Source organism: Notamacropus eugenii, chromosome 4 (assembly GCF_028372415.1).
Source record: "Notamacropus eugenii isolate mMacEug1 chromosome 4, mMacEug1.pri_v2, whole genome shotgun sequence".
In the NCBI taxonomy this organism is placed as follows: domain Eukaryota; kingdom Metazoa; phylum Chordata; class Mammalia; order Diprotodontia; family Macropodidae; genus Notamacropus; species Notamacropus eugenii.
Genome location: NC_092875.1, coordinates 80,660,187 through 80,794,321, shown reverse-complemented (window position 1 = coordinate 80,794,321; position 134,135 = coordinate 80,660,187). Strand labels below are relative to the sequence as shown.

The 134,135-nt window shown below is 40.9% G+C and overlaps 2 protein-coding genes and 2 pseudogenes across 4 annotated transcripts; 2 read left to right on the top strand and 2 right to left on the bottom strand.

The window, feature by feature from the left end:
* The first annotated feature begins 17,775 nt into the window (after window positions 1–17,775).
* On the top strand, window positions 17,776–50,858 carry LOC140502259 (uncharacterized). The gene is given in 5 exon segments (XM_072606545.1): window positions 17,776–17,796; window positions 39,075–39,258; window positions 39,844–39,946; window positions 48,235–49,232; window positions 49,235–50,858. Coding segments are annotated over 5 exon segments (1,821 nt in total). The 3' UTR covers window positions 49,750–50,858.
* A 12,894-nt stretch (window positions 50,859–63,752) lies between these two features.
* LOC140500164 (uncharacterized) lies at window positions 63,753–133,789 on the bottom strand. Of its 3 annotated transcripts, XM_072602491.1 has the most exons (6): window positions 84,016–84,129; window positions 82,744–82,903; window positions 75,734–75,825; window positions 75,215–75,341; window positions 74,518–74,631; window positions 63,753–72,440 (listed from the first exon to the last, which is right to left on the bottom strand). In XM_072602491.1, exons 2-6 carry the CDS (start codon window positions 82,883–82,885, stop codon window positions 70,180–70,182), a joined length of 2,736 nt encoding a protein of 911 aa, XP_072458592.1. In that variant the 5' UTR covers window positions 82,886–82,903; window positions 84,016–84,129; the 3' UTR covers window positions 63,753–70,179. The 3 variants fall into 3 exon arrangements, with proteins under 3 accessions (XP_072458592.1, XP_072458593.1, XP_072458594.1); XM_072602492.1 differs by lacking the exons at window positions 82,744–82,903; window positions 84,016–84,129 and adding an exon at window positions 78,152–78,805; XM_072602493.1 differs by lacking the exons at window positions 74,518–74,631; window positions 75,215–75,341; window positions 75,734–75,825; window positions 82,744–82,903; window positions 84,016–84,129 and adding an exon at window positions 132,841–133,789 and having other exon boundaries at window positions 63,753–71,934.
* On the top strand, window positions 84,496–121,161 carry LOC140500179 (uncharacterized; annotated as a pseudogene).
* Window positions 96,474–97,600, bottom strand: LOC140500174 (fructose-bisphosphate aldolase A pseudogene; annotated as a pseudogene).
* Window positions 133,790–134,135: the final 346 nt, after the last annotated feature.

Genomic DNA, 134,135 nt, shown 5'->3' with positions numbered 1-134,135 from the left:
AAAATCACCTATATCCTTAAGATCCTGGATACAAGGGAGGAAGAAGGTAGACCTAGGTTCAGGCAAGACAGAAGTCTTTCTCCCACCCACCCTTGATAACTTCCAGGAGTCACTAATGAGCCAGACTCTAGTTCATCCTGTCATTCAAGTAGAGAGCAAGGTTCATCCCTTATGATTTTCATCCCTTCCCCTTTTCTACCTAAGACATCTTGATCAGAACCATAACTAGGAATTTTTTCACCTAAGGCAGTATGGTAGCAATGACCTCAGGTGGAGTCACATTAAGAGCTTCATTTCCTTCCCCCTCACCCAGGAAATGAGAAGACACAGAAGACTGGTGGAGAAGCAGTGAAGCATGCGCAATCTTCTGTCCTCTTTGTGGCCACCCTAGGTTCAATCAGTCCTTGCCATCACAGCTCTCACCCTAAAAGTGCTTTAGGAGATACATTCCTTCTCAAGCCTAGTGGTTGATCCTTTAAAGGAAATAGAATTTGCATTATTTCACAACTGAGAGGGTGAATATTTGAATATCCTTGGGTGAGGGAGCATTTTGATATTCACAATTCTGTGTTGGGGGTGGAGAGAAAAAGGCATAAAATCAGTGACTATGGACATTAAGATAAGGTTTGACAGTAGCACACAGTCTTGGCTTCACCACCACTAACATATACCCACATCAGTTTGACAATGTATCTTTCCCACAGGCAAAAAGTGAAGCCCTCCCAGCACCCTCAAGGTCACACAGTAGGTAGGAAAGCACAAGGTCAAATCCAGGCCTTGTCTAGGTCTAAGACAGCTTTCGTTGCATCACACCAAGCAAAACCTTCATTTGCTATGTCTCCAAGACCCCTCATGGCTAAGGGCTGCTTCCTTCCACCTTGTTCCAACCATCACTTGGTGATCAATTCAGTCATTTGGGGTCAGGATTGGGGAATATAAGGTGTCAGATGAGGATACTCTAAACTGCATCCAATAATAAACATACAGATATCCACATGAGTGGACAACTTTATTGTCTTATTGAATAAATAAGCTATTCAGTAGTTTGCAAAGAAATGGCTTTGCTGTTTATGACGAGGGTCGTTGTTTTGATGTTTAGCCATCCATCACTGGGATCCACACTGATCTTATAAAGCTTGCTTATTTCTGTCACTTTGTGGCAAAAAAATAAATTCAGATTGCTGTGTGGATGTAAGGAATGGACATGTTTTTCATGTCACCGCAAATTCTTGAAGGGGACCTCAGAGGCTATCTGGTTCAAATACCATCTTATGCATGCGCCCATCTTTAGAACATAAAGGGCATAACATTGAAAATCCAGGTGGTGGGAAAAAAAGATAACAGTCTTGTCAGGCTAGTAACAAACAAACTGAGCTTTTCCTCTTCTCTTGGAATTAACTTGAGGTTGGATCCAGTAGAATTTCTGTGCACTTAGGAAAATAAGAGATTGCTTCAGAATACGGTAATATCAGTGAAATTTGACAGAAATGATTTTTGAATACTAAATAGTATTACACTAAATAGTGTAATAGAATTGTAATTCTAAAAGGAGAGATTGTTGCTTCTGGGCCCTTTCTGGCTCCAATCAAATGGGAAAAGTACAGAATGGATTTTTAAAAACAGGATTACTCTGTTTGAATTGGGTGGATGCTAGATCCCCCGTCAGACCCAGAGAGAAGGAGTGGATATGAGGGTGGGAGTGTTATAGGCTCTTAGAACTTGAGCATATCTAGAAAGCCAGTCAGCTCCTGGAGAGAATAAAAGTGTTTGAAGGGCTGACAAGTGGAAGGGGAAATCAATTTGTTCTTGGTTGTGGAAGGAGACCTAGCAATTAGGGGCTGTTGTAAAGAGGCAGATTTCAGCATTTATGAGAAAAAACCTCCAACTTAAAACTTTAGGAAAGTGAGTAAGCTGCTTCTGGGAGAATTGGACTTGCTTACCAGATAGCTTGAGGCAGAAGCTAGATGACCCTTTAGGGATGCTAGGGATGAGGAGGGCATGCAATTCTTATTCAAATACAAGTTGGACTAAAAGACCTCAGAGGTCACTTTCCATACTGTGGTTCTAAAACTTGTGAAATTTAGTTTCTTTTCATTCAACCTGTGGTAACAGTGGAAATTCGGGGGGGGGGGGGGGGCGCGCTACTGGTTGGCTGATCTTTGGAGTCTCTTCCTCTGTAGTCAAACCCATTGCTCTTCCAAGCCTTCACCTCTTAATGTCTGCCTTTCACGGTGAAGAGCCTCCTATGGCCTCCTCCCACAAGATATGGTGAGAAAACACTGTTGTGGCCATCAGCAACCACAAGCCCTGGCACCTGTTTCCTCCCCTTCTTGAAGGATTGGGGGACTAAAGTGTCCTCATCTCACACAAGCCTTCAGTAAAGGCTTTTGGGGTCTCCCCCCACATCTTCAGTTCCCTGAATTAGACCTCTTGGGATGAGAAACCAAAGAAGAAACAGGGATACAATCTAGAACTTGGCCCCTCTCTGGTCTTGGCCCTGGCTGACTCCATGCAGAAGCTGCCTGGATTCTAGGTACTCTTTGGTGGGTACCAAAGAAGGAACATGGGCCTGTCAGCTCTACATAAATCACCCTATCCTCTGATGTCATTGAGACCTGAATGGGATATTAAACCATTGACCAGAACATCCTCTGAAATTCAGATCCAGTGTGAAAAGCTAAAGTGTTTCCTTCCATTTAACTAATTACTATATACAGGATGCACAGGGCCCTGTGATTGGTAATGGGGATACAAAGATGAAAGCCAATGTCTCCTGCCCCCTAGGAGCTTACAATATAATAGGCATGGGGGAACAGGGGAAGGGTGGAATATGACCCATAACACAAATCTCATACAAGTTAAATGAATCTAGAACCGATTAAACAGAACTGATTAAAGAGACTCCATTAGTAGTCAGTGGCTCAGTATGAGCTTGAAGGGTGATCTTTCGGATAATGTCTATCCTTAGCCCTTCACTCTTAAACATTTTTATCCATGACTTGGATAAACACATAGATATATATTCTTATCAAGTTTGCAGATGGTAAAAAACTGAGAAGGGCAACTCGTGTCAGGATTTCCCAAAATTTCAGCTTATAATGATGGGACAAATCTAAAAAGATAAAATTTAATAGAAATAAACAGGTTGGAAAAATTCAATATCATACGCATGAAGCATCATTAGACAACGCTTTGTCTGAAAAAGGTCTGGGAATTTTTGTAAAATGAATTAACAGAAATAGCCCCTGAAACTAAAACTACCAATCTGATACTACATTCAGAGGGATAGCTTTCAGAAGCAGTGACATGACAGGCCCACTGGTCTGCCACATCTGGTCTATTGAGTTTGCTTCTGGGGCTACATTTTAGTGTATCATTCTATTAAAATAATTAGCTCATTTCAAGCCTAGAGGACAAAATAATGTCCATGAAATAAATGAATGAAAACTTACTAATTAAGTGTATACTACTAAGGCCTAGGAATACAAACAGAAAGGCAAGACAGCCCCTGTTCTCAAGGAGTTCACCTTTTGTGGTTGTTCATCCTTCATTGCCAAAGAAGGCTGTATCAAAAATGATGACATGACTTGCCCTTGACTTTGTTTTGAGTGAGGGAGGGCTGTGCACGGTCACCAATCTCACTTTCTCCTCCCTCTGGGTCCAGTGACCAGATATTCATCAGGATGACTGGAGATGGCCCAGGATGCAATGGGAGTCTTTGTCCCCTTTAGGCCAAGGCCTATTCAGGTACTCACTTAGGGTGAGGTAATGCCCACTCAGTGAATAGACCTGTTTAAGAAGTAGTCAGGGGATGTTCCCTTTAATGAGCCAAAGAAAAAGCAACTAAATCAAGCTGGGAGGGAAACAGTAACAGTTACTACTGATAATTACTCTTAAGCCAGGAGGGTCCAGAAAACAGCCCCTTATTGGAGCTTGGGCAAGGGCCTAAGATTGTCCAATCTATGGGCTTCACAGTGCAGGAGGCTTAATGTTTTGAGAAAGGAGAAGGAAGGGAAGGGAGGAAAGAAGTCTAGCTGAATTACCCAGCTAGCTGGGTCCCCATTCAGGCAGCTGGGTCTACTCACAGATTGTGTTCATTGTTTTTGTTGTTATGTTTGTCCATAATTGCTGAGAACAACACATATTTAAAGGTTTTAGCTGCAAGTAATACAGAAGGATCCCATGATCCTCAGGTTGCAGCAGCAAAGCAGATGTTAATGCATCACCTTTAACGTCATTTTCCGTGGATAAAATCATATCCGTGGACGTGATTGGATAAAAATCCATCCAGTGGGTAAAATCATATTATTGTGAACCATTTGCCAGTGCCAAGGACTTTGTTGGCAAGAATTTACTTTTCTGAGTCTTCTATAACTGTGGTTACAGCACCTGCAGGAGTGGTTTCCAGGCCACATCTCCAAGAGGGTTGCTTCCCAGGATGATGGCTGTGTGACCTGGTCTGGAAGCAGGACCAGTGATCTGGAGAGCGTTTCTGGTCCCAGGGCTCTGGGATTTACCCGCCCATCAGTGACATTTGGTCAGCAGTTGGTGGTGGCAATCATGAGGAAAATGGTCCCCTTTTTTACAATGATATTCTCTCCTCCCCACCAATGATGGCTATGGGGCCAGGGCTTGAAGCAGGACTAGTGGTGTGGAGGGTGCTACTATTCCCAAAGCTCTTCAGTTACGGGTTTGGGGCTGTCTCCATCAGGAAGATGGAAAGTAATGGTTATGATCTGACTTGCCTGGCACAAACTGCCCTCTACATCTGCTCTGCTGGTTCCTGGTTTCCAGTTCAGCTTTAGAGAATTGATTTTAGACAAAAGTTATAAGTTTAATCACAATCACTCTGAGTCTGCGATTAGGAATATTCCTAACATCTAGGCAGAGGTGGAGCTTTCTTTATTTCTAAGTTAGAAGTCCTAGAAGTGGGATTTTGTAGTTGAAGCAAAAATCAATTTACAAGAAACATCTGGGCAAAAGAATGGTGGATTATATTATGGTATTGAGGAGATAGATATCAAGCAGGAAGGTTAGGGAAAGAGCTGATCTTTTCTCAGGATTTTCTTCAGCCTGGGTCTTCTGCTCTGAGATACCTAGAGAACCAAAAACCCTCCTCTACATCTCCCTTCCCTGTCACAGTTCAGTTCTACATGTTCTTTGGGTTTATTTATTTTTAAATTATTTATTATAAATTCACAAACAGATGTTTTATAATTTTATAATTATAAAATGTTATAAATTCTTAAACAGAATTTCACATTTGAGACAAATTTTTAAGCATGGATTTGCTTGGGGCAGCTAGATGGCACAGTGGATAGAGCATTGGCCCTAAAGTCAGGAGGATCTGAGACCCTAGGCAAGTCACTTAACCCTGATTGCCTCGAAAGAAGGAAGAAAAGAAAGAGATATCTGGATGAGAAAACTCCCTATACTAATGCAGGTCAGCACCTTCTGTCCAATTTATAGAGAAATTTATATAGAGGAATGAGAGATTCAATGACTTGAGCAGTGACTCAAAATATATATGGCAGAGTGGGGCTTGAACCCAGGTCTTTTGGAACTGATTCTTATCCATTATTCCATGTTTCCTTTCAAGTACATTCCCTTTGTTGGGATGACTAATTCCTGCATGGACCTTATGAGTCTCCATGACTGGAGGCTTCTATTGATGGTAGTGTCACTGGTAATAGAATCTCCCCACTGCACATGTGGAAATAGATCTGTATTCTTTTTAGGTCACTTCTCTTTCTGACCTGCTCATCAGTCTTTCTTCTCCTTGAGACTTGAAGGAGTTGAGGGGATGAAGTTAACTTTCTCCTCCTTGCAAGGGCAATGGTAGCTACACGCCAGTAGCAGTGGAACACATGTTTGCCTTAGGTAAACCTAAAATGTGGGCTGTCTTCTATCTTTCTGTTTCCTTTCCTGAGTGTAGGTCAAAAAATATCAACTTTGAGAAATGGGCATTTCCAGGGGCCAGCTGCCCAGTACTGCTTCTTGGAGATAAGCAGCACTGCCAGGAGGATACTGAAATTCCAAATAAAGCTAAGCCCTGGCTAGCCAGAAGATTGGGACCTTCTGAGTTTCCCAGCAGATCTGCCAAAGTGAATGTAAAATAGCTATTCAGCAAACCCACAAAGAGCCTTAGCCTTAGACTAATGGGGGAGGTGGGTTCTGAGTGGTTAATGCCTATCTTTTGGTACCATTTAATTCTTTAGCATTTTTGGTGGAGAAGGAAATAAATCACTTTCCTATACCTATAAAGCATATGATTTCTTTCCTACCTTCTTTGTCAGAGGTAGAAAAATGCTAGGAATTGTCCCCAGGAATCAAATAGGGAAAGCAAGCATGGGGTATGGAAGTATCCTACAAAGGTGAGAAAAGTAGGTGTATCTAAAGTAGGGGTAGCCAGCCTGCAACAACTGAGCCTTATTGAGAGACTTAGAGAGGTCCAAAAAAACACAGAGGTCAATACGTGGCAGTGGGAACATGTGCTTGCCAGGTGAGCCTGTGTCCCTGGCTGTCTCCTGACTTTCTCCTTCCTTCACTAAGCATGGGTTCCTGAGAACAGTGATCTTGAGAAACAGTCATTAATTGTTCTGAGGCAGTCTGGAAAATTGGGAAATAATTAGATTTTGGAGGAATTTCAAAATTCCAGAGAAGCTTTAAAAATTGACCTAAAGAAAAACAAGGCCAGGAGATGGATTAGAGTAATCTTTTTTTTTTTTTAATGGAAAGGGGGATTTACTATTATGCTACTGGCAGGGTTGGTCAGCTTGCTTCTCATTCCCTGCCCTTCTGGTATTTCTAGTGCCTTCTTGAGGTTTATTGAGAGTTAAAGGCAATTTTCACAGTCCAAGCATTCATTTTTGGGGAATATGACAGGAATTGAAAGGAGCGAATGAAAGGGGGATCTAAGGATTATCCTCAGCCTCAGAAAGACTCAGGAGAGATTTTTGTGAATTGGGAAGGGAGGAGGCCTGGGTGAAAGTAATTCACTCACCTTTGCCCAACTACGAGTGAGGGCTGGAGACTCCCTTGAGGGGAGTGAATCAACCAGGTCTTGACCTACCCTTCTGTTGGTCAACAGAAAACAAAAGGATAAATTATTATCAAAGAAGCTAATGATGGGTTGGCCATCCAAAGGCAGGTGGCCCAGTACTTTCACTTCCCTAAGGGAGAAAAATATGAATTCAACAGAAGCAGAAGATGGAGCCTGGGCTTATAAAGTTCTAGCTTTATTATTAAAAGCTAATTTCATCTCTGTGGATAGGAAAGCACTATGGAAAGAGATGTCAGAGTGAGTGATGAGCTGTCCCCACAAGGGGAGTTAAATGGAAGGATAATGTGCGGTGTTACCTGAGAGAGATGTAAGCACTTTCCAAGTTCCCAGTACTCCTGGAAAATGTTGACTTGGTGGCAGTGTGGATGGTGAGTTTTGAGATTGGAGCTAGGAATAGAAGAGAGAATTTTTGACTGTAAATGGTAGGATACTAGGGAAAAGATCTAGGAACAGCTGGTTCCCTGGTTTGGCTGAAACTTGTGAGTAAAGTGTAGTGCGAATTGAGACTAGAAAGAGGGATTGGAGCCAGATTGTGAAAGGCCTTAAGTGCCAAATTAAGGAGCTTGAACTTTATCCTTCATCAAGAGGGTGCTCCTAGAATTTTCTGAGAAGGGAGTGACAAGATCAGACCTAATTATTGGGAATTCCATTTGGATCAGTTCAACATAAGTATTTACGGAGTATTTGCCATCTATGCATCAAGCACTGTGTCAGGGCTGGGGATACAAAGACAAACTATTCCCAGCCTTTGAGGAGTTGATATTCTATTGGGAATTCTATGAGTAGCAGAGTGGTTGTGTCCTGGGCTAGGAGTCAGGACTATCTGCCACTGCCATTTACTAGCTGTGTAAAACCAGGCAAATAGCCATCTCAATCAGCTTGTTTCCTCAACCCTGTTCTACCTTGTTCCACTCAGTTTCCTTATATGTAAAATGTATTGTTGTGAGGATGAAATGAAAGAAATGTGTAAACTAATGTTTTTTAGAAACCTTTAAGTGCTATATAAATGTTTGTCCTTTGTGACCCCATTTGGGGCTTTCTTGGAGGAGACACTGGAGTGGTTTGCCATTTCCTTCTCCAGATCAATTTACTGATGAGGGAACTGAGGCAAACAAGGTTAAGTGACTTGCCTAGGGTCACACAGCGAAGAGGTGTCTGAGGTCAGATTTGAACTTGTCTTCCTGACTCCAGACTAAGCACTCTATCCACTGCACCATCTACCTGCCCCCTCAAAATATGAACTCTCTATAAAGTACCAAGTCATTTGGAATCAAGTGAGGAAAGCAGTAACAACAGGGTGGATGAGGAAAGGCAGTGTCTGCAAATGATGACACTTGAGCTGAGCTGAGAAAGGAGCTAGGGACAGAGAAGAGAGGAAGAGCATTCCAGGCATGACACCTGTGCACAGGGCACAGGGGATGGGCAGGGGATGGAATGTCTTGTAGAGAGAATCAATGACTAGGCCGGTTCATCTGGAAGGTAGAGTACAGAGCGGGAGTGATGTGAAGTCAGCCTAGGAAGAGAGGTTGGAGCCAAGTGGGGAAAGCTTTCAAGTGCCAAACTGAGAAGGAACAAGATTAATTTGGTAGTTTTGTGAAAAATGGAATGGAGAGAGGAAAGACTGAAGTTAGGAAGGCCATGGGATCATAGATTGAGAACTAGAAGGGAGTTGAGGGGTTATCTGATCTAATCCCCTGATGTATAGATGAGGAAAACTGATGCCTAGAGAAGTGACTTGCTCAACAAGGTCACCAACAGCAGGCTATAATTCATTCAATGAACATTTATTAAACACTGCACTATCCACTGGGGTTACAAGAGGAGTAGTTTAGTTGATTTTGGGTTGTACCCAACTCTTTATGACCCTATTTGGGGTTTTCTTGGCAGAGATACTGGAATAATTTACCATGTCCTTCTCCAGCTCATTTAACAGATGAGGAAACTGAGGCAAACAGGGTTAAGTGCCTTGCCCAGGTTACCCAGCTAGTGTTAGAAGCCAGATTTGCATTCAGGAAACTAAGTTCTCCAGATTCCTTGCCTAGCACTCTATCCACCACACCATCTCACTGGGGTACAAAAAGAGGCAAATGATCATCCTGACCCACAGGAATTTGTGGAATAGACTTATTGGGGAGGAGAGGCAATTCACTTAAATTCAATAGGCATTTATTAAGTATTTGCTACGTGCAAAGCACCATGGTAGGCAATGGAGAAGTGAAAAAATGAGTCCTTGACCCCAAGGATCTTACACCTACTGTTCTCCTTGTGATAACGGAGTTCTGGTATCCAGAATAAGTGAAGTAATCACTCCCCTGCCTTGACACTGACAAGCTGCAGAACACCCCAAGATTTCAAGGAGGCTTGAAACCAGAGGGAGTGTAGAGTCAAGGAAGGAGACCTGGGTTGGAATCCCAAATCAAAGATTTACTTGCTGTGTGACCATAACTGAGTTACTTAACTTTTCTGATGTCCAATGTTCCCAATTGTAAAATGGAGATTAATAGCCTGAATCTCAAAAGACTGCTGTGAGGAGCAGACGAGGAGGTAAATGAATGAAAAGTCTTTCAAGTCGTATGTAATGGATGTAAACTTTAAAGTGCTGTATGAACATTTTTCTTACATGCTGATTGCCACGGGCGGTGCATGGTGTTCTTAGCCAAACTGCATAGGCACACCCCTCTCCTCTGCAGGAGCTGGGTTGTTTGCTGTATTTCTGTCTCTGCTACAGAAAGGAGCTCCCAAGACCACAAAGCTATAATAACAGCTGAGAGCTTGAAAAAATAGCCATTCTACAGAGGAATGCTTTGGTTACTGAAGGCTGAAAATTCCTGGCTAAGGCAGCACTTAGGCAGCATCCTGGTCCCCAGACTTTTGTGCTGGGCAGGTTGGGGACTTCCTTGGGTTTCTGGTCCAGTATAAATTGTCTATGTGATGGAGGACTGGCCAATGAAGGCCCAGTTTGCTGCTGTGAGCTGCTAGGGAAGAGAAGGACTCCCCCACCCAATTAGAAGACAGAACAGACAAACCAGATTATGACTATTTGAGCTTTGAAGAGTTGGAAGAGCCACTATAGGTCCAGCAACTGGAGTTGCCAAAACAGCTGATGCTGGTAAGAAACTAATTCTGAGGAGAGATTTGCTTGACCTAACCCAGCAGTGAATCATCCCAGCAGTCAAGATACTATATCCTGTAAGCAAGGGAGCAACTTATCTTTGGCCATACCACCCCCAAAGTGAAAATGGAGGTGGAGAATGGTAGTATGCTTTATACTTCTTTATGTCTACTCTCTCCAGGAACTGAGGAAGTAGAAGAGAAAAGGCTCCCAGTTTCATACTTCTGTTCTGGCTATATCTTCTCAATAAATATCTCCCTGTAAAAACTAACAGATGTTAATTGATTAATTGATACTGAGTAGAGATCAACTACTGAGCAGCTGGATGTTATAGTAGATAGAGCACTAGGTCTGGAGTCAGGAACCTGAGCTCAAATCTGGCCTCAGACCCTTATTAGCTGTGTGACCCTAGGCAAGTCTCTTAACCTTCTTTGCCTCAGTTTCCTCACCTGTAAAAATTAGCTGGACAAGGAAATGGCAAACCACTCCAGCATCTTTGCCAAGAAAACCGCAATGGGGTCATGAAGTCAGACACTGCTGATAGAACTGAACAACAATAACAAAGATCAACTGGTCAAAATGGGGAGATAGTTACTGGTTGTTTGCTATTTGAGGGAACACTCTAGCTGGGGGCTTATAAATAATAATACTAGAGAAACCTTCTAACCCTTCAGAATTATCACTAGAACTCTGTGGGGAGCAGCTGCACTCTGAATGTGGGTTGGGAGCATAAGCCTGGAGCATGAGCCTTTGAGCATATATGCTACATTTATGAACCCATAGATAGTTCCCACAGACTGCGCAAAGAAGGTCTTTGCACTGTATTGCCCTGCAAAGCAAGCTATTCACAGGACCACTTCCTGCCTTATGGATACCTACTGAACAATGTGGAGAAATTTTCCAGGGACCTCTGGGAAACTTTTGACATTCCCTTGAAGTAAGTTAGTTAAGCAGAGGAACTGCTGGCTCCAACTAGGGAAAGACTCCACAGCTAAAGATGCTATTTCTAGATCCTGGGTCAGGATTGGCCCTGGAATATCCCTACCCTGGTAAAGCAATCTTTGGAGGGCTTAGTTACATCCATTTGAAATGAATTATCTGAGGCTGACAAAGCCTGTTAGCATTTGTCTGGCAATGTGTGTACTTCAAGTCCCATCTCTGGTCATGGCCAGCGTTGTAATAGCCTGGCACTAGCCAAACCTGTGTGCTATGAGCTAGTTAAACAATAGGGTCAAATTCAATGTAACTTAGAAGGCACCCTCCCTAGCTTACCTTCTCTAACAAATCATGGATTTCCATCAAGGCAGGGAATCAGCCATGAATCACCTGCCTGCCACCACAAGCTAGAAGCTAGCCCTTCACTCACCTGCCACCCCCAAGTCAATGTTGACTCACTAGTCATCTCAATGCCCATCTCTTTCACACTCTAAGGACTGAACTGCCAGATATTGTGGGCCGCACTGATGGTGGATTTAGCAGCCTCTGAAAACTTTTTGACCTAGTGCTAGCCCATGAGACAGTGAGTGTTTCAGAAATCCTGTGCCATCTCAGTATTTGTCATTAGGGTTTTTGGACCTATGATTTCATTGGTGTTGAGCAGTGATGTCAAACTCAAATAGACATGGAGCCACTAATTCACACATAAGGATTCATGTGGACCGCATACTGACTCAGTGTTAAAATATAATGTTATCTATGTTGGACTATAGTCTTACTTAATTTGTTAAATATTTCCCAATTATATTTTAATCTGCTTCAATGCACTGGGAGTATTGCTACATGCAGCCCACAGGATACTGAGAGTATTGCTTCATGGGCCATGTTTGCCACCTCTTGTAGGGGGTTCTTGAGTTTTAGCAACTGTTCTACAGCTTAAAGTCTTAGAACTGGGGTACTAATAAGTTTGGTGACTTCCTCAGTGTCTCCCAAGCAATACACTTCATAGGCAGGACTTGAACACAGGTCCTTCTAATTTCAAGGCTGGCTCTCTATCCACTATATAATGGAATGGCATGCCTCTTACCCCATTGGCAGTTGCAGAAATTGACAGTTATAAACTCTGGACTGAACCAGTGACCCAAAGGTCTAAGACTCTTTGGGTTTTGTGAGGAGAACACTGAGATACTTAACCCATTTGTAATGAATTCCTCATTGTTCCCTGCAGTGCTGGGGATGGATGGACATATATACTAAACTCCAGCCATGGTATGGGATCTGGGAAAGTTATCATTTTCTCCTCCCAACATTTCCAAACTATATGTCATTTCCAGACACAATTTCTAGCCTGCTTCTGTTCCTCCTCAGGACCAAGACTGCCAGAGTACACTTGTCATAGTCAAGGTAGTAAGTCCCATAAGGCCTTTGATTCCACAATTATGTTAATCTTGGGCAGCTGGATGTACTCACTGACTAGACCAGAGAGGAGAATTCGTGGCAAAGTAGGACAATGGGATTTGGCCCTCCACTTTCCCATCAGAACTCTGGTGCCATTCATGAAAAAGAAAGTTGGAAAGTAATAAGTATTTAATTGAAAATTGGAAAGTAATGAGTATTGTACTTCTGTAATAAGTATTGCAAACAACATTAACATTTGAAACCAGTATCCATAATTCTTAATACCTAATGTCATTGACCAGATCTGGTAGAGATGGTGATAGTCTATGTGGCTCAGTGGATAGAGTGCTGGGTATGGAATTAGGAAGATCTGAGATCAGATTTGGCCTCAGGCACTTAATGAGCTGTTTGACCTTGGGCAAATCACTTAACTTCTGTTGGTTACAGTTTTCTCAGTTGTAAAATGGGGATAATTATAGCACTTACCTCCCAGGGTTGTTGCAAGGATCCAATGAGATAATATTTATAAAGTGATTAGCACAAAGTAAGAGCTATGTAAATACTAGTAATGATCATCACTGATATCTTCTTCACCATATTGGACCTCCAGGGTCAAGGGAAAGCAATCTGTTTGGCATTGAAAGGGGCGAGATATGGAAGATGGCCCCTCTGAGGTCAGTATGGTATATATGCATATTCTCTCATGCTATTTGGATTGTACAATGCCCTGGCCATTTTTCAGAGGTTCATAAATCTGGTTTTTCCATACCTGGCGATTTATCTCATATAACACCTTCCTCTGTGCTCACTCCCCTAACTTGCATTGGCACTGGCAGGTAGGTCTTCATAAAGGCAAAGCCTACCTAGGGTTCTAGGGGTAACCCTCTAAGTGACTACTCCTAACACTGTAGCTCATGAGCCCATCCTATGCGCTTCCTATCCCATCAGATAGTAGACTCAGTTCTTAGCAAAGACATTTACTCAACTAGTAACAGTATGAAAATAGTTATACACATTTCCTTCCCAAAACCTGGGGTGCATTCTCCTACAAATACATAGAGTCCATTGGGGAAAAAGTGGACAGGAACAGTACAATGATAGTAAGGTAGCCTTGGAACAGGAAGGTTTCCATGTCCTTTATTCTCACTAATTGAACTAATAGAGTTCTCATTAAGTTTTTTTTCAATGAGAGCATTTACACCTCAGAAATTGGCAAACACTGCAAAATCAGACTGGAGTGATTGTCCTGTGGCTTGGCTGCCCTTAAGAAAATAATGAAGAAAATGTTAATAATGCAGACTAAATTTAAAAGAGTAAACGGAGTACTTTTTTTGGAGCATGTCCATAGTTAAACATTTACCACCTCACCCTTGACTAGGTTACACCCTACCTCAATGAAACACCTAATTGGGCCCTTTATGTTCTCCACTCTGAAAGCCCCTCTTACTAAGTGGAAGTGAGAACACTGGCCCCCCGGGGAGATCTTCTGAGTCTTGATATGACTCATGAACTATGGTCATAATTTATATGTTAATAGACCATCTGTAAACTGTAATTCTTTGTACCATCTGTAGTTTTTTTTTTCCTGCCACTATTACTGTGGAAGGGGTAGCACAGGACTCAGAGCATTTTTTCTCCCTTGTTGCATGGATTGCCATGGCCAAAGAATTTATCACCAAGTAGCCAGCCTAGGGGTGATGAGCTCCATGTTTAGCTAGGTCAGGCTTTGGGAAGTAGACTGTCAACCAGACCAAATTTGAAGTCTTTTCAATGTAATAGACCTGACAGACCTTGCCCCTATAGTCTTTGATTTGTTGTTGGAGTTTTCTTGGCAAAGATGATCAAGTGGTTTGCCATTTCCTTCTCCAGTGGATTAAGGCAAACGGAGGTTAAGTAACTTGCCCAGGGTCAGACAGCTAGTGAGTTTCTAAGGGCATATTTGAACCCAGATCTTCCTGACTCTAGGCCCAGCTGCTCTATCTACTGAATCATCTAGCCTTTAGCTATCCAAGTCAAATGTTGCCACAATGAGGCATCAGAGGAAGGGCTTTGTAGAAGTTCCTAAACTTGAAGTTCAATTAAATTCAACCAGGTACTGTGCTGGTTGCTGGGGATACAAAATAAAAGCTAGTCCATATCCCCAAGAAAATTAGGTTCTTTTGGGAGCAACACTATGAACCCAGATCAATACAAAATTATTTCCGAGGTTGAGGGGATCACTAAGAGAAAGGTCTCTTGAAGGGGGTTCCACTCAAGCCGAGCCTTCCAGGGAGCAGGCAGGGTGAGAAGGGATCCACACTCCAGAGACCGGGGACACTGCGGAGGGAGACAGAAGGAAGTACGTGAGAGAAGTAAGGTGTGATTAGTATGGAAAGATAGGTTGGAGCCAGATTAAATGCCAGAGGAGTCTAATAATCTCCCTGAAGAGCCAGAGCTTCCAGAAGAGAAACTGCTAAACACCTGGAGGCCAAGTTAAAGAGGAAGCGCTAGCCCCACTGCCAGAAAGAATGAGAGCCGCTCCCTTCCCGCGGTCCCTTAAAAGTTACCGCCTATATGAAGCTCAGTAAACACTTAAAATCATTGAAACTCCAGGAGGGGAAGAGCCCCTAGGGAGAGGCGTGGGCAGAGATCGGATCACAGAAGGTCTGGAGTGCCAAGGAAGGGTTTTGTACCCCTTCCTACTTGAGTGCCCGGACTGGAGGCGGGGCTGGGGCGGGGGCGGGGGAAGGGCAGAAGGATTGGGTCTGGGACAGAGGGCTGGTGTTGCGGTTGAGCCTGGGACTGAAGGGTGGGGCTGGGGTTAGGACGAGGTGGGGAGATCAAACTGGGACTGCGAGCTGGGGATGGGATTGGGGGGTGGGGCTGGGACTGGTACTGGGACTGAGACTGAAGGCTGGGATTGGATGAAGGGAGGTCCAGAGCTCTTAGCACCTACCTAGATAACGATGCCAGCCTCGGCGTCCAGTGACATTTGGGGCTTGAATATCTGTGTGTCCCTCCCACTTCACGTTCCAGCTTTCTTTAGAGCAGCCCAGGGATCTAGGTAAAGTCCTGGAGAGCTAGGCTTGTAGGATTCCCAGCTGTCCTGATCTGTAGACCTTTCCTGTGACACCATCTCTGTCGCTCCCAAGGCTCCAACTTGGGGATCGGTTTTGGCCTTTACTCAAACTGCCAGTTTCCCAAACCAATGTGGCTCTTGGAGCCAGGCCTGTCCTCTGAAAAGTGATGCCGGCCCCCAGGGACCCAGGTGCACATGGGGTCTAGGTCTTTTGGAGGATTTGCTGTCTCAGTGGTGAGGCACCAATCCTCCTCCAGCGGTCGAAAAATAAATAAATATTTCTTAGGTGCCTACTATGTGCCAGGCACTGTGCTAAGTGCTGGATACAAATATGAAAAAGACAGTCCTTGCCCTTAAGAAGCTTACCATCTGATGGATTAAGACGACATAGGAAAGGAAGCTGAAAATAGCATATTTGGGGGTGGGGGTGGGTAGGGAAAGAACAGAAGGGTAAAATCACCAAGGTATATGATGTTCTGTGGAGCTGAAACCAAGCTGAGCTGCTGATAGAAATGGAAAATTACCCAGAAAGTTCTAAGCCCTCAATCAGTCCGTTAACATTTATTAAGCTCCTATTGGGGATAGAAGAAAAGGCAAAAGACAGTCACTGCCTTCAAGGAGATTATACTCTGAAGCAACAAATATCTATAAACCAGCCATATACAGGATAAATAGGAAATAATTAACAATGAGAACGCACTGGTATTAAGAGGAGTTGGGGAAGGCTTCCTGTGGGAACTTGAAGCCTGCGGGAGGAGGAGTATTCCAGACCTAGGGTTCAGCCGGAGAAAATGTCCAGAGCCAAGAGACAGAGTGTTGTTCACGGAATTACTAGGATGCCAATATCACAACTGTATGTGCTGGGGGAGTAAGAAGGAGTCTGGGTTATGAAGGACTTTGAGTGCCAAGCCCAGCATTGTCTATTTAAACCTGGAAGTGATAGGTAGCCTCCCTGGAGTTTATTGAGTAGAGAGTGACATAGTCAGATCTGAGCTTTAGGAAAATCACTGTGGTGGCTAAATGGAGGATGGATTGGAGTCGGGAGAGGCTTAAGGCAGGCAGACTGTTGCAATAGTGGAGGTGTGAAGTGGGGAGTTGCAGTGAGTGTCAAAGAAAAGAGCGGGAAGTATTAGAGATGCTGCAAAGGTGCAGACCTAGGAAACAGGTTGGATATGGCGGAAGAGGGAGGGGGGGCGAGGTATTGAGAGAGAGTGAAGAGAGGAGATTAAATGCTCGGAGGCGAGGCTGAAACACCGGCAGATTGGTGTTGCCCTCTCCAGTAACAGAGAAGGTAGCAGAGGCGCAGTGTTGAAGGCAGGCGTTTGGGAGGGGTTTACTGCTCCACCCTCCAGACCTCCAGTCAGAAGTGGGAGGCACCTGAAGGCACTGAGGTGTGGAGTATCAGACTTCGAGTCCACGCCAGAAGGTGAGATTTCCGGTGATTTACTTATCTGAGGGATAAACCTTAGAGTTGAAACCAAGCTGAGCTGCTGCTCCATCAACAAGAATTTATGAAGCGCACAATGCACAAGCCTTTATTAAGGGCATACTGTATACCAGTCACTGTGGGAATATAGAGGAAAACCAAACAAGTCTCCCTCCCCCCCACTTCCCACTAAGTTTCCATATATTTCTTTTGCCTATACTCATTAGAATATAAGCATCTTGAGGGTACGAACCATCCTGCTTCTTTATTTAATACAGCGCCGAGTAGGAGGAGCTTAATAAATACATTGACTGAGCCCATATAAAATAAATACGCAGAGATAGTTGGTCCTAGGGGGAAGGGGGACTGGTTGCAGGTAGGGGACTTGGGTAAAACCTATGGAAGGATATGTCCGAAGGACGCTCCGGCTTCCAAAAATCCCGAAGCCACTGAGTCCTCCTCGTAGACTAGAGCGGCCGGAGAGAAGCTTTGGACTTGGCTGAGGCGGCTTCCGGGGGGAACTGGACACGGGCCACACTTCCGTCCGAGGCTGGCTCCCTCCTTTTGTGAGGGCAGCCCTATTCTGCCAGTAGATCCCGCACTCTGGAGCTAAGGGTGAGTCCGGTATATAAATGCCAGCGGCTGTCACCGCCATCATTATTATTAAAAATAATAATATTATCGTAGAGGTAATAGGGAGCAACTGAAGGTTTTTGAGCAAGAGAGGAGTAATATGCTAAAACTTGTGCTTTAGAAATATCACTTTGCCAGCATCGTGAAGGATGCCGGAGGAGAGCGAGGAGGTCTGATAATCCAGGCAAGAGGTGATGGATGAGGACATGAACTTGGGTCATAGTCATTTTAAGTGGAGAAAAGGGAACAGACAGTATACGAGAGCCCTTATGGAGATAGTAACTAGTTGGGATTCTTGGACATACAATATTTATACAATTAAATAAACACAGTATAATTTGAGGAGTGGGGGCACTTAATAACCGTCTGTAGCAAGACAGGCTTCCAATAGGAGGAAGCATCAGAGATGAGCCTTGGAGAGGCTAAGGGTTCCAAGAGGCAGCTCAAGTCAATGAGCATCATCTTCTTTGGTGCGGTGCATTCCAGGACTATTTTGTTTTCCTGGCTCATAGCTGCTACAGCAACTGGATGTGGAGAGAGGTGAGTTTCCATCAACCAGCTAGAGACAGGGTTAAAACTACCAGGATCTCAGAGCTATGACGAGAGCCGGGCACCACCTGACCCGATGGAAACCACTTGTTTTTCAGTAATTGAGCTCTCTGGGTACTGCTTTGGCATAGAATAAATAATAATCGGGTAAGGGAAGCGACTGGAGGAGTTGATGAGTTCACTGCTCCTCTTTGTGACCCCTGAGTGGGATAGACTTAGTGAAGACTCCTCAGATTGTAATTTTTCTCCCAGGGGTGAGGTAAGGCCTAAAGGCTCAAGGTTACAATATTTTTAGAATAGAATAGTTCCATATAAGGATATAAAACTGTGTAGTGTATTAGGGTCTCAATGATTGGACAAAACTTACATAATTCCTCGATGTCTTCATTTCAAAAGGGATTGGTTAGATTTCGTGTCTAGAATGTAAGACCATATTCTCAGCTAATGAGGATAATGGTCAGTGGGGGGAGGAGGGACTTGCGTTAGGGTCTATATAAATCACTGCCCTTTTCCTTGTCTTCGGCTTTCCTACTCCTACAGGTAAGCCCCGCTTCTCAAGAATTGAATAAATTACTTTTCTGTCATCACTTTGAGAGGCCTCTGAGTAATTGATTTATGTAGGGACCTGAGCCATCCCACACAGTTTGGGGGCTCGTCCAGGATCTATGACCTTTCTGAGAGACGGCTGATAGCTCAGTTCAAAAACTGGGCGCCCGTGGGGAGATTTCCCCATTGTCCTTGAAAAGGGCTGCTGGGCCTCCCTCTCTGCAAGGTAACGACCTGAAGCAGAGGAACTCAGTGAAGACAGAAAAGAAGAGAGATAGGGACTCCAAAGACTCTGAAGCTGTGAAGTGTGTAAAAATGCCAACCGGTTGGTGTTGAAGTTTGCAGTCAGGCAACTTGTACACGTATACGACCCAGTGGTAAGCGGGGGGGGGGGGGGGGGGGGGGGGGGGGGGGTGCCTGGGGGTCAATTCGTTGAGTCTTAGATAGACTCGGGGAGAAGGTGACGACTCCCAACCAAATTAGTGGACTGCGGGACCCCAGGGTGAAGGGCCCCCCCAAAAACGTTTGCTGGGTGACTGCTGGTGACGGGCGACCCTCACCTGAGAGCTGGCAAGAGAGCTAGCAGGAGAGCTAGCACAATTCGTTGAGTCTCAGACTCGGAGGTGTTGGCGACAACCCTCAACCAAAATGGGACAAAAGCAGTCCAAGAATAGAGCTTCAGAGTGGAGTCAGGAAGAAATACCGGTAAATAGTCCCTTGGGAAACTGATTACAAAATTGGCATGAATTATCAAAATATAAGGGAAAGGACAAGAAGAAGATGATTAAGTATTGTTGTTTCATATGGGGTGAAAAGACATCGGAGGAGGAGGCACAATCTGGCCCAAATATGGTTCCTCCGAGGATTGGGTTTGCCAAAAATTTAAACCTATATGTACTATTTTATTCTGTTAAATGTTTTGTCTGTATATGTTGTGCTGGTATTTCTGTGTGAATGAAAGTCTGTGTGTCTCTGTTTTTATCTGATAAGGTTGTAAATTTAGCCAGCCAGCCAGCAGGAGCAGAAAGGCTGAGCTGAACTGTCCTTGAAATTCCTGTTACTCCCTTTCTTCAACCCCTCCAGACTAGTTTCAGAGGGGCAGAGGGACAAGGAGGGAGAGAAAGGAAAAAAAAAATCTTTTTCCCTCAGACCTAAGAGGCATGCTAGCAACCATTTAACCATTTCCTGCCTCACCCAAAAGAAGAAATTTTAGTATAATGGGAAATAACAGAAAGTGAAGTGAATTCACTCTGGTCGTATTTGGAATTGTGAATAGGTGAAATGTGTCATTCTTAATTTAATGTTTCAGATAGGTTAGAATTTATTAAAGTTTGGTGGAAGTAAGCAGAAGATTAGAAAGTAAAAAAATCTCAAGTAAGCAACTTAGAGCTGAGAGTTTTGGATTTAGGTTTAATTAGATCAATATATTTGATGCCAGACAATGTATTTAAAGTAAAAAGATAATAAGTTTAGTTTTTCTTTTTCTTTGCAGAGTGGGAGGGCCAGAAAGGGGTGGCCTTGGGAATCCTGGAACAAATAAGAGGAGGGCAGAGACAACCAGCAGTATTTCTGCCAAAAATGTTAGATCCATTAATAAAAGGATAGGTATTTGTTAGATGCAACATTAACCTAATGTAACTGTTACACGATTTTAAATTTTGTAATTTATTACATATAGATTGGGGTTTTAAAAAGATGTGATAGAAATTTGATAATTTGAAACTTACATTTGGTTATAAAAAAAGAGCTCAATAGGTTAATGGCTTCTTTTAAGTTTTAAGTAAACTTAAATAAGTTTAAATTTTTAGGTAATCCATCTAAATATTGTATTAGAAATTGCATTGTTAAGTTAATTAATGAATTGGTTAAAAAGAGCTGTTATGAATTGTTTTATGAGTTTCCTTGTAGCATTCTTATTAAGAAAATGAGAACGCTTTAAAAATGTACGGGTATATATATAGGTGTGATTTTCAAGCCTGTTTCATCTGAGCATGTATTATGTTAAAAGTTTATTTCTGTTGTTGAAAAGGAAATATTAGCTAAAATTGTTTTTGCCATGAATCAAGCATTTACTCTAAAGTTATTTTTGTAAAAGAAAGTTTATGGGCAAATGTGAAAAGGCTTTGGGTTTAGGTCTTTTCTTGTGATTTCTGTCAATTAGTTTCAAGGGGATTGTGATAAATTGTAAACTGTTCGTAAGAGAGGAAATATTTGCTGTATTAAGAAATACTTTGTAAAATCTTTCATATGGGTTTTTGGAAGGCCTACCTATCCAATTTGTATTTGTAAGTTACAAAAGTGGGAAGAATTTAGTTTCTCTAATAGGATATGAAAATGCAATTGATGTCATCTGAAATTTATTGTTCAGGTTCATAGCTAAAACAATTTGTTATCACTTATGAAAATTATGTTTGCCATTTGTAATTCTAATGCTAAAACCTAAAGCTGGTACACTGTGTGAATATGTGGGGGAAAGAAGCAGTCCTCAGGCTAGTAACAAGCACAGCCCCAGCAGCTGAGGAGATTGTATATAGAACTTGCTTTGGTGAGAATTTGAAAATGTATAAGAAATGATCTTCAGTGATTGGCTCTTTAGGGCAAATTTAGAATCTAAGAAGTAAATAAAATCCCTGGGGACATTCTTTCTAAATCTAATGGGAATAAATAGATATTGTATCATTGTTGTATAGAACAAGATCGGGATTTAAAGTTAACTATAATTGTATTTTATTTACAGGGGGATTCAGGAAAAGGAATCCCTTACCAAAAAAAAAAGTGTGGGGGGCCCAGGTGGTCTGGGAGCTCCAGGAATGGTCTTGATGGGAGTGGCCAGTAAACTGGAGATTTGGACTGATAGAATTAAGAGTGGGAAGTAGAATAGACTTGGGCATAGTGATAGAGTGGATCTTAGGAGAGCTGGTTCACGTGGGAAAAACCAAGGAGTTTTCAAGGTGAGGTTTTCCAAGGCCTTTAGACAAATGGGACTAAAACTCTTTTGGGGTAATGGACAAAGGTCCCAACTTGGAATGAGATCTTTACATGTTACAAAATGATGTAAAAGCAATTAGTATTAAAACAATTGACTGAATTAATTACTGAGACTAAATCAGAGACATCTTCAGTTTGGGAAAAAGAATTGCAGTCTAATTTTCTTAGAGGTAGGTAGCCTCTGGTAATATTTGGCATTGAAAGTTAAGTGATTGTTTTGATTTGAATTCATTACATGAACATAAAAAAATTCAAGTTAGTGTTTGAACTTATCACATGTGTAGCTTGTTCTTTTAGACTGAGCAGGGTTAGAAAGGAATAAAGTAGTTTGGGAAACAGATATAAATCTATTAGAGCAATGACTTATGATTGTTATTCAATCAGGAACTAGAACATGTATAGAAAGGCACGTAGGCTACTTAGACCTGCTTCAAAGATGTTCCTTGGCCAATGTGAAATTAGTCATGTCTGAAACTGATTATTGGAGCTTGCTATTTTAAGATTTTTCTGGGACTATTAACTGACTGTTCTTCTGAGTCTAACTCCAGGTGTGGATAGCAAGAGAGGCGGTCTGAGCCACTGATCCATGATGCCAATAAGCCTGTGAGATGCTGGTATGAACTGCAAAAAGGTGATCTCATGGGAAGGTCAGGAGAGCGGCTGTTCAGCCTGAGCTGAGGTAGGATTCCCCTGACTCAATTTCCCCACTGACACCTGGCAGACTTGAAGCCTGGCTGAATGCCAGTTGACAATCTACTCCTGCCTGGAACTGATGTGAAGTAAGGGAGATGTTGTTTCCCTGCAATGTCCCTACTCTTAGTGGCAAATTCCTAAAATCAGAAGTTTTGTGAGTAATAATACCAGATCTGTTCAATAATAGATTGTTGGTAGGGGAACATCTGAGGTTAAGTCTAAAATTGAGCTAACAGGTTTAGGACTTTAGAACAACAATAAGTTAGGGTCCTTTAATTCTTAGTAATAGTGTGAAGACAATCAGGTCAAGGGCTTGTGAGGCTAGCATGCATCGTTATTATTTTGTCCTAGTTGGTTAACGTTAAATGAAAAATGGTTTGTGGACTATATTGCAAATGCTTTAAAAGAAACATCACATGATCAGAAGTTGGAATTGTTTTATGATGTGATATGCACTGTGTTAAAAGTGATTATTTATTGTATTTATATAAGTACTGGAGCCTGGTATTGACTCCTTAATGAAATCTCATCTTCCTAATGAGGGAATGAATAATGACTTACTGTGAAATGTAGAAGCTGCATTTTAATGTGAATTTTCTTTTTTTGTTAAATGACAATTTGTCAAAGTTTCAATTTTGATTTTTGTAAGAATGATAGGAGTGGTAATCTAAGATGGTATTAAGTTCAGTTTTGTAGGAGAGTGGACATCTGGATTTCTACAAGAAGATAAAGAAAAGAAGATGCTGAGATGCTGTGCTGAAGACTGTTTGAAGGAGCATCCAGATCAGGAAACTGCAGAAGATGATACTTCTCCCCAGACTGCTGTATGAGATGGAACCTCTAAATGGACAGTTCATAATTTAAATCTCTGTATCTGTATTTATGACAAGGGGACTGCCCCCTGTAATTTGCTAATGTGTCAGTCAACTTTGCTTCCTTACCATATTCATAAAAAAAAAAGGAAGATAGATGAAGGGAAGGATTCATAAGGGAAAGAATGTGAAGAGGTATTTATTGATTGGATTTAGGTACAGAAAAAGGAAAAATAAGAGGAGGGGAGGAATATGGGTAAGTTGAACCTTGAACTATCTATTCCCCCATCCCAATTCAGAAAATGTTTAGCATGATTGGGAAGCCAGTAGACAAAGTTATGGAAGGTGATTGCATTTAAAAATTTTGAAGTTGTTTACTTTCATTTATAATTATTACTATTAGTTATTAAACTCTCAAGCTTCATGCTTGGAGACACACTTTGTCAGTATTTAAAAGCTCCATTTGAAGCGTGTGTGAGAACGCACAGAATTTGGAAAGGGATAGCCAATGAGGTATATATATATATTCATTATAAGTTTTGTTATTTGGGGAACTATACTAGGATTATTATTGTTTGTTCTTAACAGGATTCTCTGTTCAGCAATTGTCCTAAGCCATTAATCACAATATCTAAACAGGACTCTTCTATTAAGACTGCGTGGACTTGACAAACCATGGGAACAATGCAACCAAAATGTAATACCCTGGGAATGTCCCTTTTAGGCATGATCCTGTTCCCACTGCTGGGACACCAGGCCGCAGTTATCAACCCCCCCCCCTTGAAAATAGTTTCCTGGCCCTAATTCAGACCACTGGGGACACCTTTGAGGTATCCGACTGTTGGATTTGTGTGGGGACCTCAGCGGTTAAGCCAATGGCCATGGGTAGCAGTACCGCTGAGTCCAGTCTGGATTTTAAGTAATAGATCTGTAGTATATGACAGAACAAGATTCTGGACAAGCCAAGAGAAACACCAATGGTCTTTGTCTGAATCAGTTCCAGGTGAACATTGTTTAAACCAAACAGGACCTGAATTGCAGGAGACATGGCTGGGAGAAAGTAATTGTAAATGGACATTCACATAAAGGCCAGAAACCCTGGCTCGTATTGATTGTGCCCAGTATGCAAACAGATGGGATCAGAACAGTATTACCTGTTCAGATGGTAGGGTGATTCCCTGTACCCATTAATTTTTCCCATCCTCTTCATATGAAGAGAGAGCAAAAGGGGAATATCACGAAAGTTGTGGGTATAAGTTTTACAACCCCTCTGATCCCAGAAAACCATGTGAAGGGGGTCATGACCATGACTATTTGTGGAGTTGTATGTATACGAACAGTATTAAGAATAACACAGAATATAAAGAATGGGTATGGAAGTGGGAGAATGGAACACATAGGATGATGTTTGATACTTTCTGGAGTGTAGTCAATAGAATTGGGGAGAATTATCAACATTGTATATGGAAGAGGAAACAACAGCTATGGAAGGGTAAGTCAGAGATCATGAAAGGGGGATCATTAGGCCTGGATGATGTGAAATACTTTCCGGCTGTGGATTAGAGAGTAAGACTGTTTCTAGAGGAAAATCCTGCTTTGAGAGGGCATTATTGGATATGTGGACAGACAGCCTATACTCACCTTCTGCTAAACTGGAGAGGTGTTTGTTACATTGGATTGGTGAGACCTAAATTCTTTTTCTTGCCTGAATCAGGGAAACAGCATCTAGGGGTCCCTCTATATGATGATCTAGCAAAAAGAAAGAGGAACATCGACACCTCCCTCACTCAGACTAGAAATGCAAATCGGTGGGGTGATACTTGGGCTCCTGAGAGGATAATCAGAGAGTATGGGCCTGCAACTTGGGCTCAAGATGGGAGCTGGGGTTATAGAACCCCTATATATCTATTAAACAGACTAATCAGACTCCAAGCAGTAGTTGAAATTATAACCAATCAAACAGCAAAGGCTTTGGACTTATTGGCTGATCAAGCCACACAAACTAGGGAAGCAGTACTGCAACATAGACTAATCTTAGATTATTTGCTTGCAGAAGAAGGAGGAGTTTGTGGGAAACTCAATTTATCTACATGTTGCTTAAAAATTGATGATAATGGAAGGATAGTGAAAGAGATCACCAAGAATATCAGGAAAGTTGCTCACTTTCCTGTACAAACTTGGGGCTCCCCTTTCAATACATTCTGGTGGTCCTGGTTTGAGGGGAGCTGGTGGAAGAGGTTACTGTGGTTTGGCCTTATAGCAATTAGTGGTATTGTATTACTTCCTATTTGTTTACCTTGTTTGATTTCACTAATTACTAAAATAGTTAGAAGTTCTTTACTAAAACTTGCTAGAGTAGAAGAAAGGACTGAAGGAGTCATTCGACTGATGATATTAAAGAAGGAAGGTTGGGCACCTGTGGAGACAAGAGATATGAATGATCCTGATTGGGATGAGGAGGTTAATAGACAGTGTGAGATTATGTTACAGAACTTTGGTTGAAACATCTGTGAGAAGTCTTCAGGCTGATAAAATAAGAGGAGGGATTGAGTGGGATAGACTTAGTGAAGACTCCTCAGATTGTAATTTTTCTCCCAGGGGTGAGGTAAGGCCTAAAGGCTCAAGGTTACAATATTTTTAGAATAGAATAGTTCCATATAAGGATATAAAACTGTGTAGTGTATTAGGGTCTCAATGATTGGACAAAACTTACATAATTCCTCGATGTCTTCATTTCAAAAGGGATTGGTTAGATTTCGTGTCTAGAATGTAAGACCATATTCTCAGCTAATGAGGATAATGGTCAGTGGGGGGAGGAGGGACTTGCGTTAGGGTCTATATAAATCACTGTCCTTTTCCTTGTCTTCGGCTTTCCTACTCCTACAGGTAAGCCCCGCTTCTTGAGAACTGAATAAATTACTTTTCTGTCATCACTTTGAGAGGCCTCTGAGTAATTGATTTATGTAGGGACCTGAGCCATCCCACACACCCCTTTTGGGGTTTTCTTGGCAAAGATACTGGAGATACTCCAGCTCATTTTACACATGAGGAAACTGAGGTAAATAAGATTAAATGACTTGCCCAGAGCTACACGGCTAGTAAGTGTTTGAGGCCAGATTAGAACTCAGGAAGATGAGTCTTCCTGTCTCCAGGAGCTGGACTCTATCCACTTTGCCACTTAACTGCTGCAGTTGATGAGCAGTGATAAGTAATGAAAGGGAAGAGAGAAAAAGACCATTAATGAAATGCTAAAGATATAGCAAAGAGAGCTGAAGCAAGTTCAGAAGGTGATCCTACTTGGATCTACCTTCTAAGACAGGTAACAAGATATACAAAGTCTGGTTACTACAGTGTTCATTTCAATATACATTAAGAAAACAAGTACATGAAATTTCACAATTTTATATAGACACTTCTTTTTCTCTTCTTTGTATATTGAAATGTTCACTTTTGTTGATGCTGTTAAAAATAAAAATAAAATTTTATGAAAGAAAGGCTCTAAAACCTAAGCTACTATTTAACTCCGCTGTGTGCCTCTTGAGAGCTTAAGGACTCCAGAAAAATTACCTGGCTTTGTGTCATTTGGAAATTTGATAGATATTGATACCTGTTAGGTCTTTATCAAAGTCATTAATAAAATGTGTAGCAAGCAGCACAGTCCAGGTCCTGCGGATCACAGATCATAAAATTTCACAGTTGGAAAACACCTCAGTATCTATTTAGACCAACCCTTAACTTGGAGGGAAAAAGACAAATCATTAAGCATTTTATTAAGCAAGTGCTTAATAAGCACTTTAAGTGCTGAGAATATGTAGAAAGGCAAAGAGAGACCCTGTAGGTAAGGGAGCCCACAGTCTAATGGAGGAGACAATGCAAATAACTGCGTGCAAGTATGATACATACAGGATGAATTGGAAATGTCAAAGAGAAGGTGCTAAGATTAAGGAGGACTGGGCAAGGTATCTTGCAGGAGGCAGGCTTTTACTTGAGACTTAAAGGTGGCTAAAAGGTTGAGATGAGGAGTAGAGAGCTCTCATAACCTCACCTGGATTAATTACAATAATTCGCTTGCTAGTCTCCTTCCTCAAGTCTCTCTCCACTCCCATCCATCCTACGCTCAACTAGATTAACCTATAGATATGGTAGAATTTTCATGGGCTATGAGGAATATGAAGAATTCCAGGAAGACTTGTATGAGTTGATGCAGAGTAGAATGAGCTGAATCAGGAGAAAAATATACACAAAGAACACAAGTATGCAAATAAATATAGTACTTGAAGGCAGATGAATTGGGATGAATTGGGAAGGCAGAACACAGATGAATTGCAATGCCTAACATTGGCCCCCCAGAGAACAGATAATGAATGGACTCTTGGTTGAGAGGTCCTGAATGCCCAGTTTGCCTTCAGATGAGACTGGTTTTGCTTAACTTTTCCTTTGTTACAAGGGAGGGTTTGATAGTAAGTAACCAGTGTAAAAAGTAAAACACATCATTAAAACTTGCTTTAAAAAAAGAAAAGGACTAGACCTGTGGGAAAGCTCCTTGCAACAGTCTTTGGATCTGTCTGTGTTTCTGGTGTTTCTAACCTAGGTCCTTGGGTAAGGGTCACTAAGTTGCAGGGAGAAGTGGTCCAACTTTCCAGACATGAAGGCAAGGTTCAAACAGGCATGAAATTTTCTCCCAGTTCCCATAGTTGAATAAAGTTTTCTCAGAAGACAGAATCTGGACTAGACTCATAATTGAATAGAAACTAAACTAGCTCCAGAATTGAATCATAAGACGGAGTCAGTGTGGTTCACTTAATTCCCATAATTAACCACCTGCTGTCCTCATCTTCACAGTCTCTCAGACCTCTGAGGCCATTTGATCCAACCTCCTCATTTTATAGATAAGGAAAGGAAGATCCATGGAATCCTGGGGTGACTGCCCAGGGTCACACAGGTAATAAAAGAAAGTTTGGGGGAGGATTTGAACCTAGATTCTCTACCCTGAGGTTGTTGCCAAGTCCAATGTTCTTTCCACTTTACCACAAGGCCTCCCATACCACAATTCATCAGAAATTGTTCTTGGGGGAAAGATGGGAGAGAGATGAGGTTGATGACAGTATAAATTCCAAGCTGATTGAATGGCCAGAATTTTCATTAATAGCTCGATGCCAGCCTGTAAGGCTTCTAGGGTAAAGCAGTGGTAATTCTCTGGTACTCTATCCATCAGACCACTTCTAGAATATACTGTGTTCAATTCAGAGAATGTTTATCCTGGAAAAGAAAAGACTCCTTGGGCATATGCTAACCTTCTTCATATAGATCTCAAGGATTCTCATGTGGAAAGAACTATATTTGTTCTGTTTGGCCCTGGAAAGCAGGATTAGGAGTGATGAGCACAAATTGCATAGAGGCGGATTTAGGCTTGGTGTCAGGAAAAACTTCCAAAGAATTCAATTTTTCTTAAAGTGGGAATGGGGTGCTTCTAGAGATGGTAGATTTTCTTCACTGGGTATCTATAGATAAAGGCAGGATAAAGACTTGTTGGATATGATGTAGTGAGGATTCTACTTTTGTAATATCTCTTTTATATCCCCCCCTTCTCTCCTCTTACACTTACACCACCCTGGTCATGCTCACAAACAATTTTGCTCTTAGTTTGAAAGGCTGTTATAATCATCTTGTTTTGTTATACTATGTCATGGAAATGCTTGTTTTGTTCTATGAATTGAAAATAAAACAAATTTTAAAAAATGAATTCATGTCAGGGGTAACTGGAGAGTCCCAGGGTGTGGTTCTGGGGTGGCTGAAGACATGGGTGGTTTCACTCACAGCGATATTTTCTTCTTTCAGTTCTATATGTTCTTCAGGGTTTTGCCTGCCCTACTAAGGGAAGCCCAAGAGACAAGGGGATGGAAACCAAACTCCTACCATGTGAGGTCCAGGTGAGCTTTCTTTTCAGAGATTCTTTTAGGACCCTGGCCTTGGTGTGGCCTCGGATCCTTTTTCTTTCTTTCTTTTTTTTATTTCACTTTTAACATTCATTTTCACAGAATTTTTGGGCTCCAAATTTTCTCCCCCCTTGTCCCCTCCCCCCACCCCAAAACACTGAGCATTCTAATTGCCCCCATCTCCACTCCGCTCTCTTCTCCATCATTCCTCTCTGCCCTTGTCTCCATCCTCTCCTCTGTCCTGTTGGGCCAAATAACTTTCTATACCCCTTTACCTGTATTTCTTATTTCCTAGCAGCAATAACAGTACTTGACAGTTATTCCTAAAACTTTGAGTTGCAACTTCTTTTCCTCCCTCCCTCCCCTCCCCCTCCCTTTGGAAGGCAAGCAATTCAATATTGGCCAAATCTATGTAGTTTTGCGAATGACTTCCATAATAGTCGTGTTATATAAGACTAACTATATTTCCCTCCATCCTATCCTGCTTCCAATTACTTCTATTCTCTCTTTTGATCCTGTCCCTCCCTGTGAGTGTCGACCTCAAATTGTACCCTCCTCCCCATGCCCTCCCTTCCATCGTCCCCCCCACCCTGTTTATCCCCTTGTCCCCCACCTTCCTGTATTGTAAGATAGGTTTTCATACCAAAATGAGTGTGCATTTTATTCCTTCCTTTAGTGGAATGTGATGAGAGTAAGCTTCATGTTTTTCTCTCACCTCCCCTCTTTTTCCCCAAACTAAAAAAAAATCTTTTGCTTGCCTCTTTTATGAGAGATAATTTGCCTCATTCCATTTCTCCCTTTCTCCTCCCATATATTTCTCTCTCACTGCTTGATTTCATTTTTTTTTTTTAAGATACGATCCCATCCTATTCAATTCACTCTGTGCACTCTGTCTCTATGAGTGTGTGCGTGTGCATGTGTGTGTGTGTAATCCCACCAAGTACCCAGATACTGAATAGTTTCAAGAGTTACTAATATTGTCTTTCCATGTAGGGATGTAAACAGTTCAACTTTTGTAAGTCCCTTATGACTTCTCTTTACTGTTTACCTTTTCATGCTTCTCTTCATTCTTGTGTTTGAAAGTCGAATTTTCTTTTCAGCTCTGGTCTTTTCATCAAGAATGCTTGAAAGTCCTCTATTTCATTGAAAGACCATTTTTTCCTCTGAAGTATTATACTGAGTTTTGCTGGGTAGGTGATTCTTGGTTTTAGTCCTAATTCCTTTGACTTCTGGAATATCCTATTCCATGCCCTTCAATCCCTTAATGTAGAAGCTGCTAGATCTTGTGTTATCCTGATTGTATTTCCACAGTACTTGAATTGTTTCTTTCTAGCTGCTTGCAATATTTTCTCCTTGACCTGGGAATTCTGGAATTTGGCCACAATATTCCTAGGAGTTTCTCTTTTTGGATCTTTTTCAGGTGGTGATCGGTGGATTCTTTCAATATTTATTTTGCCTTCTGGTTCTAGAATCTCAGGGTAGTTTTCCTGGATAATTTCATGAAAGATGATGTCTAGGCTCTTTTTTTGATCATGGCTTTCAGGTAGTCCCATAATTTTTAAATTGTCTCTCCTGAATCTATTTTCCAGGTCAGTTGTTTTTCCAATGAGATATTTCACATGATCTTCCATTTTTTCATTCTTTTGGTTTTGTTTTGTGATTTCTTGGTTTCTCATAAAGTCATTAGCCTCCATCTGTTCCATTCTAATTTTGAAATAACTATTTTCTTCAGTGAGCTTTTGAATCTCCTTTTCCATTTGGCTAATTCTGCTTTTGAAAGCATCCTTCTCCTCATTGGCTTCTTGAACCTCCTTTGCCAATTGAGTTAGCCTATTTTTCAGGGTGTTATTTTCTTCCGTATTTTTTTGGGTCTCCTTTAGCAGGGTGCTGACTTGTTGTTCATACTTTGCTTGCAAGTCTTTTATTACTCTTCCCAGTTTTTCCTCCACCTCTCTATCATGATTTTGAAAATTGTTTGGGCTCTTTAAGACCTTTTCCCAGAACTGATCCCATTGAGTGGGCTGGGATGTAGAAGCACTGACTTCCGTGTCTTCCCCTGATGGTGAGCACCGCTCTTCCTCATCAGAAGGGAGGGGAGGAGAAACCTGCTCACCAAGAAAGTAACCCTCAATAGTCTTGGTTTTTTTCCCTTTTCTGGGCATTTTCCTAGCCAGTGACTTGAGCTCTGAATATTCTCCTCACACCCACCTCGCCCCCGGATCCTCCCAGCCCGCACTTGGGGTCTGAGAATCAAATGCTGCTTCCCAGCCTCAGTGCTTTGGGTGGGGGCAGGGCTGCTATTCAGTGTGAGATTAAGTTCAGGTGCTCAGGTGGGGGCAGGGCTGCCTCACGGGCTCAGTTCTCTCAGGGGGTTTATGCAGAGACCTTCAACAATGGATCCGGGCTCCTGCCTGCTTGGGGAGCCTTGGTCTGCTCCCGCCTCCGCTGTTGCCTTCCGAGGGGGCCTGAGTATGGGGGCGTCCCACTCCCCTCTCGACCCACCAAAAAGACCTTCTCACCAACCCCCATCACCTGTGGGTGGAGGGACCCATGCGGCCGCTGGAGATCCCATCTCTGAAGTCTGCTCGGATCTGTTCCTCTCGTTGCCGGGGCTGGTGCAGGGCTGGGCTGGGCTCCGCGTTCGCAGCACGACGGACCTTTTGCAAGAGGTTTGCAGGTCCCTCTGGAACAGAAATCTTATCTGCTCCATTATTATGTGGCTTCTCCTGCTCCCGAATTTATTGGCAGCTCTTTACTACGGATATTTCATGGGCTGTGGGTTCTGAGCTAGCGTATTTGTGTGTTTCTACTCCGCCATCTTGGCTCCGCCCTCCTCAGATCCTTTTTCTTCTCTGTGAGCTTCTCTTTTCCCCCTTTTTCCTCTTAAGGCAGAAATCTAAAAACCCAATTCCCAAGCATCAAGAGGCTGGCTCAGTGTGGAGAAGAGGGCTCCCATTTGGACAGTTCACTGATAGGCAAGGCACCCTATCTCCAAACACATGTGTGCAGTATTGTAGGCTTAGGTGCTATAGTTTTCTCCAAGTGATTGTGCCCAAGATGTGGGATTTCCAGCTGTTTTTGACATCTCCGCTCATTTCAGTTTTGGAAGTATGCTCTGGTCATTCATGTAGCATAGTAAGACTCTATTGCATTGATATACCATAATTCATTTAGCTCTTCCCCAAGCAGTGGCCTTATATGTTGTTGTTCAAGGTTCTTTCCCACTCTGTGGGAAATAATTCCATAGAATTCTGTGATTCTATGGAAATAAATGACAGCTGAGCTGTACAGCAGCTGTCTGTTAGCTCTCATAGCAGGAGAAGGGTTTGTTAGCTACTTCAGTTTCTAGTATGAGGGGGCTATTTCAACTCCTTTGTAAGTCAGTCTTGCAGTATCCAGCTGGAGTCTCTTAAATATGATTTTTGAACTGCTTTATTTCTGTCTCTACTACCTCTTTTTGAATTCAGTTTCTTCTTTGAATAGTTATGAAAATTCCTTTCATTTCCCATCATGCTCTGGGTCACTACCTGGGTCCATGTAAATGGAAGCTTAATCCCCTGGAGGGTGAAACTAGCATCTTTTCCCCTTGCCTGCAAAAGAACTGTTACTCTCCTTACATTACTGATTTTTGCCAATTTGACAGATGTATAATGGGGATCAAGAAAGGGATCCCTTTGTAATCCCTACCAGGTAGTTGTATGGAACAGGAAAGCCTCCATGTAGAAGGTAACATATGAACTGAATCTTGAAGGAAGAGAGAGCTTTTGGAAGGTCATGGAGAAGAGAGAACAATTATTCCAGGCATGGGGGATGGCTCTGCCCAGAGGCAAGAGATGGAGTATTGTAAGTGGAGCCAATTTGACTGGATTGTGGAGTGTGGGAGGGAGAATAATAATGTTCAATGAGGCTGGAGTGATGGTTTGGGGCCTGGTTGTGAAGGCTTTTGAAAAGGAGATAGAGGAGTTTATATTTTATCCCAGAAGGAATGGGAAGTCACTGGAGTTGGTTAAATGCAGGAGTAACTATCAGTTTGGTAGCAGTATGTAGGATGGACTGGAGAGGGGAGAGACTTTGAGACAAGAAGATCAATTAGGAGACTTAGCAATAACCTAAGCAAGAGGTGATAAGAACCTAAGATAAGGTGGCAGGTGTGTGAGTAGGGAGAAGGGGTAGGAAGTGAGAAGCAAGGGCAAGATTTGGCAACTGATGGATATAAGGGATGAGGGAGAGTGAAAGATCAAGGATAATGCCAAAGTTACAAATCTAGAAGCCCAGAAGGATGGATAGTGGTGCCTTTGACAAAAATGGAGACATTTGGAAGATGGGAGGCATTAGAGGGAAATAACTAGTTCTGTTGGGGACATTTGGAATTTGAGATATCCTTGAGACATCAAGTTTGAAACATCTAGTAGACAATTAGTGAAATAGTACTGACGCTCAAGGGAGCCACCACTGATGGATATCTAGATCTGTGAGTCATCTTTATAGACATATAGTTAAACCCATTGGAGCTGATGAGGTTGTCAAAACAGAAAAAGGAGAGACAAGAGAAAAGAGCCTGGGGGAATACCCACAGTTAGAAGAGCTGTTATGGATGATGAGCCTGAGAGAGAGCAGTCAGACAGGTAAGAGGAGAACCAGGGGAGAGGAATATCACAACTCAGAGAAGAGAGAGTACCCAGAAAACGAACAGTAGAATCAATATGGCCAACGTGTGTCCATCCTTCATTGCCGAAGAAGACCATGCCATCAGAGAAGTGATGACATGACTTGCACTTGACTTTATTTTGAGTGAGGGAGGGCTGTGCAGGGCATCAGCCTCACTTCTCCTCCAGAACTATCTGAATCCAGTGATCAGATATTCATCAGGATGACTGGAGATGACCCAGGATGAAGCAGTTGGGGTTAAGTGACCTGCCCAAGGTCACACAGCTAGTGAGTGTCAAGTGTTTGAGATGAGATTTTTTTTTCATTTTTTTTTATTTAACTTTTAACATTTATTTTCACAACATTTTGGGTTACAAATTTTCTCCCCTTTTATCCCCTCCCCCCCCAAACCCAAGCATTCTAATTGCCCCTGTGACCAATCTGCTCTCTCTTCTATCCTCCCTCTCTGCCCTTGTCTCCATCTTCTCTTTTGTCCTGTAGGGCCAGATAGCTTTCTTGACCCCTTAACCTGTATTTCTTATTTCCCAGTGGTAAGAACATTACATTTGATCCTAACACTTTGAGTTCCAACTTCTTTAGCTCCCTCCCTCCCCACCCCTTCCCTTTGGAAGGCAAGCAATTCAATATAGGCCAAATCTGTGTAGTTTTGCAAAAGATTTCCATACTAGTTGTGTTGTATAGGACTAATTATATTTCCCTCCATCCTATCCTGACCCCCATTACTTCTATTCTCTTATGATCCTTTCCCTCCCCATGAGTGTCAACCTCGGATTGCATTCTCCTCCCCATGCCCTCCCCTCCATCCTCCCCCCCACCCTGCTTGTGCCCCTGTCCCCCACTCTCCTGTATTATGAGATAGGTTTTCCTATCAAAATGAGTGTGCATTTTATTCTTTCCTTTAGTGGAATGTGATGAGAGTAGACCTCATGTTTTTCTCTTGCCTCCCCTCTTTATCCCTCCACTAATAAGTCTTTTGCTTGCCTCTTTTATGAGAGATAATTTGCCCCATTCAACTTCTCCCTTTCTCCTCCCAATATTTCTCTCTCACTGCTTGATTTCATTTTTTTTTTAAGATATGATCCCATCCTCTTCAATTCACTCTGTGCACTCTGTCTCTATGTATGTGTGCGTGTGTGCATGTGTGTGTGTGTGTGTACTCCCACCCAGTACCCAGATACTGAAATGTTTCAAGAGTTACAAATATTGTCTTTCCATGTAGGAATGTAAACAGTTCAACTTTTGTAAGTCCCTTATGACTTCTCTTTGTAAGTCCCTTATGACTTCTCTTTGCTGTTCACCTTTTCATGGTTCTCTTCTTTCTTGTGTTAGAAAGTCAAATTTTCTTTTCAGCTCTGGTCTTTTCATCAATAAAATTTGAAAATCCTCTATTTCATTGAAAGACCATTTTTTTCTCCTGAAGTATTATACTCAGGTTTGCTGGGTAGGTGATTCTTGGTTTTAGTCCTAGTTCCTTTGATTTCTGGAATATCCTATTCCACGCCCTTCAATCCCTTAATGTAGAGGCTGCTAGATCTTGTGTTATCCTGATTGTATTTCCACAATACTTGAATTGTTTCTTTCTAGCTGCTTGCACTATTTTCTCTTTCACCTGGGAATTCTGGAATTTGGCCACAATGTTCCTAGGAGTTTCTCTTTTTGGATCTCTTTCATGTGGTGTTCTGCGGATTCCTTGAATATTTATTTTGCCCTCTGGTTCTAGAATCTCAGGGCAGTTTTCCTTGATAATTTCATGGAAGATGATGTTTAGGCTCTTCTCTTGATCATGGTTTTCAGGTAGTCCCAGAATTTTTACATTGTCTCTCCTGATTCTATTTTCCAGGTCAGTTGCTTTTCCAATAAGATATTTCACATTATCTTCCATTTTTCAAATCTTCACGCTATGTTCTGTGATATCTGTCTTTCTCATAAAGTCCTTAGTGTCCATCTGTACCATTCCAGTTTTGAAAGATCTATTTTCTTCAGTGAACTTTTGAATCTCCTTTTCCATTTGGCTAATTCTGCTTTTGAAAGCATTCTTCTCCTCATTGGCCTTTTGAACCTCTTTTGCCAATTGAGTTAGGCTAGTTTTCAAGGTGTTAATTTCTTCAACATTTTTTTGGTTCTCCTTTAGCAGGGAGCTGATCTGCCTTTCATGCTTCTCTTTCATCCCTCTCATTTCTCTTCTCAGTTTTTCCTCCACCTCTCCAACTTGACTTTCAAAATTCTTTTTGAGTTCTTCCATGGCCTGAGCCCATTGGGTGGGCTGGGACACAGAATCCTTGATTTCTGTATCTTTGCCTGATGGTAAGCATTGTTCTTCCTCGTCAGAAAGGAAGGGAGGAGGTGTCTGTTCTCCGAGAAAGTAGCCTTCAATAGTTTTATTTCTTTTCCCTTTTCTGGGCATTCTCCCCAGCCAGTGACTTGACCTCTGAATATTCTCCTCACACCCACCTCGCCTCCTGGTCCTCCCAGCCAGCGTTTGGGGACTGAGATTCAAATGCTGCTTCCCGCCTTAGGGCTTTTGGCGGGGGCAGGGCTGCTATTCAGTGTGAGAATTAAGTTCAGGTGGTCAGGTCAGGGCAGGGCCGCCTCTCAGGCTCAGTTCCCTCAGGGGGTTTATGCACAGACCTTCCACAATGGATCCAGGCTCCCACCCGCTTGGGGAGCCCCTGTCTGCAGCCGCCTCTCAGCTTCTATCTCCCCAGGGGGCCCGAGCCATGGGGGCACCCCACTCCCCTCTCGACCCGCCAAAGAGACTCTCTCACCGACCCTCGTCACCTGTGGGTGGGGGGGCTTGTGCCGCTGCTGGAGATCCCGTCCCTAAAGCCTGCTCGGATCTGTACCTCTCGGAGCCGCGGCCGCCGCAGGTCCGGGCTGGGGTCCGCATCTGCAGTGCGACGGACCTTTTGCGAGAGGTTTGCAGGTCCCTCTGTGGGTGGAGGAACCCTCGTGGCTGCAGGATATCTCTTCCCCGTAGCCCATTCGGATCTTTTCCTCATGGTGTTGCGGCTGCTGCAGGGCTGCACTCAGCTCCCAGTCCCGGCGCCCAGTCCACAGCGCGAAGGACCCCCCCGCAAGAGGTTTGCAGGTCTCTCTGGAACAGAAATCTCCCTCGCTCCAATATTCCGTGGCGTCTGGGTGCAGAATTCACCGTGGGTTGGTCCCCTCTAGCCGTTCTGTGGGTTGTGGGTTCAGAGCTATGTGTATGTGCGTCTTTCTACTCTGCCATCTTGGCTCCGCCCCCTTGAGATGAGATTTGAACTCAGGTCCTCCTGACTCCTGCACTGGTGCTCTATCCAGGAGAAAAGAACATCATTCTGGGGAATTAAGAGATTCATTGGTAACTCTGGAAAGAGCAGTTTTATTTGGGGGATAAGGTTTGAGGACAGATTCCACAGAGTTGATGCAATGAGTGATAAGAGAGGAAGTATAGGAAGCAAGTGTAGACAGCTTTTTCTAGGAGTTTGACTTGTCAAGGGAGAAGGTATACAGAATGATAGCTTGAGGTGATGGTGGAGTCTAATGAAGGTTTTTTTAAGGATAGGAGAGACTTGGCTATATTTGAAAGCAGTAGGGAAGGCACCAGTAAGCAGGGAAAGCTTGACAATTTGAGAGAGGCAAGGAGAGGTTGCAATTTGCTGAAGAAAAATGGAGAGTATGGGGTCAAGTGTACATGTAGAGGGGTTGGTTTTGGCAAGAAGAAGGGCTACCTCATTGTCAGATATTAGAGGAAAAGAGTCAAAAGTGAAGCTAATGTCATGGGATTTTGAAATGAGAATGGGAGAAGAAGGAGCTCACATCTAATACCCTCAGTCTCCTCAGTAAAGTTAGAGGTAAAATTTTTATCTGAGAGAAGGGGAAGAGGAGAGAGGAAGGTGTAGGAGGTTTGAAAAGAGTTCAAATAACTTCTGTAGCAAGTGAGATAAGGAATCCGTTAGAGATACAAATCTTTCCTTGCCACAGTGAGGGCCCAGTAAATTTAAAATGTACCCAGTCACCCCAGTTATCTGACCTCCTCCAAGTCCTTTCAAGAGCCTATGAATGTGGGTAGAGGAGGTAGGTGGTGGGAATAATCCAGTTTGAGATTGGCAAAAAGATGAACCCTGATAGGACAAGGAGTGAGGGGTTTGAGAGCAAAGAACGATGTAGAATTGACTAACTCTAATTCAATATAATTGGCTAACTATGGACTCAGGATTGGAAAGAGGGAAAAGTAAAATCAGAGCCAGACTAGTGGCCCAAGAATCTGCTGGAGGGTGGAGATACTGGCAGTCTTATGATGGTAAAGAATAGGTTTAGTAGGGGTGAGGCATAGGGAGAGAAGAATAAAAGCAGGTAATGGTAAGATAGAGGTTCATTTTGTGAGAACTTGGGCCTCCCTGAGTTCCTCTAACTTTATTAGCATTAGACCTGGTCAGCTTTCTATTTAAATTAGCTTTAGATTTCAAATGTGTTAGTTTCTCACAACCCTTATCCACTATTTCCCATTTGAATATTTGTTTTTCTCTGGGGCCCCACTGCTCTCCCTATGGCCCATTGGGCTTGTTTCTCCTCCTCCATTTTGGAATTCTGTTTCCCCTTGAATCTTGGCTCTCTGAAAATCTACCAGTGAATTTGCAGGCAGTCTGAGCCTCCCTGTCCATGACCGACTGCCGAGTCTGTCAGATGAGAAGTGAATCAAGGAACTCAGTGACCTTTACGTTCTGAGCTCAGTCTCAGCTCTTTTCCTTAGCTGTCTGGCACATTTTTGTTTGCCAAGTCTACAGTTTCATGGAAGCTCACAGAGTTTTCTCCAGAAGTATTTGTGGATAAATCTGAACTTCTGTTTGCTTTCAGGAACTTGTAAAAGGCTCTTCCTTTTTTTTGGAAGGAACTCCAGAGAGCTAGCTAATTTCCTGGACAAAGAAATTGTTAGGAACTTTTGTGGGCTGTTCTTTGGAGCCTTTCCACCACCCTCTTGTCAGCCTGATGGATATTTGTATTCTCTAAGTCTGGAGGAGATATTTGGGGTAATTGCCAAGTTTTTGCAATCTAAATTCCGTTTTGTCTAGCTTCTTTCTCCTATTCTCCATCTCTTTGGAGGACTTTCCATCTTAGTCATAATTCCCTTTGTTTAAATGTGAGTTATTTTTTGAATACTAGCTGAGAGCAATCCTCCAGCAATTAGTGCTATCCCAAAGTAGAAAAGGGGGTTGGTTCCCCTTCATGGGAGAGCTCCAAGCAGATATCTGCAAGGCTGCCGCGTCCACATCCTAGCCCAGGGCCAAGGATGGTGATGCTTCCTGGAACTGCAGCAGTAACCTGTTGTTTCAGGAATCAGTAGTGTTTGAGGACCTGGCGGTGTACCTCACCCAGGAGGAGTGGGATTGGCTGGACCCTGCTCAGAGGTGTCTCTACAGAGATGTGATGCTGGAGAATTATGAGAACATGGCCTCACTAGGTAAGGCCTTTACCTGGGACTCGAGCTGAGCTTCTTAGCTATCTTATAGTAACTGTGAGGTCCAAAGGATTTGGGTGACTTAGGACTTAGTATTTAGGGATTAAGGATTCTTGATCTTATATTGGCATAGAAAGGGTGTCCTTTCTCCTTCCTCTTCCTTGACCCTAGACTGTTCTATCCAGAGCTAGAAATGGGTTACTTCCTTGACTTCTCCATGAACCTGCATATTTCCCATCCTCTGAATTCCCTCTAGGAGACCTAGCCTCACTGTCTTTGACCCAGAACTGTCACCAAGATTCAATCTGGACATACCCAGAGGTGAGAGTTTCCTGTACTTCTCATAAATTGAAGACATGAGCTAATAGCTTTCAGGCCGGATCTCCTTGACCTACCTCATACTATGGGTAGCACAGTCCTGGAATTTTTCCAGAGGGTGCATAGGCCCTTCTAGGCCTTGCTGTTGAAGTCTCTATGGATGGTTCTTTGCTCTTCCCACTTGATGCCTATAGGGCTGGGCCTGAGCTTGGGTTAGTCCTATTAAGCCAGGACAAACCACTAGCCCCTCTCTTCCTTTCTCACAAGCAGGATTTCCTATGTCCAAACCTGATGTGATCTTCTGGCTGGAGCAAGAAGAGCCCTGGGTCCTGGAGGTGCAAGGAGCTGCCAGGAGAGAGGCCTTGAGAGAGAGAGCTGCTCAGGTGAGTGAGTAAGTGGAGAATCTTTCCTTGCTTAAGTCTTGTTTACTGTGTTACCATTTTAAAGATGAGGAAACAGAGGCACAGAGGGTTAAGCAATTTACATAGGATCACACAGCTAGTGAGAGTCTGAGGCCAGATTTGAACTCAGGAAGGTGGATCTTCCTGATTCCAGTCCTGGCACTACTTTGCAAAACGCCTACGTTCCTTAGTGTGCTAGGTGATTTTCGAGAAGGAAAGGAAAGGAAATAAAAGGCAAAATCCTGGCCTTGGGAGCGTTCATTCTTAGGTTTGGGTAAATGGAAACAGAAAAAAATGAAACAATTAGGTAACTGTTATTGGCACTGCATGGAGCAGTGGTAGAACAGGACACTGCCAGTACACATAAGTGCCAAGATGGTGTAGGGCTAATCAGGGCAGGCTTATCAGAGGAGGCGACAATTGAGTTTTGTCTTGTAGGAGTCACTGGACGTAGATTGGCAACAGAGGAGGAAGAATTATTTTAGCTGGAAAGAAGAAGAATGAGGAATGTTTAGAAACAGGAAGGAGGAAGACTGGGATGAAGGAAAGAGATTGACTTAATTGGAGTAGAGTGTACAAAGTGGAAGTAACCAAACATAAATCAGTAACCAAGCATTGAGGAGTTTAGGCTGGATAGTAAAATGCACCAGAAAATCCTCTCTGTACTTTCCCCCTCTGTAGCAATGAGAGCAATTGACTAAAACTATGTTTTAATAATTAATTGCATGAAGTTTAGTTTAGTTTAAGAGTCAACAAGCATTTATTAACCATCAACAATGTGCCAGGTACTGTACTAAAAAGTGGGGATACAGGAGATAAAAGGCAGTCCCTGCCCTTGAGGATCTCACAGTCTAATGGGGGAGACAAGAAACAAATAGACATCAACAAGATTATTCTGGAAGCTTTGATTAGTCATCTGCCAGTGTCTGTGTGAAGGAAGGACTTAATTGTGTGCAATACTGTGACACAAAGGATTTGAAAACATCTGTGCCAGGGGCAGCCAGGTGGCACTGTGGATAGAGGACTGGTCCTGGAGTCAGGAGGACCTGAGTTCAAATCTGACCTGAGACACTTATGAGCTGAGTGACCCTGAGCAAATCACTCAACCTTGATTGACTCACACACACACACACAACTCAACAAACAAAAAACCACATGTAACTAGACTCATTGTTTATCCATCCCTGGATCCTGGCTCTTATAGTGGTCTCTAGGGTCAAGTTGTGGGAGGTCTCAGTTCTACTGATTGTCACCATCAGCATTTTTAAAAATGCACATGCTCCTATAACATTCTCAGTTTGCCTAATAACCTCTTTTGGATTTTTTCTCCCTTTATATCCTTATTACAATAATGTTGATCAATCAGCTTAGTAAACTTTGGGTGGTAGACCTTGCCTAGTCAGGTAGGGGCAAAAGCGTGTAGCTATTTGGGTAGAGTTCCCCATTTGGCCAAACTGAATATTTGACTCTTACAAACACCTGAGTTTCAAGTATATGTGGTAAGTGTTAAGTTCTGTATCACAGATCCAATTAGTTTATCAGCCCAATAATATACCTCCTAAAAGAATTCTCAGAGATTCATTAGTCCTGAATTCTTCTTCCCCCAAACATATGGCTCTTCTCCTGGTAGGCTTTATGTTCGTAAATTTCAATGATCTAACTCTTTACTATATAGATACTTCTACTTGCTTGATACAGAAATAAGATTCACTGGTTTATAATTCCCCAGATTCCCTTCGGGATGGACCAGAGTGCTAGCCATTCTTTGGTCTTGCATACAGCAGTAATTTGTAAGGGCAGATTACATATTTTGGCCACTGATTCTATAGTTCTTCCTTTAAAACTTCCTATTGCCTGACATTTGATTACATTCAATCATCTAGTTCTGTCCACATTAGATCTGGAACATCCTGCATATTTATACTTACCATCATTTGAGCTTAGAACCCTGAACTATCTATTCCAAAAGTGTGTGAGTAGGAATCTTTCTGGTGTCTCCCCCATGAAATATCAAAGCAAATACATTTTCGTTCCTCTGCCCTCTTTTCATCCCTGATCACATGTATTACACTATGACCACCAGGTGGCCAAAGATTATCTATCTATCTATCTATCTATCTATCTATCTATCTATCTATCTATCTATCTATCTAACTATCTATCTATCTATCTATCTATCTATCTATCTATCTATCTATCTATCTATTCTTTGTCTTCTTATGATGATGGGTTTAAAGGTCCTGTTATGAGTTTTTGAGTCCTTTGCAAAGTATTTCTTGAATTCTTTTACTTGGTTCTTGTCTTGTTTACCCATGGCCTGCTATATTCAGCAACTTTCTCCCATTCTCCTTGCTTGAGTAGCCTTCCCAATTTAAAAAAATTTTTTCTCCTTGGATGGAGTCTTTCCCATTACTAATTAACCATACCTGGCTTCTGCTAAACCCTAGTGATCTTCAGAATTTAATAATAACCACTAAATTTATGTAGGCTTTAAAGGCTGCAATTACTTGTTTAAGTAGTTCAGGGTGAATTTGTTTTAATTGTATGCTATGTCTCTTTCTCAGGCTTCTTAATTTTTACTCATCCTGATCTTAGCTCTGCTGATGTCTTCCTGACACAGACAGCCTTTTAGGGAGACGTTCACAACAGTAACACACCTTCTCGTGTCTGCTAAGATATGGTTTTATGGGTGCTTGCTATGCTCAGCATCTAATGATTTTTTTTCTCAAAGGAAGTGTTCATGCTATAAAGCATGAGGTTCCTGTGAAATCTACTGGCTTCCCTCGTTCCTTCTTCTCAAAGCATGATGTCCTATGGCAGAAGGTATAGTAGCTTAATTTGGAGAATCGTAATACCTTTTTTTGTAGAATTTCTCATATTCTTCATCCTCAGTAACTACATAAGTTGCAGTTATTTTCATTGTGGCCTTTTTGCAGATACTTGTCATTAGTACTGTTATATATGATGACCTATGAAATATTGTTTTTTATTGCTTCTAGCATCATAATAAAACCTGTTCTGCCAGCTCCTTTATTAGCTTCTCCAAGGAATGCCTGTGAGCCATCCTCCCATTTCTGCAACTTCATTTTTTCATTTGGTTCATTTATGACAAGAATGTCAAGTTTAATGTGATTCACCTCTCTAACAGTACGCCCACTCATTGGCCACTGGCCAATGCTGTCACATTTAGAGAAGCAACACTCAAACTGTGTGCTTCTTAGCATCCTTTCTCCTGGTCATGCCCACATCACTGCAAAAACAGCTGCACATTTCACATTTGCCTTTGTTTCATGAGTTGCTGTGGCCAGAAAAATTCATCAGCTGGTAGCCAGTTATTGGGGATAGGCTTCTCTATAACTGCTGAGACTGAACCTTGGAAAGCAGCCTTTATCTGTTGGCAGGGCTAGCCATTCTAGAATTTCTAGCATGGTAAAGGCTTCCAGAGTTTACATTCGACTTTCATAGCCTTCAGGAACCCAGAATCATGTCCATGACATCAGAATAAGACTGGAGGAGTTGAACAATTTAATTCTAAACTATTTAAATGTGTAACTGAAATCTCTATGGAAATGGGGAAAAGAAATTGCATCAATACTAACTGTAATATTCAGAAGATTAGTTAATATAAAGTAATTGGGAAGGAAAAAAGGAACAAGCATTTATTAAATGCCTACTAAGTGCAAGGAATTGTTGTAAGTACTTTACAAATATCATCTCATTCGACCAATTACCACAAAAAGGACCCTGCAAGAGCCCAAGAATCTCCTTAGTTATGAAACAACTGACTTACTTAGCAGAGAGAGATGACTGCCAAAGACAACACTGAGTTGGGGCTTGAACATATATTCTCTAAAAATCCTAACTCCACCTTACTATCCTTACTTCACAAGTAAATTCCCTGAAAAAGCTGTTTATACTTGATGCCTTTATGTCTCTTCTCACTCTTTTCTAAACCCTTCTGCAAATTGACTCCCAGTCTCATCATTCAACTGAAGCAGCTCTTGTCAGTTACCAGTGCTCCCTTAACTGCCAAGTAAAGTGGCCTTCTTTTCTCAGTCCTTAGTGTGCCTGATCTTTCTACATTATTTGACCCTGTTGACTATTTTCTCTTCCTGGATACTTTGTCTCTGGATTTCATGACTTTTCTTTCTCTTGGTTTTCTTCATATTGATCATTTTTCAGTCTCTTTTGTAGGATTTCATCCACGTCACACCCACCAACTGGGGATAATTCTCCTAATGTGCTATCCTGGGCCCTCTTTTGTATTTTTATATTTCATATTTATATATTTTATATTCTCTTATCCCATCAGCTCCCATGGGTTCAGTTATCTCTACGCAGATGACAACCAGATCTGTTTATTCAATCTTTGTCTCTCTCCTAAGCTATGGTCCTGTATCATCAATTGTTTATTAGACATCTCAGACTAAATGTCCCATAGACATCTCAGATGCATGTCCGAAACATTATCCTTTCCCCAAAATCTGCTTGTCTTTTCTACTTCCCTTTTACTATTAATGATATTCTAATCTAGGCACTCAGATTTACAACCTTGGCATCCTCCTTCCCCACCCCACATATCCAATCAATTGCCAAATTTTCTGTTTTCTTTCCCCAAAATATCTCTCTCATTTGTCTTCTTTTCTCTATTCACATAGCTACCATCCTAGTGCAGTTTCTCTATCTTGACTATTTCAGTATTCCATTGGCCTCCCTGCCTCATCTCTCCCCATTCTAACCTCCATACAGCTCTCAGAGTCTCTTTCCAGAAAGAGGTCTGATCATGTTATCCCCTCTTCTCACAAGTTTGAACTCCAATGGCTCTCTGTTTCCTCTAGGATGACATTTAAATTCTTCTCATGGGTATTTAAAGCTCCTAACAACACAGCCCCTTTCTGTGTTTCTATATACTGTTTCTGTCCATATTCTGTAGCAGGACTGGCACCTCACAGGCCAGACAAAAACAGGTGGTAGGGCATTGACCCTTGGGCCATAGTTTGCTCTACAGTCTAACCATACTGGACCCCTTGCTCATTTTTTTAAAAATTAATTTATTTAACTTTTAACATTCATTTTCACAAAATTTTGGGTTTCAAATTCTCTCCCCATTTGTCCCCTCCCCCACCCCAAAACACCGAGCATTCTAATTGCCTCTATCACCAATCTGCCCTCTCTTCTATCATCCCTCCCTTCCCTTGTCCCCATCTTCTCTTTTGTCCTGTAGGGCCAGATAACTTTCTACACCCCTTTACCTGTATTTCTTATTTCCTAGTAGCAAGAACAGTACTCGACAGTTGTTCCTAAAACTTTGAGTTCCAACTTCCCTTCATCCCTCCCTCCCCACCCATTCCTTTTGGAAGGCAAGCAATTCAATATAGGCCATATCTGTGTAGTTTTGCAAATGACTTCCATAATAGTCATGTTGTGTAAGACTAACTATATTTCCCTCCATCCTATCCTGCCACCTATTGCTTCTATTCTCTCTTTTGATCCTGTCCCTCCCCAAGAGTGTTGACTTCAGATTGCTCCCTCCTCCCATTGCCCTCCCTTCCATCCTCCCTCCCACCCTGCTTATCCCCTTCTCCCCCACTTTCCTGTATTGTAAGATAGGTTTTCATACCAAAATGAGTGTGCATTTTATTCCTTCCTTTAGTGGAATGTGATGAGAGTAAACTTCATGTTTTTCTCTCACCTCCCTTCTTTTTCCCTCCACTAAAAAGTCTTTTGCTTGCCTCTTTTATGAGAGATAATTTGTCCCATTCCATTTCTCCTCCCAATATATTTCTTTCTCACCACTTAATTTCATTTTTTTAAGATATGATCCCATCCTATTCAATTCACTCTGTGCTCTCTGTGTCTGTGTGTGTGTGCATGCGTGTGTGTGTGTGTGTGTGTGTGTAATCCCACCAACTACCCAGATACTGAAAAGTTTCAAGAGTTACAAATATTTTCTTTCCATGTAGGAATGTAACACTTCAACTTCAGTAAGTCCCTTATGACTTCTCTTTGCTGTTTACCTTTTCATGCTTCTCTTCATTCTTGTGTTTGAAAGTCAAATTTTCTTTTCAGCTCTGGTCTTTTCATCAAGAATGCTTGAAAGTCCCCAATTTCATTGAAAGACCATTTTTTCCCCTGAAGTATTATACTGAGTTTTGCTGGGTAGGTGATTCTTGGTTTTAGTCCTAGTTCCTTTGACTTCTGGAATATCACATTCCACACCCTTCGATCTCTTAATGTAGAGGCTGCTAGATCTTGTGTTATCCTGATTGTATTTCCACAATACTTGAATTGTTTCTTTGTAGTTGCTTGTAATATTTTCTCCTTGACCTGGGGACTCTGGAATTTGGCCACAATGTTCCTAGGAGTTTCTCTTTTTGGATCTCTTTCAGGAGGTGATTGGTGGATTCCTTGAATACTTATTTTGCCCTCTGGTTCTTCAATCTCAGGACAGTTTTCCTTGATAATTTCATGAAAGATGATGTCTAGGCTCTTTTTCTCATCATGGCTTTCAGGTAGTCCCATAATTTTTAAATTGTCTCTCCTGGATCTGTTTTCCAGGTCAGTTGTTTTTCTAATGAGATATTTCACATTATCTTCCATTTTTTCATTCTTTTGGTTTTGTTTTGTGATTTCTTGGTTTCTCATAAAGTCATTGGCCTCCATCTGTTCCATTCTAATTTTGAAAGAACTATTTTCTTCAATGAGCTTTTGAACCTCCTTTTCCATTTGGTTAATTCTGCTTTTTAAAGCATTCTTCGCCTCATTGGCTTTTTGAACCTCTTTTGCCAGTTGAGTTAGCCTATTTTTCAAGGTGTTACTTTCTTCAGCATTTTTTGGGGTCTCCTTTAGCAAGGTATTGACCTGCTTCTCATACTTTTCTTTCATCTCTCTCATTTCTCTTCCCAGTTTTTCTTCCACCTCTCTTACTTGATTTTCAAAATCCTTTTTGAGCTCTTCCATGGCCTGAGCCCATTGGGTGGGCTGGGATACAGAAGCCTTGACTTCTGTGTCTTTCCCTGATGGTAAGCATTGTTCTTCCTCATCAGAAAGGAAGGGAGGAATTATCTGTTCACCAAGAAAGTAACCTTCTATAGTCTTAATTTTTTTTCCTTTTCTGGGCATTTTCCCAGGCAGTGACTTGACTTCTGAGTTATATTTCCACACCCACCTTGCCTCCAGATCTGCCCAGCCAGAGCCTGGGGTCTGAGATTCAAGTGCTGCTTCCCAGCTTCAAGGGTTTGGGCAGGGGCGGGGCTGCTATTCAGTGTGAGATTAAGTTCAGAAGCTCAGGTGGGGGCAGGGCCGCCTCACAGGCTCAGTTCCCTCAGGGGGTTTATGCAGAGAGCTTCAACAATGGATCCAAGCTCCTGCCTGCTTTGGGAGCCCCTGTCCTGCTGCCACCTCCACTTCTGCCTCCTGAGGGGGCCTGAGTTATGGAGACACCCCACTCCCCTCTCCACCAGCCAAAGAGACCCTCTCACCGACCCTTGTGGGTGGAGGGACCTGCGCGGCAGCTGGAGATTCTGTCCCTGAAGCCTGCTCAGATCTGCTCCTCTCGGTGCCATGTAGCCAAGGCAGGGCTGGGCTCCACTCCGGGTCCAGTGCGCGGCGGACCTTTTGTGTCAGGTTTTCAGGTCTCTCTGGAACAGAAATCTCATCTGCTCTGTTGTTCTGTGGCTTCTGCTGCTCCAGAATTTGTTGGGAGTTCTTCTTTACAGATATTTTATGGGCTGTGGGTTCGGAGCTAGCAAATGTGTGTCTTTCTACTCCGCCATCTTGGCTCCTCCCCCCTCCTTGCTCATTTTTATACACAACACGCCATATCCTTTTTCTGTCTTCTTGTTGGCTATGCCCCATGCTTGGAATGATTTCTCATTTCCAACTCTTAGAATCTATGACTTCCTTCCAGATCCAAATGAAGTGTCATCTTTTGTAGGAGGCCTTTCCTAGTCCCCTTTAGCTATGAGTATCTTTACCTCTAAGGTTACCTGCTATCTATTCAGTATGTATCTTGTATGTTTCTATTTATATCATGTATCATGCAGGTTTCATGGATTGTCTAACCATGATTTTATAGTACCTTACCACTCCCACCTATGTGTATGAATACCTACTTACTCTCTGGGCTGGCATATTCATTGCAACCTGCCATCACCTTGGCAGTTCAAAGTTAATTTTCTTTGGGATGTACCCAATGTATTCTAGCAACTTTCTTTCTGCCAGAATAAAGATCGGGTGAAACTTTATATTTTGAACTTATTTTTTCAGATTATGATAATAGAAATGAGAACAAGAAGTTGAATCTAAAGGAAGAAATTCCTGAAGAGGTGGAATCACAGTGGATGGTGTCAGAAAGACTTGTCCAGGATGTTTCCCAAGGCTCTGAATTTAGTAAATTGGATGAGTGTGTAGGAAGTTTAGTGAGACAACTGGAAAAGACCACAGTGAAACCTCAAATTAATTCTCTTTCTCTGGAGAATGGTTTCAAACCAGTGGCAATGAGAGCCCCCACTGGGGAAAAAAGTCACAAATATACTGAATTTGGGAGAAACTTCAGCTCAAGTTCAAATCAGAGAGTTCCTGCAAAAGAGAAATCTTATTAAAATGATACACGTAGCCAGTGCTTTAAATGGAATTCACAGTTTAGCAACTATCAAAGTACCAACATATCCAAAATTACTTGTGAACATAATGAATCTGAGAAAGGCTTCAGTCACAGTTCAGTCCTTAATGAGGATCAAATAATTTCCATTGGAGAGAAATCCTATGAATGTAGTGATTGTGGGAAAACCTATCACAACTGCAAACTCATTCAACATCATATGATTCATGCTGAAGAAAAACCTTATAAGCAGAGTGAATGCAGGAAAGATTTCAGTCAGATCTCAGACTTTATAGGGGACCAGAGAAGCAATCAAAGAGAAACATCCAATAAATGTGAGGAATGTGGGAAAGCCTTTAACCAGAGTGCACATCCTATCCTATATCAGAGAATTCATAATGGAGAGAAGCCATATAAATGTAGTAAATGTGAGAAAGCTTTCAATCAGAGTTCCAGTCTTATTCATTATCAAAGAACACACAATGTAAAGAAGCCCTTTACCTGTAATGAATGTGGGAAAACTTTTAGTGCAAGTTCCCCCCTTATTCAACATCAGAGAGTTCATAATGGAGAGAAACCTTATGGATGTAATAAATGTGGAAAAACCTTCAGTCAGGTCTCACGCCTTATCTGCCATCAGAGAATTCACACTGGAAAAACCCCCATGAATACAGCATATGTGGGAAAGTCTTTAGTGACCTCCCAGTTCTTATTCAGCATTGAAGAGTTCACACTGGAGAAAAACCCTATGAGTGCAAGGAATGTGGGAAAACATTCAGTCAGATGTCAACCCTTATTAAACATCAGAGAATACATAGTGGAGAAAAACCCTATGAATGCAATGAACGTGGCAAAGCCTTCAGTCAGAGTACATGCCTTATTTATCATCAACGAATTCATACTGGAGAAAAGCCTTATCATTGCAATGAATGTGGGAAAGCATTCAGTGCACGCTCATCCCTTACTCAACATCATAGAATTCACACTGGAGAGAGACCCTATGAATGCAATGAATGTGAAAAAACCTTCAGTAATCGTTCATGCCTTATTAAACATCATAGAATTCACACAGGAGAAAAGCCTTATGAGTGTAACAAATGTGGGAAAGGCTTTACCCAGAGTTCTAACCTTATTCAACATCAAAGAATTCACACAAGAGAAAAAATCCCATGAATGTAATATATGTGGTAAAGCTTTTAGTGACCACTCAGTCCTTATTCACCACCAAAGAATTCACATTGGGAAAAAAAACCTTATAAGTGTATGGAATGTAGGAAAACTTTCATCCAGATGTCAGAAAACACATTGTGGAGAGAGATCCTGTTAATGCAATGTATGTGGAAAAACCTTCAGTGATAATTCAGACATTATTAAACATCATAGAATTCACTTGAGAAAAATCCTGGTGAATGTGATAAATGTGGGAAAAACTTTAGCTTATTCAACCTTATTCAACATCAAAAATTCACACTGGAGAAAAACCTTAGGAATGTAATTAGTGTTAGAATTAGCCTTCAGCCAGAAAGGTGAAGTCATACTGGAGTGAAACCCAGTGTGTGTAATGAATGTAACAAAGCTTTTAACTAGAAAGCACACCTTATACAACCTCAAAGAATTCATGCTGGAGAAAAACCATATACATGTAGTGAATATCTGGAGACCCTTAGAGTTCTAATCTTATTTTCCATCAGAGTACATAGCGGTAAGAAACCCTGTGAGTGCAGCAAAATGTGAGAAAGCCTTTAGTGTACACTCACACTTCATTCAACGTCAGAAGATTCATCCTGCAGAGAGACCTTATGAATGTAATGAATGTATGAAAGCCTTCAGCAGAATACAACTATCGATCCCAAGAGAAGTCCTATAAATTCATTGAATGTAAGAAAACCTTTAATCTTAACTTCCCCTTCTTTCAGCATCATAGATTTTACATCAGATAATAGCCTTGTCAATGAATCAATCAACAAACATGGGAAAAACTGACAAAGTACCAACAAAGCCATTTGACTTCACCTCATAGATAACTGCAAAATCCTTCAAGGTGTGGCCACTTTCCCATTAACTTGTATTGTGTGACTCTCTTTAGTTCAGTGCTATGTAAAAATTAATTTTTTGATAAATGTTTTTGGTATGTTTGAAAAGAATGATATGTGTGGGAAAGGCATCTCATAAAATTCCCCTGATCCCACTGGGGATCAGGAAATAAATACCAAAGAAAAGATTCTAAAAATAAAATAAATGAGATAGTAACAGCTGAATTAAGATTATTTATCATCAGAGAATGGGTGGATTGAGTAGAGAAACTTGACTTCTGGTAAATCTTCTCACATGGTACATTTCAGCCACAATGAGCAGTGTCTCTCCTGTATCAAAAACAAGTATATCCCTCACATTCTTGAAAAAAAAATCCATTTACATTAAGTTGTCTTAAACATAGGCTTCATATCTGCAGATAGATTTCAGGATGTCTCTACACTTGAATAGGAAAAAAAATCATTATTTGTATTAGCTGAAATTTAGCCTTTCTTTCATTTATGAATTTTTAAAAAATATTACTAGAAGGCATCCATAGGATTTACCATAGGATGCCAGAGGGCATCCATGACACAAAATAGTTAAGAACCTCTGATTTAGGATAATCACAAAGGAAAGACTTCTGGATCTCGTTTCCTCATTTCTAAAATAAAGGGACTGAACTAGATAGTTTTCAAAGTGATCCTATGATCTTGGTATAGATTTCTTGTTGACATTTGGCAGTGGGATAGGTATAGTAACTTATCTTTGTTTTGCTAGTTACTCCTTACTACCCTTTCCATGATTCATGATTGTAGCAAGATTTAGAGCTTTAGTTATAGGCTTCTTTCTGAGAAGATATCAAAAATCTGTACTTCTACTAGAATTTCTTTCTTTCGTTTTTTTTTTTAGAGCCACAAATCTTCAAAATTTTTATTTCTAGGTCATTTAGAAGGGAAGGGAGCCATTACCACACAATCTGTATATATTTTGGATTTGGCCATATGGGACTGTCTTCCTGAAATTCTTTAGACTCACATTACAACTCATTCCTGATCTTTTGCCACGTTAGCACCTCAGCTAAATTTTCTGATTCCTAAGTTCACTGGCTTTCTTCGTACCCCCTGCTTTGCCATTAGCTTTAGGAACTCAAATACTTATATTGGTGGGGCTTTTTTTTACTTTGATCTCACTGTTCATTTCTGCTCAGATTGCAACCTTCCATCTCAATCTTTAAGTTCCTTGGCCATAAGCAAGTAATTTTCCCTTTTTGGGCTTCAGTTTCCATTTTCACCTCCTTAATATAAGAATTCCCCAAGAATTTTTCCTTGGCTTCCTTTTTCTCTTGACTCTCACTTGGCAATGTCATTTATTCCCACAGATGCCATCTCTGCACAGATTTATTCCACATCTCTATGTCCATTTCCCGACCAGTTTCAAATTCTAGATGCGTATCTTCAATGTTCCACTGAAAATTCAATTCACAAACATTTAGAACTGAAAGATCGCCTTTTTTCAAATTCCTTTTACAGATGAGAGAATGGAGGCCCAGAAAAGTTTAGTAACTTAACCAAGATTATTTAGTTAGGAAGTGGCAGAGCTGGATATGAATTTAGTTTGTCTTGAAACCAAATCCAGAACTCTTTCCAGTATCAGTCAGCTAGGTGGCACAGAGCATGGAGTTAGAAAGCCCTGAATTCCCATCCTACATCAGATGCTAGTTATATAACCCTGAGGTCACTTAATCTCAGCCTCAGTTTCCTCATCTGTAAAATAATGCGCCTACCTTCTGGGGTTGTTGTAAAGATCACATATGATAACATGTAAAGTGCTTTGTCATCCTTTAAGCACTAATAAATGCTAGCTGTTAATATTATTTATTAAGCACCTAATATATACAAGGTACCATACTAGTAGAAGAGAATAGAATGGCAAAAAACATGCTGCCTCTCCATATAGCACCTGTTACTTTCAGAGCACTAAGGATTGTCCCAGGGGCTAGGGCTGCAAAAACAACACAAGATGCTCCTTGGCCTGTGGAACTTCTGTATCCTATAGGGATCCAACAGGTACATAGAAAAGTAAATCCAAAGTAATTTGAGAGGAGAGGGAGCACTACTTACTGAGGATCTCAGGAAATATCTATATAAGGAGGCATCTGAGATAAACCTGGAAGGGAAGAATTCCAAGGGGGAGGTGATGCCATACATCTCTCCCTGAATTTGTTACCAACATGTCAAACTCAAAGTGCCTAGTCCTTAGCCCGGTGCTTGGCATGTAGTAGGTATCTATTAAATGCTTGTTGACTTGAACTTATTTGCTTCCCTACTCTTGATGTTCTTTCAGTGGCACCACAGAGTCTTCCCATATTTGAAACTCTGAAGTCATCTTTGCTTCTCCATTTTTTTATCCAAGGCCCATCCCAATTACTTCAGATGAAACTTAGCTTTCCTCTGATAAGATTTATCCCTTCCTTCTTTCATGTTATTCCATTCCTTGGTAACTTCACCATTGGCACTGATGATCTTTCTAACATCTTGGCTTCACAGTTCCTTATTCTTTTGGGGATGGAATGGGTCATTTTTGTGTACCTTCAGAGTAATGGTGTATTATATTTTTGAGGCAATAGGAGCACTCTTTTTACCTGTTCATACTTTCTTATTTTTCCCACAACTAAGTAGAGAAGACAATTAAATGGCTTGTTAGTGATCAGTAAGAACCTTTTTTGAAAGACTTAATCTTACTAATCTGGATGGGTCCAGACTATGGATTAGTTTTGAATTGAAGTAAAGAGAGAGAGGATCCTGTATATAGTTTGTTTCTACTTAGTCATTTGTTGTCTCTCTTATTAGACAGAGATTCTTGAGAGCAGGGACTGCTTTTTGCCTTTCTTTGCATCCCCAGTGCCTGGCACACAGTAGACACTTAGTAAATGTTTATTAACTGACCAATGTTATTGATCTACTATCTGATTCTGAGGCAGAGAGGATAGTCAATAGATATGACAGTCATTTCCAGGGGAGGTGAGAGGAGGGAGAACCACTTACATTATAAAACTTGACATATATAAATAAAACATTTTTTAAAATAGATAAAACATGGGCATTTTCAGTGTGGAAGCCGGAAAGAAGCTGGATGACAGAGTTTTAGCTGTGGGGACTCGGAGAAAAATGATGACTCTGGATTTGGCCAGGATAATAAGAATTGAATCAGATCACTGAGGAAAATTTGAGTATTACCTAGTCTTTATTGAATACACATTTTAATTTTAATTAATCTTGAATTTTTTTATATTTTAAATTTTTTTAAAATTATCTTGAAACTCAGGTATTCTTTCTGAATTATATCCTCTTTTTCATTGTTCTGTAAATAAATACTTCAGCTTAAACCTAAGATGGTTTGGATGTGGTCAGAGAAAGAAATAGAATGCTAAAGACTGGTGGGAGCAGATGGATACAGAAATCCCCCATCCCTAGAGAATGAGCTCAGGCTTCCACAGAAAGGAGGGATCATCCCACTCAGTAAATTGGTTTAGGAATTTAGCAAACAAGCTGAGGTTCTTGCTCTTGACTGGGATCAGGAGACTTTATACTATTTCATTTCCTTGTGCCTCTATTTGCACTCCATTTGAGCCACTTAGCAGTTCAGTTATAAGTATCAGTTCATTCATTCTTCAGTACAACTTCCTCCTTGAATTTCATTATCACTTGGGGTTTGGTGCAACAAATATTTATTGCTTACAGCTATGTCTGAGGTCTTGTAATGGGTTCTAAAAATTCAGAGATTAAATAAGACACTGTCTCCGCCCTTAAGGAGCTCAGATTATAACCAGAATCGGTAGGGAAAGGAAGTAAGACCTGTAAACTATAGACACTGGTTCCCAAAAGGTTTGGTTACGAACCCCTTGGGTCTTCAGAGCTGTAAGAGGTCCAAAAATCCACAAGCATATTAAGTAGAGTCATTTTGATCTTTAGCTCTAAGGAACTATGTAGCACAACAGTACAATAAATAAAACAATTTTCTGTAGATGAAATCAATGTCTCATATATACATATTACTATTTTTAGTAATTGTGTGAAGTAATGATTAATAATAATCCTTATAGAAATGAATAGAACCCAAAGTCTTAGCATAGCAGTTTATTTGTTGTCATTTTCTAAAACCAATGATTGTAATTTTAACAAAATAAATAGAAATTCAACACAACATAGATAATGTTAATATGTGGTTTTCTAAGTCAATATGCCTGGAAGGAATCCATTTCTAGTTGAGTGTAATACCAGTGCCCTAGATGAAATGTGAAAATAGCATGAATTAGAATGATGATAGGGGGAATGGAGAGGAGGGGAAAGATGTGAGAAATATTTTAGAGATAAAATTACTAAGTGATAAAAATCACTTATAACCCTGACCAATCAACTGTGGTATAGAATTTGCCATGTATTCCTTGATAAGTACTGCTGTCAACTGAAATTATTAACATAGAGAGATCTAGGAGGTAAAATCCAGGTTTATTATATACTTCAAGACAGGCCCAGAGTTTTTAATTAACTCTGATCCATGAACAGAGATTTCCTAAAGCTTATATAGTCTCCAATTACATCAGAGCAAGAAAAAGAAAAGGAGAATTTTGGATTTATAGTTGCTGGAAGGAGAAAGTAATTTGCAACTGCCAAAAAGAGAAAATAAAGATTTATTGTTCACAGATACACTTGTAAGATTTATATTTCAAAAATATATTTGTAAGATTTATATTTCAGATATGCTTGTGGGATTTACATTTCAAAGATAACCAAAGAAGAAAAATTCCATTAAATGTAGTTTATCAAAAAACACTTAAGGAGGAGTCAGAGAAAATTCTTTTACCCCGTCCAGTTTCTAATCTCAGTTAAAATAACTGGGAGTCTCAGCTAAATTAGCTCACCCTAAGAACAGACTCAGTCACTTCCATGACTTTTCTCATGATTAAAGCAGCCATGCTGAACTCAAATAATAAAAGAAAGAAAAAAAGAATAAAAACTCTTACAACAACTGGTTGGATTTTAAGGAGAGGGTGAAAGAAAGGATAAGGAGGAAATTAAACATAATTCCAAGAGTTTGAGTCTGGGTGACTGGTGGTATCCACAGAAACAGGAAAGTTGGGAGAAAGGCAGATGAATGAATTCAGTTCTAATTTCTGGTTTATTAGGTTGTAAACTCCATAAACCCAGAAAATGTGGTGTCTTATTTAGTCTTATCTTCTCAAGCTCGTAGTGCACAGTAGATGCTTAATAAATGTTTGTTAGAATTTGAGATGCCAGCCAGATATGCAGGGGGTGAAGCCTTGTAGGCCAATGGTATCAAAATTAATAAGAATCCTGCCAGTTGTATGTTGACTTAGGAAACAACATATTATCATTATCTCTGTCCTTCATTTTGTTAAGTATTTCTCAATTCTATTTAAATGGGCACTCTGGCCCTGTGTTTGACATCTCTGCTATCGGCAATAGGGAATGTGAGACTGGAGCTGGGTAGAGGAGGAGTTTGGAGGTGAGATGCATTTGGTAGTCATCTGTATTGATGTCATCCAAGTCGATGAAGGTGGAGAGAGGAGGATCCAAGAAAGTGTCCAGGGAACTACATTTAGGGAGCAGAAGGAGTAAGAAACCAGTGAATGAAGCAGAAAAGGAGAGTTAAAAAGGTAGGAAGAGAGTCATGAAAGTCAAGGGAGGAGAAGGTCCAAAAGGAAGGCGTGGTCAACATTGTCAATGTTTAGAGTGAAGAAGAAAAGAATGCGGGAGGGTGGTAGAGGAGGGTGGGGAGGAGGACTATCCTATGGAAGAGGAATTAGTCTTCAAGTATGGAATATGCGGAAAATTTTATGACCTACAGAGAGCATATTATATTTGGGTTGTTTTTTTTTTTTTTTTTTTACTACTGACAGATAACAAACATATATACATGAAGTGCCAGTTGCTTTTGATGAAAGAGCTGGAGGAATGCCTCTGCACTTTCTGTCAGGGAGGATGAAGTGTTCTTTGCAAATATAATGGGTGGAGTAGGGAAAGAGGAGGTGATACAGTCACCCACCATGGAAGAGGCTGGGAAACCTGCTTCCTGAAAGGCATGAAGTGTGATGGAAGTTCCTTAGAGAGATTTGGAGCATGCACAAATGTTTCATAATTGGTTCCAATCTGCTAGCCATCTGATGAAAAGGAGCTTTTTTGGTGATGGAGCTGGAACTGAGATGCATTCAAACATGCACTAGTATCTTGGTGTGGGTTTTCTAGACTTGTTGGCACTGGAGAAGGAGGATGAACTGTTATGGCATTCCTACGGGTGGAGGGACCTTGGGCCTTCTAGAGTTGGCATGAAGTCGAAAGACCGTTGCTTCTGTCTTTGCTGTGTCTATTAGTTTCTGTTTCTAGTTGAAGGAGAATGGAGATGGCAACCACCTTGTGAGTTTCAAAATGTCAGGAAAGCAGGGCACCAGAAGGCTGGGAGTGGAGTTCATACTGAATTTTCAAGCCAGTCAGTCTAGAATTGAGACCTCAAGGAGCAAGAGTGGTAGTAGCAAGGTGGTAGTAGTAGCTGAGATGGGATTTGATAAAAATGGATTTTTAAGAGGTAAAAATGAGCTGTTAAGAGTTGACACAATTAACTCCATTGTGTTGCATATTCAAAATTTTACCATGTAAAGCCTCTGCATATACTGAAGGATCAGCTTACTGGCTGGCTTCTTTCCATATCCCCTTTCCACCTCTAATTACTACAAAAGTTTTTATTGTTTTGAAGGAATACTGTAAAATCTCATTTTCTTGAATTATCTCCCAAGGGATTAACAAGAACACACTCCTTCTTTTGTAACAAGAGATAAACTTCCTTTTTTGTAGGAAAAAATACACATTTCTTCTCTACTCTGACCTAGCTGCTTTGTAACAAGCACTCTTTTGCTTCATAAACCCTAACAAGTGGTATAAATATTACTACTTCAATTGCTAGACACACATGGCCATTCACTTGCCTGTGGAACGTGTCTCATGCTGAGAGGCAGTGATCCTGTCTTTCTGTGGTAGCCCCTTGGCAGTGGATGAATCCAAGGAAAACTCATACAACAGATTCATCCAGGGGCTACACTGAATTTGAATGTGAATGCTAGGTAGAAACTGCATTAATTCTATATTCTCCCCTGGGATTGAGGTGGTATAGTGGAGAGTATACTCCCCAGATGTTGGGAGGAAATGTTTATACTTTTGTCCTTGCTATATATTTGAAGTAAATAGTTATTGGTAAAAAGTAATTGACAAACTAAGAAAACAATTTATACAATAACAGTAATATTGTGGAGATTATCAATTTTGATTAGAGCTTCATGACTCTAATCAACACAATGACCAATCACAAATCCAGAAGATTCATGATAAAACATGCTATTCACCTCATGATGGAGAGCAGAGTAACTCAGAGTACACATTAAGGCATATTTCTTTATCTTTCATTCTTTTTTTCTTGATATGGCTGATGCAGGAATTTATTTTGCATTACTATACATAATTGCAATGGTTTTCTTATTCTTGCCTTTCCAGTGGGTGGTGGGGGAGAGAAGGAAGGAGGAAGAGAATTTGGAAATGAAAATAAAATTGAATTTTAAAAGCCCCTATTATGTATCAGGTACTACACTGAGTACTAGGATACAAGGAGAGACAAAATGTGGAGGTATGAAGGTTCTTGAGCAAGGAAGTGATGCGGTCAGATCAGTGATTTAGTAATGGTAGTCAGGCAACTTGATGGAGGATAGGTTGGAGAGGAGCAAGGCTTGAGGTAGGCATGTACTAACTGAGGATGTTACAACAGTACAGGTGAGAGATGATATGGGATTGAATAGAGAGACTGGTGGTCCTGTTAATGGAGAAGAGACCGCTTAGAGCGAGAGAAACTTAGGATCTGGTAGCAGGGCAGATGCTAAGCCCTGATAGTCCTCCATAGTCATAGAAGAGTGGTGGTAGTGACTCCTAGCTCATTTATTTAGTCCTGCTGCTCTTCTCACCTGGTTGCCCCATGGGTAAGGTAAGGAAAGAGGGATAGGTGTCCCTGCTGGTGGTTTTTCCCATCTTGTTGACCCACTGAGTTGGGGAGCACAGAAGAAGCAACTTTGAAAGACTTAAGAACTCTGATCACCACAGTCACCACCCATAATTCCAAAGGACCAATAAATCATGTCAATAATAATAGTAACTAGCATTTATAGAGCACTTTAAGAATTACAAAGCACCTTACAGATATTTCATTTTTTCCTGGCAACAACCTGGGAGATAGTTGCTGTTATTATTATTCCCATTTTATAGATGAGGAAATTGAGTCAGACAGAGATTGAGGATCACACAAGTAGAACAAGTATCTGAGGTCAAATCTGAACTCAGGTCTTCCTGACTCCAGGTCCAGTACTCTATCCATTGCACCACTTAGAAGTCTCATAATGAAGCATATTACCTGTCTCCTGACAGAGAGGTAATTGACTCAGGGTGCAGAATATATTTTTTGGACATGGTCACTATGGGCATATAGGGCTATGCATATTTAGTTTATTACAAGGATTGTCTGTTTTTTTCCCTATGTAGTAGGGGCAAGTGGGAATAGAGAGAACAGAGATTTGGGGTAAGTAAAACCAATAAATAGAATTGGAAAAAGTAAACAGGTCTATATTAAAAAAAAGAAAGAGAAGAATACTAGAGCCCTAATAGGAATAGGGAAATTTGGAGGAAAGAGTGGGTTAGGGATGGGGGAAGAAAGAAAGTTCCATTCTGTATAGATCTGGGAGCCATTTGTATGGAAATGATAATGGAACCCATTGGAGCTGATGATATCATCAAGAAAGAGGGTAGAAGGAGAAGAAACGAGCTTTGGAAGAGACCTAAGTTTATCAGATTGGGTAGAGGCAATGACCCAGCAGGGTCAAATTAAGGATATTTATGAATGGAGGAGACTTGAGTTTATTTATAGGCAGTGGGGAAGGAGCCAAGAGATGGAGAACATAGACAAGAGATGGGGAATGATCAAAGACACAAACCTCCAAGGACTGAGAAGGCTATGGAATCAAAAACAAAAGTAGAAAGATTAACTTTGGTGAGGAGGAGGAGGATGTCTTCTCCAGAGACCAGTGCAAAGTAGGAAGTATGTGAAGGAGATATGTGTAAGAGTTTTGAGGTATGATGTAAATATGAATGATGGATGGTTTCCATTTTCTTAGTTGAGTAGAAGGTTAAGTAATCTGTTGAGACACGGAGGTGGGAGAAATCACTGTATGCTAGGGAAAAGGAGAATGTTTGGAATAGCTGCATCATAGAAAAAACATCATAGAAATAATAGCAGGTAAGAATGAAAGGATTTTTTTTTGTAGTAGTGAGGACCCAAATGAGATTAGGTAACATGAATTTGTAGAATCCAGGAAGCATATTTATGTGACTTGCAATGATATTTATTTGGCTAGATATAGGATAATAATAGCTAAAATTTATGTAGCTTAATTATGTAACTTCATTGCAAAATACTTTGCATATGTTCATCTTATTTGATAGTCACATCAACTCTGTTAGGTAAGTGCTATTATTATCCCCATTTTACAGATGGGAAAACTGAGGGTGGGAGAGGTGAAATGTCTTGCTCATGGTTATACGGCTAGTAAGTGTGTAAGGCAGAATTTGAATTGGCACAATAGTGAGTTCAAATCTGGCCTCAGACACTAGCTGTGTGACCTTGACCAGGTCACTTAATCCAGTTTGCCTTGGTTTCCTCATTTGTAAAATGAGCTGGAGAAGGAAATGGCAAACCATTCTAGTGTCTTTGCCAAGACAAACCTAAATGAAGTCACAAAGACTTGGATGTGACTGCAAAACAACTGAGCAGCAACCTCCTGACTCCTAATCCAATGTTCTTTCTCTTGTGCTATAGCTAAACAACTAGCACATCCCTCTTTTTTTCTCTTCTTTAGTTGAAATACTTTTAATCTTCAGCTGATGCTGATAAGGCTCTGGTAGGTATCAAGTAGGTACCTGACTAGGGACTGAAAAGGTGGAGGACAGGGGTGACCCACAGTTGAGGTAGGGCAAAATATGGACAAGAAACAAGTGACTTCAATGATAGATATTGCATAGTTGATTTGGCTAATTGTAGGAGCAAGACTGAATGGAAGCCAGTGGAGCCAGAACAAGGATGATGGTGTGGGAAGAACTTGAGGACTAGAGGTGTGGGAAGAGTTTAGAAAAGCAAGGTATAGAAAGAATGAGGGGGAGGGGGAATGGAAGAAGAGATTTCAAGAGGGGGACTTTGCGGTTCCAGATCAGATGTGGTAAGTCCAGGGTGTGATTATCCCTAGGGTTGGTTATGAGGGAATTGAGTGAACCACAATGACTCCTTCTTGTAACTCAATTTTGGAACTAGCTCAGTTTCCTTCAGTTATGGGTCTAGTCCAATTTCTGTCTGTGAGAGAACTTTAATTATGGGAATTGTCAGAAAATGTTATTGCACTGTTTGAACCTACCTTTGTAGCTGGGAAACTGGACCACCTCTACCTGTTGTTCAGAGACTTTTAACTATGGACCTAGATTATACTGACCAAGAAACCCAGTCATATCCAAAGATTGATGTAAGGAATTTTCTCATAATTCCATATCTCAATCAAACCATATTTATTATCTGAAAACTGGCCTCAATCAGTTATTCTTTCCAGGTTCTTTTGATTAAACACAGACACTTGGGGGGGAGTGTGACACCTCTTTTTCTGATTTCAGGGAATTACACTTGTTTGGTCATTCCTCTTAACTTGGAAAGCCTCTAATCTCTCCTCCAATTGGAAATCAAATTGCCTAATTTTGTACCCTATTAATTGTTTTCTTTTAATTAATTGGTCTTATTTGAGTATTTTTAATACATAAAAATCTATCTCACTCTGTAGTCAGGGTCTTTGAACTGGGAGTCCATTGACTCACCTATTATGTTTGTTTTGCTAATAAATCATATATTTCAGATTGTTTCCTCCATTATTATTAATTGTCCACTATAGTTTTGGTATATTTGAAGTTGAACTGGCAAGCTAACTACTTGTTCAAAGAAACATTAATGTGAATATTGAAGAATGAGGGCAGGCCCTCAGTTGAGACAGGTACTGAATTCTGAGAAAAGAGGAAGAGACAGCTGAGGGCCAGTAGATGATAGTAACAAAGAGGTGGACAGTGATAAATATGGATCCTCAGAGGAGGGTAGGGTGCTGATAGTGGCAGAGGAATTGTCTGGAAGTAATAGTGGGGAATAAGTAATATACCAACTCTTCTTAGTATCATCCAGGGAGAGACAGGCAGTACCTGTGATGAAAATTATAAGTACTTGAAGTACTATTAAATGGATAATTTGCAGGCATTTAGAAAGGAAAGTGACAACTATTGAGTCAGTATGGCATCACAAGAACAGGCTGTGCCATATTAAGCACATATTTGGAATAGGAAGTACCACACCAGTACTGCCCTTCAACATCACAGAACCCTGAAGGGCAGAAGTCCCAATCAACTGGCACTTCCTCAGTCCCATGGCTAGCCAATTGCCACCTTATTTCCCTAATGTTCATGATTCAGATGAAAATACCTTTCTGTTATTTATCCCATTTTCTTGTCCCCATCCATTACAACACTATTTTTTTCCCAGTCTCTTTAGTACTCTGCCTTCCAGTGTCCCAATTTCCAGTAATATTTCTCTCCATTGGAGATCTTTTCTTTTTCACATTTCCATTTTCTTGTACTCACAGAAATGTGAGTCTCTCTTGGAGACACTGCACCCCTGACTACCTGTCTAGGGCTAGTTGCTTCTTTTCACATTGGACCAAGAGGAATCGGTATATTCCTTACTCCGCATTGTCACTTTCAGATTCTACCTCTACCAGAATCACTCAGCAGTCTCTTTGAGATTCATCCCATCTGTTTTGATCATCCTATCCCAGTCCTTGTTGTTGTCATCAACTGACATTCAGGTCACCTTTTCTCTTTTTTTGTGTGGTATCTTCTTATCACTAAGACTTTTTTTACTGCAATTTCTAATACTGACACCACATCCCTTTATCCCAGACAACTTCTCAGCTTTGGCTTCATTTTTCTACCTTTGACCGTATGCCATACACCTCTACTGACTACCTTGCCCCCTTGCCTTTTCATCATTTATCCTCCCCTTTCTTATCTTTGGGACATCTCCACGTTCTCTACTCATAGAGGCAATGTGGAGCAGATGAAGATTTTGAGAGTTGTGTGAATGATGGATTTGATGGGGGAGGCTGTACTCAGGGAGACCAACTAGGAGGCTAAAAATTAGATGAGAGATAATGAGGCCTGAAGTAGGTATTCACCTTGTTTTGTTCTGTATATCCTGAGGACAGAACTAGAAGCAGCAGGTAGAAGGTGTGGATTAGATTGGCTCTGAGGTCCTGTCCAATTCATACCTGAGCAAGAATCCCCTCTGACATTCTCCACAAGTGATCATTCAGAGATCTGTAGTGGGGGGAACTCTACCACTGAAGGCTTCCCATTCCACTTTTGGACTGCTAGAATTAGTAGGATTTTTTTTTAGATAACCAACCTCTGTGTATTTTGTATCCATTTCTTCTAGTTCTACCCTCTGGGCCCAAGGACAAGAACAATTCCTTTTTTACATGACATACCTTCAGGCACTTGACAGCTAATGCCTCTCTTTTTTCCTCTTCTTTAGTTGAAATATCTCTAACTTTCAACTGATGCTGATATAACATGATCTCTAGGTCCTTCATTCTCTTCATTGCTCTCCCCTGAACACTCTCCATGCCCCTTTTAAAATGTGATGCCTATAACTCGACATAGTAGCCCAAATGTGATTCCCACCAGAACAAAACAATGAGAATATTAACTCCTTTGTTCTATATGAAATCACTATGGGTAGCATACTACATGAAAAGAAGAAATGCCCCTTCCTCTACCAAATAGTAACAAAATATTAACCATTAGTTACCATTTCTATTTTGTCATACTCCCAAATGGACTTAAGGTGTGTTATTGTTCTGGAAGATAGGTGATATTTAATTAGTAAACACTTTGATCAGTTGTACGGTATGAATAATATTGAAGTCTTCATACTATAAGGGAGAGAACATAGTAGATACAGTATGTACAATATTTTAAAAGTGTGTTCAGTCTTAATTTATTCAACTCTTCCTTCATGAGAGTGGAGAAGCAGGGTGAGAACTGTGGTAGTTTTGAGATGGGATAGTAGTAAGATGAGTTTCAAGAGATTACCACTAAAACACCAGCTAAAATTTCCCGTTATGACTAAGCAGTCTAATGTCTGGAATATTTATCAATAGGGCTATAATTCTCTTTAGCTACAAAGATCTATATTATTACAGCCCACTTTTGGATAGTGCTAATTGTTATTTAGCCACTTGTGTCTCAGTAGAGAAAGTGTCATTTCTCACACCAACCCAGATACCCTAGGATCTATCCAAGATGGGGGCAGTAGCAGGACTTCTCAGAATTTTCCTGGAAAGCCTTTCTTTGGTTCTTTTAATATCATGGAGATGCCAGTATAACACTTGGACTGTCTGCCCTCTAATCTGTTTAAAGGCCACTGGATCTCTTCCAGCTCATTACCATTGCTCTTGGAAACTGTTCCACTTGGCTCTAATTCAGACATAGAATGAATGGTTTCCTAGCTTTTGAGATGTAATGCCTAACATTTTTACAACCCCATTCTGAAACATCACCAAAATCTTTAAGAAACAGATGCTAATTTCCATTTTTCCTAACTGCCTTAGGCTTCAGCAGGGAAATCTCCACTTATGGGATCAAGGAGAATGAGCAGTAGAGTATTAACCTTATTGTCTCCTTCAAAGTTATATCATTGTCCTTAAGAGGGATCTGTAAATATAGACTCAGACTGTCCCCTGGTCATTTTTGAGATATTCTCCCCAAAGTAGGCCCTCTGTTTGGGATGATCCTTCAGGGCCCTCAGTTTTCTCTACAATTTTAGAGCCAGAAAATGAATCCCTTCTTCCTCCCCTAAGGCTTTTATGGCTCTGAGCAATGAAAGGACTGTAGATTATCTTTATCCTGAAACCCTGGGCATATGGAGCTCTTGCCGTTGCATTCTTTGATCAGTTTTGCTGACCTTTTGCCTATTCCTAGACTGAGAACTCAGTTTCAAATCAGGCTAGTGCAACCAAGAAGCTTACCATCTACAGAAGTCTTCAGCTTTCTAGTTTGTGAAACTGCAGGAATTACAGCTGACACAATGAAGCCTGCCATTGCAATTAAGCAATGTAATAAAGATGGAAATCCAAAAGGGTCCTCTCCTCATCAATTTTCTAACAATTAAGAATACTATAACGACCAAATCTAACACTCAAACGCTAATGAAAAAGAGGTTCCAGTCACACAATACAAAGAGGAGGGGCACTGCAAAGCTACAAAATTGACATTAGGTTGTCCTCAACCAAGTAAATTCAGCCTTGGATGTATATGAAGTCAGAGCTAAGAAGAGCAGATGGGGAGAGAATAAGAACGATCTTAAAATAAAAAGTTAAAAATAGTTTCTACTGATTGGGGAGCTATCTCCAACATTTTCATACCCAAAGTACCGGCTCTTGCTATTCCTTTTTCTTTCTTTTTTTTTCTTTTGCCTTCTAGAGGAAAGGGGAAGTGGAATCTTGGAACAGAGAACTAGGACAGAACAGAGAAAAAGGACATAGAGACCCTGAGTATTCCCTTTCTTCTTGGCAGTTTTTCTAATAGCTGTGGGCAAGCCTAAAAAGGTACTTGAGAAAATGAAGCTCCTGGGGCTTTTACTTTGAAAGAAGCCTGATTAAGCTGGCTGGGCTTTTGGACACATTAAATAGTGGCTGCTCCTATCCTTCAGGTATACTGCCACTAGCTATCTGCAACATATCACAGCCATCCAGTCCAAGCAGCAGAGCAGCAACCATAGGGATGGTTGAAATTAGAATGCCTCCCCAGCCCCCCTTTTTATAAGGAGTAAAGAAATATTTAAATCAGAACAGCTTTTGCCTTGTTCTCTTTGGCCCTGAGGTATCAGAACTAGAAGCAATATGTGGAAGCTATAGTGGGACATTGTTTCACCATAAGGGTTCCCTGACGGAGCACAGTAGTCCCAAATGAAATGGAATGTTCCAGGATGTAGAGCTCTCCACCACTTGGAAGGATTCCAGTTCAAGAACAGGTTGGAGATGATTTCTAAGAAGCTGTAACTAGTAATTTTTGTACCAATGGCATGAGCTCACTGAGTTGGGGGATAGGGTGATAGCACAAAGACATTAAAGAACTCACTGGGAATATGGTCACCCCTCTGCTATCAGGCAGTTTCCTGTTTTAATTACTCTTGCTACCCAGTTGCTAAGCTTAGTTTTTTCTTCATTGCTCCAGGCCTGTGAGTGTTGTGAGTGACCTCAATTTTTGTGCCTGAATTGAGCACTCTGGGAATTTTTTGAACTCTGAGGTTTTATTAAGTTTAACAAGTAAAGCAAATGCTTTAGAGCAACATTTTGTCAGCCTGGTGAAACATGTGGATCCCTTCTTGGAATGTTTTTAAATACATAAAATAAAATGTATAATAAGGGAAACTAATTATACTGCTATGTAAAAAAAAAAATTCATAAAACTGGTTAAGAACCCCTGCTTTAGGGTAACTTTCTAAAGAAAGAGATTACCTGAGATACATGGGTAAATCTTAAACATATATAGACAGGATATAGAAATGTAATGAACCTCAGAAATCATGTAGTCCAACCCATTCCTTTTGCAAATGAGAAAACTAAGGCTGAGTAAGTGACTTGCCCAAGATTCATGCAGGTGACTCAGTACTATAGGATTTAGTGTGCAGGATTTAGAGTCACAAAGACCTAGATTAAAATCCTGCCTAGTTGGGTGTTCTGAAGCAAATCACTTACCTCCATAAACCTTAATCTCTTTATAATATAATATATATAACATATAATCTCCTGTAATATCAATAAGGTATTACAGTGAATAGAGTGCTGGGCCTGGAGTTAGGGAAAACATGAATTCAAATCCAGCTTCAGATATTCACTAGTTGTGTGACCCTGGGCAGGTCACTTAACCTGCCTGCCTTGGTTTTTTTCATCTGTAAAGTGGGGATAATAAAAGTACCTACCTCCCAGGGTTGTTGTGAGGATCAAATATCTATAAAATATTTTGCAAATCTTAAAGTGCTATTTTATTATTGTTATCAATGACTATAATACTTAGCTCACTTGGTTGTTTTGAAGCTTAAATGAGAACTAATGTATATTAAACACTTTGCAAGTCTAAAAGAACTACAAGCCAGTTATTATATTAGATAGCAGAACTGGAATCTGAACCTGGATATTTTGATTCTGAATCCAGTGCCCTTTTGACCACACTTCCTTCACTAATCTTGTAACTTCTCTTTTCAATTTAACCTAACCTGAATTTTACACAGAACTCATAATGTTCTTTTATCTTCCCCCTTAATCTTAACAGTGTTGTCTGCCTCCTGGGATTTATCCTGGGTTCTGTGGTTTCTGCGACTTTTGGCATCAAAATCCCTGGAGCTACTTTCAGATGCAGGTAATGGTCAGGATTAGGGAATCATTTATGACTTCCTTATTGCACAACTTGCTTCCTAAGTACTACTTTCAGTACTTTCGTCCACCTTGTGCTGTAAGCCATTTTTCCTTCCAAAAGTATGTGACAGCTATGTAGTAGTTGTTATAAGTTATGACCTACGTAAGTTTGTGTAAGTTGGTGTGCCTGAAATGAATGAGTGAAAGGCAACTGCCTAAATCTATTAATGAGTCTCAGGACAGATACATTAAGGATATTGTTGTAAGGAAATGGGATTGAGATTAGATATGCCAAGGTAACTGTTAACCAGGAGAGGGGAACCTGCAGCCTTGAAGTCACATGTGGACCTCTAGGTCCTCAAGTATGGCCTTTTGACTGAAACCCTAAATTTGGATTCAGCCAAAGAACTGCACTTGAGGACCTAGAGGACTACATGTGGCCTCAAGGCTCCAGGTTCCCCACCCACAGTTAAGACCTTCAGAATACTGAAACCTATAGCTTCAGAAGAGAGACCAGAAAATTAAGAAAACAGATGAAAATTAACCTGTTGAGCAAACCTTTATCAACCAGATAATGGTTGACATTTATGTAGCCCTTTAAGGTTTGCAAAACATATTACATGTATCATCTCATTAGATGCTGGCCTATGAAACTGCAGCACCATGCAGGGTTTAAGACCACATATACTTAGGGAGATAGCAGAATGTAGGACCCTAAAGGAGAGGACTATGTATCCACCATCAATTTCAGGAGTATCATGCTAAATCACCAGAACCCTACCCTCATGGTGAAAGCCTCAAGAACTTGTACCCTGTTCAACAGGAGATACTATGATATTGGCCACTCTTTGTTCTATGAATAGGACGCCTGTGTGAATGTGTGTGTAATTCATAGTTCTCATAGTTCTCATAGTTCTTTGGGTTTATGAAGCATTTTGCTTACAACCCTGCAATATAAATGGCACATTATCACTTATGTATTTCATATGAGTAAACTGAGAGGGTGAAGTGACTTTCCGTTGGCCACAGAAGTAAGAAGTGTTAGAGTCAAGCCTTGAATTCAGATTTGTTGATTCTCAGTCCAGTGTTCTTTCCATCACGCCACACCACTGCATGGATGTTAACAATTAATTATAATGTTGTTACAATTACTTCTTCCTTCCACTTGCTACTAAAAACATACTGGTCCAATTTCCAATACCAAAGCTATGTATCAAACGTCACTTGGTGCAACATGCTCTCTTTGTGTTAGGTGTATGGAAGTTCCTATGTCTCTTCCCACCCCCACATATGAAATAGACATTTTCTCACCTAACTTTTTAGATTACTCACAGAATCAGTTGGAAAAGACCTCTGAGGTTATCAATCAATATCCAAAAAGAGATTCCCTCTATAATATCTCTGCCAAGTGGCTATCCAGCTTTCATGTGGAGAACTGGCTACTTCCTGGGGCAGAATATTCCACTTTGAGACAGCTTTAATTGGAAGGAAATTACTCCTTGTGCTGATATCAGTTCTATTCGTCCAACTACTGATATCAGTTCTGTTTTCCAGGACCAAGAAGAATAAATTTAATTTCCTCCACATGACAGCCTGTCTTCTTCTGATAAGAATATCTTCTCATATCCTCTGTTGCTGAGGCTAAACATTCTCTGCTCACAGGTAGAAGTGGTACAGAGGAAAGAACACTGAATCTGGATATGGAGGACTTGGGTTCTGATACCAGCCTTGTCCTGTGTGTCCCTGGACAAGTCATTACCCACCTGTAGGCCTGTTTTTCATACATAAAATGGGCTGAACTATGTGACCTCTCATGTACCTTTCAGCTCTAAATCTGAAATTCCTTATTCCTCACATAACATGGTTTCAAGTTACTTGGTTACCTTCTTTTTAATAGACTACAGTTTGTCAATATCTACTCTGAAATAGTCTAAGGACACAATATTCTACTTGCTGTCTGATGATGAGCAAAGTAAAGCAGCCCTACCATTCCCCTTTTTCCTGAACATTATACCACCATAAATACAGTCTGAGATCATACTTGCTTTTTCTGGCTCCTACAACACAATAATAATTCATATTAAATTTTCAGTACACTAGGAGACTTAAGTATTGTTACATGAACTGCTATTAAGCCAGGTCTCATCCATGCTGTGCTTGTACAGTTGATTTTTTTGAACGTATATGCAGGATTTTTCTATTAATCTCTATTTAATTTCATCTTTAGAATTAGCCCATAGTTTTGGCATATTGAGATCTTTCTGAATCCTGATTCTTTCACCCAATGTTACCTGCAGATTTGATAAGTATACCAACTGCTATGACTTCTGGTGGAGCTAGATTCTACCTAAAACATTCTCAGGTTCTATAGATTTAACAAACTGAAGTAAACAAAAAAGAGCAAGTTGATTTCAGCATACATTTGAGTGAAACGAGTCCAGTATTTTTTCTTTAAAGGTAGGTTCAGTGGAAAAAGAAAAGGAAATTAGGTATAACAAGTAATGGAATATAGATATTTATATTAAATAAAGTTCTAAAATTTGCTGTAAAGTATTATCTTTAAATACTATGTTTAAAGTTGCTTAATTTTAAGTCTCAGTAATGAGACTTTGTTTTTTATAAGTGATGCATTAATTTATGGTTAAATCTGCAACGGCTTGAGCAGAAAGTCACTTTTTGAATCTCAGGGAAGGCACATACTTTGGAGTTTAGAACATATAATTTAGACATTCCATTGCCACCAGGTGGCAGTGTACAAAAGATCTATGATTAACTTTTTGAAGGGTAAGAAAAAAATCTTGAGTTAAATTTGTAGAAAAGTCATAAAGTGACAGTTTTCTCACAGTATGTGTCTTCACTGTAAACTTTATAATGTAAAATTTTGTGTGAGTGCAGAGAACTTTCTCTCTGGTGTGAATTTTGTGATGCTGAATTTAAAATGAATATATACTAAATATTTCTTCATGTGCACTGCTTTCACAAGATTACTCTCTGGTATGAATCTTTTCATGACTAATTAGAGTTATTCTCTGGCTGAAGGTTTTTCCACACTCATCACATGTAAAGGGTCGCTCTCCACTGTGAATCCGCTGATGTCGAATAAGATGAGAGCTTTGCCGGAAAGATTTGCCACATTCACTGCATTCATAGGGTTTTTCTCCAGTGTGAATTCTCTTATGTTGGATAAGGGATAAGCGTGCACTGAAGGATTTATCACATTCATTACAAACATAAGGTTTCTCCCCAGTATGAATTCTCTGATGCTGAATAAACTGCGAGTGCTGACTGAAGGCTTTTCCACATTCATTACACTCATAAGGTTTCTCTCCAGTGTGTATTCTCTGGTGCTGAATAAGTGATGAGCGTACATTAAAGGCTTTCCCACAGTCATGACACTCATAGGGATTTTCTCCAGTGTGAATTCTCCTATGCCGAATAAGGTGTGCACTTTGGCTGAAGGCTTTTCCACATTCATTACACTCATAAGGTTTTTCACCATTATGTGTTCTCTCATGTTTAATTAAGGTTGAAATCTGGCCAAAGGTTTTCCCACATTCATTGCATTCATAGGGTTTCTCTCCAGTGTGACTTCTCTGATGTTGAATAAGGTGTGAACCCTGGCTAAAGGCTTTCCCACATTTATTACATTCATAGGGTTTCTCTCCATTATGTACTCTCTGATGTTGAACAAGGGAAGAAAGTACACTGAATGCTTTATCACATTCATTACATTCATAGGGTTTCTCTCCATTATGTGTTCTCTGATGATGAATAAGATTAAAGCTCTGACTAAAGGCTTTTCCACATTCATTACACTCATAGGGTTTCTCTCCTGTGTGAATTCTCTGATGCTGAATAAGGTGACCTTTCTGGCTAAAGGTTTTGCCACATTCATTACACTCATATGGTTTCTCTCCAGTATGAATTCTCTGATGCTGAATAAGGGATAAACGTGCACTAAAGGATTTTCCACATTCATTACATACGTATGGTTTCTCTCCAGTGTGAATTCTTTTGTGTTGTATAACTTGTGAGCGTTGGCTGAAGGATTTCCCACATTCACTACACTCATAGGGTTTCTCTCCTGTGTGAATCCTTTGGTGCACAATAAGAGTTCGGTTTAAGCTGAACGTTTTGCCACATTCATTACACTCATATGGTTTCTCTCCAGTATGAATTCTCTGATGCTGAATAAGGGATAAACGTGCACTAAAGGCTTTTCCACAGTCATGACACTCATATGGTTTTTCTCCAGTATGAATTCTCTGATGTTGAATAAGATGTGAGTGCCTACTGAAGGCTTTCTCACACTCTTTACACTCATAGGGTTTTTCTCCAGTATGAATCCTCTGATGATGAATAAGGTTAGAACTATGACTAAAGGCCTTCCCACACTGATGGCACTCATGAGGTTTCTCTCCAGTATGAATTTTACCATGTTGAATAAATGATGACCTAGTACTAAAGGCCTTCCCACAGTCATTACATTCATAGGGTTTCTCTCCAGTATGAATTTTACGATGTTGAAAAAAGTATGAACGAGCACCAAAGGCTTTTCCACATTCATTACATTTGTAGGGCTTCTCACCAGTGTGAATCCTCTGATGTTTAGTAAGGATAGAACTGCGACTAAAAGTTTTTCCACATTCACCACACTCATAGCATTTCTCTCCAGTATGAATTCTCTCATGCTGGATAAGTGTTCTGTTCTGGCTGAAAGCTTTTCCACATTCATTACACTCATAAGGTTTCTCTGTGTTATGAAGTTGCTGATGTTCAATACTAATTGAATTCTGTCTGGGTATTTTCCCATATATATTAAGTTTACAAGCCTTCTCTCTTGTATGAATACTCTGATGATTAATAAGGTCTGAATTATTTTTGAAAGTCTGGCCACAAGTTACACATTGATGGGTCTTCTTCCCTCTGGGAACTCTCTGGTGTCTACCATGTTTTGAAGTCAGATTTAAGTACCTTCCAAATTCATTACATACCTGACCTCTCACTCTAGCAGAAGTTTTCTTGGGGATCACTGTCACTGGCTTGCAGTTTCTTTCCAGGGAAAGGGATTTCCTCAGGGCTCCCACCACAGGTTTTTCCCAATGTTTTTCTAATTGATTATCAATTTTATAGGACTCTCCAAATTCAGGTCCCTTAAGTCTTCCCAGTATCCTCCCCTGTAACTCCATCTTTTCAGATATTTTCTGTCTTGGAGACAACTTCTTTTTACTTTTGGTCTCACAATCTGAAACATTGAACACAAAACAAAATATAAATGTCATCTATTTTTTATTCTGGCTCAAGAGAGACTATTGAGGCAGGAATATAAAAACCTCAATGAAACAAACATCTAGTATGGTGCTGACAGATTTCAATACTAGTCTCATAGCCCACAGAAAGAATGAGAAAGGGTAGCTTTCTAGGGGAACAAAGGACCAAAGTGGGAGGAAAGCATTATTTAATGGGGCAGGAAGAGCCCAGAGAACAAGGAAACCTGGACAAATTATATACTAAAGTGCTGAAAGGACTTATGGAAGTGATTATTGAGTTCTTTTTAGAGATCTTTGATGAATCCTGGAAAACAGGAGAGGTGCTGCAGGAGTAGAAATGGACAAAAATTTCCACATTTTTTAAAGCAGAGGAAAAAGGTCAATATTTCAAACTTTACCTGGTAAGATTTGCACAAATTCCCTGTAAATCCAGGAACTTGGGGGGAAGGGGAGGAGGAAGCATAGGGGAAAACATTTAAAAGAAGCATGAAGAAAAGCTGAATATCATCAACAGAGACAGAAACAGAATCGATATTATCATAGGATCATAGATTTAGAACCAGAAAATACCACAAAAAACATCTAGTCCTACCTACATTTTAGTGATGGGGAGCCAGGTCTAAAGGGGTCACTACCTGGGGTCACTACCTAAGGTCACACAGGTTAAATGGAGCCGAACAGGGATTCAAACCCGGATTTTCTAACTCCATAGGAAGCACTCTTTCCACTACACCATTAATACCTCTTGCCAAGAAATTATATCACAAAGCTCCTGGAAAAAGAGATGAAGATTTCAAGAAACATCATAAACCTGGCAGCACAGAGGGATGATATAGTAATGATTGGCAACTTGAGCTGTTTAAGCTCTTTCTACCAAAAGAAGCACAACTATATATTCCCTAGCTTTCCTTGATAATCATTTCATCCCCAAAAGGCAAAAAAAATAACAGGGACTTGCTATTCTGAACCTGATTCCCAGCAAGCAGGAGGAACTTTCTACTTAAGTAAAAATTATGTGAATCTTGAGGAAAAGTGACTATTATAAATCTTATAATTTGCAGTTGGGAAGGAAGGTCCAGCCATAATATGACATACAATTTAGATATGGAGAAAAGCAGATTACAAAGGATTCAGAGAAAAGATATATAAGATCCCATGGACTAAAATTCTATAGAAGTCAATCTGGGTCTGTCAAGAGGAGAAGGTGGAGGCCAGACACTGAAGAGCTCCTCTCAGATTCTCTACCATTAAGGAGGGCACCCAGGGAATTTACCTTATCACTTGCACTTAGCTGATCTCCAGATACTTGTCATTCTGCAAGATAAATTCAACTCTGTAACTTGTACTTCCTCAGATTATTTCCCACCCAGGCTACAGGACTTCATCATGCCCTTGGGTCTAGTAACCTCCCTTTGCCCTGCTCTTCAGCTTCTTTTTTATGTGTTGTTTTTCTCCATTAGATTGTGAGCATCTTTGGGTAGGGACTATCTTATGCCTTTTTTGTATCCTTTGCACTCAGCACAATGCCTGCCATGCAGCAGCTGCTTAATAAATGTTTACTGACTGATTCTCAACAACAAAATTCTGAAGACACAAAGGAATTCACAAATCAACTGAGATTTTACAAAGACATGTTTAGAAAACAGAAGAAAAGACTAGTAATGTAGAGTGAAAACAAATGATCTATAAGGATAGTACTAGTAGCATTAAAGCTCCAAATGAATTGAAAGTGACCAAGAAATGCAAAAGACAAAAAAGGTTACTTTTTTAAAATTGATATTGGGGAAAAGAGAAATCAAAGAAAGGACAGGACCACTTTTTGACATGGATCAGTGAAAGAAGACAGAATTGTTTAACTATTATTTTTTTTCCTATTTTCTCTGCAAAGGAGAATAACTGACGGAAAATTCTAGAAGATAAGGAAGGGATGGGATTTGTAATGCAAGAGGAAGGCTTAGACTTGGAAAGATGAGTTAGCCCAAACAACCATGTCTAGTAGCCTGATGGGTACACAGGAAAGGTTCAGTAAGGAGGTGGTGCTCATTCACTCACCTGAATAGTCACTTTTCATGATCTCTCTCCCTCCAGCTCCCTGTGTGTCCAGGACCCATGGCTCTTCCCCTTTTTCTAGCTGGGAAATTACATCAGGTTTGGATACTGAGAATCCTGTTTGTGAGGAAGAAAATGACTCCAGGTAGTATTTCCCAGTCACCTCTAAATGTCCTAAACTCAGTCTCAACCTCTGGGGTCAGCATGGGGCAAATAAGAAGAGATTTTCATAAGATAACTTAAAATTTTTATATTAAGTTAATGTCCCACAAGGCCATGATAGTAAGGCCTATGTACTCTCTGAAGGAGCCTTAGGAATGTGTTCTCTTGGGGGTGGTGGGCCAGGGAGTTGCTGATCTCTATGACCTTCTCTATTAAGAGGTTGGGAAACTTCCATCTCTACGGATGTCCACACTGGACTCTGGGAAAGAATTCTGGGCCTAGGACAGAAAACCTGGATAATGGGGAAAATACAGACTCAGGGAGAAGTCAAGAAAACTGTCCATTTTCTGCTCTGAACAGATAAACCTGTGGCTTGGTATTAAGAAAAAGAAGTACACTGTGTTTAAACTCAGAAAGAACTAGGAATTTCTGATTGCTGAACCCTGTGCCCAAACTCAACCAAGCCTTCCCAGTCCTACGCTATTTACAAAGCAAGAATCTAAGAATATTAGATTTGCATCTCAGGGAGAGGCCTTACCCAATGAGACGAGGTTCCCGTAATTCTCCAGCATCACATCCCTATAGAGGCCCCTCTGGGCAGGGCCGAGACAGCCCCACTCCTCCTGGGTAAGGTACACAGCCACATCCTTGAACATCAGAGATGTCTGAAACAAGAGTCCCATTGTAGCTTTGAGATGACTGTCAATGCTTGGCCCTTGGGTAAAGGGGGAAACCAGTGTCTGCAAACCATTTACTAGGGGAAAGGAGCAGGCTAGTATGTGATATTTCACAAAGAAACAAGTAAATCTGTTCACACAGACACAGAAGGACTCTGACTATCAGGGAGCAGTCTGTATGGAGATCCTTATTCCACAGCTTCCTGGGAAAGAGAACTTATTGAACTCTGTACACTGTGTCATCAATGTCAATATTTTGTAAGTCCATATATGGGAGGGGGGTGATGAACTATATACAGAAGCTCCCTTCCAGCACAAGGAAGGTTCAGAGGCTATAATGGTACAAGAGCAGCAATGGAATTTCAGGAAGTATAGCTCACCTGGAGCCTGGCTGGCAAGGATTCAGCTTCTATTGCTTGGTCTCCTAGGCTCCACTCAAGAAGATGGGCAGGAACAGGGGGATCAAGTGGATCTGAAAGAAAAAGGATCATGAGAGGAGAAAGATGGGAAAATTGCAGGCTTTCTTGTGGCTCTCCTACTATTTCACTTTCAATTCCCCAGCCACCCTCTGCAAGGGGTCAGAGAAATCCTGTGACCTAAGAAATGCTGTCACTCCATGACTGCTGATAGTGTGTGTCAAACTGTAAGCCCTTGCAACTGTGAGGGCAAAAAGGCTGCGTAATACCATGAAGACACCAGAAGTCAAGGTCTTTCAGAAAAGCTTATGTTAAATGGGAAATGAGACAGCTGCAGACACCGAGCCCTTGTCTTATCATGTCCACTCTACTCCCTCCGTTCTCAGAAATCACCAGGGCGTCTTACTCAACAAAGATTCACCGCCCTTACTCCAGTCTCTCCAGTTCCCCCTCCCCTTCTGCAATCATGAAAGCTACTGATTATGCAAGCCCCCAGTGCCTGACCTCCACCTGCTCAGCCATATCCCTCATCTCCTCCTCTCTCTGTCCCCAGTAGTCCCTCCCTAGGTCAAGTCGGCCTCTGTGGCACTGAAAGAAGGCCCAGAGAGAGCCAGAATATTCTCAGATCCCTAGCAAAAATTGCTCAACTCCTTGTATGACCTTTCCCAGAGACACTCCCTCCGGCCACAGAGAATCATATGCAATCACAAAGAATCACAGCTCTACAGTCTCTTCTTGGGGGAAGAGCTGAGGTCCACAGGGAAAATCTGGAAAACCCCAGAAGAGACAGCATGAATGGAGAGGCCAGGATGCCATCTCTATAAAGAGTCACACCATTCTGGGAACAGCCTATCACACTAGAGCAAAACATACAAATCTGCTTTGGCCCAAGGCTCTGTCTATGAAGCAAGGAAGGAGAATGTATCCTGTTGTGATGACTCCATGGAGACAGGAAGCTACTAATCTCCATTTTGTGCTCCTTCCTTCAGCACTTCTGGGACAACATTATGGTACACCTTGTTTTCTAGATGGCTTGTGTGTCTATGTCCTGTCTCCCCAGTTGGCTTGTGAGAACCTGGAAAGAAAAGACAATCTGTCCTGTTTTCTCATGGCCCCTAAAGCTCATAGTACATTCTGTGCACATAGCAGGCTCAGCAATACTTAGCAGATGGGCACTTTTAGGCAGGTCTTTGGCCTTCAGTAATTAAAGGTAAGGATGCTTCATGGCACACAATCAGCCATTCCAGAAATTCAAGAAGTTGGAAAAAGTACAGTCTTCCTATGTACTTGTTCTGTAAAACATCCCAACTTTTGCAGAGGAAGCATGGGTGGAAAATGAAATTACTCTACTGCCAGTGCCTGAGGTGTCTTGACTGCAGGACTTCCAGGAGATATCCAGGCTGGACAGTGTTGGGTTCTGAATCTATTCTCTGCACCTCTCATCCTTGACCAGGACAGAATGTCTCCCCATTTCTTTTCACATCTGAAGTGCCTGTGGTTCCCCAAGACACCTGGCCTGGGAGTAGGTTCTTGTGTTAAGTACTGGAATGGTCAGACATGTGCTTTTAAGAAAGTCAGTTTGGCAGCTATGTGGAGGATGGATTAGGGAGGAGAGAGACCTATTAGGAAGCTGTAGCAATAGCCTAGGCCAAAATTGCTAAATAGAGAAGTTTATATTTATTAACCTAGAAGTAACAGGGAAACAGTAGCCCAGGCTATTCGTCCCCACCCCATGCCTGGAATGCTCTCTCCTCAACTCCACCTCTTGGAATCCCCAGCTCCCTTCAGGACCAGCTCAGATGCCACCTCCTGCATGAGGCTTTTCCAGTCTCCCCAACTTTAAAGTGCTCTTCACCCTCATTTCTTTGCTCTCACTTTATATTTACTACAAATTAATAGATTATGAGCTCCGTGATGACAAGGATTCTTTAATTTTTAGCACTGTACCCCAACACCTAGAAAATACTTTGCACATTCTTTTTGACTGCCCTTTGATTTCTTTGGTAGAAAGAGCTCCCAGTGAAGAACTTTCTCCACCAATGGAAACTGGCCGCTTTTCTGTGACATATAGTTGTGGAGTGCTGCCTGAAACCCTGAGATGTTGAGTGATTTGCCCAGCATCACGCAGCCAGTATATGTCAGAGGTAGGATTTGAATTCAGGTCTTCCTGATTCTGAGGTCAGCTCTCTATAACCCACTGCCTCATGCTTCATAAATACTTAACTGAATTAAACCATGATGACTGTTCTCTTCTGACCTCAACCCTTAAGAGATGACCTCTCACCTGATGGCATGGATGGATCCATAGCCCCACTGCCCAAGGACAAGCAGCTGCCCTCAGAAAGAAAGAAAGAAAAAAAGAAAGCACCTCATCTCTCTTACTTAGCTCCAAGTGTCCAGTGGCCTTTCTTCCCTTACTCTGGCGCCATAAACGTCATCCACACACCATTCTGACACAGGTCACAATTCTCCTTTGCTCTTCAGATCCGTTTTCTTTTTTGCTTCACAAGGAAGCTTTTAAAGGAAGATTTCATTCCCTCTGATAACCCACAGAATAGAGAGGTGTCCTTTAAGCCCTTTTCCTTTTTCTTCTAAGAAGGAAACCTCCACTTTAAGGATACTGGCAGTGGCAGGAAGGCAAACACTGCATGATTTAGTTAGGCCACTGCAAACTAGGTTTAGGAGTGAGAGATGGAAGGCTGACAAGCTGTGGTAGGAGAGGAGAACTTCACTGTTGTGGGTTGTGGAGGCAGAACAGTTATGAGTGATGGTGAGGTCAAAGTATGACCAAACCTGCATGTGGCAAAGTTGGAATGAAGGTGCAGGTCACCACAGCTGGAAGAACAGGGAGGCCAGGGTGTTCAGGGGACATCAACATGTGTCTTGAAGTTCCAAGTATGAGATCAGGAGCTGGTGAGGAGAGGAAGAGATGAAGGAGTGCTCACCTCCATAAGAAAGGGGGCCACATAGCCTGGGGGCCAGCAGATAACTGCAAACTGGATAAACAGAGGGAGATACACATGGATGAAGCAAACCTCAAATTAGGAAATGTTGCAGAGTGATGTTGACAGAAGGAGGGCCTGGAAGTGTCAGTAAAGAAAAAAAGAGTATGCATCCTCCTCTTCTTGGCCTAGCTGTCCAGGGGCCTGAGAAAAGACATCCAGTACTGCAGAAGGTGGCCAGAGATGCAAGTCTTCTGGAAGGGGAGCCACGATCCATGAGTGCAACAAGTTGGAGAAGCATGCCAGGAAAAGCTCTAAAATGAAGCAAAATGTATTCATGAGAGAATGGGGGAAAGGAGAAGGTAAAAGGACACAATGAAAGGGGAGCACAGAGTGGAATGGGGACTCGGGAAGGATGGAGATGAGGAATGTGACTACTTACAGGGGAAAGGAGTTTTCATCTAGGCAGTCTTTGACTCTGAATCAGAGATTAGGGGAAGAGGATTCTAGTGTGGGATAAGAAAATATCATTTGACTGGGATGTATGGAGGGCAACCCCAATGTGCACTCCCTCATTCCCTTCTGCGTGTCACAAACTGCCTCTTATGAGAAGAGACAGGGAACAAAATGTTTACAGCAGAAGATTAGGTGGGAAAGGGACAATCTGCGCCAAACTGGGAAGTCTACGCAGTCGATTTAAGGGACAGTTGGAGACAAGAGTTTGGTGATCACCCTAAGAGACAGGGCAGTCTCTTACCATTTCCCCAGCATACCTAACCTGTCCTGCCCAGGCTACTAATCCTGCCTTCTCTTTACCCCAAATATCCTGGGCCCATCCTTTTCCAAGGGAATGCCCTTTTCTGTTCACAAAATGAACAGAAGAACTAGAAGAACAAGTTCTACTTTGAAAGTAACTTGTGATTCACAGAGTACTTTCCCCTAGAACATTATAAGGTAATCGTTTAAATATTATCTAACAAAGAAATGATAGCTGAGGGCATAAGGTCATAAGCTAGTATGAAAGCTAGGAAGCAAGGAATTGGTTCAAACTAATTCACAGTAAAGGATGAAGGACGAAAAGTTATTAACCCAAAGATGTTTATTAACCCAAAGAACTGATGGAATTTTGGCAATGAGAAAAAAGAGGGAAGACTTTCAAACAGCCTTAGGCAGGAATTTTTAAGGGGAATATGGGAATGATGTAAAAATGAATCAAGAATACTTGGTTTTTCAAATGCAAATAAATCTTTCTATTAAATGTCTTTTCTCTTAAAAGCCAGTCTGAAGTTTGAAGCCTTACATTACGAATGATATACTACAACTAATCATGCCTGCCAAGTTCTAAGAGTTGATAAATTTCTTTTGAAAGCTGTTCCTATCCCTACTGATACTGCTTACCTCATTGCTTCCTGCCTGAATTTCCTTAACAAACCTCCTCACTGATATTCTGGAAATACCTTTTCTCCCTTTATTTATCCTGTGCGTGGTCACCAAATAAATCTAATATTCCACCTTTATCATTTATGTCCCTAAGGCTCACAAGTCAAAGATCATATTCTTCATTCAAGGCCTCCTACAGTCTGACCATGACCTCCCTTTCTAATCTGCTCGAGAAACAGGCCCCAGGTAGCCCTGTCTCTTCACTTTTCCCTGCACAAGCCAAGTTCCTTCTATGCCTTTCTTTATAATGTATTCCCAACCTGGAGTACCTTCTCCTCTCCAAATGCTATCCATCCCATCAAGACTCAGTTCCCCATTTCTTCCATGAATTCTACCCTATTACTCCAGCTGCAATGATCACCCTTCCTTGAAAGCCTCTGACACTTAAGAGTTAGCATGGTAAAATGGTAAAAGCATTAAAGTGAAAAGACCTAGGTTTGAGTCCTAGCTTCAACATATACTAAGGTTTCAGACCTTAATAAAACTTCTTGACTTCTTTAAGCCTCAGTTTTCACATCTGTAAACCAGGTCTCACAGGGTTGTCTTGAGAAAAGTGCTTTGCAAACATTAATCTGCCATAGAAATGTGCAATGATTACTACTGTACACTTGAGCTCCTAAATAATCATAAGACTATATGTAATTGATTTTGAATATTTATTATTTTCTAAGGGCTTGTAAGAACCAAGTCCAGTACTTTCTATGTCTGTCACATTATCAGGATAGAAAACAAGCACTCAGTAGCATATGAATCAATTACAAGAGTACAATAACAAACATTCAAATAGGGTTATTACATTATGTACTCCATGACTGGGGAACAGTTAATCAAACCGCAGTATACAAGTGTAATGGATTATTACTATGCCACAGGGAAAGACAAAGCAAAGATGAAATTTGGGATGACCTGCATGGAAAGATAGATAACAAAAACAAAGCAGAGCAGGTGACATACACAATTAACAACCGCATAAATAAAGACAACTTAAAATGTCAACAAAACAGATCAAAACTACTGGACACCACCATTACTAATAAAGCACATACTGTTCTTTTCACAAGCCACAAACCAAAGCATAAAGCTGCATACTGTGGCAATCACCCTTTTATGCTGAACTCTTGTAAAGTATCATATGTTATAGCGGACTGACTCATGACTATGTTGAGGTTTTGCATCATGCCTGGAAACAAAATTTAACAAGTAAAGAAAAGAAAAACAACACAAAGGGGTGATTATAAAATTAATGAATTATAGAATTATTATAGAATTCCCCTTTAAGTAATGTTGCTCAGTGAACCGGCAAAGGAGAGCCCAAAGTTTTTCTAACGGGTGATCAATGGACTTCCCGCACAGGCTTGGATAGATCTAGTAACTACAAGAATGTCAGAAAAGAGCGATACACCTGCTGACCAGAGCCAGGAAGCCAGAAGTTGGGGTTATGTGGATGCTTATCTCTGATAGGATTTAAGTCATCCAAGATTATATTTATTATTGGACCATTCTGGTAGAGATAGGGTGCGATCAAAGAGATATTGAGGAGCACGATAGGACAAACCTAGCCCTCATCAGCATCAGAACAAGGCTAGAACATGTAACATCAGGGCTATCATGGGACCTACAAGTGAGAATAGGGAGAATAAACAGTACTGTCTTTAATTACATTTGGGTAATCTGATATTAATTATGATTTTATGAAATCCAATATTTCTTAAAGGAGCATAAGAACTTAAGGAGGGAAAAATCAATTTCTCTATTAATTCACTAGAGATAACCTTGCTAAGGATAATGGGGTCAGAGCTTAACAAGTTAGAAACATGACCATGGAGGCTTTTGGAAGTCCTTCAAAAGTAATTTTCTGATATAGTAAGACATAAAAAATCTACAATTTGATTGTATGAACTATGATCCTGCATTGAAGGACAAGTCTCTACTTATTCCCTTTTAACATCTACTTTTATGAGATCTCCCCCTTTGCTTCCACATTCACTAACCTCAAATTCACTCAGAAGATCAAGGAGAGACCATGGCTGAGACAGAACAGGAACAATCCCAGTCTCACCATAAAACAGAACTATTTCCATCCTAAACCTTGTGAATTTATTTTGCGTTGCTAAAATGTTATTCCTATTTAGTTACTAAGAATCAGACTATCAACTGTTGTAAGGGATATTAGACTTCATTTGCTTGAGTCCTGTCATTTCAGAGGTGAGGAAAAGGAGACCTGGAGAGGTGATTTGGAAAAGGCTGGTTCTCATGACTACTAGTCTTTCCTCTACACCACGACTATTCATCTTTCCTACATCAGCTATTTCTTGAGTAATTCAGAGTTGGAGTCTATCGTGGCATTTTTCCTCAATTACAAAACACTCTGAAGTGATTAATCTCCACGGTAGTCACTACAGTCCCCTCTCCTCAGATACGGTCTATGTAATGTAAGCTTACTAGAGCTGGGTTTTCTTCTGGGAAAGCTGTAGGGCACTGAATTTCCAAGTTCAGGGAAAAGCCTGAAGTTGGGAGGGAAGATGAGGGTATGCTGCGAGGGGTAATGAGAAGAGTGCGGACCCTTCTAGAGGGGGCGGAGGTTTAGAGTACCTTGATGGGCAGCGTCGTGGAGGGGGGGCAGCGTTCCATGACACCGAGGTCTGGGTCGGGTCCTTGGTGAATTGCTGACTTGAGGAGTAGGTGCAGTGGATGACTCGGGTCCGGCTCCCAGCGCAGCCATCGCCGTCTCCATCTCCTTTGAGAGCACGTCCTGGGACCGTCAGGGACAAGAAAGTGAGGTTCGGGGCAACTTCGGGGCAAGGGCGGCTGCAGCCGTGGCCCGGGGGGCAACTTCAGGGCAAGGGCGGCTGGAGCCGTGGCCCGGGGGGCAACTTCAGGGCAAGGGCGGCTGGAGCCGTGGCCCGGGGGGCAACTTCGGGGCAAGGGCGGCTGCAGCCGTGGCCCAGGGGGCAACTTCGGGGCAAGGGTGGCTGCAGCCGTGGCCCGGGGGGCAACTTCAGGGCAAGGGCGGCTGGAGCCGTGGCCTGGGGGGCAACTTCGGGGCAAGGGCGGCTGCAGCCGTGGCCCGGGGGGCAACTTCGGGGCAACTTCAGGGCAAGGGCGGCTGCAGCCGTGGCCTGGGGGGCAACTTCGGGGCAAGGGCGGCTGCAGCCGTGGCCCGGGGGGCAACTTCGGGGCAACTTCAGGGCAAGGGCGGCTGCAGCCGTGGCCTGGGGGGCAACTTCGGGGCAAGGGCGGCTGCAGCCGTGGCCCGGAGATGGGGGGGGGGGGGGCAACAAGGAGGAATGATAACATCTAAGACTGACGTGCTTTACAAACATTATCTCATTTTATCGTAACAATAACCATATCAGTAAACATTTGGACGGTGCTCACTATGTGCCAGGCACTGTGCTAACGGCTTTGCGAATACGTCTCTCTGGATCCTGCCAACAACTCCGGGAGGAGGAGCTGTCATGTCCCCATTTCACAGGAATGGCAATCACACTGTTAAAGGACTCGTCCTGTGAGGTGGGAAGTGCAGGTAGCAGCCCCATTCTCAGGTAGCAGCCCCATTCTCAGGTAGCAGCCCCATTCTCGGGTAGCAGCCCCATTCTCGGGTAGCAGCCCCATTCCGCGGATGAGGATGCTGAGGTCCAGACAGGCACGGACTTGCCCAAGATCACATACACAGCCGGGATCAAAATCTGAACCCAGGTCTCCGGACCAGCAGCCCTCCGGGCCCGCTCGTCGGTCCAGTCTCCGGACTGTTCTTGGCAGTCCCTCCCTCCTGTGGCCTCAGTTTCCTCCACAGTAAAAAGCGATGGAGAAGGCCCCTCAGGTACACCCTCCCTCGCCACCCCGGGCACGGGCGGGACTCACCCTCCGCGCCGGCCCGACTACGGAGACGGAACCGGACCGGACCCACAGCCCCCGAACCGCTTTCCCTCAGGGTGCCAGACCACCCGGACCGGAAGTGTCGCCTGCACCTCCAGCGCCCAATCCGGACCTGGGAAGCGGCCGGCGCCGCTCTAGGCTGCCGGGAGGACTCGCCGTCTCGGTAGCGGTCCGGCAGGGGGCCTCGGTCCGGCCTAGCGAACGCACCGGCTCTGAGACTGCGGAGGCTCGGGGCCTGACGCGGCGGCCCGCCTGAGGCCTGCGGGGGCTCTCCGGGAGGTGGGACCGTTAGGCTTCGGGGCCTGGGCGCTTTACCTAGGTGAGGAGCCCAGGCCGCGGCAGGGGCGGGGGGCGGGGCAGGGCAGGGTCACCACGAGGTCATCGCGGCCCCGCCCCCTGCCCCTCCCTCCTGACCCCCACCCGCACTGGGTGACCTGCGCGGAAAGACAGAGACAGCGTGTGAGCCCACGTCCCCTGAAAATCAGTGTCCCAGACCTCATCTCCCTCCTCGAGTGTGAGCTCCATGGAGGCAGGCTGGGAATTGACTAATACATGTGGGTGCGTAGATGTATTTGTGATCCGATGAGAAGGTACCCGGGAGGAAGGCGCCTTACGAGCCTTCCAGGGCGGCCTCCCCGAGGCTGCTGGGGGGCACGTCTGGGGGGAGCCCTGGGCTGGGGTCGGGATGGCCTGCGTGTCTCGGGCGCTCGTTGGGTGCGTGACTGGCCCTACGCCAGCCTCTGCGGGGCTGCCAGCTTCATTGTTCTCCGCTATAAAATCCAGTAATAGTAGCATCCATCTCGCACGGCTGCGGCGGTAATACTCATAAAGCGCTTTATAAACGCTCATTATTGATGGTGAGCCCCAAATGCGCTGTGAAATCCTTCCAGCGCTACGGAAGTGGTAACTCTTACTGGTGGTGGTCTGGGGGGTGAATGGCTTGGGTCAGGAATTGGACTGATGGAGAGAGCATATCTTAGACAAAGGCAGTGGGCTAGGACGCCCTTCTTTTCTCTAAATCTTAACAGAAGTCCCATCAGACTTTCTACCCCTCACCTTCCCCTTCCTCTGAGGGTCGCTTTTTTTCATAGGATGGTGGATGTAGGGCTTCAAAGGACCTCAGAGGTCACCTAACCCAATCATTCGTTTTACAGATGAGGAAACTGGAGGTTTGACCAAGAAGTTTAAATGGCTTCTCTATGGTCACAAGTGTCAAAGGTAGAGTTTGATCTCAGATCCTCTAGAGACAGGCTTCTCTTCACCGGACTAGGCTAGGAATCTGTGATTACAAGCGGAATTGTTCTGAACAAGCTGTACCACTCTTCTGTATTCCTTCCTCAACTCCATTTCTATCCTGGGTCTGTCCTTTGAGACACCTTCTGGTTTTTTAGGAATCCTGTTCTCCTTCATTCTTGGAAAGAGGATTTGTGAACCCTGGTTACCTGAACAATCACAGAGCTGTGGGGTTGGGACTCTTTCATCTTCCAAAACCTCTGTTCTCTTCTCTGTAAAATGAATAGAGTTGACCTAGTTTAGGGGTTCTCCACCTTTCTTGTGTCCTGGACTCTCCTTCCCAGAATAATGTTTTTAAATGAAAAAATAAAATACACAGGATTACCAAAGAGACCTTCTCAAAACATTGAAAAAGAATAAATTTCTGGAGGTAAGATTAAGAAGCCCTGGACTAGATGGTTAAAGGAAGGCCAAAGGAGAGGAGTTGGGGATAGCAACGAGGTTCAAAGGATAAATTTATATAAACAGCTAGACCTACAAGGACATACAAAGAGACACACTCTGTCTGCCCAGGTCTGAACTCTCTCTTTTGGGACAGAAAGAAGTCAATCATTCATAAAACGGAGGACCTTGAGTACCAAGGAAACATTAAGGAGAATAAGGCTGGAAGCACCAACTTAGGAAGGTGAACCTGTAGATCTGGGAAGAATAGATGGGAGCAGGGAAACTGGGGTCCAAAAGAAGTGAGATGAGGCAAGGAGATAGCAGAGGGAAGAAAGGGAGACCTCTTCTGGAGAGCTGGGTTTGATTTCTGACATGCATCCTTTGACCATGAACAAGTAGCATCTCTAATCCGTTTAGTTTTAGAATTCCATTTAGAATTTAGTTTGACAAATCCATAGAGGATCAGTCTCAGAGAAGCTACACATAGATGTGATAGCTGTACGTGGTTCAGTATGTACAGCCCTAGTCCTGGAGTCAATCCAGTTTCAGGTACTCACTAGCTGTGTGATCTTGGACAAGTGCCTTGACTTCTCTTGGCCTCAATTTCTTCATCTACAAAATGAGGATGATATTAATAGCACCTGCCTCTCAGGGTTATTGTGAGGATCAAATGAGATAATATTTGTAAAGCGCTTTGCCAATCTTAAAGTAGGATGTAAATATTAGCTATTATTAGAGAGAATCACCCAGAATTTATATTTCCCTTCAGGGATACAATACAAGAGCAGAAAGCTATCAAGCAGACAAAGATAGATCTTTCTCAGGGTTATTAGTCTTTGAGTGTTCCTTTTAAAAACATTTTCAATTACTAAAAACAAAACTAGTGTCCAGTTCTCTAATTAATCCTCTACTATTCTTACTCTTCAAGAAATTCAACTGAAGTCAAAATACAGATTTTTCTATTTGGATTTAACCAATGCCAATCTGAAACAGGTCATCACATGTTTATTTATTTATTTCTTTTTCAGCATAACTCTCTTTGGTAGCAGATTCCAGTCTTGTCCCATTTTGCCCCAAAAGAACCAAATCAATAGCAGTTACTCTTGTTCTTTAGTTCTTTGTTTAGAAATTCCTCACAACAACCTTATGAGATAGCACAACCCTTATCCTCATTTTACAGTCAAGGAAATAGACCCAGAGAGGTTGCACAAGTCACTCAACCTCTACATGCTATTTATTATATGAATGATTGACTTCTTTCTGCCCCAGGGGCAGAGAACGCAATTCATTAAGGAAATTTTTTTTATAGTTTTCTTTTTCTGTCTTTGCTCTTTCTGGTTTAGGTATCAGCACCATGTTTGTGCCATAAAAGGAATTTAGTAGGACTCCTTTGCCTGTTTTTCAAAATACTTTATATAGTATTGAAATTAATTGTTCTTTAAATGTTGGATAGAATTCACTTGTGAATCCGTCTCACAGGGTTCTTCTTTTTTTTTTAATTAAATTTATTTATTTAACTTTTAACATTCATTTTCACAAAATTTTGGGTTACAAATTTTCTCCCCTTTTATCCCCTCCCCCCCCAAACACCAAGCATTCTAATTGCCCCTATGACCAATCTGCTCTCTCTGCTATCATCCCTCTCTGCCCTTGTCTCTGTCTTCTCTTTTGTCCTGTAGGGCCAGATAGCTTTCTATACCCCTTTACCTGTATTTCTTATTTCCTAGTGGCAAGAATATTACTCGACAGTTGATCCTAACACTTTGAGTTCCAACTTCTTTACCTCCCTCCCTCTCCACCCCTTCCCTTTGGAAGGCAGGCAAATCAATATAGGCCAAATCTGTGTAGTTTTGCAAATGACTTCCATAGTAGTTGTGTTGTATAGGACTAACTATATTTCCCTCCATCCTATCCTGTCCCCCATTACTTCTATTCTCTTTTGATCCTATCCCTCCCCATGAGTGTCGACCTCAAATTGCACTCTCCTCCCCATGCCCTCCCTTCTATCATCCCCCCCACCCTGCTTATCCCCTTATCCCCCACTTTCCTCACAGGGTTCTTCTGAAAGAACTGCTTTGTAAACCCTACTAGAACACTATATTGGGTGTCCCAAAAGTCATAGTGTCATTTTAAACTATTAGAGCTTAATAGGACATCTTGTATACATGTGAATTGTGGAGCCTGGCCTACATCAGTCAACTAACAAGCATTTAACAGGTGTTTAAAGTGTGTCAGGTACTGCACTAGATGCTGAGAAATCAAAGAAAGGCAAAAACAGTTCCTATCTTCAAGGAGCTCCCATTCTAATGTGGGAGATAACATGTAAATAACCAGATACAAACAAAGTATACAGAGTAGTTGGAGGGTAATCTTAGAGGGCAGGCACCAGTAGCTGGAGGGACTAGGAAAGACCCCTTACAGAGGTGGGATTTGAGCTGAGTCTTGAAGGAAATCCAAGAAACTAAGAGGAGAAATGAGAAGGGAGAAGCCTTAACAAACATTTGTTGAATTAGTATGAATAAAACAGAAATTGCTGGGGAGCATGGGGCAGGGGCGAGGGCAGAGGGCCGCCACATGGCTGGATTCTCACTCCTTTCTCTTCCCTGAACTTCATCTACTAACCAGGTTCCTTCTTATCCAGGGGAGCCTGAAGGAGCCCAGGAGACCAGACAATGGCATCTGCTCTCCCAACAGTCAGGCCCCAGATGAACTCGTTTCTTCCTGATACCCCACTGCTCTTTTCACATAACCTGTTGTCTAGCTGTGGTCATGCTTGCAGTCAGTTTATAAAAGTCAAAGGTATATTTCACACTAGGATGATAGGGTCTGTCTAACTATCTCCCTTTCTTCTTGGGAAGCATGCACAAATATGTTCACAGTCAGTACATATAAATAGACACCCCTAACATATACACACATTCTAACACATATACTCTTCCAGACTTACAGACCTAATAGAATCAGTCTTACAATCTTACCAGTTTACAATCCAGAGTCATATTCATGTACACATGCACATATGACCAGAGCTTTGCTTGAATGGCATGGAACAATGGAAAAAGCTCTTCCATTTATGACCTTTATGACTGTGAGCAAATCACTTGTCTTTTCTAGTCCTCAGTTTCCTCATCTATAAAATGAGGGGCTTGGACTAGATGATCTCTTAAGACCCCTTCTAGCTCTGAGTCTGTTACAATATGATCTTTAGGGTCCCTTTCTCACCCATAATCCCTCCTCCTTTCCCTCTCCCTCTCCCAAAGCTGCCAGGTCCCTCCTCCACCTAGGGTAGAACACTTGGCTCTTCTCCAGGGTTACAGCAGTTGTTTTAGAAGTTGGTGGTTTTGGAGGATATAGTCATGTACCTCATCTAGGAGGAGTGGGGCCTTCTGGGTCCTGCTCAGAGGGGCCTCTGCAGAGATGTGATGCTGGAGAGTTATGGCAATGTGGTCTCACTCGGTAAGGCCTCTTCCCAGGTCTCATGTCTGACCTTGGCTTCCTGTTTTATGAACAGCTGGTAGGGGTCTAAGGGTTGGAATCAACATTCAGGAATGAGTGATTCCTCATCCTGTCAGGGTATAGACACAGGGTATATCTAGTCCCTGATCCTTGTTTACAGGCCTGATCTGTACAGTGTTAAAATGAACAGTGTCTTTGACTTCTCCCTGAATTGCAATCTTTCTCCTGTAGGAAGTTTAGCCTTACTGTCCCATGCCTAGAACTCTCTTTTGATGACAAGTGTGGATTTTCCCTATGGTGGGAGTTTCCTATCTTCCCCCAGGGGTGGGATCCCATGAGATTACCATTCCTTGTGCCCAGGTCACCAACACCTCAATTATTTTTGCCACCAATCTGAGGAGTGGGGAGAGGAACAGACCTGAAATGCCACCAGAGAGTTCATGTCCCTAGGCTTTCCTGTCTCTGTCTCTCTGTATATTGCCTTTGTCTTCCCATCAACCCTCTGCAGCCTTAAGGGCTGGGCCTAGTTCTGTGCACGTACAACAAAGCATCAGGCCCTATTACCTTTCTATTAACAGAATTTCCAGTTTTCATACCTGATCTGATCTTCCAGCTGGAGCAAGGGGAGGAACCATGGTTCATAGAGACGCAGGGAGCCGAAGGAAGAGATGCTCTGAGATGTGCCTCCTTAGGAAGTGAGTGCAAACTTTTCATTCCTTTCATCACTGATCCCACATTTACTTAGCAGCTTCTGTATTGAGAAGGGTCTAGATGAGTCTCACAGACACTCATCATTTTAGAGGTAGACTAGGCTTTGAATTCCTTGCTCCTAACCTGCTTGTTTTGCAAGTGAAAAAACCGAGGCCTGTGACTTAGCCCAAGTCACACAGCAAGTAAGTGGCAGTGCTGAGACTCGATTGCACGTTTAAAAAACAAATCTTACATAGCTACCCAATCCAGAAAAATAGATTCTTCCATCGGTCGTATCCAAAAATGGATGTCTCTTTCTGTATTTTAAGTTGTTCTCTTCTCTGTCAGGAGGTGGGTGAGTAGTGTGTTCAATGGTTATTCTTTTGGACTCATCAAAGGTTGAATGGTTACTTGTTGGGAATGAGGTAGAGGGAATTTGTTTTCAGGTATGTGTTTGTTGAAGAAAACCTTTAATATTTTAATCTATGTTTTAGACACTGGTCTGCCAGAAACAATTTTTATTAATTTATCATTCATCTAAATTTACACATTTCAATTTAGAGAGATCTATCCAAACAGGTACACTCCCCCTGGTGCCCTTGGATGTGATAAAGCCTGATGAGCCAACTTTTCTTTCTTTCTTTTGGTTTCATTTATATTGGGAACATCAAGGTTAATGTGATTCAGCTTCTCCAGCAGTATGCCTTGTTATTGGTAACTGCATAAGGATCTTACATTTAGTGTAACAGCAATCAAATTAAAGTTTACTGACAGTCTGAAAACTGTGTGATTCCCAGTTTTCTTGATTTCTTTTCCCCTTAACTCTGCTGTCATTACTGCAGAAGTGAAAGAGGACCACCCAGTCCTATGATCGATTTGAAATTTTTATTTTATGGTGATCAAGGCCAAAAATTTCATCCTCAAGTGACCAAGCTATTTTTTATACGCATCTCCAAAGTTAGTTAGGCTGGTCCTCAGAAAACAGATTCAGTCTGTTTCCAGGGCCATATTTGAAGCCTTTCCAGCATTTTACAAATTGCCAGAGCTTATACTGTTATAGCTTTTAAGAACCCAACATCACCTCCCCATAATAAAGCATCAGAGAAAGACTTTTATCTTCCTTACCTATAGACTAAAATATAAACTTCTTTGCCTGGCATTGAAGGCTCCCAGAATCTTATGGCAAACTACCTTTCTAATCTCATTTCACATGAGATTATAAATGATGCTTTCCTTTATATACTCCATATTCTAACCAAACTGTGCTACTAGTCATTGCTTGAGCTTAATCTGCACACTTGCACACCCATGAACATAGGCTATCCCCCATGCTTGGAATGTATTTCTTCCTCATTTTGAATTGATTAAAATTCAAAGAACATGAGCTCTGGAGTTAGAGACTCTGAGTTCATAATCTACCTTCAATAATTACTACCTTGTCACCTTAGAAAAGTCACTTAACTTCCCTGAGCCTCAGTTTCCTCATCTGTAAAATGAAGCGGGAGATAGAATAGATGGCCTCTGAGGTCTCTTCTCACTCTAGATCTCTGATTCTCTGATATTCCTTTAAGGCTGTTAAAAATGGATTTTTTTAAGAGCCAAGAGTAGTCTGTTAAGAATTGGCACAACTTACTCCATTTTGTTCTGTATTTGCCATTTTGTTATGGATGACCCCTACATGAACTGCTGGTTTCCTTCACTGTCTTCTTTCCTCCCCTAATTGCTACAGAAAACATAAGCGCTACAAAGGAGAACCTCAACAGCTGAAGGATATATGCTCCCCTTTATCTTATCTCACAAGTGATGTCTGGTTCCCTTTGACTTCATGCAGCTAGCTATATTAACAAGGACACATTCCTTCTCTATCTCTTGTAACTGATGTACATTTTCCTTAACAAGCATACTATTTTTTTCTGTGTATAACCAGCTGCACTCTAACAGGTGGCCACTTTTTTTCTCTCTTTTGTCTCATGTAAAGTATAAATATTATTACCCAAATTGTAAGGGACACACATGTCCACCACTCTAGTGGAGCGTATCTCACTCTGAGTGAATAAAAACTTCACTGTCCTATCTCTGGCTTATGCTGGCTTATTGACAGAAGCTAATCGAATGAAACAAAAGAAAATTCACACAAGCAGACCAAGTTCAGGGTCCATATATTCATGAAGTCTTCCCTGATTTCCCTAGCTCAGTGTAATCTCTTCTGCCTCAGACTTTTGAAGAGCACTTTGTATCTCTTTTACCCCTGCCATGTTCTGTGTTGAATCATGCTTATGTCTTGCATCTCTCCTATTGTTAGGTTCTTGAGGGCAGGATATATATTATTTTTCATCTTTTTATCCTCTTGTAGTACCTTGTAGTACCTTCAGCATCTTGTAGTACCTTCTACTGAAAAACTATATGTATTTGTTGGATCTGTTGGAGAGTAGAGAGACAACATGGTATGGCAGAAAGTACACCAGATTTAGAGTCCAAGGACTTTGGTTCAAATTCTACCCTTTTTTAACCTGATACCTTTGTGACTTTTGGTGAAACATTTAGCTTCTTGGGTCCTCAGTTTCCTTATCTATGGAATGAGGTGATTACTGTACCCACAGTAGATCTATGTAAAGTAGTAAAGGAAAGATGAAAAACATTCCTGCAATCTGTTGAGCACCAGACTCCTCCCTTCTAGGAAAGAGGTGAAAAGCCATTCCATCAAGTCTCCAGCCTCATCTTCTGCCTTGGTGGAAAGGGAATAACACCATTCCCTCAGCTCTAAATACCTATTTCCTTGTCTGAACTGCATGATAGGAGACTTCAGTTATCTAAATATCAACTGGAGCTCTTTCTCTGTCCAAAACAGAGAAACTAATGAATTTTTGACTTGCTTTGATAATTATTTCATCTTTCAAAAGGTAGAAGAATCAATGAATGGAACTGCTGTTCTAGATCTGAGGAGGAACTCATTGTTGGGGTAGAATGGTGGGAACCTGGGAGTTTGGGGGCGATATGTGTGAGAGAAATGATCATTTCCTCTTATAATTTGTGACCAAAAAAGTAAGGGAAAGCAAGGTATAGTCTGACATGTATCCTAGATTTTAGTAGAAAAGATTTTAAAGAGTTAGAGAAGGAATATACAGAAAGTTCAGGAGAAATGGGAAGCTCCTAAAAGTGAAATTCTTAAAAAACAAAAACCCAACAATAGTAAACAAAGAGAAATAATTGTGATGACGAGGAAAAATAGGAGTTGTCTGAAGAGAACAATGTGGTTGCTGAGACAACTCATCAACAAACTTAGATTTTTAAAAGCTGTACAGAATAGTGAGGAAAAGGCAGTTACAGAAGACCACAAAAGCATGACCAAAAGCTCAGAATAGAAAAAAGGGCATTCGTGAGTTTTAGATATATTTGGGTAAAAAAGGAGCATCGTGGAGTGGTAGCTGGCCTTGAACTAGGAAGACCCAGGTTCAAACCCTGGCTATGACACATACTGTTTATGTGACCATGGGTAAATTAGTTAACCTCTCAGTGCCCTAGACAATGTTCTAAGACCACAAGTTCCAAATGAGTAGTTAATTTGCTTTGCCAGAGGGAGCATCTACATTGGATAAAATCATAAATCTAAAGCAAAAAAATATTAAGAAAAAGCAAAGGACAAAAGAAGGGATAGAACTTCTGCTTGGACTGGATGGTCTGAAAATAATGGATTGGGCTGCTTTCATTTTCTTCTAGTTTTTTTTTTCTGCCAAAGAGAATGATCTTTGGATTGGAAAGGAGGGGGAAAATGACTAAAGGGAGTTAAAAACTTAAGTAAGAGAAAATCTAATTGTCATTGATGAATTTACATTGCCAGGTCCACTATGAGCTACATTGTGGGGTCATAAAAGAACTGGCCAAGCTGTTGTCATTGATCTGCCATCTTGCATCTCCATGCTGTACCATGAGCCTGGATTACTCTCCTGTCTTACCTCCAACTCTTAGAATTCTTAGATTGTGTCAAGGCTCGATTTATGTACCACCTCCTACAGGACACCTAATCTGATTTATCTAGTTGTTAGTGTTCCTTTTTTCCTCAAATTGTTAGATATATACATATCTGTTTACATTAACTTAAACTTCTTGAGTGCAAGTTTAAAATTTTTTTTTGTCTTTGTATTTCCAGTACCTAACGCAGTGTCTTACACTTAGTAGTGTTTAATAAGTATTTCTTGGATTAGTTTGGATCTTTGAGAGATCATAGAGACTGGGAAAGCGAACAAGCATTTATTAAAGGCTTACTATATTCCAGGCATTGTCCTAAGCACTTTCTTAGAAAGGGAATTTTCTCAGTTTTTCACCTGTAGTGGTTTGCTGATACATTTTTAATCTGCCCACATGTTCACAGGCATCAAGAAATTCAGCACTTTTTGATATAACCTTCTCTAGAAATGTCCTTTTTTGAAGACAATCCCCTTGCTCTCAATCTTAGTCTCACAAACTGAAATAATAAGTAAAAAACCACAAATGTCACCTATTCTAGGTTACTTTACTCACCTTCATGTACTCTATGTTCTGGCCAGACTTGAGCCCCTAGTCATCAAAAAATTCACACTGGAGGGAGATCCCCTGGTGAAGCTCATGATTTCTCTTTTACAGTTTCCATTTTCAGAGGGATTTAATTACCTCTCTAGCACAGCTGAAGTATTACCATCATTACTCTGGACAGAATGCTTCTGTTAATGTTGCCTAAGATTACATTAGCTTTTTTAGCATTCACTCCACACTATTGATTCATGCTGAGCTTGCAGTCAACTAAAGTTTCTTTAAATCTTTAATGTTTTTTTCTGAAATCTGCATAATTCCAAATATATATACATTTTTTAAAAATGATGCATCTTAAATTTAATAATTTATTGTAAATTTGAGGTTTTTCTCCTGCATCAAAATTTTGATGGCACAATATTGTAATACATAATCATATAGTATTATATTGTAAACAAGTCATTACATGCACATATGTCTCCCATTGCACGTGAGACTTCCCACCAACTAACAATATGCTCACTTGCCAACAACACTTGCTTGTTAAGACCTGTTGGCAGATTTGACCACTGATTGTATACAACTTGCATTTTGTGTATTTATTTGGAAAATAATGTAATCACTACAACTCTAACTCATACAATAGATGAAACATGTATGAATGGTTTTTCAAAATTTTCTTCTCTTTTCTTCTTTCTTTATGCTTCTACTACCTCCTTATTTTTATTCAATGCCCCCGAATTGTACCTGAGGCTACTACCACCCCCCTGGATCTTTCTAGCATCCTCAAGGGGGAGGTATTGGGAACCTATGTATCAGAATTTGAGGCAACTGGCCTAGACAAATTACATCTCATGATATTTAAACAATTTTCCCAAGTAACTGTTGAGTTGCTGTCAGTAATCTCTGAGGAATTAGAGTTACTTTTTGTGTTTAATTTTTGATATGGTTTTTATTTTTATTTTTAAAAATCAATTTATTTGTTTTAAGTTTTCAACAATCGCTTCCATAAGTCTTAAATTTTCTCCCCCTCCCTAATTCCTCCCTCTCTGATATGGCATACAATCTTCTATGAGTTCTACACATACATTCTTATTAAACACATTTTCACATTAGTCATGTTGCGTAGATGAATTAAAACAAATGGGAGAAACCATGAGAACAAAACAAAACATAATACAAGAGAAAATAGTCTGCTTCACTCTGCATTCCAATTCTATAGTTCTTTTTCTGGATATGTATGGCATTTTGCCTCAAGAGTCCTTTGGGAATGTTTTAGGTCCTTGCATTGCTGTGAAGGGCTAAGTTTACCAGAAATAGTCCTCTCACATTGTGGCTACTACTATGTACAATGTTCTCCTAGTTCTGCTCATTTCACTCAGCATCAGTTCATATAAATCTTTCTAGACTTTTCTGAAGTCCTCCTGTTGATCATTTCTTATACCACAATGGTATTCCATTACATTCATGTACCACAACTTGTTCAGCCATTGCCCAATTGATGGGCATTCCCTTGATTTCCAGTTCTTGACCACCACAAAGAGAGCTGCTATAAATATTTTTGTACATGTGGGACCTTTCCCCTTTTTTATGATCTCTTTAGGATGCAGGCCTAAAGCAATATTTCTGGGTCAAAGGGTATACACATTTTTGTTGTCTTTTGGACATAGTTTCAAATTGCTCTCCAGAATGGTTGGATCAGCTCACAGCTCCACCAACAAAGAATTAGTGTTCCAATTTTCTTACATCTTCTCCAAAATTTATCATCTTCCTGTTTTGTCATGTTAGCCAATCTGATAGATATGATGAGTTACCTCAGAGTTGTTTTGATTTGCATCTCTCTAATCAATAGTGATTTAGAGCATTTTATCATATGACTATAGACAGCTTTAATTTCTTCATTTAAAAATGCTTGTTCATATCCTTTGCCCATTTATCAATTGGGGAATGACTTGCATTCTTTTTTTTTCTTGTTAAATAGTTGTTTATTGGAAAAAGTGGGCTGAGGAGGGGTCACTAGATTCACCAGAGAGCAACAACACTACACAAATTAGGAGTGATAGGAGAGGTCAGCACAAAGCTTTGGGATCTCAGCCTCTTCCTGGACTGTGAGGGATGACCTGGGAGTGTTAGGGCATACCCAGGTGGAAGGCCCTTGACTTAAGTTAGTAGGCATAGTTATAGATAAAGAGAGACTCACTGGGTGCAGCTCCTGACTTTCCACTTGGAGTATACTTGCCTTGAGCAGCTTGGCCCACTTAACATATTCCTCTTGGGAAGCCTTCACATTTTCCTTCATTCCACCCCAGGTCTTGAGGGCAGATGCCTGCAGGGCTCAGCCATAAGAGAAGGTCAGGGCCCATGGCTTGTGCAAAGGGCAGGTATTGATGGCATTGAGGTTGATAGAGGCATCTTCTTCACTCTGACCCCCAGAGAGGAAGGTGATACCAGTGACTGGAGCAGGCATAGTCTGGCAAAGGGCAGTTACAATTGCCATTGCAATCTCCTCATATGAGTATTTCTGGGTACAGGCATGGCCAGGGGTGACCATGTTAGGTTTCAGCAAGGTCCCTTCTAGACAGACATGGTGGTCACTCAGAGTTTTGTAGACAGCAGCCAGGACCTTCTCAGTGACATATTGACAACACTTCAGATCATGTTCTCTATCAGGAAGGATCTCAGGCTCCACGATGGGGACAATGCCATTCTGCTGGCAAATGCTAGCATATCAGACCAGCACATTGGCATTCTCCATGATGGCAAGTGGGGAAGGTGTATTATCCCCAGTCTTCAGTACACAATGCCACTTGGCAAAGTCAGTTCCATCCTTCTTATACTGGGCACAGCACTCACTCAGCCCATCCAGATTTTGAGTCTTGCCATTGGTCCCTGCCAGAGGCACTATACCTTTGTCCACCTTGATGCCCACAATGCCACCCTTATCCTTTATGACTTTGGGGAAGGGATGACCATCATCAGCTTTCTGGTAGAGTGTCTCATGGAAAAGGATAACACCTCCAATACAGGAGTTCACTCGATCATCTACTGTCAGAAGCAACTGCCTATAGAGGCGCCAATTTTCCTCTGTGTTCTCACTCCCAATGGACTGCAGTCGCTTTGCAATGCTACCAGTGGACTCATCTGCTGCCAAGATTCCCTTTCCTGGAGCAACAATTTGGTGAGCTGTATCAGACAGTTCTTTCTTTTGCTGTGGTGTCAATGCTGGGTATTGGTGAGACATGTTTTCCTTGGTTGTGCTGGTAGTTTCTGGCAGAAAGTAGACATCTTATGGTCGAGAACTGAACTTCTGCGCTTTCCGAATCTGAACATTGCCTATTGAACTCAGGAGGGTCGAATGACTTGTATTCTTGTAAATTTCACTCAATTCTCTGTATATTTTAGAAACGAGGCCTTTGTCACAGACACTAGTTGTAAAAATTCTTTCCCAGTTTTCTGCTTCCCTCTTAATCTTGGTTGCATTGGGTTTGTTTATGCAAGAACTTTTCAATTTAATGTAATCAAAATTATCCATTTTGCATTTTATAATGTTCTCTCTCTCTTGTTTAGTCATAAATTTCTCCATTCTCCATAAATCTGCAAATACACTATCCCTTGCTCCCCTAATATGTCTATAATATCAGCCTTTATACCTAGATCATGTATGTGTTTGGACTTTATTCTTGTGTACAGTGTCAGGCATTGGGGAATTATGGTTAACAAGACAGCTACCTCAAGACAGGAGATAGATTTTCCCTTTAATTTCCAAAATGATGATAGAATATGAAAACTACAGCTTGACTTGATTTTGTGGTAAAATTCCAGGCCCACCATTAAAAGGTAGGAAAAACTATGGTGAGAGAGCATACCAGACTTACTAATTTTTTAAATTAATATCATTACTAGACTACAGTTGAATGTCCAAGTTCAAAGAGTATTCCATGATCAATGTCAACATGGAGGTAAGTCTCTAGAGTAGAGCTTCACAGTTCTGTCCTTGCCTATGAAATTTTTAGCTGTCATAGAACCAGGAATGGTTCTCAGCTAACATGCTGAGTGTTAGAATTGTAATCCGAAAATTGTAATCTTAACAAGCTGGAATTATGGGTTGATTTGACAGCAGACATTTGCATAATACTTTAAAGTTAGCAAAGTAAAGACTCTTTGTATGTACATTATTTCATCTGAATCTCATAATGACTCTGTAAGACAGATGTATTTTTTATCACCCCCACTTTATGGGTGTGGAAATGTGAAAAGAAGACTTAAGTAATTTTCCCACTGTCACACACCTAATAAGTGTCTGAAGTAGGATTTGAACTCATGTCTTCCTTACTCTAATAAGATTAAGTAGGAAAGAAGGAAAGGGAAGATGTGGTTAGGCAGCAGTTCATATGAAAAAGAACTGGAGGTTTTGGTGAACTACAGGTTTTATGCAAATTAAGAGTGAGATATAGCAGACACATTAAGATGTATTCATAGAAGAATAATGATTAGAACCAGGGTGGTGAGAGTCCTGTTGTGTCTGTCCTGGTCAGACCATATATGAAGTAGGGTGGTGAGAGAAGTTGAAATCTTGCCATACAAGGATATGTTGAAGAAACTAAGGAGATTTAATCTAAGGAAGAGAAGGCAGAACGATTGTCTTTAAAAATTTGAAAGACTGTCATTAGAAGAAAGTAGACCTATTCTGCTTGAGCCCAAATACATTTTGTGAAATCAGTGTCCAGAGTGTGTGTCAACTGTCGTTATGGATGGCTGCTCTACATGGGGTTTGGAAGATTAACAAATACTCCTCCAAACAATAAGAAAGGCTCCTGGAGCAATCTGAGGAGCAACAGACCTATTTCATGTCTTTACCAGAGAAGGGTAAGAGACAATATTTGCACATCTAAATATATACAAAATATGTACAAATTAATTTTGGGGATGAGGCCCTAATGACTGTTGGGGATCAGGGAAGGCTCCATGTAGGAGGTGACATTTGAGTTGAACTCTGAAGGAAACTAGGGATTTTAGGAGGCAGAGGTCAGGAGGAAGTGAATTCCAGACAGGGTAGACAGCTAATGAAAAGGACAAAGACACAGAGATGGTACAATGGACTGTTTTGTGTGATGGAAGGCCAATTTGGTAGGGCTGGAGAATACCTGAAAGCATCAGAAATCCTAACTATAACTATATCAGATAATGTTTTTTATTTCTCTAATCTTTCTAAAGATTTTCTTTGTCTTACATGTAACTTTTTATCTACACAGTGATCTCTCCAGTAACCGTAATTACTTTGAACTTTGTCTGAGGGACTCTGCTTAGTGACCAGCTAAGCACACAATGGATGTTAAAGAAGTATGTGTTTGATGACTGAAGGAAAAGTTCTCACTCACTCACCTGTGATGTTACTGCTACAAATTTCTTTCCCTACAGCTGCCTGGTCGTCTAAGACCCACAGCTCTTCCTCACACTCCTGTTGGAAAAATCATATTGAGTTTGGGTGCTAGAAATACTGCTCATGGGGAAGAAAACAGGACCTGATATTTGTATAGGATGTACAGAGGTGTCCTGAGTTTAGTCCCACCCCTTTGTTAGGCTGATAGGCCTGCAGAGTATCTGACTGTCTGTAGGACCTAAACTTACTCCAGGGGAACAGCCTTCATCTGCTAATTATTCTTATTAGATCAGAAAACATGCAGTCCCTGTTCTAGGGCTGAGAATCAGACACTAATTTCTTCCACTTTTGGCTGAGCTTTCCTGCTGCTCTAGATCTGAATAGGAACCACTTCTGTGTATCAAAGTATGTGTCTGGTCTGTCACCTTTCATGTGACCTGACATCCTTTGCTGTGACTTCAACTTCTGTCTTCTCCCCCAAACCCCATAAAATTGAGGACTGTTGGTTCTTTTTTCACCTGAATAATATGTTATCTGCCACACCCTCCATGGTTTCCAAGCCTATTTGAGATTGACATTATGTCTGTAGAAAACAGTTAAGAAAAGAGAGACAATATCTAGAAAAGCATGGAAAGACCTAGGGACTTGTTAGAAGGGCCTCAAATCTGAGTTCTCTGAAGAGAGAGAAGGATGCTATAAAGCAGTTGGTTATCTGGACATGGGGGGAAATTCATTGATGTGTGCTCTTCCCACTGGGAAGGTGGGAAGTTTCTATTTATATCTGTACTGTCCAGAATAGACTTTCTAATGACGCTTGGTCTATTTGGAACAAAAAGTTGAAATACCTCATCTTGGAGCAGAATAATAGGATGTTAGATTTTTAAAGTTGATTGTTGTTTGTCGTTTAGTCATTTTTCAGTCAAATTTGATTCTTTGTGATCCATTTTGGGGTTTTCACAACAAAGATACAAGATTGGTTTGGTATTTCCTTCTCCAACTCATTTTACAGATGAGGAAACTGAGGCAAACAGGCTTAAGTAACTTACAAAGGTTCCATAATAAGTGTCTGAGGCCTGATTTGAACTCAGAAAGAGCAGTCTTCCTAATTCCAGGCCCAGCATTCTATCCACTTTTCCACCTAGCTCCCCTCTTAAAATTATCTTAAAATTAAAGAGATAAAACTCCTTTAATTTTACAGATCAGGAAACTGAGGCAGAGAGAGGTTTGTGCATAGCCTTGATGCTTTGGATAGGGATTGAACTACATGACCTAGTACTTTCACAAGTTCACTCCAAATTAGAGATTCTATAATTTTAAAGCTGAAAGAGACCTTAGATCTACCATCTAGTCTGATTTTGTAATTGTACAGATGAAGAAACAGAAGCTTAGAAGTCAAGTGCCTTATCCAAGCTCACACTGTAAGTCAGGGGCAGATTTAGAATTTGAACTCAAGTCTTCTGACTCCAAGTTCAGTGCTCTGTGACTTGCCTGAAGTCACATTTAATAAGTTAATGAGAAAACTTGGGACTAGAATAATAGGAGCATAGATTTAAAGCTGGAGTGGATCTCAGAGACCCTCTAGTCCAACATGTGACTTTTACAGATGATGTAATTGTGGCCCAAGAGAGTGTAAGTGACTCACCCAAGGTCACATAGGTGTTACATGTCAGAGGCAGGATATGAACGTAGGGGACTCCTCTGACTCTAAATCCTGTGTACTTTCCATTGTGCCACTCTGAATCTAGGTCGTCTGACTTTTGGCCCAGCATTCTTTAAGCACAATAAGCTCAGAGACGAATTTAGATTAATAAATTCTTCTATTAAATTGTAAATACTTCTTTGGAAATTTAACCCATTTACATATTAATATGTTATAGATAGTCTAAATGAAATAGGACATACTAAGAGAATGGAAGAGAACTGAGAGACTGATGTAGGGGATAAGAAGTAGATAACCTTAGAATATGTGACACCTGAGGAACAGTCAGACCTATAGGCAGTGCCACTCTCACCTTGGATAAGAATAGTAATCTCTGAACTTGAATCCTTATCCCAAAGTCTGATCTGTCAAAGGAAAGCCTTAACTAGAGAAACCACATTCCATAATTCTCCATCATCATTTTCCTGTAGAGGCACCTCTGAGCAGGGCCTAAGTAGCCCTACTCCTCCTGGGTAAGGTACACAGCCATGTCCTTCAAAATCGCTGAATCCTGAAACAAGACATCCCTGCTTCAGCACCATGGATAGTGCTCAGGGAGATGAAACTGGAGCTGATGGTGTCAAGGTTCTAAGTATGTGAGTGTCAGTATATGGTGAAAAGAATTGTCTTTCGTTAACTTTGGCTGGGGGGAAAAATAAGTGTCAAGTGGAATTATATTTCTCTCTAATAAAAGCTGAAAATATAATGCTATCTTTTTGAGAATTTTTTGTTCTTTTCTTGGAAAGAGGAAGCTTCTTAGAGACTACTGGGGAAATTGAGCAATCAGGTGTCCTTATTGAGTGAGTCATTGACTGACTGAATGAAGCCTGTGTAAAGCTTCAGTTCAGGTCTAGAGCACTCATGTGAGCAAATTTCAAAGTTTTAGATGGCATGGAATGAATGCATCTAAGACTAGAGAGCTTTAGCTAGAGTAGAGGTGTCAAACATCAAATAGCTCACAACACTCCTGAGTAAGGCTAAAACTAGATTAAAATGTGACTAATTGTGACTTCAGAGGATTGATAGGGAAGCAGGCCTCTTACTTCTTGGCAGTAAGGTGATAAGCCCTAGGTGCAGAATGACATACATTTGCAGACAGCCAACATTTTGATGTCAAGTGTTTCACTTGACTGTATTTATTACAAAGGAGAATTCTAGTGAGGAGAGGGAGTAATATTCTGAAATGACAGCATTTTTCTTAAACAGCATCAATAAAATATTTTAAAAAAATAAACATGTGCCAGGGATTTGTGCTGAAGGGGAATGGAAAAGAGAGGGAAGTTTTCATTTCCAAGGCATACTCAACAGAGCTCCTTAAGCTAAAGTCCAGCCAATGCTCCCTTGACATGAATGAAGACCAACTAATGGTGACCAAGTTTCTGCCAGCCAAGTCTCAGGTAAGTTGACCTTCCTAAGATCTCATTGCTGCTGTGGTTTCATTTGGCCTTAGCTCTTGCTTTTTGTTAGGAGCTTCTTGGCCCAATAATCTTATTCCTTGTTCCCTGATTAATTATGGACTATCTATTCCCTCTGGCTTCAATCATTCTTCTCTTTTCCAAGACCTAAGTGCATATTCTTTGTCATGGGAGTGTAATATAATGATCTTCTTGTTGCATTACTCTAGCAACTCTGTACTGCTATAATATGCAATTATGGAAGATCTTACTGTTTTTACTCTGAATTTGTAGTCCATCTTATATCCTATATGACAGTAAAAGAGTTCTTGGACTTGTCATCTACCAGCTGGTAGTTATGTATTCATGTTTGGAATTAGGTTCCTAAAGTAATGCAATAAGAAGATTTGTTATATTAAAAAAGAAATGGCAACATTGCCTGCCCTGGTTAGAGAAATTTGCTCTGAAAGGAAGAAGCAGGGATAGTTATAACAGCGTCAAGACTGATCCTCCAGGCCTAAGCAACACAGATGTAACAGGAGAAAGCATCCTTAGTTCCATTTGATTTTGTATAATAGGATATCACAGCCAGCCTCAGAGTTAACCAGGTGGAAATTTTTTTTGTATGGAAAATTGAGTCGAGGGTCCTATCTTAGTTTTCCCAAGGTTGTCCCCAACTCTTCCCTAAGGACAGTTGTCCATGGGTAGCTGTTCACATATCTCAACTCCCCTTGAGTTGGTGGCGCTTGTCTTGAAGTGGTGAAACACTGGCTTAATGACATAAACATCCCTGACAGTGCAGCTCAAAAAGAGATTCCGAGTCCCCAAAGACTTTACCTTGAACAGCAGAGTCTCACTAATCATGGCTTAGGACTGGGTGCAATTACTATTATTCTCATGTTGTTGCAGTAAGTTAGCAAAAGTCTGCCAAGCCTCACACACAGGAAAAGTTTCACTCAATATCCTTTTCTTCTTCCCTTTCTCTTCAAGTTTAAACTTATTCCGGTGAAAAAGCAATCATTAGAAATCAATAAAATAATCACATTCTCTAATTCCATGTAGTGAGTATATGATTGTTTGCATGCGTCCACGCACACATATACACAAATAGAAAACCACTAATTACTGTAAATCTCCAGAGGAATGATACAGTGTTGTAATTTTCACAAGTGATAGCCAAATAGTCTTAAAAGAAACATTCTTTACTAGGGTAGGTCCCTACCCCTCTTTATTTTACAAGGAGTGGAAGAGCAGATTCCATATTCTCAATAAACCAATTCATTGTTTAGAAGTTTCTCAACATTTATGACCTTGCCCAGGCAGATAGTCCCAAGAAACTTGGCAAGTTAAACAACAAGGAGATGGTGGTGTCCTCAACGGAAGTTGGAAAGAGGGGAAGGTTTGGGGGAAAGGTAATGAGTTCAGCTTTAGACACATTGAGTTGGAGACGTCGGGGGAGACTGAGTTTGAAACGCTCAGCAGGCAGCTGGTGATGGGTCGTGGCCACATAGACCATGAGCCGTCTGCACAGCCGTGAGAGACGTTGGACAGTAGATAAGGTTCCCCAGAGAATGTAGTGGAAGAGGAGAAAGCGGCCCGGGCACTTTCTTGCTGTACTAATCTAGCTGTTCAGTTATTGTCATGTCTGACTCTAAGTGACCTCGGTAACCATAGCACGCTAATACGTCCAAGGGGTTTTCTTGGCAAAGATACGGGGGTGGTTTCTCCAGTGGATTAAGGTCAAGGAAGGTGAAGTGACTTCCCCAGGGTCACACAGCTAAGTGTCTGAGGCTGAATTTGAACTCAGGTCTTCCTGACTCCAGGCCCGGAGCTCTGTCTACTGAGCCACCTCCATCTCTTTTTTAAAACGAGTTGACGCTGGGCCCATGGGCAGGTACCACGGGAACTGAGTTCCAGTCACTTGACTGTCACTATAGTTGACCCTCGGAGGTAGCACTCCAAGGGCACAGAAGCCCCTACCGGCTTGACGCCGTCCGGAGGGTCTTTTTCTTTTTCTGGGTCAAAGGGGACGGAACCTGTAACAGGGAGGAGACCAGGAGGAAGCTGGGTCAGGGAGGGCAAGCTTCCAGCAGTCCAGAGCAAAGAGAGGATCCCGAGTAACCATAGAGAGGGCAAGTCCGCTGAACGGCTAGAGCGGCAGGAGGGAGCCCGGAGGAGGGGCAGAATCCGGCCTCTCTAGCCGTGGGTAGTGAATGTCTCCCAAAGAGATAGCCCATGCTGCCATTACGGGGCTGACCCGCAGAGATTGGTGACCAATGGCGGGATGAGTGTGCGGGTCCAGGCCTCAGTTTTCCCCTCTGTGGTTCGGGAGAGGGAGTGGGCTCGGTGATCTCTAAGAGCTGTGTTCCTCGGGCTCCCTCACCTGGTTCCTCCTATCCTATAATCATTTCACCTGCACCGCGATTCGGACCCAAGGACGATGAAGATAATTATTATATTATCATTATTAATGAATGACGTTTATTATATGACATAACTAACTATGGCATATTATAATCATAGGTTGCATTTATGAAAAGTGCTTACAAATATCTCATTTGATCCTCATCACGACCCTGGGTGGTGGTTGCCATTATTATACTTATTTTACAAATGAGGAAACTGAGGCAAAGCAGAGGTCAAGTAACTTGCTCAGGGTCACACAGCTAGTAAGTATCTGAGGTTGAATTTGAACTCCAGTCTTCCTGACTCCAGATACACTGGCAGGAGGAGGAGGTCTTGGGGACTGGCCATCTTATGACCCACATAATAGTGATGGTTCAAGGGGTTGAAGAGAGGGTGAGTGCTGAGCACACCCAGACAACTGGTGTAAGCAACAGAAATTTGGCAGCCAATAGAAAGGAAGAAATGGGATGGTTGTGGGATGTGATAAAAAGGAGGATCAGAGGATATGAACAGGCATTTTTTTAGTAAAGAAATAAAAATTACATAAATGCTATAAATCATTATTGATTTGAGAAATGCAAATTAAAACAACTTTGAGATGTCGTCTTGAACGTATCAGATTTGCTAAAATGATAGAAGAGGAAAATGGCAAATGTTGGAGGGGGTGCAGAAAAACGGAGACACCAATTCACTGTGGAACACTGAATTGATCCAGCCATTGTGGAGAGCAATCTGGAATTATGCCCAAAGAGTTATAAAACTTTGTATACTCTTTGATCCAGCAATACCACTATTAAATCTGTTTCCCAAGGTGATAAAGGAAAAAGGAAAAGAACTTAGATGTTTTAAAATGTTTATAGCAGCTCTGTGTGATAGCAAAGAACCAGAAATTGAGGGGACATCCATCAACTGGGGAATGACTAAACAAGTCGTGCCATATGATTGTGATGGGATACTGCTGTGCTAAAAGAAATGATGGGCTGGTTGATTTTAGAAAAATATGGAAAGACTTGCGTGTGAACTAATGAATAGTGAAATGAGCAAAACCACAAGAATGTTGTACAGAGTGCGGCAATATTGTTCTAAAAACAACTCTGAATAAGTCATTTTGAGTATTATAAATACCCAAATCAACTACAGAGACCTATAAAAGACATTGCTATCCACCCCCAGAGAAAGAACTGACAAATAGAAATATGTGTAGTATGGTTTTACATGTATGTACGTATTTGTGTCTAATGGTAGCCTTTTCCAGGGTAGAGTGGGGAAGGAGGGAGAAGAAAAAGGACATAGCAGAGAACAAAGGAAAACTTAAAAGGAAGCACAGAAAAGCAGGGTAGCTTTTGAAAGTGGTGTGTAGTATTTATTACATAGTTTTTCAAAAAAGTAAACATTGTGAAATGGAAATTCATGGTTTTATATTGAATCTTCTTTTTAAGTTGTGTGTGTACATGGAGATGTTCTCTCTTTTTTTTTTTTGTCTTTTTGTATTTAAGTTCAACATGAATACAAATGAAGAAAAAAAGGGCAGGGAAAGGTTAGTTTTGTTTGTGGCTTGTTTTCAGTGCTGAGGAGTCATTTATAGTCTGAGGCAAAGAAGCCGGTAGAAAATAAGAGAATTAAGGAGTCACAAAAGCAGGAGATTTGATTCAATTCAACACTTATTAATCACCTACTGTGTTACTGGAGCTACTATGACCAAAAAGTCCTGTCCTCAAGGAGCTTACATTTTACAAGGTAGCAAGGAGAACTTTGAAGGCTTTTGGTTAGACACGGGTTGTATGCTCCTCACAGGGAAGATGACATGACCTGTTCAGGAGTTCACCTAACAACTAATAAATTCCTACTGTGTGCAGTGCTTTGGGGAAACAAAAACAAAAGCAAAGTTGGCCCTGCTCTAAAAAGATGAAGTGTCTTCTGGGGGCTACATTGGTCATACGACACACAGAAAAGTGAACACATGACAAAGTAGCTTTGAGAGGCATGTACTCCTAACAAGGGGATTGAGAACGGTCTTATGTAGGAAGTAGCACCTCAGCAATGCTTTATAAGAAGGCAGAGGAAACATCTAGCTGGGTTGGGATGTAAAGTATATGAAGGGCAACAATATGCAATGAGATAGATTGGAGCCATACTGTAAAGGGGCTTTCCTTTAGTCTCTGTTTTGAGATTGTATCTACCTTGTGTCCCTGACAGCTCAGATCTTACTACCATGTCCTTCTTGATATCTAGGTCCTAAGCTGTGTACAGCGATAGGAAGTACTCTCAGAGGAGCAAAGACAGATGAAAGCCCTGGTTGCAACACTTGTTGTCAGTGATTGGGCCATGGCCCATACCTCAGTGTCATGAAGGTCTATTCTTCTTCCATCTATATCATCTCCAACAAGGTATGTGATTTAATTAGACATTTTGATTTTATTAACCTAGAATTTGATTTAATTCAGGAAACATTTGTGTGTGTGTTCATCCTTCATTACTGAAGAAGACCATGCCATCAGAGAAATGATGACACTTGACTTTGTTTTGAGTGAGGGAGGGCTGTGCAGGTCACCAGCCTCATTTCTCCTCCAGAGTCATCTGAATCCAGTGACCAGATATTCATCAGGATGACAGGATGACCCAGGATGGGACAATTGGGGTTAAGTGACTTGCCCAAGGTTACACAGCTAGTGAGTGTCAAGTGTCTGACGTGAGATATAAACTCAGGTCCTCCTGACTCCTGCACTGGTGCTCTATCCACTGCACCACCTTTATTTATTTAAGCAAGAACTGTCTACAGAGCCCAGGGCTAGGTGCTGGAGTGACCTTATAAAGAAGAGTAGAACATGGGTCCTACCTTTATAGAATTCATGCTTCCACTAGATTATAAACCAAAGTTGATCATGATAATAAATGAATAAGAGAAGTAACCACTCCAAATGTTCACACGGACTATCTGTGTCCAATCTGTGGTTGAGCATTCCAAGCTCATATTGGTCTCATCAGCCACAGTTGTACACATTGAAATCACTTTATCATGGTGATGTCATTTTGGTCCGTTTCAAGAACAAAGGACAACAACCAACCAACCAACTTAAAGAAGCCTATTCATTGAATGGGTATATCTCACTCAAAGTGAGAATGTGAGAAGACCTTAGGCTGAAAGGGCCAGGGTCTCACATTGCATCCTGGCTGTCTCCAATCATCCTGATGAATATCAGGCCACTGGACCCAAAAAGCTCAGGAGAAGGAAGTGAGGTTGGAGCCCTCCCTCACTCAAATCAAAGTCAATTGCAAGTCATGTCATCATCTTGATATCATGGTCCTCTTCGAGAACAAAGGACTTGTTCACAACAAGTAAACACAACACAACAACAAACCAACGCTGATCATGGTAACAAATGAATAAGAGAAGTAGAAATTAAGTGTTCTCTGAGATGCATGTGTGTGTGCTGGGGTGAGGGGGAACAGAGGAACCATCTCTAACAAAGCAGACTCAACCCTCTGAGATGAAAGGGACATCAGCGATCATCTAATCTCATCTGTACCTGAAGAGGACTTGCCTCAATAACATCTCCCACAAGAAGTCCTTCAAGGTCCACTTGAATATTTCCAATGAGCTACCCCAATTGAATAAGTATACTGCAAATATTGTTCAGTTAGGACAAGACCCAGTGTAATGATCACCTCTGTGATTCTGGGCATTATGGCTCTTGATTTCAGCCTGAGGTTGCATTAGTGGTTTTGGCTCTCATGTCATTCTGTTGACTCATATTGAGTTAACTGTCTACTAAAGGTTCTTTATCCCGTAACTTCTTTCACATTCAACCCTTTTGTAGTCAGTTTTTAAAACAAAAGATAGAATTTTGCATTTATCCCCATTACATTTCACTATATTGACTTTAATCTATCTTCCCAACCTTTTAGGATCTTACCAGATCGTGAATCTATTGTCCAGTGTGTCAGCTGTCTCTCCTAGCTTTGTGTAATCTGAAATCTTGACAACCATGCCTTTTGTGCCTTCATTCAAGTCACTGGTAAAAATGTTGAAGTCCATATATACGACCAAGAACAGGTCTTTGAGGTACTCTGTTAAGGGCTTTCTTAAAAGTGATATTAGTCTATTCAATTAAACAAATTTTTATTAAGTATTTAGAATGTGCAAGGTGCCATGTTGGAGATGTAAAAACAAAAATGAGACATCATCTGTCCTGAGAGAACATGTATTTTAATAGAGGGATACAACGTATTCACAAGTGTAATTCAGAGTAATTTGGCGGGGAAGAAAGATGTTCAGGGAAAACTTCAAGAAGGAGGAAATTGAGCCTTGATTGAAGACAGATTTTGAGAAGTAGAGATGAGAAGAAAGTGCATTCCAGTCATATCAGAAGGCCTGGGCAATATCCAGAGATAGGAGATGGAATGTCAGTGTTGAGTTTCAAATATAGAAATTTGGCAAATGAAACAAATGGCTGGAATGTAGCCATTTGTTAAGGAGAATACTATGGCACAAGACTCCAAAGGGAGATTGGGGCCTGGTTGTGAAGGGTCTAAAATTGCAGGTTGAGGAATTTGATTATAGGATAAAGTACAATGGTTTTATTTTTTTATAGGAGATAGAAATAATTAGATGCAACTTAGGAATATTATTTTGACAGCTGTGTGGAAGATGGATTGGGGACAGGAGAGACTCATAAGCCATTAATGCCAACTCTTTGGGTCTGGTCGTTTAGCTTTTCCTAATTCACCCATCCATACTCTCATCCAGCTAACATCTGTCAGTCTTGTCTTCTAGGATATTAAATGCTTTTTGTACATGATTTACTCAAATCCAGATAAGCTTTATCTAGAATATTTCCTTGACACCTGAGTCTAATTAACCTGTCAGAAAAAGGTAATGGGGTTCATTTTACACCCATTTTTGACAATGATCTTTCTCTTTTCTTTACCCCTTCTGCCCTCCAGGTTCTTATCTATCCCCATGAGGTGACTCCAGGAGATCAGGTGATGGTGAACAAACTCCACCAGCCAGGCTTCAGGTGAGCTTTCTTTCATGAGATACCTTCATTACTGAGGTCCTGATGTGACTTTCTTTCCTCCTTCTTAATCAGGAGCTTTTCTGCCTAGAAACTGCCATTACCCCCAATCGACATAAACCCCAATTTCCTTCTCTAGGAATGTGAGCTGAATCCTGGATGAGAGATCTCACATACCTTGTAGCCTGGAGTCAAGCACTATGAGTCAACTGTACCTCTACCTCAACAACTATATGATTTGGAAATATGGACTCTGGTTTTTTCAGACAAGTTATACCCGATATTTATTTCCCTCTACCTCTACTCTAGCTCTCTATTGAGAAAAAAACTGGACTATTTATTGTGATAACCTCCCTGCCTAAAGTCTCCCTCCTCCCTGACCATCTTCCACAAAGCTGCCAGAGTGGTATTTCTAAAGCACAGATCTGAGCTTGCTGTTACCAAGTTTAATAAGTTCCAATTGTTCCCTGTTGCCTTTAGTATTAGTCAGTCAGTCAGTAAGCATTTAATTAGTGCCTACTATTTGTCAGGCACTATCCTTAGCACTGGGGATAAAAAGAAAGGAAAGAAGATATTTTTAAAGTGCCCGCTATGTGCTAAACACTGTGCTAAGCACTTTACAAATATCTGATTTGATTCTCACAACAGCCCTGCTAGGTGGATGCTATTGCAAACTTCATTTTTCAGTTGAGGAAACTGAGGCAGATAGAAGTAAAGTGACTTGCCCAGAGTCACACAGCTACTAAGTATTTGAGGCTGGATTTAAATTCAGATCTTATTGACTCCAGGCCTGGCACTTTTATCTACTCTGCCACCTAGATGGTCCCAGCTCTCAAAAAGCTCAAATGCTAATGATATCAAATACAAACTGCACTGTTTGGCATTTAAAGCCTTTTGTATACCAGCTTTCTCTTCCAGGCTTATTCAGCCTTTGGACCCTCAATTGTCCAACCAAATTATTTTCTTGCTGTTCGTAATACACATCATTCCATCTCCTGTCTTTGTACAAACTGTTTTTCATTCTAGACCATACTCCTTTTCTTCTGCCTCTTACTATCTCTATCTTCAGCTCCAATGCCACCTTTTTCTTAATCCTTTCCTGACCCCCTGGCTACTAGTGCCTCTCTCCTCACCTTCCCATTACTTTGTATATATATGTATATACATATATATTATACACAAACATATGCTTATATACTCATAGCTCCTCAAGAGCAGAGTTTTTCATTTTTGTCTTTTTATCTCTACTGCCTCGCATAGTTCCTCATGTATAGTAGATGTCTAGCAAATGCTGATTGTTTGAGACAAAACATTTGTACCCAGAAATATTCAACTCATATTTACACAGATTTACACACATCTTTGCAATCATATATACACTTAGACACACATATTTATACATTTTCCCTCTTCTTTTCATTCTCGCCTTTTTAGATTATCTAGTACTTTTTACCCTGTGAAGCGTAAGACAAGATAAAACAGTGAGACTATGTGCCCAGAGCTGAAGTAGGAACATGTTATTTCAGGTATCTGTGATGTTCGAGGATGTGATTATCTACCTTACCCAGGATGAATGGAGCTATCTGGGCCCTGCTCAGAGGGGTCTATACAAGGTGTGATGCTGGAAAATTATGAAAACCTAGTCTCATTAGGTAAGGCCTCTCCCCCAAGGACTCCGATGTGCACTCAGATGGCTTCTTTGAATAACTATAAGTCTGATGAGCTCAGTTAGGTTTAGGTTTTAACAGATTCAAGAGTCTAAGATTGCTGATCTTGTTTTGGCTTAAAGTTGGAGCATTTGTATTCCCTTTTCTCAACTTTTCAGCATGGTCTGTGTAGAATAAGAAATGAGCGTTTTCCTTACATTTCTGCATCTGTACCTTCCCTCTCCTTCCAGCTTCCAGAATACTTGACTTTGCTACCCCAGACCAAGGGCTTTCCTCTTCGATCCAATGGGGACATTTCCAGGGGTGGAACTTTCCCACGCTCCTGATTAAGGAATAAGTACCTGAGATAATTTTTCCCAGTCTTCAAATCACCAACTCCCAGATTGTCTCCTCTAGGAAGCATGAATCTTCAAGACCAGTTCGGACCCAGCCTGGGCCTGCCTGTAATATCTTTTCTGGATCTTTCTCCTGAAGATTATAGGACTGGGGTTGAACCCAGGAAAGTTCTGTTAATCCACAGCAAATTAGACCTATTTCTTTTCTTACAAGTAGGATTTCTAGTGTCCAAACCTGAAATGATCTCTCAACTGAAACAAGGGGAGGAGCCACAGATCCTAGACATGAAGAAAATTGAGAAAAGAGAGATCCTGAAAGGTGTCTGTCTACCCATGTAAGAGAGTGAGAACCCTTCTTTCATTCAATCATTAAGCATGTATTGATTGAGCAGCTCCTTGATATGTTTGTTGGGGTCAAGTTCAAAGAAACAGAAACAGTTTCTACCCTGGAGATCTCACTCTATGATCCATCTTTTCTTGTTCCTACTTTTGAGCAAAGGGTTGGAGATGTGATGTGTGAGGCCATATTGTCACTTTAGCATCAAATTCACCGGTTAGGGCTATCATCAAATATCCCGATTTCCATTACAAACCCTATGATCTCTGTCACTGATAACTGTATACTTTTTAAATTTGTTGATAGCTTTTTTTTCACATTTATTTGGGGCTTTAACAAAGAGTGCTTTGTCTTCACAAAGATCCTGTGAGGTAAGCAGTGCAAGGATTATCTTCTTTTTATAGATGCGGAAACTAAAGCTCTGAGAAGTAAAGTGGCATGTCCGTAGTCAGATGGTTGATAGCTGGAACCAAGGTAGGTCTCCTAATTTGATGTCTAGTGATTTTTCCACCATATTACACTGTTTTCACACACATACATACATAGAAACATACATACATGTGTACATGTACACATGTATACACACATATTCTCAGTTAGAAGGGAACTCAGAAGCCATCTATTTCAATCCATACTTGAGCAAAAATCTCTCTTGCAACACGACCAACAAATGACCAATTAAACCTTTGTTTTAAGACCCCAGGTAAGGGGTGTCAACTAGCTATTTCCACTTAGGGATAGCTGAAGTAATTAGAAACTTTTTCCACTCGTTTCCACTAATTCTGCCCTCTAGGCCAAGCAGAACAATTCCTGTTTCACACTTTGCATTTCAGATATTTCAAAACAGCAGCCATTTGCTCTCCTAAGTCTTCTTTTGTCCAAGGTATAGATCCCCAGTTCTTTCAACTATTTCATGATCTGAATCTCTAAGCATTCTGGTAAACCTCCTTTGGATGGTTATCCAGTAACCTCTCTAAACTCTTCAGTTTATCATTATCTTCCCTAAAATATAACACTTAGAACTTACCACAGTACTTTAAACACAGTCTGAAATATGGTGTCCATGTTTTGGGATGTTTTTTTTGGCATGTGTCATGGTTTTCAAACAATTTAATGGTCTTACAAAGATCTCTCCTTGACTTATTTTCTGGGTCAGTTGTTTAATGATTGGAAATATCTTACATTTTCTTCTATTTTTTTTAATCTAATGATTTTCTTCTTGTTTTATTATTTCATGGAATCACTGATTTCTATGTGATCCATTCTAATTTTTGAGGGTGCTTGCTATTTAGGTAGGTTTTAGCATCTCCTGTATTGAGCTATTTAGTCTTCTATCCATTTTTTTCCTCTAGAGTTCTCATTTCATTTCTAATATCCTTTTTAAATCTCTTGCTCCATTTCTTCTAGGAACTCTTATAGACCTTATGACTAAGCTATGATACACACACATACAGTTCAAAAAATTTTTTTTCATTTGTGGCTGTCATATTCCTGCCCTAGGTATCTCCCTGATGCATTTTTAATTGTTTAGATGATGAGACAAGATCAAGAAACAACGAACTTCCTTTAAATCAAGGAATTTATGAAAAAGTAGAATCCCAGTACATGATCTTGGAAATACTCAGAGGGATATTCCTCAGTTCCTAAAGTTCAAAGGAGTATATAACTATGAGTGCAGGATAGAGCAACACCAAAGAGAAACTGTTGAAGAGAGACAGAGGAAATCCTGTTCTTTGGTGAGAGATGTTAGGCCAGTGACAATAATCCAGAATGAGAATTCCTTAGAGCAGAGAGCACAAATAAATACCAAATTTGGGAGAATCTTAAATTTGTGCTCAAATCCTAATGGACATCTGAGAGTTCCTGCTAAAGAAATACCTTATAAATGTGATCCATGTGGCCAACGCTTCAAACGGAATTCAGATCTAATTAATCATCTAAGAATCCATACAGGAGAGAGACTTTGTAAAGCTAATGTATTTAGGAAAGTGTTCAGGCAGAACCCAGTCCTTCTTGGAAAGCAGAAAATTTACAATGATGAGAAATCTTCTGAATGTAATGAATTTGAGAAAACCCTCAGTCAAAGATCAACATTTACTAAACATGAAAGACCATTTGCAAGAAACAAACCCTGTGAATGTAACAAATGTGGCAAAGCTTTTAGCCAGAGTGTGCACCTTATCCAACATCAAGAAATGTATAAATGTAATGAATGTGAGAAAACTTTCAGTCAGAGATCAATCATCATTAAACATGAGAGAACACGTAATGGAGAGAAACCCTATAAATAGAATGAATGTGGGAAAATCTTCCATCAGAATTCTCACCTCATTTATCATCAAAGAATTAACACTATAGAGAAACCTTAACGTAATGAATGTGGGAAAGCATTTCATGCTTGTTCTTCCCTTATTCAACATCATAGAATTCATACTGGAGAGAGACCCTATGAATACAATGATTGGAAAAACCTTTTGTCAAAACTCTAACCTCATTCAACATCAAAAAACACATAAAGGAGAGAAATGTTATGAATGTATTATATGTGAGAAAGTCTTCAGCACACATTCATCTTTTATTCAGCATCAAAAAATTCATACTGGAAAGAAACCATATGAATGTGGCCAATGTGGGAAAGCTTTCTATCAAAGAACTCACCTTATTACACATCAGAGAATTCATGCTGGAGAGAAACCTTATAGCTGTAATGAATGTGGAAAAGCTTTCAGTCAGAGCTCTCAACTTATTCAACAGATAATTCACACAAGAGATAAACCTTATGTGTGTAATGAATGTGGGAAAACCTTCAGTGCCCATTCTTACGTTTTTTGACACTGAAGAACTCATACTGGAAGGATACCTTATGAATGTACTGAATGTGGGAAAATTTTTATCCAGAGAATAACCCTTACTATTCATGAGATAATTCACACAAAAGAGGAACATGATGAATGTGATACATGTGGAAAATCCTTCAATTGCTCGATAATCTTTTATTCAACATTGCAAAATTCATACTGGAGATAAACCTTATGAATGTAGTAAGTGTGGCAAAATCTTCTGACAAAGTTCTCAACTTATTACACGTAAGAGAATTCACACTAGAGAGAAACCTTATAAGTGTAATGAATGTGGAAAAGCTTTCAGTGCATGGTCATATCTTATTCAACATCAGAGCGTTCATACTGGAGGGATATCCCATCAATGTAAGGAATGTGGGAAAGCCATCAGTACACATTTTGGTCTTACTTTACATGATAAAATTCATGCTGGAGAGAAACCCTATGATGTAGTGAATGTGGCAAAGCCTTTAATACACGTTCAGATCTGAGTCCACATCAGATGATTCATCCCGGAGAGAAGTCCCATAAATGTAAATGAATGTGGGAAAGTACTTAGTCACCACTCTAACCTTATTAAACATGAGAGAATTATATAGGAGAGAAACCTTATGGGTGTAATGAGTGTGGTGCAGCCTTTAACTGGCATTCTAGTTTTATTCAGCACCAGAGAATTCATACTGAAGAGAAACGTATATGTGTAGTGATTGTGGGAAAGCTTTCATCCAGTGTTCCAACTTGCTTAAACATCAGAGAATTCATGTTGCAGAGAAATTCTGCCACAAAACAATCCCTTCATGATTTTGTTTTTTAAAATTCAATTCTCAAGTCAGCGTGTTTGCTTTTCAAGTCTTTCCTTACAGTTTATTTACAGTAGATTGCCAGCAAATGGTTGTTAGGTGTTTTATCATATTGGTAAAGATCTCCTTGAGATGATTCAGAGGTTTCTGAACAGCCATCATTCATATGTACATACATATATATGTGTATGTATATATACATACATACACACACACATAAACCTTTGCTAGAACAGCAAAACCACATTTTAAACTTAAAACACTAGAGCAAACTTAAACACTAAAGTATAATTTGGCATCTTCATTCCTTCTCAACTCTAAATTGCAGGAAAGGCAAAATCATTAATAATAATCACCTAGTGAGTACTTACTGTGTACAAAACACTGAGTAGAGATAAAAGGCACTTCCCCAATTAACTCGCTCCACAGTGATGTTTCCAAACCTTTTCATCCCTCCTCACAACTCCCATAGGTCCCCCTCCTTCTACACTCTCAGCTGAGAATCTTACCTTCTATTTTTCAAAAAAAATTAAGGCCACTTGCCATAAGCTCCCTCTTTTCTCCTTTTCATCTTGAATCAATCAGATATCTTTTCTTGCTTTTTCCTCCATTACCTTATACCATCCCTGTGATGAGAGGACTTTTCTCCTTGCCAAGGACAACAGGTGATCCCATTCCAGCTGGTCTTCTGCAGCAGCTTGCCCCTTATGTCATCCCTGCCCTCTCACATTTTCTATTTTTTAAGGTGTTATAATCTTCAGTATTTTTTGAGTCTCCTTTAGCAAACTGTTGACTCGTTTTCATGATTTTCTTGCACCACGCCTATTTCTCTTCCCAATTTTTGCTCTACTTCTCTTACTTGATTTTCCAAATCCTTTTTGAGCTCTTCCATGGCCTGCAACCAACTAATATTTTTCTTGGAGGTTTTTGATGTAGGAGCTTTGATTTTCTTATTGTCTTCTAGTTGCATGTTTTGATCTTTGTCACCAAAGTAAGATTCTATAGTCTGAGGTGGGTTTTTTTTTTTACGCAGTTTACTCATTTTCCCAGCCAAATACTTGACTTTCTAACTCTTTGTCAAGGTAGGACTCTGCTTCCAGTAGGGTTGGGTGTGGGAATGGGTGTACTGTCCCAGGCTTCAGGGGTTTTGTATCAGCCTCTCAATCCTCCACCATCTGTGGGCCTAGAGCTCTGGAAGCAGCTGCTGCTATTGCTGCTGCTGGGATAACCACCACCACCAGTGCCACCACAATAGCAGCAGCCACAGCCCGCCTCTGCCAGCATCCTGGGGCTGGGGTTGGACCTTGGCCAGACTATGTACTTCTCTTTCACCCAGGTCCTACAGAGTTTTCCCACTGATCTTCTATGCTGTCTTTGGCATTTGGGTTGAGAAGTCTGGAAACTGCCATAGCTTCTAGTGAATTGGTCCCCTGAGGCCTCCTTTGGCCCTCTGTGCAGGCATGGCCTGTACTCTGCTCCCTGCCCAGTGGCACATACCCTTCCTGTCAATTTTTCAGGCTTTCTTGGGCTAGAGATTTGTTTCACTCTGTCATTTTATGGGTTCTGTAACTCTAGAATTTGTTTAAAGTCATTTTTTACAGGTATTTGAAGGGCTTTGGGGGAGAAGGCAAGTAAGTCCTTGCTTTTACTCTGCCATCTTGGCTCCACCCCCCCTCTCTCACATTTTCAATCATTCCCTCTCTATTGACTGCTTCCCTTCTGCTTACAAAAATACTCACATCTCCACCATTCTCAAAATATCCCCACTTGAGCCATCCATCCCCACTATTCCCCCACATCGCTCCTGCATTTTATGGCTAAACTCCTTTAAATGGCCATCTGCAATAAATGTCTCCACTTCTGGTCCTCTTGCTTTCTACTTAACTATCTAAAGGTTGACTTCTGACCTCGTCATTCGACTGACTTTTTTTCACAGCTGACAATAATCTATATCCAATGCCTTTTTCTCAGTCTATATCCTTCTTGACTTCTCTGCAGTCTTTGACACTGTTGGTCATCCTCTGCTCCTTGATATTCTCTTCTTGCTAAGTTTTCAGGGCATTATTCTGTCCTGATTTTCTTTCTACCTGCCTGGTGGCTTCTTCTCAACTTCCTTTGCTGGATCTTCATCCAAGGAATATCTAGGCTTGTTGGTTTTACTTTTATATATGCCCCATTCTCTCCTCTAACATTGCCACCATGTTGGCCACCACCTTCATCTCTTCATACTATTGAAATAGTCTCCTGGTTGGTCTGCCTTTCCCACTGCAGTCAGTCCTTATTTGCCAGAGTGATTTTCCAAAGTGTGGGTCTATTATCACACACATTATCACACACAACCTCTACTCAATAAACTCCTGTCACCTCCAGGATCAAATATAAAATTCTCCCTCCATCCTCTTCCCAGTTTCCTTCTACAACCTCACCTCACACACTTATTCTTCAGTCCAGTGACATTGACCTCCTTACTGTTCCTGGGCATTTTCATTGGCTGTTCTGCATGCCAGGGATGATCTCCCTCTCCATCTCTGTCTCCTGGCTCCCCTTGCTTCCTTCAAGTCTGAACTAAAACTCCACCTTCTACAGGAAGCTGTTTTGGATCCCCCTTAATTCTGTCTTCCCTCTGATGATTATTTACTATTTATCTTTGTTAGTACATAGTTGTTTGCGAGTTATCTTCCCCATTAGATTGTGAGCTCCTGAAAGGTTTTGCCTTTCTTTGTATTCCCAGCACTCAGCACAATACCTAGAGCATAGTAGGACCTTAGTATTTATTGACTAACTGAATCACAGAGTATATGGGGAGGAGTAAGATGTAAAAAGACTAGAAAGGTAGGGATGGACAAGGTTATTAAGGGCTTTAAAAGTCAAATATACAATTTTTTATTTGATCCTGGAGATTAAAAGGAGTCACTGGAATTTATTGCATTGGGGGAGGGAAGGAAATGACATGGGGTAGTTAGATGCACAGTATATAGAATACTGGGTTGGAATCAGGAAAACTCATCTTTATGAGTTTAAATCCAGCTTTAGATACTAGCAAGTATCTAAAGTCAAGTCATTTAACCCTGCTTGCTTCAGTTCCTCATCTGCAAAATGAGCTGGAGAAGGAAAACACAAACTAATCCAGTATCTTTGCCAAAAAAATCCCAAATGGGGTCATTTTATTTCCACCTTCTCCACTGCACAACACGTTCTACCAGGACTGGAATATTTTCTATTTCTTTTGAACTTAGTCTGAAAGACTTAGCCTAGTTCCTTCCCTGAGTACACAAGAGATACTCAGTAAAACTATTCAATGACTGAAGGAAAAATTCTCTCACTTGATCCTCTCAAATTTTTTTTTATACACAAGACTCAAGGATTCTTTCCCTTGTTCCAGTAAGGAAATCATTTCAGGCTTGAATACTGGAAATTCTGCTCATGGGGAAGAAAAAAGGGCCTAGTATTTTTTCTATGCTCCGCAGAGAGAACATAGTAGAAAGGCACAGTGAAGCTCTATCTGTCCATCCTCTGCAGGGATCTATGATTGTATTCTTTGTGGTGGAAAAGGGAATTGGGGAGTTAGAGTTCTAGGCTTAAGAAACAATCACCCCACATGTCCTGTCCCCACTAGAAAGTTGAGAAACTTGAACTCTAGAGAAGAGTCTTGGGTCTGGGATAGTTAGGCCAGATCTCCTACAGGGTAGGGGGAAGAAAAGTGGAAAAGCAAAAATTCAGAAAGAGCTCAAGGAATCTACCTATTTCTTCTCAAACTCAGCCTATCTCCTAGGAAAGGGAACCTCTCAGTCTAAATAGATAGGATTAGAATTCTCTGGCCTCTAAATCAAAATCCAATCAATTTTGTCCACTTCCGAAGCTAGTCACGTATCAAGATGGCGAGAAACTTAGCCCTGAGTCCCAGGGAAGAGGGCTTATCAAGTGATACTATATTCCCTTAATTCTCTAGCATCACATCCCTGATAGAGACCCAAGTGACCCTCGTAAGCAGGGCCCAAGTGGCTCTACTTCTCTTGGGTGAAACGCATGGGTACATCCTCAAAGATCACACAGATGCCTGAAACAAAACATTCCTACTGAAATCCCCAAATCAATTCCAATGTTCAGGTCTAACGTAAGGAGAGGAATCCAGAAGTCCTAGAGAAAGGGATCTGAAGATACAAAGGGTCATTTCCTTAGAATGTGTGTGACTGCTTGTGAGTGGATAAACATATATGTAGAGTCAGTGCATGGACTGAGTTTGGGCAGGTTATCTGCAAGGGAAGGAGGTGGGGTGGACATAGCTATTTGATAGAGGTCAGATATGACAGCGTACACATGCAACCTGAGAGCACAGGCCCCCTATATGCTCGGATGTTTCTGTGGCAGCAAAACGAAATCCTACCTCAGTCAAACCTTTATACATTCTTTAAAAAATATTTTTCTTTTTATTATTATGAAGTTGACATACCAAGAACAAAAAAGGGGATTATAAATAAAATGATCAATTATACTATGTACAACTTTTAAAAAGTGCATATTAAGCATTTCCAGTTCCAACCTTGTCCTACTTGTCTATGGAATCCTATTCCCAGCAAAAACGTCAGGCAAGAAAGTTCCCAGTAAGATCCTTGAAGCACTAGATGTGGCCTCTCTTAACTGGGTTGCTTTGAAGAAAAGCATCTCACCAGTGGTGCAGAGGAAAGAGAGATGGATTTAGAGTCAGAGGACCTGGGTCTAGACCTTAACTCTGTCACTTACTACCACTAAGATGTTGGATATATTACTTGTCTTCCCCTAGCTAGATTGTAAGCTTCTTGAGGACAGGGACTGTATTTCCTTCCTTCCTTTTTTCCTTTTTTTTTTTTTTTTTTTTTAAGATTTGTATCCTCAATGTTTATCACAATGCCTGGCATGTAGTGGGCACTTAATAAATATTTTTTGACTATATGGCATCATATTTTCTTATTTCCTCCATAGGTGGGCACTATTATTACCGCTATTCTATGGATGGGAAATATCAAGTCAACAAGCATTCATTAAGTACCAATTGTGTATTAGTTATGTGGAGAGAGGATAGAGCACTGCACTTGGAATGTGGGTTGCCTTAAACACTTATTAGTTGTGTGACCTTGTACAAGTCATTTAACTTTTCAACCTCAGTCTCCTCATCTGTAAAATGGGAATAGTAATGGGAATACCTCATAGGGTGGTTGTAAGTATAAAATGAAATAACATGCGGAAAGTGCTTTGCAGATCTTAAGGCATTACATAATTGCGACCCATGATGAAGATGATGATGGCGGTGGTGGTGTTGATGGTGGTGATGGTGATGATGGTGATGAAGCCAGGCACTGTACTAAGAGCTAAGGACAAACAGTTTACCCTCAAGGAGCTCAAAATCTTATGACTCAGTTTCCTGACATATAACGGGGTGGGGGGGGGAGGGGAAGCAGGACCAGATGACCTCTAAAATTCAAAAGCTACGGAAACAAGGGTTGGTGTTATTACTATTATTTTGTCCCCAAATCTCTCAATCCCTGCGCAGACAGCAGTGACAGCAGAACCAGGCACATTTCTCCTGGGCTTGCTGGAGCTGGCTGACGGGAAGCGCCCATCTGGGCTTCTACCCCTTAGGCGGTAAAGCATCTAGTCCCAGATCCTGTGCAGGTGGCTTTCTCTAGTTCCCTTTGTATCAGTGTCCACTTGGTGGTGATGAGTGAGCGCGATCTACAGAGCAGAGGACAGGAGGCTGTGCAGAAACCTGGAAGCGACTACACATCCAGACACCCAGATCAGGCCAAGCGTCCGACCTGCCCTGGGACGGATGTATTTAAGGCGTTATTGTTCTTCAAAGGTCAGGGATGAAGCAGCTATGGTGAGAGGGGCAGGGAGGAGCCTGCTGCCCTGTCCTGTCAGGGACTACGTCCTTCCCTTTCCTCCCTCCCACTCCCAGACTGGGGCTGGGTTTATGAAGTATTGCTGCAGAACTCATATTAAAACTTTACTGAAAGGATCTGCCCAGTGAACAATAACTGTAATAACACAAATAATTAGTATTTTAGTGTTCACAAAACATCTGCACCACAGCACAGTAAAAGCAATAGATTTTGTTGTTGAAAACCAGACCTTTGTCTCATCATTTTCTCAAAGCAGATTTGCTTGTTTGCTAGGGTTACTAAGAATGGAAATGACCCTTACTGAGGCAGCTGTCCTATGAGTAAAACACTTAAGTGCCAAAAATCAACATAGGAGTCATTGATCTCTAAGAAGCTGAAGAGGGACATAGGTGACTGTAAGAAATGCAAAGAGAATTAGAAAAGAACATGATGCTTTAAGGGGGAGGCAGCATGCACAGGAATTATTAAATAATTCAGATGGGACTATGCCCACATCTTGTAGAGGCAAGCGCTCCCAGATGGGCACCCATTTTATGTGTTCATCACTCTCAGAGGTTCATTGAAGATTTTGACATCCAGCCAAATATGGTCTTGGAACTTTAGATCATTTCAGACTGTAAAACCAAGATGAAACCAAACTTGATTTCAAAGCAGGAAGTTTCTAAAGGGAAATCACAAGAAATCAACATGCATGTATATAAAAAAACCTGGGATCAGAGAAGCCTTTCAATGTGAGGATAGGTTAGCTCAGAGGCTACTAGGCTGAGTCGTGAATAGAGAGGAGTGGTCTTGGAATCAGGAAGACATGAGTTCAAATCCTGTGCTATTTCCAAAACAGCACTCCATCACTTGATTCTGGACATTCTCTCTGGCTGCCCCGATGCTTAGATGCTCTCCTTCCTCTGCTCTGCCTACTGACTTACCAGACTCCTTTAAGTCTCAAAATCCCACATTCTACTGGAAACCTTCCCCAGCTCTTCTTAATTATTTCCTTAATTATTGCCTGTATATAACTTGCTCGTACATCTTTGTTTGCACATTGTCTCCCCCATTAGATTATAAGCTCCTTGAGGGCAGGGACTGTCTTTTGACTCTTTTTTGTATTCCCAATGCTTAGCATACTGCCTGGCACATAATGGTTACTTCACAAATGTTTGTTGATTGATTGATTATAGTAAAACTGAAAATATTAAGAAAGAATATTTTTCTCTCAAACTCTTTCCAGACTCTTGGGAAATGCCTCTTAGAAAGGTGTGTGATAAATCAGGACACAAGGGGGAAAAGACCCTTCATTAGGTGAATAGGTAACAGAGAGGGGGCAGCTAGGTGGTACAGTGGATTGAGCACCAGTGCAGGAGTCAGGAGGACCTGAGTTCAAATCTCACCTCAGACACTGGACACTCACTAGCTGTGTGACCTTGGGCAAGTCACTTAACCACAATTGCCTCATCCTGGGTCATCTCCAGTCATCCTGATGAATATCTGGTCACTGAATTCAGATGGCTCTGGAGGAGAAGTGAGGCTGGTGACCTGCACAGTCCTCCCTCACTCAAAACAAAGTCAAGTGCAAGTCATGTCATTTTTTCTCTGATGGCGTGGTCTTCTTTGGCAACGAAGGATGGACACACACAGGTTAGGGACACATTGTGAAACGCAACAATACAAACTGAGGAAATGTATGCCCTATTTTCTGAGTGAAAATAATGCAAGAATGTGCCATAGGGTAAAGAAGTTAGGAGAATAAAATTTCAACGTGAGCTCAAACCCTATTAAATATTAGAGAAAAAGACCACATCATTGTGACCCATGTGGGAATACCTTCCACTAACATTTTCAGTTGAATAACCATCATAGAATTTCTGAAAAACCACATAATATTGTAGAAAAGTTCTTCACTCAGAGCTTAGTCCTAAATGAATATCAGAAAGTTGACATTAGAAATCTTCTAAATCTGGTGTATATGGAAAAGTTTTCAACCAGATTGCGAACTTTATCCATATTAGATGATTCACAGTGTAGAGAAATGTTTTATACGTGTTCTTCTGTGGGCCTGGCCTGACTTGGACAATCCTCTGGTAGTTTAAGTTCTGATATTGGAAGAAAATGAGACATTTGTAGTTCATTCAACAATGAAAAAAAGAAGATCTACTTAGGTATTTCAGGAAAAAATCATTTCAAAAGGATATTGAGGTCCCTAAATTGATTCAGCTGAGGAAAGTTCCCACTAAGATCCACCAACCAAACACCTCAGAGGCTGGTACTCAGATGATAAGGAGCCAGCCAATAAGACAATCAAGTCTTAAAGAATGTGTCAATACCTTTTGAGGAACAACTGCCTAAACTGCATTGGGTAAGTAGTTAAGATATTTCTTCTACCATCATCTGCTAATGACTGTGGGAAAGCCTTCAATGTATACTCAGTTTTTATTCAACATCACAGAATTCACAATGGAGAAAACCTTCAGTGGAATGAATATAGCAAATCCTTTAGCAAAAATACACACCTTATTTGACATCACTAGTCAGTGAATAAATATTCACTAGGCACCCACTATGTGCTGGGCACTGTTTGAAGTGCTAGGGATAATTACAAAGAAAGGCAAAATACAGTCCCAGCTCTCAAGGAGCTTTCAAGGAGCTACAGTCTAATGAGGGAGCCAACATGCAAATAATTATGTACAAACAAACAATATACATGATAAATTTGAAATAATCAACTGAGGGAAGGCACTAGAATTAAGAGGGATCAAGAAAGGCTTCCTGGGTAAAAAGTAGGATTTTAGCTTGCACTTGAAAGAAGACAGAAAGCAGAATGAAGAGAGAGAGCATTCCAGACATGGAGAGCAGCTAGTGAAAATGCCTGGAGTCTGGAGATAGAGTATCTTATTTGAGGAACAGTAAGGAAGCCAGTATTGCTAGACTGAAGAGTATATGTATGTGTAAGTCATGTGTTGGGGGAGAGAGGGTGCAACACTAGAAAAATGGGAGGATTATGGAGGGCTTTGAATGCTAAACAGGATTTTATATTTAATACTTGGGGTGATAGGGAGCCACTGGGGTTTATTGCATAGCAGACCTGCACTCTAAAATCACTTTTACTCATAATGGAAAATGCTAGCGACATTCAGAGAAAGAACTATGGAGTCTGAATGCAGATGAAAGCAGACTATTTTCACTTTTTTTCTCATGATTTTTCTCTTTTGTTCTGATTCTTCTTTGACAACATGAATGTGGAAATATGTTTAGCATGATTGTACATATAAAAGCTATATCAGATTGGTTACTGTCTTGGGGAGGAGAGAGGAAAGAAAAGGAGGGAGGAAATTTGGAATTCAAAATCTTACAAAAATGAATATTGAAAACTATCTTTTTATGTAACTGGAAAAAAGAAAAATGCTATTAAGTGCAACAACTACAGAAAGATCACTTTTGACAACAGATGGACAGGAGATGGGCTGGAATGGCAGAGCAGTAGGCTATGTCAGTGGATTAGGCCTGAGGTGATGAGGGCTGCCAGGGTAGTAGATGTGTAAGTGGGAAGAAAAGGATGAATTTGAGAGATAGCGTGAAAGTAGAAATGATAAAACTTGTCAGGGGATTGGATAGATAGAATGAATTCAAGAGAGTAGTTGAAGATGACACCAAGATTATATGGTTGATGGATTAACAATGTAGGAATCCCACCAATCATGTGGATGCCTAGTATTAGAAAGTCCCCAACCCCCATGCAAGGACATGGTAAAGCAGATGGTCCCACCAACTGTCATAACAACTACTTGCTGTTTTTGGATCAGAGACCCTGCAGTTTTGGGTAAAATGACTGCTTTCATAATTGTACAAGTGTTTGGCTGATTCCTCGTGTCTCTGCCCCTCTCCCACTTGTGAAGTGCTAATGCTGCCAATTGGCTGTTTTCTCTAAGTGGGCCTGAATGGTTACAAAATTTTAATCTGTACCCCAAGAATCTGATTTTGCTATCAGTGGGAACAGATTCCTTAGAATCTATTCTTTTTTGACCCTTAGTTATCAGATCCCATCTGATGGGTATGCCTATCTCAAGATTTGGAGAAAATTTCCTGACAATTGCAAATCTGGTGACTGGGAGGATGGTGGTGCCCTGAACAGTAATAGAGAATTGTGGAAGAAAGGAGGAGGGTATTAGAAAATATATGAGTTCTGTTTGGGACATATTAATTTTGAGATGCCTGCAGGACATCCAGTATAAGATGTCCAAAAGACAATTGGTGATGTGAGAATGGAAGTTCAAGAGAGTGAATAGGGATGGATAGTTAAATCTAAAAATCATCAGCATTAAGATGATAATTGAGCCTATAAAAGCAAAATAATTCAGAGGGAGAAGAGAAGAGGGCCCAGGGCAGATCCTTAGAGAATACTCGTGGTTGATGAGTGTGGCCTAGATGACAGGCCAACAAAGAAATCCAAGACAGAATAGTCAGATGAGCAGGTAGAGAACCAGGAGACAGCAATCAGAAAAATCTAGAGAGGGGATGAATATCCAGGAGGAGCTCAATAGTGCCAAAGGCCATAGAGAGATCAAGAAGCATGGGGACAGAAAAATGCCATTAGATTTCACTGGTAACTCTGGAGAGAACAATTTTAATTGAGTAATGAGGTTGGAAGCTAGATTGCAGTGTTTAGAAAAGAGTTACAGGGGAGGAAGTAGAGGCAAATAGCTTTCTCAAGGAGCTTAGCCACAAAGGGAAGATATGGGAGTATACTTAGCAGGAATTATAGTAGTTTTTTTTTTTTAAGGATGAGAAAGGCATGGGTGTTCTTATAGGTAACAGGGAAGGAGCCAGTAAATAGGAAGAAATTGAACATATAAGAATAAAGATGATAGGATAATTTTCTGGAGAAGATTGGAGGGGATGGGATCATGGATCCTATAGAAATGTTTATTTTGGCAAAGGGAATGTGTTGCCAATTCATGTGAGAAAGGGATGAATAGATAGTTGGAAACAAGTCTGAGTGATATGAGCCAAGGAGGGATGCAAATGACCTCAATTTTTTAAATGAAATATGAGTCAAAATTCTCAGCTGAGAAGGGGAGGGGAGGGATTATCATAATGAACTTGAGGAGGGATGTAAAGGTTTGTCATAGTGACTGTGGTGAATGAGAGAACAAATCAATTAGGTGGGGTACAAAGGACTGCCTTGCTTAATTCAGTGAGATCCCAGTCAAGATTGTAGCAAACTTATAATGGATCTAGTCGGTAAAGTTTTGTCACACCCCAGCTCCATTCTTCAGCAGTATTGAATAGTAAGAAAGGCAACACATGGTTGGCTGTATAACACAAGGATATGGATTAAGGTTTGAGGATATGATAAGGGAGCAAGATTATAGAGGGGTAGTGTAGACATGGATTGGTTCACCCAGCGGTTGAGATTGAGAAGGGAGGAGAGTGTAGCCAGTGCTGGGATGATGGCCTGAGAAAATATTGAGGGGTAGAGAAAATGGAGATCATAGGGAGGATGAAGAATGGGGTCAAGGATGGTGAAGCACAGGGGAAAATGGTATAATAAGCAGCTATGATCAGATAAAGGAATTTTTGGAGTTCATTAACTCAAAAACTGAACACACTTACAGATGATAGCTAGATCAGGATATGACAATCTCTGTAGCTAAAATGGATTAGAGGAACATGTCATGGGATTTGAGTACAATGAAGGGCTGGTAAATTATTTGAGAATATATATATATACATACATATATATGTATATATATATGTGTGTGTGTGTGCGTATATATACATATATACATATATATATATATATATATATGGTGTTTCAAAAATCTTAGTGCAATTTTAAGCTATTAAAGCTAAGACATTTGGGATACCTTGTATGTTGAAGTCTTCTAATACAAGGGCAGAAATTGGAGTACAAAGAAAGACTGTGAGCCAGAGACTGAAAGAGCATATGTCAGGGAGCAGCCACTAGGGATCTAAGTTGGGCAATACATTTACATATCATGAACCTCAAAGGAGGAAAGGTTGCTAAATGATGTTGATAGAGAGACAGAGAGTGGCAATGGGATGCTTCAAAAATGGGCTGCTTCTCTTTGTCAAGGAGAAATACATGCTGAGGATGTAGTTCTTTGGGTGGGACAGAAATCCTTCCACTTCCTATGACTTGGAGTCTAAAGAGAGGGTTTTTTAAGCATGCCTTTCCATGGGGAGAAACCTCCATAAGTGGAACAAAAGGGGTGAGCAAAGAGGCTCAGTGAATTATTAGTATAAATAAAATTGGTTAGAGGGGAGGTATGTTTAAATTGGACTGAACTTTCCTCCCCCCAACTTAAAACAGATATTAAAGTACTATTTCTCAGATGTCAAGTCCACATTTTTTTCTGTTTTTAAAAGTTTCTTTACATTTTTGTCTAATTGGTATTACTGTGTGGTTACATAAAGTGCTAGATCTTAGCTGCTTCTGATTTGTATGCTTCATTACTGTGAATAGGGAGCTAGAGAAAAAGGAGATTGGCTGGGCAAGGTATACAAACAAGAACGAGAGGACAATTGATATTATACCTTATCATTTGATAATATTACTCTGTAATCCAGCCTTTTCCCCATTTTGTCAGAAAACTCACCTCTTAGTCTAATTCACTAAGCAGTCTCTAAAGGCATGGAAAAGTAACATGATCACTCTCAATCCAGTGGGCAATTGCTTGCTAACCTGGGGTCCTTGCCTCTATTTACAGATAAGCAGAGGACCAACTTGAGCTAAACTTTCCCCAGGGGACAACTCTCATGTCCTACTGTATCCTTGGCAAAATTAAATGTGATTTAGTCTCCAAAGAAGAGATAAAAGTTGGGGGTGTGGGGAGGGGGAACTTGATTGGGATGATTTTGTTTTTCTAGCCAAGATTGCTAAAGGCAGCTAGGTCCCAAAAAGAATTAACATTCCATAATTGTAATCACCCATACTTGAAGGCCAATCCATCTTTCCAAGCAGTAGCCAATTGTAACATTTCCCAGCCACACAGGACTCCTTTCCTTCATCTCAATAAAGAGGAGCTTTCTCATCCTTTTGGATCCCTAGCCTTTGTTCAGGTGGCTATAGTGGCTTACTTTACTAAGTTTATGAGTACCTGTTAATAAAGTGTTACATTGCCTGGAAATCTTGCCTTGGTTTGCCTCAGTGTCATTTTTTACTCATGAGGGAAAGGGACAGAAAGCATAGGGTATCTAAACTGTGGGGACTTTCATATTGGCTGGGGGCTCCTGATGTACATGAGACAGAAATTTTATTGTTATTGTTTATATGGTTCCCAAAATATGGTAGAAAAAGCATGGATCTGGTCCTTTCCCCTTAGGATAAAAAAAAAAAGATAAAAGCTTAAAATAGCAACTTGGTGTCTTGGCTGCCTTGTTGCTATGGTAACAAGGTCCTTTTTTTCCCAACTGTTTTCTTCTACACATGCAGAGAGACAACCCTTTTGGGGGAAGGGACTGCAAATTCGTGGTTATTAGAAAGCAGGTGTTCTCAAAGTGGGAGAAGGGGAGTGGTCTAAAAGACTGGCAACACATATTCCAAGAGTAGGGCTTAGTAAAGAAAGTGAAATTCCTACTTCAACCTCCTGATGCAGCTCAACAGTTGAACTTAAATGGACTTAGACAAGTAACCCTCTTAAAAACTGTTACAAATAAAATGCTACCCCAAACTGAAAAGAGTACTTCAGATGTGATCTCATCAAAGCATAATACAATGGAACTATCACAATACTAGTCCTTGATACCATGCTTCTATCCTTAATACTGACTATACTTGCGTTAGCATTTTAAATGGTTAATATACAGCTAAAATCTAGCACTTTAAAGTTTGCAAAGCAATTTACACATATCATGTCATACAATCTGAGTGAATAGGTGCATTTATTATCCCAATTTTACAGATTAGGAAAATGAAACAGAAAGGTTAAGTGACTTGTCCAAGGTCACACACTAGCATCTGAGGCATGATTTAAAGTCGGTAAATCACTTAACATGCCAAGAAACTAAATCCCAGGTGTCATGGATCCTTTTTTTTGTCATGGACCCCTTTGGCAGTATGAGGAAATCTATGAACCCCTTCTCAGTGCTTTTGAAGTATAAAATAATTATAAAAGAAACCAATTATATTGAAATAATGACAAACATTTCTGATTTTTTGTTTCAGATCCCAGATTAAGAATCTCTACTCTAAATGTACAAACTGTATAGTTTATTGTCAGTTAGCACGGGTAAAGTGAATCTTCATGCCAAGAATTCCCTACACCAATGAAATCAGTTCTAGACTACTGAAATCATGTTATTAGATTTGGCCCGTCATTTTAGTTTATCCATATCTTTTTGGATCCTAACTCTGTCCAACTTATTAGCTATACCTCCCACATCTGCATCATCTGTAAATTCAATAAACATGTCATTGAAGTCTTAATCTATCACTGATTTTAAAAAAGTTAAATAACAAAGGTCAAGCAATTACCTGAAGTTCTCCACTAGGAACCTCCCTCCAAACTGACACTGAGTCATCTATGACTTCTCTTTGGTCCCAGTCGTTTAACCAGGTTTTAATCCACTTAAGTGAACTACCAAATAGCCAATTTCTCTCCTAATCTACAAAGGCAGTAAGCAAATATTAACCGCATTTTCCTTATCTACCAACCTAATAACCCTGTCAAAAAAGGAAAATGAGGATAATCTGGTATAATCTATTCTTTGATGAGGCCATGCTGGTTCCTAGTGATCATCATCTCCTTTTCTGTATGTTCACACGCCATCCCTTTAAAAATTTGTTCTGGAATTTAGTCAGGAATCAAAGTCAACTTCACTGGTCTACAGTTTGCAGAATCTACTCTCTTCTCTTCTTTTGAGAACAGGGACATTTTCCTAGTCCTATAATGCTTCTCCCAGTCTTCATGATTTCTCTCTCAAAGATTAGTGACTGTGGCACAACCACATTCACCCGTTCTTTTGGTACCTTGGGATGTAGTTCATCTATGCCAGATTCGTCAAGGTAAACTAGGTGTTCTCACTGTCTCCTTACTTACCTCTGGTTCTAGCTTCTCATTAATCACCTACCCCAAGTCTATCTCTGCTAAATCTTCTTTCCCCCAATATAGCTAAAGAAACCTCTCTTACCCTTTTTTTCACCTTAGCACTCATTGCTGGCCTCAGCTCTTTTGCATTTCTAAGTTTATAATGAACTTATACATGCTGTTATATTCATCCTTCCTTACAAGCTCTTTCATCTTTTACAATTGCCTTTTAAATGTAAGGTTTTTAACTTTTATTAAATTTTTTAACATTTTAATTAAGTTAAATTTAACAAATAATTAAATTAAATTAATATATTTAAATTTGCTTTTATTAAAATTAAAATTAAATTCAAATTTAACTTAAAATTAAGTTGATAGGTTCCTCATGTATCTAAATAGGTTTCTAGACACCTCCTCTTCTCTTCCTCATTGAAATACAGAATTTCGCCCCCAACTCTCTCCAAAAATAACTTGTTTCTACTCCATCTTGTGACAGAAGGGCCATTTTCTCTTTCCCCATCCCATTTGAAAGGGAAGTCATTCTCTTTGTTCATGCTATGTGACAATGATTCAAATACAAAAATCTTTAATATTTTGATCTGATAGTTCATGGTTTTGGTGTACAAGGGTGTGGAAATTTAGTTTTAAATTACTGTGCCTTGGCAGAAGCTGCACTTGATATTTCATTGCAAGTCTTGCCTTGGTGTTCTAGTGCCATGCTCTATAAACCTCCAACCCCTGGATTCCACCCAGGGCAGCAATCATAGATTACAGAGTTAACTTGAGGGGAAAAAACCCAAATAATCCTTTGAGTGCAGAGCTATGAAACTTTGTTATAATGCTTTTGGTCCAGTGTGGACTTTCTGATGAATAAAGGATAAACTTATATCCAGGGCTTCAACTCATTTACTGGATATTTTTCTATGGTATACTCCATGATTCTGAATAAGATACAAGCTTAGAAGGAAGGTGTTACTTCACTCATTCTACTCAATTTTTCTCTCATATTGATTCTCTTAAAATTTATAAAGTGAAGAGCTGTGATATAAAGCTTTCCAATACGGGATACATACCTGAGGTCTCTGATACACTGAAAGGAGATTTTTTTTTTGCCAGTTTTTCTATGTCCATACTATGAACTAGCTGATATTTGTGAGGATCACAGTTCTGAGTGAAGATCCATACACTCATAGAGAAAAGTGGGGTTTTTTTTGGTGGGGGCAGGGTTTTGGTCAGTCAACAAGCATTTAAGGCTTACCGTGTGTGAAGGATGTACTAAGCTCTGGGGATACAAAGGTTGTTACTGCCTTCCCTACTTTAATTATTTTGTATTTCCTTATCTATGAATATAATGCATCCTCCCAATATAATGTTAGTTCCTCATGTGTTCTGGTTTTTGTATCCCTAGCCCCTAGCACAGGGCCTCACCAATAGCAGATACTTAATAAACATTTCTTGAATTCTCTTCATTTTGAATTGTTTGATTTTGAATAAGAGATGAATGTTCATTAAATGCTTTCCTACTAGCATGGATAAGTTTTCTAAGTATGTATTTTACAGTGCTGAATAAAGTATGAGCTTGCACGAAAGGTTTTCCCACAGTCTTGACATTCATAGGGTTTTTCTCCAGTATGAATTCTATGATGTTGAATCAAATTTGAAAGTGCAAGGAAAGCTCTCCCACATACACTACATTCATAGGGTTTCTCTCCAGTGTGAATTCTCTGGTGTTGTATAAGGTTACAGTGCTGAGCAAAGGCTTTACCACATTCACTACAATCATAGGGTCTCTCTCCAGTGTGAATTCTCTGGTGATCAATGAAGTTAGAGCCCCGAATGAAGGTTTTCCCACATTTATCACATTCATAAGGTTTCTCTCCAGTGTGAATTCTCTGGTGTTGAATAAGAGAAGATCGTGTACTCAAGGCTTTTCCACATTCCATACATCTATAAGGTTTCTCTCCTGTGTGAATTCTTTGATGCTGAATAAGGTTAGACTGCTGATAGAAGGCTTTGCCACATTCACTGCACTCATAGGGCTTCTTTCCAGTGTGAATTTTCTGGTGTTGGTTAAGATTAGAACTACGGTTGAAAGTTTTTCCGCATTCTTTACACTCATAGGGTTTTTCTTCTGTGTGAATTCTCTGGTGTTGAATAAGAGATGAGCTTACAGAGAAGATTTTCCCACATTCATTACATTCATAGGATTTTTGTCCATTGTGAATACTCTGCTGTTCAATCAGGTCTGAGTTCTGCCTGAATGTTTTTTCACATATGTTAGATTTATAGTATGTCTCTCCTATATGAATTCTCTGGTCAGAACTCTGTTGAGAACTTTGTCCATTTGTATCATATTGATGAGGCTTTTCTCCTGTAAAAATACTCTGCTGTTTAATATGCTTTGAGTTCATACTGAAACTTCTCCCAGATTCACTAAATTTGGAGCACACTTGTCCTGGACTGATGTTCCTATGGATCACTGTTACTGGCTTGACACTTTGTTCTTTGGGAAGTGATTTCTCGAGTCTTTTCTCAGTAGCGTTCCTCTGAGATCTCATTAAACTGCTTTTGATTTCATAAGCATTATGAAATTTGGATGGCTGGGTAATATTTCCTTTGAGTACTTCTAATATTGCCCTCTTTGATTCCTTTCCTTCAGAAATTTCTTGTGTGGAAGTAAATTCCTTTTTCTTGTTGCTGGTCTCACAATCTAAAACAAAAGATATTCATTTATTCCTACATTTAACAAAAATTCATCGAAAGCCCATGTATGCCAAAAATTCTAGAGTAGACAAACATGCATATGCAACTGTGAGTACATGTTCTCAGAGTTTATGCTTTAGTAGGAAGTAAGAGACTGCCAGCAAATGACCTAACTTGACTGTTCTTTGAAGGAGACAGACATCAAAATCATGGGGGAGGGGGAGAGAAGAAGTGCCTTTTGAGATGTAAATAAATCTTACGTTTGGGAACAAGGGACTGT

Bases quoted from the DNA above. Each gene is read 5' to 3' on its own strand.
- LOC140500164 (XM_072602491.1), bottom strand. From the start codon at position 82,885: ATGGAGACGGCGATGGCTGCGCTGGGAGCCGGACCCGAGTCATCCACT. The intron at 75,826-82,743 runs GTACTCTAAACC...TTTTTCTTTCAG, and splicing joins CCACGACGCTGCCCATCAAG to ATCCACTTGATCCCCCTGTT. The intron at 72,441-74,517 runs GTGAGTGAATGA...TCAATGTTTCAG, and splicing joins CATGAAAAGTGACTATTCAG to ATTGTGAGACCAAAAGTAAA.